The 132199-nt window shown below is 48.7% G+C and overlaps 7 protein-coding genes and 2 pseudogenes across 11 annotated transcripts; 6 read left to right on the top strand and 3 right to left on the bottom strand.

Annotated features, from left to right (window-relative positions):
- Positions 1 to 14031: 14031 nt before the first annotated feature.
- KDF1 (keratinocyte differentiation factor 1) lies at positions 14032 to 30777 on the top strand. 5 transcript variants are annotated; one of them, XM_064363525.1, is made up of 5 exons: positions 21041 to 21116; positions 26105 to 26210; positions 27628 to 28698; positions 29575 to 29649; positions 30181 to 30777. In XM_064363525.1, exons 3-5 carry the CDS (start codon positions 27660 to 27662, stop codon positions 30261 to 30263), a joined length of 1197 nt encoding a protein of 398 aa, XP_064219595.1. In that variant the 5' UTR covers positions 21041 to 21116; positions 26105 to 26210; positions 27628 to 27659; the 3' UTR covers positions 30264 to 30777. The 5 variants fall into 5 exon arrangements, with proteins under 5 accessions (XP_012295480.1, XP_064219595.1, XP_012295479.1 ...); XM_064363524.1 differs by lacking the exon at positions 21041 to 21116 and adding an exon at positions 21144 to 21175 and having other exon boundaries at positions 26109 to 26210; XM_012440057.2 differs by lacking the exons at positions 21041 to 21116; positions 26105 to 26210 and adding an exon at positions 14032 to 14211.
- A 2259-nt stretch (positions 30778 to 33036) lies between these two features.
- Positions 33037 to 52787, bottom strand: NUDC (nuclear distribution C, dynein complex regulator). Its single transcript, XM_012440058.2, has 9 exons — positions 52603 to 52787; positions 49624 to 49701; positions 37275 to 37478; positions 37117 to 37182; positions 36451 to 36570; positions 36162 to 36356; positions 33948 to 34031; positions 33735 to 33853; positions 33037 to 33304 (listed from the first exon to the last, which is right to left on the bottom strand). Exons 1-9 carry the CDS (start codon positions 52681 to 52683, stop codon positions 33253 to 33255), a joined length of 999 nt encoding a protein of 332 aa, XP_012295481.2. The 5' UTR covers positions 52684 to 52787; the 3' UTR covers positions 33037 to 33252.
- A 16657-nt stretch (positions 52788 to 69444) lies between these two features.
- NR0B2 (nuclear receptor subfamily 0 group B member 2) lies at positions 69445 to 73727 on the top strand. Its single transcript, XM_012440059.2, has 2 exons — positions 69445 to 70001; positions 73172 to 73727. Exons 1-2 carry the CDS (start codon positions 69470 to 69472, stop codon positions 73411 to 73413), a joined length of 774 nt encoding a protein of 257 aa, XP_012295482.2. The 5' UTR covers positions 69445 to 69469; the 3' UTR covers positions 73414 to 73727.
- Positions 73728 to 78580: 4853 nt separating this feature from the next.
- LOC105708336 (keratin, type I cytoskeletal 18-like) lies at positions 78581 to 81623 on the top strand (annotated as a pseudogene).
- Positions 81624 to 86165: 4542 nt separating this feature from the next.
- On the top strand, positions 86166 to 94873 carry GPATCH3 (G-patch domain containing 3). Its single transcript, XM_012439696.3, has 7 exons — positions 86166 to 86639; positions 89416 to 89840; positions 91374 to 91548; positions 92042 to 92101; positions 92681 to 92802; positions 92934 to 93061; positions 94127 to 94873. Exons 1-7 carry the CDS (start codon positions 86189 to 86191, stop codon positions 94314 to 94316), a joined length of 1551 nt encoding a protein of 516 aa, XP_012295119.3. The 5' UTR covers positions 86166 to 86188; the 3' UTR covers positions 94317 to 94873.
- Positions 94874 to 95274: 401 nt separating this feature from the next.
- GPN2 (GPN-loop GTPase 2) lies at positions 95275 to 107807 on the top strand. Its single transcript, XM_064363523.1, has 5 exons — positions 95275 to 95685; positions 96250 to 96406; positions 98167 to 98327; positions 99850 to 99980; positions 104093 to 107807. Exons 1-5 carry the CDS (start codon positions 95275 to 95277, stop codon positions 104163 to 104165), a joined length of 933 nt encoding a protein of 310 aa, XP_064219593.1. The 3' UTR covers positions 104166 to 107807.
- Positions 107808 to 110479: 2672 nt separating this feature from the next.
- On the bottom strand, positions 110480 to 111252 carry LOC105708535 (rRNA 2'-O-methyltransferase fibrillarin-like; annotated as a pseudogene).
- Positions 111253 to 113934: 2682 nt separating this feature from the next.
- LOC105708338 (NEDD8-conjugating enzyme UBE2F-like) lies at positions 113935 to 117541 on the top strand. Its single transcript, XM_064363708.1, has 3 exons — positions 113935 to 113965; positions 115997 to 116172; positions 116487 to 117541. Exons 1-3 carry the CDS (start codon positions 113935 to 113937, stop codon positions 116925 to 116927), a joined length of 648 nt encoding a protein of 215 aa, XP_064219778.1. The 3' UTR covers positions 116928 to 117541.
- Positions 117542 to 123891: 6350 nt separating this feature from the next.
- SFN (stratifin) lies at positions 123892 to 125209 on the bottom strand. The gene has a single exon (XM_012440039.2). It carries the CDS (start codon positions 125134 to 125136, stop codon positions 124390 to 124392), a length of 747 nt encoding a protein of 248 aa, XP_012295462.1. The 5' UTR covers positions 125137 to 125209; the 3' UTR covers positions 123892 to 124389.
- Positions 125210 to 132199: the final 6990 nt, after the last annotated feature.

The raw sequence follows: 132199 nt of genomic DNA, 5'->3' as shown, positions 1-132199 counted from the left end.
GGTGTTTAGAAAATCATGGAATCCAGTCTCCACCGGGGGGCGGGGTCTTACCCAAGGCCTCTGTGCGAAGAGAGTCTGTCTGGGCTGTTGTTACACAGGAGGCTTGACTCCTTGTGCAGTTCTCTTCCCACACCTTATACTGCCCTTGGCCGAATCAGTTCCGCCTGGTCTCTCCTGGGCCGCAGGGCTCGCCAGGACCCCCTTCTCCCACCTCACTGGAGTTAACGCAGAGGGACCACTGCCGTTCTGGTGGGTTGGGGATCTGGCTGGGCTGATTTCACGCTAGGTAGGGCCCTTCATTCGCAAAACAAATATCTCAGCGCTGCCGCTGAGCTTGCAAACCTTGGTGGCACCACAGAGGAGCCCTGGACCCCACGGTTTGCAAAGTTCTTTCCCTGCCTCTGCTCATTTTTTATTTTACTCCTCCCAGCGGGTGTTCCTAGACCTTTTAAAGACTGGGAAACTGGCTCGGCGCAGTGGCTCACGCCTGTGATCCCAGCACTTTGGGAGGCCGGGTGGATCATCTAAGGTCAGGAGTTCGAGACCAGCCTGGCCAACGCGGTGAAACCCCATCTCTACTGAAAATACAAAAAAATTAGCTGGGTGTGGTGGTGCACACCTGCAGTTCCAGCTAGTCGGCAGGCTGATGGAGAATTGCTTGAATTCAGGAAGCTGAGGTTGCAGTGAGCCGAGATTGTGCCACTGCACTTCAGTCTGGACAACAGAGCAAGACTCTGTCTTAAAAAAATAAATAAAAATAAAGAGCGGGGAAACAGACCCTAAAGGGCAGTAGTGCTTTGACCAATGTCATATGGCCGACTGGTGGCTGAACCCAGATTCCTGAATCTGGACAGAAATGCACCAGCTCAGCCATTCATGCCGTCTGAGTCTAGTCCTCTTGGTGGAGTGATGCTCCTTATATGGGACTTTATCTGACGATTCTCATCTGGCCCTGACAAAATGATAGAACAGAACCCTGCCCACTTTTCCCCCAACAGAAATGACCCTGCCATACCAAACACTGGCCCAGACACCAGGGGTCTGCCTCAGTTTCCATCCACTTGAAGGTGTCATCAGAGATGGGAGGTCTCTGTGGTGGGTGGGGGCAAGGCCCAGGGGTTCAGAAACCAGCTCTGAACCCAAGTGGGAAGGACTGCAACAGACCCTGGGCTCAGGAGGACCTGTGGAAGCTGTGGCCAGTGTGACTGCTGCAACCTGAAGAGGCAGATGGCATGCTTGTGTGATGTGCAGGATGATGACAGAGCTCCCGCGCGGAAACATGCTCTCTAAGTGCTTTCAGGTGTCAGACTGAGTGAGACTGAGTGATGGGGACTCGTGGGTGGGCAAGACAGTTTGGCTCCAAAGAGGCAGCTCAGAAGGAGCTGGGAGAGGAGGGCGGGTGGATGAGAGGCGCCAGGCACGGTGAAGAGGAAGGGAGGAGGGCTTGGGGGAGGGAGGAGGTCAGAGGCAGGGCGCCTAGTGACCAAGGGTGGTAGAGACTTAGTAAGGGAAAGGGGAGGGCTTGCGGGGATGACTCAGAGAAAGGAGAGGTCTCAGTGAGAGGAAGAAGAGCTGTTCAGTGACTGTGCTGGGGCTCAGTGAGGGGAAGGGGCTGAGTGTGTGCCAAGGTGCTGGCAGAGGCTCCCCATAGGGGAAGGGAGGTTCAGTGAGGGGCTTGGGAACTCAGAGAGTTGGAGGGGCTCAGTGAAGATGAGGGAGGCTCAGGAGATACCAGGTTGCTCCCAGCAAGGAGGATTGCCCAGCTGAATGGTGGCATCCCTTTGAACGGTCTCTTTTGTGTCATGCAGCGATAGATCTTTCTCAGGGCAGAAGCCCCCCATCATCCTGGTAGTGGGGAGATGGACAGAGAGGCAGATCATTGCTCCCAACTCTTGGGGGACTGATTCAGGGGAAGAAGACTGGGACTTACCCTCAGCCCCCATCACTGACCAGATCCAGAGAACCAGTCAGACCTGGGTTCAAAACCCACACATGCTGCCTATCTGGGTGACCTTGGGCAAGTAATTTCTCTGAGTGGGAGAAGATATATTTTATTTATTTATTTATTTATTATTATTTTTTTTATTTTTGAGAGAGAGTCTCACTCTGTTGCCCATGCTGGAGTGCAATGGCACGATCTCAGCTCACTGTAACCTCTGCCTCCTGGGTTGAAGAGATTCTTCTGCCTCAGCCTCCTGAGTAGCTGGGATTAGAGGTGTGTGACACCATGCCCTGCTAATTGTTTTTGTATTTTTAGTAGAGATGGGGTTTCATCGTGTCAGGATAGTCTCCTTCTCCTGACCTCGTGATCCCTCCGCCTTGGCCTCCCAAAGTCCTGGAATTACAGGTGTGAGCCACCAGGCCTGGTGTGCAATATATATTTATTGGAGGAATGAACGTTCTCTGTCTCCAGATATCTATCACCCCTAAGAGAGGGCAATTGATAACCTCTTCCTGATGAGAAACCAAAGCCCAGAGTAGTGAAGAAGCTTGTCCGAAGTCACACAGCAGGTAAATGGCCAAGCAAGGATTTAAACACAGACGTGACCCACTCCATGGTCACTCCTTACCTCCCTGTTATTCTCAGACAATGCTCCCTGTTGCTATCCTCTGTGGTATTTCCCACAAGTCATATATATATGTATTTGTTTATTGTTTAATTATTAATAGTCTCCCCCTTGACTGCTTTTGCTTATCACTAGAATCCCCTGAAGTCAAGTAGCGTGCCTGGCCCCATAAGGCACTCAATAAATATTTGTTTGAAATGAAAAATGACACAAGGGGGCTGGGCGCGGTGGCTCACACTTGTAATCCCAGCACTTTGGGAGGCCAAGATGGGCAGATCACAAAGTCAAGAGATCAAGACCATCCTGGCCAACATGGTGAAATACCATCTCTACTAAAAATACAAAAATTAGCTGGGCATGGTGGCAGATGCCTGTAATCCCAGCTACTTGGGAGGCTGAGGCAGGACAATCACTTGAACCTGGGAGTCTGAGGTTGCAGTGAACCAAGATTGTGCCACTGCACTCCAGCCTGGCAACAGAGCGAGACTCCATCTCAAAAAACATAAAAAAGAAAAAGAAAAAGAACACGAGGGTAGGCTGGGTGCGGTGGCTGATGCCTGTAATCCCAACATTTTGGGAGGCCTAGGAGGGTGGATCATGAGGTCAGGAGTTCAAGACCAGGCTGGTCAAGATAGTGAAACCCCGTCTCTACTAAAAACACAAAATAATTAGCCAAGCATGGTGGCGTGTGCCCGTAGTCTCAGCTACTCAGGAGCCTGAGGCAGGAGAACTGCTTGAACCCAGGAGGCAAAGGTTGCAGTGAGCTGAGATCGTGCCACTGCACTCCAGCCGCGGGGACAGAGCGAGACTCCACCTCAAAAGAAAAGAAAAGAAAAGAAAAATAACACAAGGGTAGACCTTGTTGAGAATGGAGAAGTCCCTTTCTCCATTTATTCATTTATTGCTTTTAATTTTTTTTTTTTGAGGTGGAGTCTGGCTCTACTGCCCCAGGCTAGAGTGCAGTGGCGTAATCTTGACTCACTGCAACCTCTGCCTCCTAGGTTCAAGCAATTCTCCTACCTCAGTCTCCTGAGTAGCTGGGATTACAGGTACCTGCCACCACACTCAGCTAATTTTTTTTTTTTTTTTTTTTTTGAGACAGAGTCTCACTCTGTCCTTCAGGCTGGAGTGCAGCGGTAAGATACAGCACCCACCACCACACCCAGCTAATTTTTGTATTTTTTTAGTAGAGACAGGGTTTTACCATATTGTCCAGGATTGTCTCAATCTCCTGACCTCGTGATCTGCCCGCTTCAGCCTCCCAAAGTGCTGGGATTACAGGCGTGAGCCACCGTGCCCTGCCCATTCATTTGTTCTTCATTTCACTCATGCAAAAGCTGTTCATCACCTCTTCTGCTGTGCTGGCGGCTGGAGGTACAGCAATAATCAGATGGGCCCTGCCCTCAGTGAGTGTAGGGGGTACACAGGCAGGCAATGGCAGTTCAGTGAGGTTTCTACCAGGATGGAGACAGCACAGAGACTGTGAGAAGACAGAACAGCACTGACCCCAGCCTGGTGGGGAGGAGACCAGGGAGGGTTTCCTGCAGGAGATGATATGTAAACTGAGACCTGAAGAATACATCAAAGCGAGTGCTGCAGAGGTGGTGGGGGGAAAGGACAAGGATTCAGGATGGGAACACCATGTGCAAAGGACCACTAGCATCTGCCGGCTTTCTTTCTTTTTTTTTTTTTTTTCTTTTGAGACAGAATTTTGCTCTGTTGCCCAGGCTGGAGTGGTGCAGTGGTGTGATCTCGGCTCACTGCAACCTCTGCTTCCAGGTTTAAGCAATTCTCCTACCTCAGCCTCCCGGGTAACTGAGACTACAGGCATGCGCCACTATGCCCAGCTAATTTTTATATTTTTAGTAAAGACGGGGTTTTACCATATTGGCCAGGCTGGTCTTGAACTCCTGACCTCGTGATCTGCCCGCCTCGGCCTCCCAAAGTGCTGGGATTACAGGCGTGAGCCACTGAGCCTGGCCCTGCCAGCTTTCCTAACTGCTCCTGAGCACCACACTCTCACAGTAGAAAGAAGCCACAGTCCACCACCTGTTAGTGCACAGCCAGCCCAGCAAACACAACATCGAATGAAGAAATGCATCTTTAAACTATAATGATTATTGCACTTTTCTGATCTTTATAAAAGGTATAAAGTACATTCCTTTTGTAGAAAATCTGGAAAACAGATAAAATACTAAAAAAGAACAGCCGGGTGCGGTGGCTCACACCTGTAATCCCAGCACTTTGGGAGGCCGAGGCGGGTGGACCACGAGGTCAAGAGATCGAGACCATCCTGGTCAACATGGTGAAACCCCATCTCTATTAAAAATACAAAAAATTAGCTGGGCATGGTGGCGCGTGCCTGTAATCCCAGCTACTCAGGAGGCTGAGGCAGGAGAATTGCCTGAACCCAGGAGGCGGAGGTTGTGGTGAGCCGAGATCGCGCCATTGCACTCCAGCCTGGGTAACAAGAGCAAAACTCCATCTCAAAAAAAAAAAAAAAAAAAAAAGAACAGGCTGTCAGACTAGGTGGCTTGTACCTATAATCCAAGCACTTTGAGAGACTGAGGCAGGAGGATCACTTGAGCACCCAGGAGTTCAAGACCAGGGTGGGGGACATGCTGAGACCTCATCCTCATCTCTAGGAAAAATAAAAATATATTAGCTGAGCATGGTGGTGCATGCCTGTAGTCCCAGCTATTCAGGAGGCTGAGGCGAGAGGATTGCTTGAGCCCAGGAGGTTGAGGCTGCAGTGAGCTGTATCTTTCCACTGCACTCCAGCCTGGGTGACAGAGCAAGACTCCATCTAAAAAAAAAATAAACAACAAAGAATAGGCCAAGGACAGGGGCTCATGCCTATAATCCTAGCACTTTGGGAGGCCAAGATGGGAGGATCACTTCAGGCCAGGAGTTTGTTTTTTTTTTATTTTTTTTACTTTGTTTTTTGAGACAGAGTCTCACTTTGTCACCCAGATGGGGTTTCAACATCTTGGCCAGGCTGGCCTTGAACTCCTGACCTCGTGATCCATCCACCTCGGCCTCCCAAAGTGCTGGGATTACAGGCATGAGCCACCAAGCCTGGCCAGGCCAGGAGTTTGAGACCAGCCTGGGCAACATAGCAAGACTCTATCTCTACAAAAAATTTTAGCCGGTGCCCGGGGCACTTCTGGCTCCCAGCTGCTGGCTCAAAAAAAGTAAAAAAAAGAAAAAAAAATTTTTTCAATTAGCTATATGTGGTGGTGCATGCCTATAGCTACATGGGAGGCTAAGGCAGAAGGACCCCTTGAGCCCAGGAGTTTGAGGCTGCAGTGAGCTAGTATTGTACCACTGCACTCCATCCTGGGAGACAGAGAAAAACCCCGTCTCAGAAGAAAAGAAGAAGAAGAAGAAGGGGGAGGGGAGGGGGAGGGGGGTGAAGGAGGGAGAGGAGGGATAGGAGGGAGAGGAGGAACAAGAGGAAGAAGAAAAAAGAAAGAAGGAAGAAGGAAGAAGAAAAGAAGAAGAGGAGGAGGAAGAAGGGGAGCAGGAGGAGAAAAAGGCTGGACGAGGTGGCTCACACCTGTAATCCCAGTACTTTGGGAGGCTTAGGCAGGTGGATCATTTGAGGTCAGGAGTTCAAGACCAGCCTGACCAACATGGTGAAACCCCATCTCTACTAAAAATAGAAAAATTAGGCCAGGTGTGGTGGTTCATGCCTGTAGTCCCAGCACTTTAGGAGGCCAAGAAGGGCAGATCATGAGGTCAAGAGCTCAAGACCATCCTGGCCAATATGGTGAAACCCCGTCTCTACTAAAAATACAAAAATTAGCTGGGCGTGGTGGTACCCACCTGTAGCCTAGCTACTCTGAGGCTGAGGCAGGAGAATCACTTGAACTTAGGAGGTGGAGGTTGCAGTGAGCCAAGATTGTACTGCTGCACTCCAGCCTGGGCAACAAGAGTGAAACTCCATCTTAAAAAATTTAAAAAAGAAGAAAACAGAAGAAAGGAGCCTGAAATCAGAAAGACTTATGTTTGAATTAAAGTTCAGTCTTTTTCTAGCTATGTAACCCTGAGAGAGACACCTTTGTTCTCTGAACTTCAGGGCTTTCATCTGAGAAGTGGAATGGCTAATATCTATGGCATAGACAAGAAAATTGATACATGCAAGGATGTTCCCAAATCTCACCTATCTATGGTCATATCTATCTGACTCAAAACCTGTGGCTTGGGTCTGAGATCCTGAAAGAGAAGAGGCAGCTGAGATGGGACCAAGTTCCTGGACAACAGTCAGAAGAGACAGCCTTGTGGAGGGGATAGTGACTGGCTGTGGCCCCAAGCAGGATCCCCAATCCCCTCCATCAGCTGAGAGTGGCGTGGAGAAGGGGTCAAGGCCTGAGGAGTCTACCTCTATCCCAGCCTAGAATATTTGAGGCCTCTGCTAAGAGATCTAACCTCTCCCTTTCAGCTTCTCCCTGGCAACCTGGCCTGGCACCCTCTAGGAAGTGATCTCAGCTTAATAATTTAGCAGATGCAGACAAAGATAGCAGCTCTGAAAATAACCCAGTCAGGCCCCAGCCTCCACCTCTATTTCCTTAACGACTCCACTGCCCTCCCTGCAAGATCTCTGGTTGCCCCACATACCTGTCAGTGTTCCTGCCTGCCAGTGAACACCTGATTCAGCGCTTCCTCATTCTTCTTCTCCTCCTTACTCCTTTCTCTCCATTGTTAAATCAAGAGCTTTTATATTGGTCCAGCATGGTGGCTCATGCCTGTAATCCCTTTACTTTTGGAGGCTGAGGCAGGTGGATCACCTGAGGTCAGGAGTTCAAGACCAGACTGGTCAACATGGTGAAACCCCATCTCTACTAAAAATACAAAAATTAGCCAGGCATGGTGGTGCATACCTGTAATCCCAGCTACTTGGGAGGCTGAGGCAAGAGAATCTCTTGAACCTGGGAGGTGGAGGTTTCAGTGAGCCAAGATTGTGCCACTGCACTCCAGCCTAGATGACAGAGCAAGACTCCTTCTCACAAAAATTAATTAATTAATTAAAGAGGTTTTGCCTTGCTGCCACCAGCATGGAGACTTTGTACTGTGTCCCGTTCTTAGTGCTCGAATGTCCCAACCTGAAGCTAAAGAAACTGCCCTGGCTGCACATGGCGTTGGCCTTGACTGTGTATGCTTTGGTGGTGGTGTCTAGCTTCCTCATCACCAGAGGAATAATTTCTGATATTATTGCTGAACCTCCAAATGTTGGCCCTATGACTGATGAACATGGGTTTCAGAGGCCAGTAGCTTTCTTGGCCTGCAGAGTAAATGGACAATATATTATGGACGGACTTGCATCCAGCTTCCTATTTACAATGGGAGGTTTAGGTTTCATAATCCTGGACCGATTTAATGCATCAAATATCCCAAAATACAATAGATTTTTTCTTCTATTCATTGGATTCGTCTGTGTCCTGTTTTTTTGTGTGTTGTTGTTGTGTTTTTTGTTTTTTGGTTTTTTTTTTGAGATGGAGTCTCACTCTCACTCTATCACCGAGGATGGAGTGCAGTGGTGAAATCTTGGCTCACTGCAACCTCTGCCTCCCGGGTTCAAGCGATTCTCCTGCCTCAGCCTCCCAAGTAGCTAGGACAACATGCACCCGCCACCATGCCCAGCTAATTTTTTTATGTGTGTATTTTTCATAGAGACGGGGTTTCACTGTCTTGGTCAAGCTGGTCTTGAACTCCTGACCTTGTGATCCACCCTCCTGAGCTTCCCAAAGTGCTGGGATTACAGGCATGGGCCACCTCGACCTGCCCTGTCAATGAAGTTTTAATGGCTATACCAATCCTCTGATATGAAATGTGGAAAAGAATGAAGAGCAGCAGTAAAAGAAGTATCTAGTGAAAAAAACAGGAAGTGTATTGAAGCTTGGACTAGAATTTCTTCTTGGTATTAAAGAGACAAGTTAACACAGTATTTTTTTTTTTTTTTTTTTTTTTTTGAGACGGAGTTTCACTCTCGTTACTCAGGCTGGAGTGCAATGGCACGATCTCGGCTCACCGCAACCTCTGCCTCCTGGGTTCAGGCAATTCTCCTGCCTCAGCCTCCTGAGTAGCTGGGATTACAGGCACGCACCACCATGCCCAGCTAATTTTTTGTATTTTTAAGTAGAGACGGGGTTTCACCATGTTGACCAGGATGGTCTTGATCTCTTGACCTCGTGATCCACCCGCCTCGGCCTCCCAAAGTGCTGGGAATACAGGCGTGAGCCACTGCAACTGGCCCGCTATCACAGTATTTTTTTTCCTGCCGATCTGCTGACCTACCAACAATGAAGAGTGGCATTTTCTTCTTAGTTTTTTATTTCTTAAAGAAAATATACTCCATATCTACATCCATAATATCAAATAAAGTGATTTTTTTTACAACCCCCTTAATATTTTTTGGAGATGACATTTCTAATTTTCAGAAATTAACATAATATCAAAAGCAAGATTCCATAAACTGAGAACTCTGGACAGCTGATCAGCTTTACCTATGGTGCTTTGCCTTTAACTAGAGTGTGTGATGGTAGATTATTTCAGATATGTATATAAGACTGTTTCCTGAACAATAAAATGTATGAAAGGAGCAGAAATAAATACTTTTTCTAATGAAACATTTTTTTAAAAAGAGTTTTTAGGCCGGGCACAGTGGCTCACGCCTATAATCCCAGCACTTTGGGAGGCCAAGCACTTTGGGTGGATCACGAGGTCAAGAGATCGAGACCATCCTGGTCAACAAGGTGAAACCCCATCTCTACTAAAAATACAAAAAAATTAGCTGGGCATGGTGGTGCACACCTGTAATCCCAGCTACTCGGGAGGCTGGGGCAGGAGAATTGCTTGAACCCAGGAGGCGGAGGTTGCGGTGAGCCGAGATCGCACCATTGCACTCCAGTCTGGGTAACAAGAGCGAAACTCCGCCTCAAAAAAAAAAAAAAGAGTTTTTATATCAATGAGGGCTTAAATAAATCTTTCCTAGAAGCCAGAAGTCTTGGGCTTAGTTTACTGTGCAAACCGGAGCAAATCCTTCTCCTCTCTTAGTCTCTGTTCCTGCATTTGTAAAATGAAGCCTCTGGAAGCCAGGTATAGTAGCTCATGCTTATAATCCCGGCACTTTGGGAAGCTGATGCAGGAGGGTCGCTTGAAGCCAGGAGTTCAAAACCAGCTTGAGAAACAAAGCAAGACCCTATGTCTGCAAAAATAAAAATAAAAACATTAGCCAGGCATGGTGGTGTGTTCCTGTAGTCCCAGCTACTCAGGTGGCTGAGATGGGAGGATTGCTTGAGCCTGGGATTTTGAGGTTGCAGTGTACTGTGATTGCACCACTGCACTCCAGCCTGGGTGACAGAGACCCTGTTTCTAAAAAAAATTTTTTTACAGGTGTGAGCCACCCTGCCCAGCCTACAATTTTTTTAATTAAAATATTTACCTAGTGCTTACCCTGTGCCAGGTACTGATCCTATAAGGTACTCCATTTTGCAATACCCCATTTTGCAGATGAGGAAATTGAAGGACAGAGCAGCAAATAGCTAAGGTCACGTGGTCAAGGAGCAGTGGAAGTAGGATTCAACACCCTGGTAGTATGCTCCAGAATTCTTCCCCAGAAATCATGACCAAGGAATAAGCTAGTGACATGACAGAAAAGGGAGTCAAGGAGGTATTAAATATTCTCCTTTAGTAACATTTAAGCTGAGACCTGAAAGATGAGCAGAAACCAGGCATGTGGAATTGGGGAGTGAGATTTCCCAGCAGAAGAAATTGCAAGTGCAAAGGCCCCGAGGCAGAAAAACCAGTGTGTGCAGTGCCTGGTGAGCCAGCAGGAAAAGTGGGGAGGGCTAAGGTCGAGATGCAGCTTGGGCCTGAAGGCCAGGGTGAGGATTTCAGATTTTACTTTAATTGCAGCGGAAGCGTTTAAATGGTTTAAGTTGGGGATCAACATGATCTGATTTGTTTTTAAAAGATCATGCTGTTTGCCATATAAAATGAATGGACTAAAAGGGAGCAAGAAGGGAATGAAGAAGACCAGTTAGGAGATTACTGCCATAATCCCAGCTGACAGGGGATGGTGCCAGGCATGCTGGCAAGGGCTGGGAGGGGGGATGGGTTGGAGTTTTATTTGGAGGTGAACGAAAGGACTTGTACATGGATTACTGTGGGGATGAGAGAATGCTCTTTGGCTTTGTGGATGAAGCAGCAGGGTGGATGAGGGTACCCTTGACCCAAATGGGAAAAACCAAGAAAAAGCAGATCTGGCTGAGAAATCGAGGTCAAGAATTTTTGGGGCCGGGGCAGTGGCTCAAACCTATAATTCCCATACTTTGGGAGGCCAAGGCAGGAGGATTGCTTGAGCCCAGGAGTTCCAGACTAGCCTGGGCAATGGAGTGAGACCCCATCTCTACAAAAATAACTTTTTTTTTAGATGAAGTCTCGCTTTGTTGCCCAGGCTGGGGTGTAGTGGTGTAATCTCAGCTCCCTGCTACCTCTGCTTCCTGGGTTCAAGCGATTCTGCCTCAGCCTCCTGAGAAGCTGGTATTCCAAGTGCATGCTGCCATGCCCAGATGCTTTTTTCATTTTTGTAGAGATGGGGTTTCACCATGTTGGCTGGGCTCGTCTAGAACTCCTGATCTCAAGAAATCTGCCTGCCTTGGCCTTCCAAAGTGCTGGTATTACAGGTGTAAGCCATTGTGCCTGGACTTTACCAAAAAAAAAAAAAAAAAATTTTTTTTTAGACAAAGTTTCTCTCTTGTTGCCCAAGCTGTAGTGCAATGGTGCGATCTCAGCTCACTTCAACCTCTGCCTCCCGGGTTCTGCCTCAGCCTCCCAGGTAGCTGGGATTACAGACATGCACCACCACACCTGGCTAATTTTTTGTATTTTTAGTAGAAACGGGGTTTCACCATGTTAGCCAGGCTAGTCTTGAACTCCTGACCTCAGGTGATATGCCCACCTCAGCCTTCCAAAGTGCTGGGATTACAGGCATGAGCCACCTTGCCTAGCCAAAAGAAATTTTTTTTTTAATTAGCTGGGTGTGGTGGCACACTCCTGTAGTCCCAGCTACTAGGGAGGCTGAGGCAGGAGGACTGCTTTGAGCCTGGGAGGTTGAGGCTGCAGGGAGCTATGATGGTGCCACTGCACTTTGGCAGAGTGACAAAGCAAGACCCCTTTCTCCAAAACAAAAATAAAAGAAGTTGAAATGAAAAAGAAAGCAAGAGAGCCTGGCTCTCCAGCAAGTTCATTTCTGCCACAAGGCTTTATTAAGCACTTACTGTGTGCAGACACTGTTCCAAGTGCTGGGGATGTAGCAGTGATCAAGACGGGTAAGACCCCTGTCCTCTGAGCACTCTCAAGCTAGGGCAAGAGAGGAAGGCCATGGAGTCAACACATATAAGGTCATTTGTGCTATGAAGGAAGTAAACAGTAAGTGGAAGGAATAGCCAAGGAAACCTACAGTAGAAAAGGAAATCGAGGATGATGGAGTAGGCAGCTGTGATTTTTGCCTTCCCAGCATCCATTTGTCCTGCTTTTGGTAACAATGACTTTATATTTTGTGGGGAACCACCTCTCCTACGTGCTCAGTGCATGTTTTTTGTCTTTAGGAATGGGCTTGTGACCCCGGCCTGGCCAATGAAACTCAATACTGGGACATTTGCTGAAACTGTTTGGAAAGAGAAACTCTCTTTGCTTGAGAATTTTTGACCAAATAGATAATAAACATGGACTAACATGAGTAGCTGGGACCACAGGAATGCATCACCATGCCTGGCTAATTTTTTTTTTTTTTCCCTGTTTTTTGGTAGAGACAAAGTCTTGCTGTTTTCCAGCCTGGTCTGAACTTCTGAGCTCCAGCAATTCTCCTGTCTTGGCCACGCAGAGTGCTGGGATTGCAGATGTGAGCCACCCTGACGGCCTTATTATGGGGATTAAATGGAATAAGGCACATAATAAACCTAACACATTGTAGGCAGTCATGGTCAATAACAGTAATTTGCTCTGCTTATTCTCAGAGGCAGTGGTCTTGCCTTTGAGAGTTCCAGCCCCAGAATGGCAGAGCAGGGGACCAGACGGTGGGGCATGGAGGTGAGGAAAAGGGGTTACTATAAATAGCTGACATCTATTTAGTACTTACCATGTGCTGGTCTCCATTGTACCACATGAAGCTGTTACTACCCACACTTTACCAATGGGGCATCTGAGGCACAGAGGAGTTCAATAACTTGACCAAAGGAACACACAGCTGGTACGGGTATGAACTGGGGCACAAGTTCAGATCCTATGGCTCCAGAGTTCACACTCTAAACCAATGTGTTATCCTGCCTCATGTTAAACCCATTTTTGGATGAGAAATACTGAGGTCCAGGCCAGGCACTGTGGCTCATGCCTGTAATCCCAGCACTTAGGAGGCTGAGGTGTGCAGATCACCTGAGGTGAAGAGTTCAAGACCAACCTGGCCACATGGTAAAACCCTGTCTCTACTAAAAATACAAAAATTAGCTGCGTGTGGTGGCCCACGCCTGTAATCCCAGCTATTCGGGAGGCTGAGGCAGGAGAATCCCTTGAACCCGGGAGGCATAGGTTGCAGTGAGCTGAGACTGCACCACTGTACTCGAGGCTGGGCAACAGAGTGAGACTCCGTTTCAAAAAGAAAGAAAGAAAGAAATGCTGAGGTCCAAAAAGGGTAAGTTCATGGGTTCCCACCCTGTCTAGCTGAGCATCTAGTATTCCAAATCAGAACCTGTGACACTGAAGTTCTGGCAATTTCCACTGTTGTGTGCTGCCCCCTAGTGCCCATATGGGAGAAGCACACCAGAGGCAAGCAGCAAATACCCGGGGAAGCAAAGAAGGCAGGCAGATGGACCCAAGCTGGCTCCACACACCCCTGCCCACATTCCCCTGACCCACTGCTCCTCCCCAGCCCCAATGCTGTATGTGTTGCAGCGCCTAAACAGTACTCCATAACAGCATCCATGGATACAATGGTGATATGTCTTGGCTATCTCACAGATCTTCAAATTCAACAGGTCTAACACTACGTTTGCATTCTTACACCCCAAACTTGTCCTCCTCAGTCATCTCCATTCATCCAGTAACACAGCCAGAAACCCAGAGTCATCCTTTATACCTCCCTCCTCCTTCAAGTTGTCACCTCCAGCCTGGGAGCCTAAATGGTGGCTGAGGAGGGTGATCAGAAAAGTAAAAATTGAACAGAGTAGAGCAACTATGGGGAAAGCAGAGGATTGGGACAATGGCCCCAGGTCAAGGCCAAAAGGAAAAACTGAGCTCAAGAGGCTGATGACAGAGACAGTCCTCCACTCTGCTTAGAAAGAAGCCCACACAAGGCCAGGCATGGTGGCTCATGCCTGTAATCCCAGCACTTTGGGAGGCCAAGGCGGGTGAATCACCTGAGGCCAGGAATTTGAGACCAGCCTGACTAACATGGAGAAACCCTGTCTCTGCTAAAAATACAAAATTAGCCGGGGATGGTGGTACATGCCTATAATCCCAGCTATTCAGGAGGCCGAGGCAGAAGAATTGCTTGAACCCAGGAGGTGGAGGTTGTGGTGAGCCGAGATTGCACCACTGCATTCCAGCTTGGTGAACATGAGCGAAACTCCATCTCAAAAAAAAAAAAGTAAGTAAGAAGCCCAGACACAGCCTGTAAGGGCTTGGAGGAGGGCATAGTAAGGAACCCTATATAGGGAGTCAGAAACATGGGATTCCCACCCAGCTCCACTACTCATTTGAAGTGTGGCCTTGAGCAAAATAGTCTAACCTCTATGGGCATCAGTTTCCCCACTTGCAAAAATGAATATGATGATGCCAACCTCATAGGGCTGTAATAAGGATCAAATAAAAAATGTGCTTGTTTTGTAAACTGTAAAGGAAAGTGCACAGGAGAGGCATGTTGTGACCTGGAAAATTCACTCCAGTAGACCTCTCTTTCCTTTGCCAGCTGAATGCTGGACCTATAAGGTACTCTGTTTTGCTTCAAGGAGTGTCACTGGGTTTTTTGTGGGGACAGGGTTTGTCATTTATTTATTTTCTTTTCTTTTACTTATTTATTTATTTTGAGACAGATTTTTGCTTTTGTCACCCAGGCTGGAGTACAATGGCACAATCTCAGCTCACTGCAACCTCCGCCATCTAGGTTTAAGCAATTCTCTTGTCTCAACCTCCCAAATAGCTGGGATTACAGGAATGTGCCACCATGCCCGGCTAATTTTTTTGTATTTTTATTAGCAATGGGGTTTCACCATGTCAGTCTGGCTGGTCTCAATCTCCTAGTCTCAGGTGATCCACCCATCTTGGCCTCCCACAGTGCTGGGATTACAGGCATGAGCCACCACGCCTGGCCTGTTTTGTTATTTACTTAAATTGACTAACAAAAATTTTATGGTATTATTTGTTTTTTAATTGTGGGAAAATACCTCTACATAAAATCTGCCATTGAAACCATTTTAAAGTATAAATTCAGTGGCATTAATTACATCCACAGTGTTGTGCAACCATCACCACTATCTATTTCCAAAACTTTGATCACTCCAAACAGAGACTCTGTACCCATTAAGCAATAACTCCTCATTCCCCTCTCCCTCCAGCCCCTGATAACCGCTAAGCTTTCTGTCTCTGTGAATTTGACTATTCTAGATATTTCATGTAAGTGACAATCATACAATACATGTCCTTTGTGTCCAGCTTATTTCACTTAGCATAATGTCTTCAAGGTTCATCCCTGTTGTTGTGTGTGTCAGAACTTCATTGTTTTTATAGCTGAAAAACATTCCCTTGTATATATATATCACATTTTGGTTTTTTGTTTTGTATACATATATTTTGAGATGGAGTCTCACTCTATCACCCCGGCTGGAGTGCAGTGGCACAATCTCAGCTCACTGCAACCTCTGCCACCCGGGTTCAAGCAATTCTCCTGCCTCAGCCTCCCGAATAGCTGGGATTACAGGCGCCTGCCACCATGCCTGGCTAATTTTTGTATTGTTAGTAGAGACCCGGGGTTTCACCAACTTGGCCAGGCTGGTCTTGAACTTCTAACCTTGTGATCCACCCACCTTGGCCTCCCAAAGTGCTGGGATTATAGGCATGAGCCACCGCACCCAGTCATCACACTTTGTTTATCCATTCCTCTGTTTGGTTGTTTCTACCTTTTGGCCATTATGAATAATGCTGCAATGAACACTGGCATACAAGTATGTGTTTGAGGCCCTGTTTTTTATTATTTTAGGTATGTATCTAGAGTGTCATTGATTTTTTTTTTTTTTTTTTTTTTTTTGAGACGGAGTTTCGCTCTCGTTATCCAGGCTGGAGTGCAATGGCGCGATCTCGGCTCACCGCACCTCCGCCTCCTGGGTTCAGGCAATTCTCCTGCCTCAGCCTCCTGAGTAGCTGGGATTACAGGCACACGCCACCATGCCCAGCTAATTTTTTGTATTTTTAGTAGAGACGGGGTTTCACCATGTTGACCGGGATGGTATCGATCTCTTGACCTCGTGATCCACCCGCCTCGGCCTCCCAAAGTGCTGGGATTACAGGCGTGAGCCACCACGCCCGGCCTTGATTTTTGTTTTTGAGACAGAGTTTTGCTCTTGTCACCCAGGATGGAGTGTAGTGGCATGACCTTGGCTCACTGCAACCTCCACCTCCCAGGTTCAAGCCATTCTCCTGCCTCAGCCTCCTGAGTAACTGGGATTACAGATGCCTGCCACCATTCCTGGCTAATTTTTCTATTTTGAGAAGAGACGGGGTTTCACCATGTTGGCCAGGCTAGTCTCGAACTCCTGATCTCAGGTGATCTGCCAGCCTCAGTCTCCCAAAGTGCTGGGATTACAGGTATGCGCCACCAGGCCTGGCTAATTTTGTATTTTCAGTAGAGACGGGGTTTCACCATGCTGGCCAGGCTGGTCTTAAATTCCTGATCCTCAGGTAATCCACCCGCCTTGGCCTCCCAAAGTGCTGGGATTACAGGTGTGAGCCACTGTGCCTGGCCTAAGAGTATCACTGATTTTTGACAGAGTTTTCGAATATGCACAGTGGCAATGGGAAGGACCCCTGGGAACAGGGCCCAGTGTCTTTGAGCGAGGGAGGGAGAGGAGCAGAGAAAGGGGAGGTTTCAGTGTGGATCTGATTAGAAATAATAACAGCTACCTTGTGCCTATTACAAAACACTTCACAAAACCCTTGCGAGAAAGCATAGCCAGAGGTTCAGAGATCATATTTCCTTCCTTCCTTCCCTCCCTCCCGCCTTCCTTCCTTTCTTCCTTCCTTTTTTTTTTTTCTTTCTAGGCAAGGGAAAGTAGCTCTGAGCTACTTCAGTCATCATATTCTTATTAATCTACAGCATTTTAGGTACCACAGAATTACAATTTTTTAGAGCAATTCTGTACTTTTACAACTAAAATTCTGGAAAAAGCAAAACTATGGATATAGAAGAAAGATCAATGGTTGTTAAGGACTGGAGTCGAGGTGAGGAAGTGACTACAGAGGGGTTCAGGGGAATTTCTAGGGGGTGATTAAACTGATCTTGATTGCTGTGGCAGTTGTGCCACTGTATGCATTTTTCAAAACTCACAGAACTGTACAATAAAAGGGTGAATTTTACTACAGACCAATTTCACCTTAATTAAAAAAAAAAAAGAAGAACAAATAAGTAAATGATGAGAAAACAAAATAACAGTCCCAGCTACTTGGGAGGCTGAGGTAGGAGGATTCCCTGAACCCAAGAGGCAGAGGCTACTGTGAGCCAAGATCACATCACTGCATTTCAGCCTGGGTGACAAAGTGAGACCCTGTCTCAAACAACAGCAACAACAACAACACCGTAAATAAGAACCTAGGTCGGGCGTGGTGGCTCACACCTGTAATCCCAGCACTTTGGGAGGCTGAAGTGAGTGGATCACAAGGTCAAGAGATCGGGACCATCCAGGCCAACATGGTGAAACCTCATCTCTACTAAAAATACAAAAATTAGCTGGGCGTGGTGGCGCATGCCTGTAGTCCCAGCTACTCAGGAGGCTGAGGCAGGAGAATCCCTTGAACCCGGGAGGTGGAGGTTGCAGTGAGCTGAGATCATGCCACTGCACTATGGCCTGGCAACAGAGCGAGACTCCGTCTGAAAAAAAAAAAAAAGGACCCTAGACTCTCATATATTTGCATATCTTGAGAAATATTCAGGTGACACTAACTGTAATTATTTAGCATTAGAGCACAAACTTTTATTTTTTCATTCATTCATTATAAAATGAAAGCCCCCGAATCCCCTGTTCAACCCAAAAACCAGAACATTGCTAAAAATTAAATCTACCAGCTGGGCCCCGTGGCTCACGCCTGTAATCCCAGCACTTCGGGAGGCTGAGGCGGGTGGATCACAAGGTCAAGAGATCAAGACCATCCTGGCCAACATGGTGAAACCCCGTCTTCACTAAAAAATACAAAAATTAGCTGGGTGTGGTGGTGCGTGCCTGTAGTCCCAGGAGTACTCGGGAAGTTGAGGCAGGAAATTGCTTGAACCTGGGAGGTGGAGGTTGCAGTGAGCCAGGATCATGCCTCTGCACTCCAGCCTGGCAACAGAGTGAGACTCTGTCTAAAAAAATAAAATAAAATAAAATAAATCTACCTACGGGTTTCTCTCCCACAAGTAGATTTAATAGGCGGATCCCTGCATCCTTCCCCAGGTAGGGGTGTGTGTGTGTGTGTGTGTGTGTGTGTGTGTGTGTGTGTCCCAGGCTTGAGGGCAGTAGTGTTAATATGGCTCACTGCAGCCTTGACCTCCTGGGCTCAAGCAATCTTCCTGCCATAGCCTCCTGAGTAGCTGGGACCACAGGTGCATGCTACCACGCCCAGCATTTTTTTTTTTTTTTTTTTTGTAGAGACAGGTCCTTCTATGTTGCCCAGGCAGGACAGGTCCTTCTATGTTGCCCAGGCAGGACAGGTCCTCCTATGTTGCCCAGGCTGGTCTTGAAGTCCTGGGCTCAACCAATCCTCCCAAATCCTTGGCTTCCCAAAGTGCTGGGATTATAGGCAAGAGCCACCACACCCCAAGGATTCATTATTCTGAACTTGCGTTTCTCATTCTCTTGCTCTTTTTTTTTTTTTTTTTTTTTTTTGAGATAGGGTCTTGCTATGTTGCCCAGGCTGGTCTTGAACTCCTTGGCTCAAGAGATTAAGAGATTCTCTTGCCTCAGCCTCCCAAGTAGTTGGAATTGCAGGCCCAGGCCACTGTACCTAACCCCTTGCTCTTTTCTTAGTTTTTTCACATATAAATTCAGCTGAAACACATGAATTTGCCATTACTTTTAGATCAAAATGGGTCAAATAACAGCAAATTCATACGGTTCAACCTAGTATTATGCTTACATGCAGTAGTTCTAGTTATTTTTGAATCATATAAAAAGGATGTCATTCTATATGTAGTCTTCTGAGATTTGCCTTTTTTCTTTTTCTTTTTTTTTTTTTCTGAGACAGAGTTTCGCTCTTTTTACCCAGGCTGGAGTGCAATGGCTCGATCTCGGCTCACCGCAACCGCCTCCTGGGTTCAAGCAATTCTCCTGCCTCAGCCTCCTGAGTAGCTGGGACTACAGGCGTGCGCCACCATGCCCGGCTAGTTTTTTTTTTATTTTTAGTAGAGATGGGGTTTCACCATGTTGACCAAGATGGTCTTGATCTCTTGACCTCATGATCCACCCGCCTCGGCCTCCCAAAGTGCTGGGATTACAGGCGTGAGCCACCGCACCCGGCCTTAGATTTGCCTTTTTTCTATTCAATATTATATTATCACGATCTACCCATGTTGCTATTTTTCATTTATTTTCTACTGTTCTATAATTAATTCCTTTGGATGAATATCCCACGTTTCTCTATCTCCTGTCAGTAGCATTTACGTGTTTTTGGTTTGGGGCTACTGTAAACAATGTTTCTACTAACATTCTTGTATACATTCTCTCCTGGTGCATTGTACAAGAGCTTACTGTGGCTTGGCTGTACCGTAGGAATGGACTTGCTAGGTCTTAGAGTACACAGATGTTCAACTGCACAAGATGTGACTGTGAAGTGAGGATGTGACTCATTCTCTGAGTTCCAAATAAGAATACAATCTGCCACTTTCCTCTGGAGGGAATGTGGACAAGATGTGGTGGGAGGCGCTGGGGTCGAGGGTATCTGTTGGAAATTGAACACCTATGCCTAATGCACCCCAGTGATACCTTCCTGCTGCATTCATGATCTCCTTTAATCCTCCCAGTTGAAAAGAGGTACTATTATCTCCAGAGATTAGGTTTAGAAAAAGAAAGTGTCTTGCCCAAAGTCAGTTTGTGCCAAATGCCTGAGCAAACAATGTCCCCTCTCTAAGCTTCAGTTTCCTCTTCTGTAAAATGGAAATGATAATACCTGACCCATATCACAGCTTAAGGGCTTCAGCATGCATGGCTCCTGGAGATGCCCCCTAAAAGTCACTTGTTTATTAATGCTATTGTTAAGTTATTGATATATATACATATGTATGTTGTGTGTGTGTGTGTGTGTGTATATATATATATACACATATCACATATATATATATATATAGAGAGAGAGAGAGAGAGAGAGAGAGAGACAGTGAGTTTCACTCTTTTTGCCTGGACTGCAAAGGTGCAATCTTGGCTCACTGCACCTCTGCCTCCCGGGTTCAAACGATTCTCCTGCCTCAGCCTCCCAAGTAGCTAGGATTACAGGTGCCCACCACCACTCCAAGCTAGAGTTGTTATTAATATTAAGGGGAACAGTAACCCAGAATAGTCTGAGCCTTGCCTTCTTGACAGTCCAAGGTGTTGCCTCTTGCAGAGAGAGACCAACTTTGGATGTAGTGACCATGGCTCGTTTTGGCCACCACTTCTGATCCTGGCCCCCTCCTCTACCCTACTCGGGGCCCCAGAGCTGAGGTTCTTGTCTTTACCTACAGATTTCTCTGAACAAAAGAAAAGGTAAACTGACCAGCAGCCCAGGCTCCCAGTTCTGCCTCAGGACAAAGGGAGAAATTGGGGCCTAGCCCCTCATTCAGTGGGAAATATTTGTTGAGCACCTAGTATGTGCCAGGACCTGTGCTGAGCACCAGAAACAGAGGTACAAGACCAAAACCTGTAAGGCAGGAGGCTGAAGGAGACAGAAGACTAGAAAACGACAGTGTTCTGATTCCAGGGACTGTTCTATACAACAGAAGAACAGACTTAGGGTCAGGGAAAGCTTCCCAGTAGAGAGCTTCCCTTTAAGTTGGAGCTTTATGGCCGGGTAGGACAGGTACTCAGAGACTAAGAGGAGGACCACCAGCCTGTTGAACAGGAGACTGAGCCCCAGCGCCTCTCGACCCCTCCTAGCCACACCTCACCTACCCCGACTAGGCCAAACCGGCCGAGCACCCGAGATGCGCCGCGCAGCTAAAGCCCAGGGGCGGGGCCTCGGCCCAGGTGCGCGGCGGCGCTTCGCGGAGGCAGGAAGTGTGTCCCTAGCGGCGGCCCGTGCAGCGCTCCCGCGAGACGCTTACCTGCGCCCCAGGTGAGCAGCGAGGGGGCGGGGGAGGGGCTGAACCGGAGGCGGCTCACCTGGCGGGACAGGTAAGCCCCGCGCGGGCCCGAGGGGGCGCAAACCAGGACGGCGCTGGTGTGGGGAGCCCCTCGAGGCTGCGCCCGGACGGGGGAGGGTCCCGGGCCCGGTTCGTCGGGGGCCACCCTCCTACTTCCGGGGTGCGCGGGCCGGGCCGGAGAGCGGCCTGAGCGGGCGCCCGGACTGGGCGCGCAGAATGGGGTGAGGGGCTGCGTTCGCCCTCAGGGCTGCACTGGGTGGGTGTGGGGCCGTGCTCACCCGGGGGCAGGGTCGGAACCGGGCAAGCGCTGTGCTCACCCCGAGGAACAGCGTCGGGACGGGAGGGAGGCTGGGTCCGCCCGCAGGGCAGGGCCCTTGCAGCTGGAAAGAGTAGTGCTCGCCCCAAGGGCACTGCTGGTGCAGGGGGCAGTGCCAGGGTCTAGTTCTTCCTTGTCCCGAGGACTAGGTGCCCGCGGATATGAGTGCCGAGGGTACACTGAGCCGACGGCTGTTTCTCGAGCGGGACTGGGGTGTTCCTCCCAGCCGGGTGTCCGAGGCTTGACACGGGGCTGGGGGCAGAGGCTAGCGCGGCCGGACCTGTAGTGGGGACCCTGGGAGAAGGGGACACATAGCCCCCTGAGCGTATGTGTGTTCGCAAGACTAAGGGAGAAGAGGGAAGCATCAACGAGAAATCCAGGGAGGTCGGGTCGGGACCGTCTGACCCCCGAGAAGATTGCTGCGGTGCCTTAGAGCGCCCAGTGACCTAGCCCCTCCCAGGTGCCAGGCCACTGAGGGAAGCCCCCTGCAGGCAATATTTCATTTAAATCTCATGGGATTGCCGGGCATGAAGATACTAATCTCATTTAAAGATGAGGAAACTGAAGTTAAGAATCTTGCCTCAAGCCACAATAGGGACTGGGAGCCAAGTGACCCGGGTTCCTAGGATTGGGTGGAGTGGGTGGGGGGAGTGGTGGCAGCAGCAGGGTTGGGGAGATACAGCCTGGAAGAATCGGCCTGAGTTTGACTTCAGGAGGGTTCGATGGCTGGTGGGAAGTGGGGAACTAAGACCCGGCATTGTCCTTATCCCAGGTCTTGCCTCTCTTCTCATCCCACCACTGCTGGAGATGTGTGGCACACACAAAGTATGCAGGCTCCAGAGCCTGGCATGCCACAATGCAAATTCTAATCCAGCCCTCTCTTGCTAGGCGTCTCTGGGCCACTCACTTCACCTTTCTGAGCTTCAGATTCCTGATCTGTGAAATGAAGATTTACTATTTACAGAGCAATTGTGAGAGTTAAATAAGGTGAAAGTCTTCTGGCCCATTCACTGCTGTTTTCTCCGCATTTAGCACAGTGCTGGGCACCTCGTAGGTGCTCAATAAATACTCGTTGGATTAATTTAATCAATAGTAGCAAGCCATAAAGCTTTGGAGGTTGGGGAGAGGACAATAGCCAGCCCATCCTCAGGAGTCCCAGGTACCTCCGAGCTCAGCAGAGTTAACTGTAGATTCGCCCACTCTCCTGAAGGCCTGAGCCTGGAAGACAGGGCTCCCAACATGGGCTCTCTTTGGGCACACACTGGTCCATGGAGCTGGCAGCTCGCACCTTTGACTGCCTCTTTCCTCCCAAGTAATAGAAGGGATGGGGTAGTGGATAAGAGTCTGGGGCCAGGCCGATTATGTACAGACAGATGTATGGCGTTGGACAACTTATTTAACCTGTCTGTGCTTCAGTGTAACAAAACAGGTAATAATATTACAAAGAGGGTTGTGAAAATTAATAGGTTTTTACCTCTGATGTACTTAGAACAGTGTAAGCCATCAATAATCAACTCTTTCACTAGAGTGTAAACTCCTGAGGTTGAGGGATTTTGTCTGTTTTATCACTTTATCCATAGAATTTTGAACAGCTGGCTGGGTGCGGTAGCTTATGTCTGTAATCTCAGCACTTTGGGAGGCTGAGGCAGGCAGATCACTTGAGGTTAGACATTTGAGACCAGTCTGGCCAATATGGTGAAACCCCATCTCTATTAAATATACAAAAAAATTAGCTGGGCAAGGTGGCGTGCACCTGTAATTCCAGCTACTTGGCTACTTGGGAGGCTGAGGCATGAGAATTGCCTCCACCCAGGAGGCGGAGGTTTCAGTGAGCTAAGATCATCCCATGCACTCCAGCATTGGTGACAGGGTGAGACTCTGTCTCAAAAATAATAATAATAATAATCCAGCATGTGGCACACAGTGGGCCCTCAGTAAATATCTGTTAATTGTGTGAATGTATGAATCCATACCCAACCCCACATTTCTTGATCTAAAGCAAAGATTTTTTAACCACTTGCCTCAGATTGCAAGGGAATTTAAAGTCACCTGTTACAATTTGAGCTGGGATACCTTTGCAGATGGGATTTCACTCCCCTCTCACCTCCTATCCCCCATCCATACTCTGGTCAACCTAGAGCCTAAGTCTTTTTTTTCTTTCTACCCAATGGTCCTGGTTCTACCCTGAGGCAACCTGGAATGTGTTAGCCCCCTGAGGCACCTAGTGTACCAAACCCTGTTCCAGATACTGAGGCAGAAAATAATTACACACAGTCCCTGCACTTTAGGGTCATGGTACTTGGGACATAAGACTTATCCTCAAACGATGGGTACAAGGCTGACCCAGCTGACAGCCCAGCAGAAGGCCGTGGAAAGAGCCTCCCATCTGACTAGTGGTTCCAGAGGGTCCCTGGAGAAGGAGCGCTGAGTAGGGCCAGGAGACTGGGTTGAAGAGTTGTAGGAATGGTTAAAGAACTATATCCTAAGGCTGGGCGTGGTGGCTCATACCTGTAATCCCAGCACTTTGGGAGGCTGAGGTGGGCAGATCACCTGAGGTCAGGAGTTCAAGACCACCCTGACCAACATGGAGAAACCCTGTCTCTACTAAAAATACAAAATTAGTTGGGGATGGTGGCACATGCCTATAATCCCAGCTACTTGGGAGTCTGAGGCAGGAGAATTGCTTGAACCCAGGAGGTGGAGGTTATGATGAGCCGAGATCGTGCTATTGCACTCAGGCCTGGGCAAAAAGAGCAAAACTCTGTCTCAAAAAAAAAAAGAACTGTATCCTAGGCTGGGCACAGAGACTCATGCCTGTAATCCTAGCACTTTGGCAGGCAAAGACAGGAGGATCATTTGAGACCAGGAGTTCAAGACCAGCCTGAGAAACATAGCAAGATCCCATCTCTACCAAAAAACAAAACAAAACAAACTAGTGGGGCAGGGTAGTATGTTCATTGAGCTGTGGTTGCACCACTGAACTCCAAGCTGGATGACAGAGGGAGACCTTATCTCTTAAAAAAAAAAAAAAGGGAAAAAAAGAAAAAATTGTATCCTTCACATCCCATTTACCAGTGGCTAATATTCCCTCTCTCCCTTTCTCTACACACACATACCTTCTGTTTTTTGTGTGTTTGAAATATTTGAGATTAGCTTGCAGATATCCTGTCCCTTTATCCTCAAGTGCTTCAGTGTATGTTTCCTTAGATTATATAACCACAGTAATTGAGTTCAGAAAATTTAACGGTAATATAATACTATCAAATAACATATAGCCTATTTTCAAATTTCACCAGTTATCTACATTATCCAAGTTCCAATTTCTCCTCCTAATCCAGGATCCTATCTAGGATCACATTGCATTTAGTTGTCATGTTTCTGAACTTGGGCTTGTCTATTATTTCCTCATGATTACATTCAGATTATGCATTTTTGGCAAGAATATTTCGTGAGTTTTATCCTTCTTAGTACATAGTATCAGGAGGAACATGATGTCAGTTCATCCCATTATGGTGATATTATCTTTGATCATTTAATTAAAGTGATGTCTGCCAGGTTCCTTTAAACATTTTTAAGTTTTTACTTGCTACAGCAAGTAGGAGGGAATCGAAGTGGCCAGACTGGGGGCTCTGACTCTATTTGGGTGAGAGATAATGATGGCCCTCTTTAGGGATGTGGCACTGAGTTTCCCAAGTGCCAAATCTGGGATTAGACTAGGGCCAGAACTGTAACTAGAACACAGATATCCTGATGCCCAGTCTCATGTTCCTGACACACCCCCAGTTTAAGACCCTAATGCCACTGGTGTGGTGACTCATGTCTCTAATCCCAGCACTTTGGGAGGCCGAGGCAGGCAGATCACGAGGTCAGGAGTTCAAGACCAGCCTGACCAACATGGTGAAACCCCGTATCTACTAAAAATACAAAAATTAGCTAGGTGTGGTGGCACACACCTGTAATCCCAGCTACTCAGGAGGTTGAGGCAGGAGAAGTGCTTGAACTTGGGAGGTGGAATTTACAGTGAGCTGAGATCATGCCATTGCCTGGGTGACAGAGCAAGACTGTCTCAAAAAAAAAAATAATGGCTCACACCTATAATCCCAGCACTTTAGGGGGGTGAGGTGGGTGGATCACCTGAGGTCAGGAGTTCGAGACCAGCCTGGTCAACATGGCAAAATCTTGTCTCTACTAAAAATGCAAAAATAAGCTGGGTGTGGTGGTGTGTGCATATAATCCCAGCTACTTGAGAGGCTGAGGCAGGAGAATTGCTTGAACCCAGGAGGCAGAGGTTGCAGTGAGCTGAGATGGCGCCACTGCACTCCAGCCTCGATGACAGAGTGAGACTGTCTCAAAACAAAAAACAAAAACAAAACAAAAAAACATTTAAGCTTCGTTCCCATATTTAAGCATCATTCCTGTGGCATGAAATACATTCACATTGTTGTACAACTGTTGCCACCGTCCATCTCCAGAACTTTTTCATCTTCCCCAGCTGAAACTTCCTACCCATTCAACACTAACTCCCCATTCCCCTGGTGCCACAGCACCAGGCAACTACCATTCTACTTTGTGTCTCTATGAATTTGACTATTCTAGAGATGTCATATAAATGGAAGCTTACAATATTTGTCCTTTTTTTTTGAGACAGGGTCTGGCTTTGTTGCCCATACTGGAGTACATTGGCACAATCTCAGCTCTCTGCAACCTCCACCTCTGAGGCTCACGTGGTCCTTCCACCTCAGTCCCTCAGGTAACTAGGACTACAGGTGTGTGCAACACCACACCTGACTCATTTTTGTATTTTTAGTAGGGATGGGTTTTCACCATGTTGTCTAGGCTGGTCTCAAACTCCTGGGCTCAAGCAATCCACCCACCTCAGCCTCCCAAATCGCTGGGACAACAGGAATGAGCCACTGAGCCTGGCCTATTTGTCCTTTTGTGTCTGGCTTATTTTTTTTTTTTAGGTGGAGTCTCACTTTGTCACCCAGGCTGGAGTGCAGTGGCGCAATCTCAGCTCACTGCAACCTCTGCCTCCTGGGTTCACGCGATTCTCCTGTCTCAGCTGCTCTCCCTCCCCAACCAAGTAGCTGGGACTACAGGCACACACCACCATGGTCAGCTAATTGGTTTCACTGTGTTAGCCAGGTTGGTCTGGAACTCCTGACCTCGTGATCCACCCACCTTGGCATCCCAAAGGTCTGGGATTACAGGCGTGAGCCACCGTGCCCAGCCTCTGGCTTATTTCCCTTAGCATGTTCTTTAAGGTTCATCCATGTTGCAACATGTATAAGAATTTCCTTCCTTGTTTCTTGACATATATTGCTGATTCCTAGAAAAAAAAATAAAAATTAAAAAAAGAAAAGAATTTCCTTCCCTTTTAAGGCTGAATAATATTCCATTGTATGTATATACCACATTTTGTTTAGTCATTCATCTATTGGTAGACACTGGGATTGTTTCCACTTTTTAGCTATTGTAAATAATCCTGCTGTGAACATTGGTATAAACATCTGAGTCCCTGCTCTCAATTAGGTTGGGTATGTACTCAGAAGTGGAATTGCTGGGTCATGTGGTAATTCGATGTTTTTGGAGGGACCACCATACTGTTTTCCATAGCAGCTGCACCATTTTACATTCCCACCAGAAATGCACAAGGGTTCCAATTTCTCCACATTATTGCCAACATTTGTTATTTTCTGGGGGAAGGGAGATTATTTTTAAATACGGATTGACAGATTGAGTATCCCTAATCCAAAAATCCAAAACACTCCAAAATCTGAAAGTTGAGCACCAGCATGATACTTAAAGGAAATGCTCATTGGAGCATTTCAGATTTTTGGATGAGGAATGTTCAACAGGTAAGTATAATGTACACAATCCAAAACCCAGAATCCAAAACATTTCTGGACCCAAGCATTTCAGATAAGATGTTCTACCTTTCATAGCCATCCCAGTAGGTGTAAGTCACAGGGAATTTTGAAATCTGGGTTAGACCACAGAGATTTCCTCTTTGTGGAGGGAGGGCCACAAGAGATGAGAGTTCATGGGCATACTTGGGTCCGTCCACATCCCAGGCCTCTCAGAAACTAGAAGTGTGAAGCTGCTCAAGTCAGCCCAGAAATTTGTCCCTGGCCTCTGATCCTGACTCCCTGGCCTCTCCCCCGCAGGTGCCTGGCTGCTGCAAACCATGCAATGAGCCATGCCCCGCCCTGGACACCCCCGCCCAGCATCTGGGCCTCCACGCTTGGGACCCTGGGAGCAGCCAACAGAGCTATGTCTGGAGACATATGATAAACCACCTCAGCCCCCACCAAGCCGCCGTACCCGTAGACCAGACCCCAAGGACCCTGGTCACCATGGGCCAGAGAGCATTACCTTCATCTCTGGCTCTGCTGAGCCGGCCACTGAGTCTCCTGCCTGCTGCCTGCTCTGGCGACCCTGGGTATGGGAGTGGTGCCGGGCTGCCTTCTGCTTCCGCCGCTGTCGGGATTGTCTCCAGCGCTGTGGAGCCTGTGTGCGGGGCTGCAGCCCCTGCCTGTCTTCTCGGGACTCCCCTGAGGGGACTGCTGAAGCCAACTGGGCCAAGGAGCACAATGGAGTGCCCCCCAGCCCTGACCGTGCACCCCCCAGCCGGCGGGATGACAAGCGGCTCAAGTCAACTGTGGGCAGCAGCTTCAGCTACCCTGACGTTAAGCTTAAAGGCATCCCTGTGTACCCCTATCCCAGGGCCACCTCCCCAGCCCCTGATGCGGACTCCTGCTGCAAGGAGCCACTGGCCGATCCCCCACCCATGCGACACAGTCTGCCTAGCACCCTCGCCAGCAGTCCTCGTGACTCCGAGGAGTACTACTCCTTCCATGAGTCGGACCTGGACCTGCCCGAGATGGGCAGTGGCTCCATGTCGAGCCGAGAGATCGATGTGCTCATCTTCAAGAAGCTGACAGAGCTGTTCAGCGTACACCAGATCGATGAGCTGGCCAAGTGCACGTCAGACACTGTGTTCCTGGAGAAGACCAGTAAGATCTCGGACCTTATCAGCAGCATCACACAGGACTACCACCTGGATGAGCAGGATGCTGAGGGCCGCCTGGTTCGCGGCATCATTCGTATCAGTACCCGAAAGAGCCGTGCTCGCCCACAGACCTTGGAGGGGCGTTCAACTCGGGCTGCTGCCCCCACTGCTGCTGCCCCTGACAGTGGCCATGAGACCATGGTGGGCTCAGGTCTCAGCCAGGATGGTAGGTGGGGGCCCCATGGGACTGAGGGGTAGAGTAGGGGAGGCTCTGGCAAGGGGAGGGTTGGAATGGGGTCTTTGGCCACTGTGGGTCCACCCCTCAGCCAGTCCTGCCCTTACTCCTGTCAACTCTCGCATCCCCCACTCCGCAGCTCCCACTCTGGACCTTCCCAGTGAGGTCTCAGCAAGGCTGAGAGGAGCAGACAGACCCTAGGAGAGCTCTCTGCCCATCACTGCTGTCCCCAGAAAGGACAAGGTGCCCTCTGCGTTCAACAAGTTTACCTAAAACGCTCCTCTCCCCTGCTGTTACCTGCCAGAGTAGCTTCTAGGCCTGGCCTGGTTAACAGGACCTAGGGACCCACATGAATTTGGGCCTCTGACCTGCTCTGGCCTAATCAAAACTCCCACTCATCCACCACTCTGCACATGCACACATTATCTGTTGTCTTTCTTTTGGAGACAAAGTCTCGCTCTTGTTACCCAGGCTGGAGTGCAATGGTGTGATCTTGGCTCACTATAACCTCCACCTTCCGGGTTCAAAGGATTCTACTGCCTTAGCCTCCCGAGTAAGCTGGGTAAATTACGGGCACCCACCACCATGCCCAGCTAATTTTTGTATTTTTAGTAAAGACAGGGTTTCATCATGATGGCCAACCTGGTCTCAAACTCCTGACCTCAGGTGATCCACCCGCCTTGGCTCCCAAAGTGCTGGGATTACATGCATGAGCCACCACACCTGGCCTGTGTCTTTTTTAAGCATTATTTTTCTAGCCCTACCCAGGAGTGAGTGGCTCCTCCCTCATCAGGCTGGGAACAAAGTAGGGAGTAGGGTTGAAAGCATATGATAATGACCACTGCCTGCCTCACGTTCCCTCCCTAGAGCTGACAGTGCAGATCTCCCAGGAGACGACTGCAGATGCCATCGCCCGGAAGCTGAGGCCTTATGGAGTTCCAGGTGTGGTCCTGACCTAATGAGGGGTCTGGAGGGTGGGGGACTACCCTAGGGGTCCCTCACATGCTCGTCTCCCAGCTTTCTCTTGGGGTGGTGAGGATGGCATCAAAAGGGGACAAGGGCCTTAGCAGCTACAGACCCGTCCCCATCTGGCAAGCTGGCCTAAAGTGGGGGCAGGTGCCCAGAACAGGTGAGCTGGAAGTGATCGAACCCCAACCTTCAAGCCCAGGTGACTAGGAAAGTTGTGGGTGGGGGACCATCCAGCATGGTGCTGGAAAGGCACCCTGTGTGGTTCTGCTGCTGTCTTCTTGCCCTTGACAACAATCCCCTGAGAGTGGGCTCATTATCCTTTTACAGAAAGGGAGGTTAAAGCTCAGAGAGGTCAATAAACCGAGTGGGTCACCCAGCCAGGATCAGACTGACCCACGCTCAAGTCCTACTCTGCTCCTTCTCAGCAGGCTTCTCCCTAGCCGTGCGATCTGGATGAGCTCCTTCCCCTGAGCCTGTTTCCTCCTCTCCTCTCCTTCCCACCAGGGTACCCAGCCAGCCATGACTCATCCTTCCAGGGCACTGACACAGACTCGTCGGGGGCACCCCTGCTCCAGGTGTACTGCTAACCCCTACCAGGCCCAGCTGTCACACCCTTTCTGGGAGAAGCACAGCCTACAGAATGAAGAGGGGGACCAGGAACCCCTGTGGGAGAGGCTGGGCCTTAGACCTGAAGCAGTGCCCACTCTGGCTCCTCCTGCCTTGGCTGACTGGGTTCCTGGACCATGTGCATTTCACTGGGCCATGGAGTCTGCATCCCCTTGCATCCCCAGCTGGTCTGATCCCTGCCTGGGCCTCTTCCTTCCTGCTCATGGTCTTCAGGTGGCTTGATCATGGAAAGTAAGGACTTACCTAGTGGGAGTGAATCCTGACTCCATCCTCATAATATTGCCACCCTAACCAATCATGCAAACTTCCCCTTCCCTGGGGGAATTTAACAGCAAAAAGTTTATCTTAAATGTATTGTATTGGGGGGTGGGCAGGGCCCACTCTGTGTTATGTTAAGCAATTGGTTCTGGTTCATGGTTGATGTTCTGTATGTTAACACGACCATAGTTTGTAAGTACAAAGGCAGTTGGCATCTGTCTGCTTATCTTGGCTGTCTTTTCTCTCCAGTCTGCCTCACTTAACTGCCGCCCAGAACAGGAGACAGGATATAGATGACCAGCCTGGCTTAGTGCCCTGCAGTTGAAGTCAGAAGGATAAAATGGGAGTGATGCTGCCCCCATTTCAGGTTCATTGTGAGTTCCAGGAGATAAAGAACCAAGCACAGAGTCTGTACCTGAAAAATGCTGGATAAATGGTTTCTGACTTTGTTTGAGAGGTTCTTCTAGGGAGGCTTGCCTCTGCTCTCCCAGTCCACTGCCTGTAGGCTGGCCTGCTTCTGCCCAGCCCTCAGTTTCCCCAAAGCCCTGATCATCTGTTGGCCCTACCTAGCCTTGGGCCTGCTGCTCCCCTCCCTCGCTCTGTGGTATTAACAGAACTGTGGGTTTCACCAGTACTTTTGGCCTTTCCAATAATCTTGGAGAATGGACATTATTCTTCCACAGAGAGGAAACCTGGGGCTCACAGCGAGGTCAAAGAACTTAGGGGACATGCAATTAGTAACTGTGGCTCGGGGTCTCCCTGGGGCAAATGCAGAATTCCTTGTTTAGGTATCAGAGCCCAGATAAGTTCAGAAGGATCCTACTTGGCTGCTCCTCACACACAGGCTTATCTACTACTCCTGTTTTGGCAGAGAGGCCAGGGCAGGCCCACCAGCCCATTCTTAATTAACAAACAAGCCGGAAGTTGTTAAGGATCCCCCTACTCCAGGCCCCATTTGACCTGCTGTTCCCACAGGCACCCTTTGGAAAGTAACTACGAGACAAACTGTACTTGTTTGTCCAGTTTCCTAAGAAAAACACAGGATGGTCTCTTGGGGCTGTGAACACAGGGTCCAATTCTAACTCCAAGGATCCTGTGTTCATATTTACACTCTGCTGTCTCATCCAGGTCAAGACCAACATTAGATTGAAATGACCACAGGACAGGACAGGAGTCCAGAGTGGGAGAGTGACACCATAGACCCTCCACTCTAGCCTCAGCCCTAGGTCACCATTTTCCAAACCTTGCCTTCTAAACCACTATTTCCATTCCCAGAAAAAAAAAAAAAGGTTTATTAGGTTTGGAAAACAAAGCTATGTACTGCATAGCCTCTTTGAAATCCTTAACAAGCTATTGTGAAATTCTTTTTTTTTTCTGAGACAGAGTCTCACTCTATTGCCCAGGCTGGAGTATAGTGGCATGATCTCGGCTCACCGCAATCTCTGCCTACCGGGTTCAAGTGATTTGCCTGCCTCAGCCTCCCAAGTAGCTGTGATTACAGAGCAATCTCTGCCTACCGGGTTCAAGTGATTTGCCTGCCTCAGCCTCCCAAGTAGCTGTGATTACAGACGTGCACCACACCTAGCTAATTCTTTGCATTTTTGGCAGAGACGGACTTTCCCCACGTTGACCAGGCTGGTTTTGAACTCCTGACATCAAGTGATCCACCTACCTTGGCCTCCCAAAGTGCTAGGATTATAGGCATGAGCTACCGTGCCCAGCTATTCTGTAATTCTATAAAAGACATCTGTGTTCCAGAAATTTAGGGGCCAGAGAACTAAACACTCACAGCAAGTCAACCTAGACATTCTTGCTATAACTTCTGTGGCCCAAGCACTCTGACCGCCATCCTCTAGCCAAAGTGGGGCAGGGTTCACCTCTCTGGGCTGGATCTGAGCAGAGAGGAGTGCCTCTACAGCTCTGGCACTGCCCTGGGAGCTGGCTCTGAGAAGGCCTAGAATCTGCAGAGGTCCAGGTTAGAGACACAAACAGTGGGGCCTCACTGGACTTTACTCTGTCCTCCTAGCAAGGTCACTGTACCACACACACAGATCTGAGGCCTGGGCCATCCCCCTGGTACTCCTCCCCTGAGCCAGGCAGTGTCACCTCGACCCTTGCTGCTCTTCTGCCTGGGACACAAGTGTCTCTAGTTTGAAGAACACTTGAGGGCTAGAGGGCAGGCCCGCTGCAGTGGGAAGTGAGAATTGGATCAACAAGTCCAGTGGTCTTAAAACTGCTGGGTCATGTGCTCCTTTGAGAATGTGACATGTGTTCTAGTCTCTGTAGCCAGAAAAACTCAACCTTTGCTCAGAATCATAATCTTCCCTTTAAGAAACTGAGGCCCACAAAGGGGCAAGGACTTGCTCTAGGTCACATGGCAGAATCTAGGCTAGAAGCCAAACTCCCAGTTCCCAGCAGCAGCCATAAAGGGCCTGTGCCCCAGAGAAAGGCCAGAGACAAGAGAGGACACAGAAGGAGCTGGGCAAATTGCTTTAATGTGTAACAGTAGGCCAACTGGGGAGGACAGGACCCCAAGCCTCAGCCTTTCTCCTGATACCCTGGGACCTGTGTGCCTGGGCCAGTCCCATGCCTGCCCCAAGCCCTGAGGCCCACAAGTCCCAGAGAAGAGTGGGAAAGAAAGTTGGGTGACTGCAGCTCAGCCCCAAGAGTTCAGGGAGGAAAAAACAGGGGCTAGTTGAATTTGGCCTTGGAAAAATCCATTTCCGGATGCTGATCCATGAACCTGGAGAAAGGGAATCAGGAAGATGATGAAACAGCTCATCCTTCTCTTCTAAAGCTGTCCCTTCTCCCGGCACCCCCGTGTCAAATCTAATCTCTTTAGACTTCAGCAATACCGAGCCAGGCCGGGCAGGAGCGAGGCCAGGGTATCAGGCCCATCTGAGCCCTGAGGCTGGAAGCTGAGGTGCCAACACTGGCATCGTTTTCCTGTAGGTGGCAATGACCAGCTGTTACCCCTTCCCTCCTATCATGAGCTGGCCTTGCCCTCAAGATGACCTCAGCAAGTGACTAGAGTAGGCAAGCCAAAGCCATAAAGCCATAAACACGGCTGGAAAGGGGGCAGGGCAGCTCCTGAGGTGGCTCAATGATGCATTCAGTGCTGTCTAAGCCCCCAGGCACCCACCCTCCCCCAACCCCATCTCTGAATTGCTCACTTCTTCAGAATCTCCTGTTTCTTCTGTTCATCTGAGGTTGGCAGCCCCATGGACTTCTGTCTCTGGTCATACATCATCTTTTCCACCATGCTGCGGGTCTCACTGTCCAGGTCTGACAACTGGGGACAGGCAGTGACAGGGATGGGTAAAGCTCTGGAAACACCTAAGGCCCTCACCTTCCTGCTGAAGCTCCCCCAACCAGCCAGGGCTCACCTTGGAATTCTCAGGGTTAATCTTCTTGGTGTTGATCTCAGGGTCACTGGTCACCAAGCGGCTCCACCATTCCATCTTATTGATCTGTGAAGAGAACCAGGGGGAGGGAGGTGGCCTGCTTTGTGCACCAGGAATCACCCCTTAAACCCTTTCACAACCAAACTCTCTCCCATCCATATCCGCACCTGAGACCCATGCAGGCCTGTGCTGGGTCCAGAGGTACAAATGAGCAAGACTCTGCCCTCCCTGCAACTAGGGGAGGCACAGAGGCAAACAGTTACAAATCAGTGTGATAAGGGGAAGAAGAAAGCAGAAAGGGAGATACTCATCCAGGGTGGAGGGAGAAAAGTTCGAAAGTGACACTTGGGCTGAGCCTTAAGACAGAAAGCAGTACACCAGATTTAAAATGAGAAGAAAAAAACAATTTTTTTTTTTTTTAGATGGAGTCAAGCTGGAGTACAGGGGAACAATCTCGGCTCACTGCAACCTCTGCCTCCTGGGTTCAAGCAATTCTCCTGCCTCAGCCTTCCTAGTAGCTGGGATTACAGGTGCCCACCACCACTGGCTAATTTTTTGTATTTTTAGTAGAGATGGAGTTTCACCATGTTGACCAGGCTGGTCTCTAATCCTAACCTTGTCATCTGCCCACCACAGCCTCCCAAAGTGCTGGGATTACAGGTGTGAGCCACCGTGCCTAGCCAGAAAAATTTTTTAAGCACGGAAGTGCCAGGTGCAATGATCCTACCCATAGTCCCAACACTTTGGGACAGAAAGATCCCTTGAGCCCAGGAGTTTCAGACCAGCCTGGGCAACATAATGAGACCCTGTCACTACAAAAAACATTTAAAAATTAGACAGGTAGGGTGGCGCTTGCAGTTACTCAGGAAGCTGAGGTGGGAGGGTCGTTTGAGCCCAGGAGGTCAAGGCTGTGGTGAGCCGTGATTGCGCCACTGCATTCCAGCCTGGGTAAGAGAACAAGACCCTGCCTCAAAAAATAAAAAATAAATTTAAAAGGCAGGGAAAGACATTCCGGTTGGGAGGAAAAGCAAGTGCAGGGGCATGGAGGGGTGAGTGAGGGCAGCCAGTGCTAGTCAGGCAGGCTGGGACAGGGCCTTACGTGCCTGGGAAGTTCTTAAGACTCTTGGCCCTTTTCAGAGACCACCTTTATTTACTGGTGTCTGTGTCCCATCTCTCTGCAAAGGCAGTGAGATTGAGAATGTAGACTCCCTGAGGGCACTGCTTTTCCTACGTTTTGTTCACTGTTCTCTCTCCAGCACTTAGAACAAGAACGGTATCTGGCACAGAGTAGGTATTCAAGTATTTGATAAATTGAATGCATGTACAAACCTAGTAAAAAAGCAGCAGCTGGGCCGGGTGCGGTGGCTCAAGCCTATAATCCCAGCACTTTGGGAGACCAAGGCGGGTGGATCACGAGGTCAGGAGTTCCAGACCAGCCTGGCCAAGATGGTGAAACCCCATCTCTACTAAAAATACAAAAATTAGCCAAGCACAGTGGTAGGCACCTGTAATCCCAGCTACTCAGGAGGCTGAGACAGGAGACTTGCTTGAACCTGGGAGGTGGAGGTTGTAGTGAGCTGAGATCATGCCACTATACTCTAGCCCGGGCGACAGAGCAAGACTCTGTCTCAAAATAAAAAATAAAAAAAAAAAGCAGCCTTAGAATCTAAGCCTGTTTCAATCCTGACTCCACCCCTTCCCAGAGGTATGAGCTTTTGGGTAAATCAGTGATTTCTTTTCCTAACTCAAACCTGTAATCTCAGCACTTTGGGAGGCTGAGATGGGACGATCACTTGAGGCCAAGAGTTCAGGACCAGTCTGGGAAATATAAGGAGACCACCCTCTACCCCAATCTCTACAAAAAAAAAAATCAACGACAAAAATTAGCCGAGCATTGTGGTGTACACCTGTAGTCTTAGCTACTCAGGAGGATGAGGCGGGAGAATTGCTTGGGTCCAAGAGTTCAAGGCTGCAGTGAGCTAAGAAGGTGCTACTGTACTCCAGCCTGGGCAACAGAGTGAGACTCGTCTTTAAGAAAAAAAAAATAGGGACAGACCTACTTTAAAGAGTGTTGTCATGGGAATTAAGTAAGATAACTCCAGAATGCCCCCAGCATGGCTCCGGAGTAAAATAGGCACATATCCTCCCTTATTCTTCCATCAACACCCCATGCAAGAAGAGCTGGGCCTCACATACCTTCTCCAGATGCACAGTCACCACCTTGCCATCCTCAATGAGCCATGAGCTCTCCTCCACCTTCACTTCGTTGTAGAGCTCCCCACTGATGATTGCTGGCTGCCCCTTGAGCCCCACCTGGAGGTGCCGCCGCTGGATGTCCACCACGACGTCCTTCCCTTTCAGCCGGAAGTTCACACGGAAAGGGACTGCCAGCTGCATAGGGCAGAGGCAGTCAGGAGGGGCCACCAAGTGCTGCCAGCACCCCAAGCTGGCTCCCTAAGCTTCACCTCTAGTCCCTGCCACTCACGTCCAGTTCCGACAGGGTCTGGGTCCAGCGGTAATTAGGCAGGTCTGCCCCGTTGCCTAGGTTGGGCTTCAGTTTTCCTTTGTCCTTCTCGTCTTCCTCCTCATTATCTTCCTCAGTCTCCTGCTTACAATCAGGGACACTTAGCTACTTACTTAACAGACGTGAACAGATACAGAATGAACCCTCCTCACTGGGCCAAGCCCAGAGCTAGCACTGGGCATACAGCCACAAAAGAAAAGAGACCTGGTCCCTGCCCACTCCACAGAGGGGCAGATCCCCAAGCCTTGGTCCACTGGGAACCAGGTAAAACTTGGTTCTGATCTCCGCCTGAGAGGAGCTCAGACTATTATACCATGTGACAAAGGATATGGCTGGGCCCACAGAACACAGGCAACCTCAGATGGGACCTGTAATAGGCACTGCCCTCTCTGGCGCTTGGGTTTTTCTGCCATAAATGGGTTATGGTCAATGGGTTTTTATTTTTTTTTAACCTGGATCCTTTGGTTCAATGTCTCTGAGCGTGATCTTAAAGCATGGGGAAGATTCCCAAAGCCAGGAGGGGAGGAGATAGGATAAGGAAGGGTATTCCAGAGAAGGCAGTAGACAGGAGATTCCCTGGAAGTTCCAAACTCCTATCTCATCCCAAGTGCCTCCAGTCCATCTCACCTGCTTCCCTGGGGAGTCAAGGCTGCCATTCTTGAGCTGGGCCTCATAAGTTTCTGCATCCTTTTTCTGGGGCAAAGAACACAGCAGTTGGCAACAGGACCCCACTGCTCAGTGCCAGTGGGGATCTGAGGAATGGAGGAGGGAAGCCCACCCTTCACCTGGTCAATCTCTAGCTGCAGCCTCTCTGCCTCTTCATCAGTTAGCTCCTTGATCTGAGGCCCTGAGGTCTCTGACTTGGCTTCTTTGGCCAGCCTGGCCGCCCGCTCCGCCTTCTCCCGCCGCTCAGCCTCCTGCCGGGCTCTCTTCTCCCGCCGGGCCTTCTGTGCCAGCTGATTGTGGTGGCTAAAAGTCTGAGCGATAAGCTGGAGAGGGAAGAAAGATCATGAGGCATCAGAGCAGGGGACAGTGTCCCATAGCCTGGAGTCCAGCCCTCCCTCTACCTGCTGGGTGCAAGGGCAAAGCACTACACTCAGAACCTCGGTTTCCTCATCTGCAAAATGAGGAAAATACATCTATCTCATAGAGCTGAAATGAGAATACATGCAAACCACCTGTCTCAATAAACTGGCTGTTTTTAAAAGTGCACGCTTGGCTGGGTGCAGTGGCTCACACCTGTAATCCCAGTACTTTGGGAGGCCAAGGCAGGCAGACTGCCTGAGGTCCAGAATCCGAGACCAGTCTGGCCAACATGGTGAAACCCTGTCTCTACTAAAAATACAAAAAAATTAGCTGAGCGTGCTCCTGTGATCCCAGCTACTTGGGAGGCTGAGGCAGGGGAACTGCTTGAATCAGGGAGGTGGAGGTTGCAGTGAGCCAAGATCGCACTGCTGCACTTGAGCCTGGATGACAGAGGGAGACTCTGTCTCAAAAAAACAAAATAAAAAAGTGATGCTGTTACAAGCAAAAACTCAAGCCTCAGTCCCTTAGAAGCCTTTCCTCAGTTCTCAGGCCCACAGTGACCTGCTCCTCTGACTGATCACTCTTACTCTTAGTGCATCCAAGACCACAGTCCAGTTACGCAAGACTTGATGTCACACCCAGGAAGTCCACGTTAGCAGAAGGTCAGGGAGCTTTCTTGAGAGAAGAGCCTGGTCCCCCTCTCTCCAGCCAGCAAGCTGTCAACTTCAAATCCTTTTTCTCCACTACACCTTCTCAGGATGTTTCCACGCCATGATGTGCTAGCCAGCCTCCCTGCCACCCAAGGGCTAACTAACCCCCCATACTATGGCCAACTGTCATTATTTGGTTCCTGACCTTAGACAAGTGAACAACTTTGACTCTAAGCCTCGGTTTCCTTATCCGTCATGAGGATTGAGTATGACAGCATACATCAAGAGCCCAGTGCGAGGCCAGGCACAGTGGCTCACGTCTATAATCCTAGCACTTTGGGAGGCCAAGACGGGCAGATCACCTGAGGTCAGGAGTTCGAGACCAGCCTGGCGAACATGGTGAAACCCTGTCTCTACTAAAAATATAAAAATTAGCCAGGTGTGGTGACACACGCTTGTAGCCCTAGCTACCTGGGAGTCTGAGGCTGGGAGAATCACTTGAACCCAGGAGGCAGAGGTTGCAGTAAGCAGAGATTGCGCCACCAGCCTGGGCAACAGAGCAAGATCCTGTCTCAAAATAAATAAAAGCAATCTTGGCATGTGTTGTTCTTTGCCTAGAATGTCTAGTCCCCTCTGTCAGGTCATCTGGCAGACCAACTCAACCAGTCAAGTGTTGAAGTTTCACCTCTGGCCCAGGAACATACCCTTAGGAAAGTCAACTCAATGCCAACTCATACACAGTGTGCATGTGCACACACACGCACACACCCTTAGAGGCCTTGCAGGGCACTCACCATGTGATCAGTGGTCAATAAACCCTCTTTCAAGCATCTCTAAGGCAGAACTGCAGGGAAAGCTCTGCAGGGGCTGAAGGGCACAGAAGTCACCCTGGGGCCCCCAGACCTGGGGTTCAGCTATGCCCTGTGGATTCCCACCCATTTGACGCCAATTTCTACTGCTATTCCCAAACCCCCAGCCTCATGCCACACTACAGTAGCTCCACACTCTACAAGGTTAAAGAGCACCAAAAGTGCTCCCTAAACCACGAGTTAAACTGGTAGGGGAGGCCATTCTGCTGTCAATAGAAACAACAGGTCATGAGATAATTGTGCCAGCAGAGGCAGTTCCACCACAGGGCCTTGGTCCCAAGTCCCTCATCAGAGAGACCTTGAACTAAAGCCATTTGCCAACCAGGGGCCAAAGGGAGGTGGGAGCAGGGCCCTCCCCTCTCCCAGCTCCACTGAATCACGTCACATCCCATTTGTACTGTTCTTTCCTAGCTCTTGGAGGTTAAGCAAGGGCAGAGCTAAACCACCAGGCAGAGTCAAGGCCAATCACAGCAGCCTCTGACCCCTCCTCCCATAAGCTTGACCGAGGCCCAGCCTCAGACAGATAACCCCAGGGGTGTGGAAGCCTACCCAGAGGTTGTCACAGACTCAAGCTTCAGTCACTGGACACATCTTTGGGAACCACAGCCAACCAGGGTGGGGAGGGCTGGGCCTGCTCTAAAGCCAAGCCTGTCACTCTCCCCCAGAAGAGGCCCAGGACAGTACCCCAAACCATTCAATAGGCTTACGTGAGCATAAGCTTTCCCTGAGCTAGGCTGGGAGATGAGGAGTAGAGTGGTTCCTATCAGCCTGGGTAGGGCAGACCTTGAGGGGTATTTAAGTTGAATGTGAAGGTGTGAGGTCCTGAACCTGACCACCCCAGGGGTGGAGTGGGACAGGGGATCCACAACACATCTGAGGGGGATGACATACTCCAAAGAGTAAACAACAGGGGCTAACTTTGGCAGGGATTCTCACCCAGGGCCACCTGAGAAATTCTACTTCCCCCACCTACCCTATCCTTATCTGCTGGAACAATGGACCCATACCCTACCCCTTTAACCACTTCCTAGCTGCCCTGACACAGGACCCTAGGAAAATAGGGACTGAAAGGTAGTAGCTTTGGTGATGTCTAGAGGAAAGAGAAATGGGAGGGGAAGAGCAGGCAGGCCCTCATCTAAGGCACAGATCCAAAAGGTTCTTTGACTACTCGAAGTGCAACAGGGACCGCCTGCTGTGATCCTCAGAGCCAACTGGGGCCTCCCCTGCCCTGCCTCATCCATAAGCCAGTACCCTCAGCAACCTTCTTCTCTTCCTGTGGTTCCCAATTTAAGGAGTGGCATCACCAACCATCCAGTGCCCAAGGAGAAAGCAAAGAGTCATCTGTGAACATCATCTGGTACCAATCATGCCAGATATACCATTCCACTATCCTTACCGCCTAAGGTCAAACTTGTCACTTACTGGGTCTGGACCTCTTGCAAAAATGTCAGCAGCCCCGATGTAGAATGGACCACAGCTCCCCATGGCCTGCAATGCAGAGCCTATGCCTCTCAACCTCTCCCTGCACAGGTCCTTCTACCTGGCCTGCTCCTTGCTGACCTTGATCTCCTGGGAGTTCTTCCTCAGTCCTCAAGATCAGACCCAAGTGTGCAGGTCACAGCCATACCCTCTCCCAGGTGGATTTAGGCTTTTCCTCTGTAATTCTATTCCTAACACACGCTTCCCCAACCCTGGGCCTTGTTCCTTCTGTTTCCTGCACCTGGGAACACCCTTCTGCCAATCCCCAGTCCAAATCCTACTTTCTCTTTCAAGGCCATTCAGAAGCCACATCTTCCCAAAACCTTTTGGGATTCTCAACAAATAAGTGCCCTCTTTCCTTCCCAAAAACTCCCATAGAACTTTTTTTTTCTATCTTTTTCCCCCTCTTTCTTCTCTTTTTTCCTTCCATGAGATGGGGGAGTCTCACTATGTTGCCCAAGCTGGTGTCAAACTCCTGGGCTCAAGTGATTCTCCCACCTAAGCCTCTCAAGTAGCTGGGACTACACCATGCCAGCCTTCTCAAATACTTTTCAGAAGGCAGAAGAATTTCATGAAATAGCTGTTATTAAAATCCTAATCCAGGCTGGGCGCAGTGACTCTCGCCTGTAATCCCAGCACTTTGGGAGGCTAAGGCAGGCGGATCACAAGGTCAGGAGATTGAGACCATCCTTGGCTAACACAGTGAATCCCCATCTCTATTTAAAATACAAAAAAAAAAAAAGGCTGGGCGTGGTGGCTCAGGCCTATAATCCCGGCACTTCGGGAAGCCGAGGCGGGTGGATCACGAGGTCAAGAGATCGAGACCATCCTAACATGGTGAAACCCCATCTCTACTAAAAATACAAAAATTACCTGGGCATGGTGGTGTGCACCTGTAGCCCCAACTACTTGGGAGGCTGAGGCAGGAGAATTGCTTGAACCTAGGAGGCAGAGGTTGTGGTGAGCTGAGATCTCGCCATTGCACTCCAGCCTGGGTAACAAGTGTAAAACTCCATCTCAAAAAAAAAGCTGGGCGTGGTGGCACGCGCCTACAGTCCCAGCTACTCCAGAGGCTGAGACAGGAGAATCGCTCAAATCCAGGATGTAGAGCTTGCAGTGAGCCAAGACCACGACACTGCACTCCAGCCTGGGCGATAGAGCGAGATTCTGTCTCAAAAAAAAAAAAAAAAAAAAGTTGCTAATCCAGGTTGGGCATGGGGGCTCCATCTGTAATCTCAGCACTTTGGGAAGCAGAGGCAGACAGATCACTTGAGCACAGGAGTTTGAAACCAGCCTGGGCAACATAGGAAGACCCGTCTCTACAAAAAATACAAAAATTAGCTAAGTATAATAGTACATGCCTGTAGTTCCAGCTACTTGGGAGACTGAGGTAGGGAGATTGCTTGAGGCTGGGAGGTCAAGACTGCAGTGAGCCATGATCACACATCACTATACTCCACCCTGGGAGACAGAGCAAGACTCTGTCTCAAAAAAAAAATAAACAAATTAAATAAATGAATACAATGCTAGCTCACTGGGGAACTACATCTATGCAAATATTTAAGTTTCTGGGCACAGTGGCTCATACCAGTAATCCCAGCACTTTGGAAGGCCGAGGTGGGCAGATTGCTTGAGCTCAAGAATTAAGACTAGCCTGGGCAACATGGCGAGACCCCGTTTGTACTAAAAATATGAAAAAATTAGCTGGGCATGGTGGCACATGCCTGCAATCCCAGCTACTCAGGATGATAAGGTGAGAGGATTGCTCGAGCCTGGGAGCCGGAGGTTGCTATGACCCAAAGATTACAGTGAGCCGAGAGTGCGCCACTGCACCACAACCTGCATGACAGAGTGAGAACCTGTCTCAAAACAAAAACCCCTAAACAATGGGGTTTGGAATTTCTAGGTTGGTGAATACATCAAGGTGTTGGGAGGGTGGCACACCCAGAGAAGACATGGAGGCTCCACGCCCCACCCCCATACCTAACCCTACACAGCTATTTGGCTGTTTCTGAGTTATGTCTTTTATAATAAACCAGTGACAGTAAATAAGGCACTTTGCTGAGTTCTGAATCATTCTAGCAAATTATTAAACCTGAAAAGGTGGTCATGGGAAGCCCCAGTTTACAGCTGGTTGATCAGAAGTACACGAGGGAACCTGGAACTTATGACTGGTGTGTCAAGTGGGGGCAGCCTTATGGGACTGAGTCCTTAACCTATGCAGTCTGCAATAATTCTGGGCAGTTAGTGTCAGAATTCAATTGAACTGTAGGACACTCAGTTGGGGTCTAGAGAACTGGAGACTGGTTAAGTGGTGGAAAAAACCCATACATTTGGTGTCAAAACTGTTGTGAGTAAAAACCATTCTTAGGATGCAATACGCAGAATCCAGAATGTGGGAAACTTTGCCAGGACAAACAACAATATGTCTTCAAAAAACAAACTGCAGGCCGGGCTCGGTGGCTGACGCCTGTAATCCCTACACTTTAGGAGACCGAAGTGGTTGGATCACGAGGTCAAGAGTTTAAGACCAGGCTGGTCAAGATGATGAGACCAGGCTGGTCAAGATGTCTCTACTAAAAATACAAAAAAAATTAGCTGGATGTGGTGGCGGGCGCCTGTAATCCCGGCTACTTGGGAGCAGAGAATTGCTTGACCGTGGAAGGCAGAGGTTGCAGTGTGCTGAGATTGTGCTACTGCACTCCAGCCTGGGCAACAGAGCAAGACCCTGCCTCAAAAAAAAAAAAAAAAAAAGAGGTCTCTTGTGATTTATTTTTAAAAATTCTTTAAATTTTTTTTTGGTTTGTTTTTGTAGGCCAGGCATGGTGGCTCATGCCTGTAATCCCAGCACTTTGTGAGGCTGTGGCAGGTGGATCACCTGAGCTCAGGTGTTAGGCTACTGGAGTTTGAGACTAGCCTGGCCAACATGGCAAAACCTGTCTCTACTAAAAATACAAAAATTAGCTGGGTGCAGTGGCATGCACCTGGAGTCCCAGCTACTCAGGAGGCTGAGGCAGGAGAATGGCTTGAACCCAGGAGGCGAAGACTGCAGTGAGCTGAGATCGTGTGACTGCACTCTAGCCCAGACAACAAGAGTAAAACTCCATCTCAAAAAAAAAAAAAAAAGTCACAAGATATCTACTAATCCAAAAATACACCTTCAATTATATATAAGTGGCATGCAATATGGCAGTCCTATCATACCCATGAGGATTGGTTCTGGGACCACTCCCCAACACTATATCCCAGGATAAGTCCCTTATATAAAATGGCATCTTAGGCAGGGCGCCGTGGCTCACACCTCTAATCCCAGCACTTTGCGAAGCTGAGGCAGCCGGATCATGAGATCAAAAGATTGAGACCATCCTGGCCAACATGGTGAAACCCCGTCTCTATCAAAAATACAAAAATTATCTGGGTGTAGTGCCACACACCTGTGGTCCCAGCTACTTGGGAGGCTGAGGCAGGAGTATAGCTTGAACTCATGAGGCAGAGGTTGCAGTGAGCCAAGATCGATGCACTACCCTCCAGCCTGGCAACAGAGTGAGACTCTGTTAAAATAAATAAATAAATTTAAAATGGTATTTTATTTGCATATAACCTACATGCATCCTCCTGTATATTCTCAATCATCTCTAGATTACTTAATATCTAATACAACGTAAGTGATATGCACGTAAATAATTAGATTGTGTTTTTTAAAATTTGTGGAGTTTTTTTTTTTGAGGGGGGAGGCAGGGTCTTGCTATGTTGCCCAGGCTGATCTCAAACTCCCGGGCTCAAGCAATCCTCCCTCTCAGCAACCCAAGTAGCTAGGATTACAGGTGTGCTCACCATGCTGGGCTTAATTCATATTATTTTTTATTACTGTATAGTCATTTAATTTCTTTTTTTTTTTTTTACCCGAGACGGAGTCTTGCTCTGTTGCCCAGGCTGGAGTGCAATGGCATGATCTTGGCTCACTACAACCTCTGCCGCCTCCTGGGTTTAAGCAATTCTCTGCCTCAGCCTCAAGTAGCTAGGATTATAGCCACCCACCACCATACCCAGCTAACTTTTGTATTTTTAGTACAGACGGGGTTTCACCATCTTGGCCAGGCTGGTCTTGAACTCCTGATCTCATGATCCACCGCACCTGGCCAAAAAAAAATTTTTTTTCAAATACTTTCCATCAGCAGTTTGTTAAACCCATGGATGCAGAGCCCATGGATACAAAGGATTGACTGTATTTGTCCTTTTGTGACCAGCTTATTTCATGTAACATGAGGTCCTCAAAGGTACATCCATGTATGGGACAAGATTTCTTTCCCTTTTAAGGCAGACTAGCATCCCAGAATATGTCTAAATCACATTGTTTATCCATTCACCTGCTGATGGAGCCTTTGGTTCCTTCCACTTTTTGGCTATTGTGAAAAATGCTGCTGTGAACATGGGCGTGCAAATAAATCCTCCTTTCAATCCTTCTTTGGGGTATATATCCATAAGCACGACTGCTGGACCATATGATAGTTCTATTTTTAATTTTTTGAGAAACTGCCATAATGTTTTCCATAGCAAATGCACCATTTGACATTCTCACCAACAGTGTACAAGGGTTCCAGTTTCTCCCTATCTTTGTCAACACTTGTTATTTTGTTTTTCCTTTTAATAGATGCCATCCTAACAGATGTGAGATAGTACCTCATTGTGGGATTTGTTTTGTGTTTTTGGAAACAAAGTCTTGCTCTGTCACCCAGCCTGGAGTGTAATGGTGCAATCACAGCTCACTGCAGCCTCAACCTCCCAGGATCAAGCAATCCTCCTACCTCAGCCTCCCAAGTAGGTGAGACTAGAGGCATGTGCCATGAGGTCTGGCTAATTTTTATTTATGAGTTCCTAAATATGAAATTAACAATTAAATGGTATTTGTCCTCTGCATTGCATATTTTCTCATAATCTAGTATTCTTCAATTGACTTAAATGTCTCTTTTACCATTTACAAATTTTCAGCATTTGAAGAGGCAAACAGAACAGCTACCTCTTCTTTTACAGCTTCCAGTTTTCTAATCTTCAAGTCTCCCCCACACAAGACTAGTTTCCTAGCTTTCCTTACAAGACTTATCTGTAATTTATTTTTATAAAGTATGACAGATGGTAAATTTTGTTTTAACCAAAAAAAATCCATGTAGCAGTAAGACTTATTAAATCATGCTTTGCCTAATGAACTGAATTACCACATTAGACATATTTAATCCTCATAAATGCTAGACTTTATTTCAGGATTCTCTATTCCATTTCACTGGTCCATTTTCTCTTCTTCTATCAGTATCATATTGATTAGATCACTATGGCTGTACTCAAGTCTACAAGTCCTACCCCCAAAACTATAAAAACCAAAAGTGCTTTTGTATATTTTATAAGTTTGTGGCATGAGGTATTTACATCCTTCGTTTCTTCCACTTGGTATGTATATTGATATATATATTTCTCTGCAGAAGTATTAATGTGTTTTGTTATAGGACACAGCTCCTAGCCCTGGGATTGGAGTATTTTATATAATGTACATTATATACACTGCATGGTCTTCCTGAAATCCAAATAATTAAATCCCAAAACACATGTGGCCCCAAGGGATTCTGAAGTGGATTGTGGACCTTTGCCTTTTCTTTTTTTTTTTTTTTAAAGACAGAATCTCACTCTGTCACCAGTTGCCAGGCTGGAGTGCAGTGGCACAATCTCAGCTCACTGCAACCTCCGCTTCCCAGATTCAAGCAATTCTCCTGCCTCAGCCTCCCGAGTAGTTTGGACTACAGGCGCACGCCACCACACCCAGCTAATTTTTGTATTTTTAGTAGAGACGGGGTTTCACCATGTTGGCCAGGATGGTTTTGATCTCTTGACCTCATGATCTGCCCGCCTCGGCCTCCCAAAGTGGTGGGATTATAGGCGTGAGCCACCACGTCCAGCCCGGGAGAGTCCATTGTTATTAAGGCAGGGCTAGGGCTTACTTCAGAATCAATGTCATCTCCAAAGTGCTGGGATTACAGGCTTGAGTCACCGCGCCTGGCTCTTTTTTTTTTTAAAGACAGAGTCTCACTCTGTTGCCAGGCTAGAATGCAGTGGTGTGATCTTGGCTCACTGCAACCTCCCGGGTTCAACCGATTCTTCTGCCTCAGCCTCCCAAGTAGCTGGGATTACACTCACATGCCACCATACCTGGCTAATTTTTGTACTGTTAGTAGAGACAGGGTTTCACCACGTTGGCCAGGATGGTCTTGATCTCTTGACCTCATGATCTGCTCGCCTCAGCCTCCCCAAGTACTCCCAAAAGTAAGCCATTGCACCTGGCCACCTTTTTTTAATCCTCCTAACAGCCTTGTGAGATAAGGATTACCCCCTCTTATAGTTAAGAAAAATTAGGTAGTCCCAGCACTTTGGGAAGCTAAGGTGGGTAGACTGCACTGCTGTGCTCCAACTGAGACAACAGAGCAAGACCCTGCCTCAAATACACACACACCAGGGTTCACCTCTCTCCCTTCTTCCAGCTATTCATCCTTCATACCTGAAGCATCGCTTCCTCAAAAAGTCTTCTCTGAGCCCCCTTCCTAGGTTAGTTTTATGTTCCCAGGGCTTCTGCCCCAAGAACCACTACTTTTTTACTGCTTGGTTGGTTTTTTTTTTTGGCTACACTGTGAGATCCATGAAAACAAAGAACATTTGTATTCACCTCTGCAATCCCAAAGGGTTTGGTATAGGACCTAACACAATCCGAAGCATTAAGTGTTCAACAAATATTCATTGAAAAACTTAGGCTGGGCACGATAGCTCACGCCTGTAATCCCAGCACTTTGGGAGGCCGAGGCAGGCAGATCACCTGAGGTCGGGAGTTTGAGACTAGCCTGACCAACATGGAGCAATCCCATCTCTACTAAAAATACAAAATTAGCTGGGCATGGTGGCGCATGCCTGTAATCCCAGCTACTCAGGAGACTGAGGCAGGCGAGTCGTTTGAATCCGGGAGGTGGAGGTTGTGATGAGCCGAGATCGCGCCACTTCACTCCAGCCTGGGCAGTAAGAGTGAAACTCTGTCTCATACACACAAAAAATTAGACTATTAGCTGGGCGCGGTGGCTCACGCCTGTAATCCCAGCACTTTGGGAGGCCAAGGCGGGTAGATCACGAGGTCAAGAGATCGAGATCATGCTGGTCAACATGATGAAACCCCGTCTCTACTAAAAATACAAAACATTAGCTGGGCATGGTGGTGCATGCCTGTAATCCCAGCTACTCAGGAGGCTGAGATAGGAGAATTGCCTGAACCCAGGAGGCGGAGGTTGCAGTGAGCCAAGATCGCACCATTGCATTCCAGCCTGGGTAACAAGAGCAAAACTCAGTCTCAAAAAAAAAATTAGACTACTGATATCATAAGGTAGTCTGGCCCACAGAAAAACCAGAGGTGACAGTGACAACACAGAAAGAATACCTGAGCTAGAAGGGGTCTATTTTCTCCCATTTTACAGATGGAAAGAACCAGAGAACTGGTGGGAACTCGACTAGGTGACATAGCTAGACCAAGAACATGGGACTCTTACTCTTAGGTAATGTGTCTATGACAGAGTAGCCTCAAACCTCAGGACACATTAAAGAGTTTACCAATTTGTTAAAACCTTGAAGCCACAGAAAACAGTTTGCAAAATGTCTCCTTATTATGTCTCTTACTGATGTCTATTATAAAGATAATGGCGCAGGGCGTGGTGGCGCATGCCTGTAATCCCAGCTACTCAGGCGGCTGAGGCAGAAGAATTGCTTGAACCCAAGAAGTGGACATTGCAATGAACCAAGACTGTACCACTGCACTCCAGCCTGGGTGACAAGAGCAAGACTCTGTCTCAAAAAAAAAAAAAAAAAAGATAACTGCTAAGTGAAGTACAGTCCTCATGATATAACAATTTTCAAAAATGTAATTACAACTTTAAGGAATCAGAAAGAAGTTCAAGATCTCAGAATCAATACTACAAAATAAAAATCCTTGAACTCTAAGTCACAGGATCTGGGAAGACGTGGCTTTGAGTATTCCTAAATTTCTTTCTAAGCATCAGTTTCTAACATTTGCCCAGTCTCATCTCCCAGGTTAACTAGTTAAAACCTCCTCAGGCTGGGTGCAGTGACTCACACCTGTAATCCCAGCACTTTGGGAGGCTGAGGTGGGTGGATCACTTGAGGTCAGAGGTTTGAGATCAGCCTGGCCAACATGGTGAAACCTCATCTCTACGAAAAATACAAAAATTAGCTTGGGCGTGGTGGCATGTGCCTGTAATCCCAGCTACTTGGGAGGCTGAGGCACGAGAATTGCTTAAACTCAGGAGGCAGAGATTGCAGTGAGCCGAGATCGTGCCACTGCACTCCAGCCTGGGCAACAGAGTGAGACTCTGTCTCAAAAAAATAAATAGGCCGGGCGTGGTGGTTCAAATCTGGAACCCCAGCACTTTGGGAGGCCAAGGCAGACAGATCACAAGGTCGGGAGATCGAGACCATCCTGGCCAACATGGTGAAACCCCATCTCTAATAAAAATGCAAAAATTAGCTGGGCTTGGTGGCAGATGCCTTTAATACCAGCTATTCGGGAGGCTGAGGCAGGAGAATTGCTTGAACCCAGGAGGCAGAGGTTGCAGTGAGCCGAGATTGCACCACTGCACTCCAGCGTGGCGAAAGACTGAAACTCCGTCTCAAAATAAATAAATAAAATAAAAATAAAACCTCCTCATTGGAAAAGGAACTGAGAGGCACTGTGTCAGGGGCAGAAGGCAGGTTTACAACAGACTGGGTTCAACCCTGGTTCTCCCACAACTCAGCGCAAGACCTTGGACAAGGTACAAAACTCTCTTAAGCCAATTTCCTCAGCAGGAATAGTTAACACCTGCCCCTCTTATAGAACTGCAAAAATCATGGGAAATAAGGTAGGTAGAGCACTGAGCAAGGAGTGGAGCTTGAGGAAAGGAAGGCTTGCTTCCCTTCCTCAAATTTGGCATTTTGCTTCTGCTGAATGTTACTATTATGCCAAAGGAAAGCCAGGTGAGCTTCTCTTCTGAAGACACAGAGCTGCCCAAAGGACAGCGGTTTCTAACACTTACCTTCTCCGCCATCCCCTCTTCTCCTCCAATGAAAAAGTCTGTTTTGCGTCGAAGGAAGCTGAAGAAGGTGTTCACAAGCTGAAAGAGGAGGAGAAGATCAAAGCTGTGGAGCTGCCATATTGGGAGCCCTTCAACTGCACATAAGTCAGCTTCTTTTGTCTAGGAGGGCACTTAGAACTTGACTATTTTTCCTCTGAGCCTCCCAACTGAGGAGACATCCTCTGCATAAGGTTATCTTAGTCACTTCTACCATGAAGCAGATTTCTCATATCCTGCATGGATGTGTGCACATTTCACTTTCCTTGTGATGCTAGAAGCAGCCTAACTGTACAGAACACTCCTCTACATCCAGGGCATGAAAAGCCTGGGCCCAGCTTTCCTCTCCAGAAAGTAAAAAGCCCATCAAGACACTGGCTAAAGCCAGGCGCGGTGGCTCATACCTGTAATCTCAGAACTTTGGAAGCTCAGGTGGGCGGATCATTTGAGGTCAGGAGTTCAAGACAGGCCCGGCCAACATGGTGAAACCCTGTCTCTACCAAAAGCATAAAAATTAGCCGGGTGCAGTAGTGGGTACCTGTAATCCCAACTACTCGGTGGCTGAGGCAGGAGAATCGCCTGAACCCAGGAGGCAGAGGTTGCAGTGAGTGGAGATCGTGCCACTGCACTCCAGCCTGGGTGACAAAGTGAGACCTTGTCTCAAAAAAAAAAAAAAGGCTAGGCGTGGTGGCTCACACCTGTAATTCTAGCATTTTGGGAGACTGAGGTGGGTGGATCACGAGGTCAGGAGTTCAAGACCAGCCTGGCCAAGATGGTGAAACTCCATCTCTACTAAAAACTACAAAAATTAGCCGGGGGCAGTGAGAGGCACCTATAGTCCCAGCTACTTGGGAGGCTGATGTAGGAGAATTGCTTGAACCCAGGCAGCAGAGGTTCCAGTGAGCCAAGATGGTGCCATGCACTCTAGCCTAGGCGACAGAGTGAGATTCTGTCTCCAAAGAAAAAAAAAAAAACAAAGACACTGGGTAAGTTACTGGGTCAAAGCAAGAGGGAGGGGAGCAAATGAAGTCACTTCAAAGGAGGATAAGATGGACTAACTCTGGCTGGGGTGCAAGTGTAGCCAGTGGTTAAAGACATGGCTTTGAGTATCAGACTGAAATATATTAGTTTTTGACTTTGCAGAAGTTTCTTAACTCTGTAGAACAGGAGTAAGATATAGGACCTATTTCTAGGGACCTGGTAAGGATCATGAGGTCATGGAGGTGAGGCCTTTAGCAATGTATGGCACAGAGCAAGAGACCCACTGGCAGAGGGTAAACACCTTACAAATAGGAGCCATAAACCATGGCTTAGTCTACCCAGCATTGCAGGGCACCAGATATGGCTATGAGTACATGCTCAATAAAATTCTTGCTGAATGAAACAACCTCGTGGTGACCTAAGGTCAGCACATACAAACCCTTTATTTGCCCAAGAGTGAGTCTAAATCTGATGCTAGAACATATCTCAATGGTTTCAATTCTTGTTTCTAGACACTTTTTCAATTTGCTCAAAAATGAACACGCTTCCCAATCCAGTTTTGTATCAACAATTTAGGGGAATGGAGACAGGAAGGTTTTTCATACTTGCAAACTAGAAACACTCTCCCCACCACAATGGGCTCAGAAGTCCTTGGTCGCCACAGACACCTAAGTCAAAGAATAGGAATAGAAACCTATCCTCAGTGAGATACAATCAGCCACGGACTCCAGGAAGCACACTGACCTGTGTAGGCCAGGACCATACGCACTGCATGATCTGGGCAAATCCCTGTCAGTTCTCTGGCTCTGAAAATGAGAGTTCTGATCCTGACAGACTTTTCTACCTGTAACTTAGACTTTCTTTTCTTTTTTGAGACGGGAGTTTCCCTCTTGTTGCCCAGGCTAGAGTGCAACCATGCGATCTCAGTTCACTGGAATCTCCGCCTCCCGGGTTCAAGTGATTCTCCTGCCTCAGCCTCCCAAGTAGCTGGGATTACAGGCATGCATCACCACGCCTGGCTGATTTTGTATTTTTAGTAGAAAAGGGGTTTCTCCATGTTGGTCAGGCTGGTCTCAAACTCCCGACATCAGGTGATTCGCCTGCCTCGACCTCCCAAAGTGCTAGGTATACAGGAGTGAGCCACTGCTCCCAGTCAACTTTGTACCTGTTCAGAAAAACCAACTCCAGAACCCTAACAGTTGGCTTATAATTTATACAGTATGTGTTACTGTGTCTGTCACTGGGCACGAATTATGCCTTTGAAAAGCTCTTTGTAAGCTCTATCAGGACGAGGGCAGGTTTTTGCATCCCAGGCCGCATTGAGTGTGGGACACACCTCAATCACACAACAAATACTTGTTGAATGAAAAAGCCTTATTACTGAGAACTCACTGTTCTTCACTACTCTCGGGAAACTGGCATTCGCAGCTGTCTCATAGACAAGGAAACTGAGGCTTGGAGAGATATAAAGGTTCCAAGTTGGTAGGTGGTGGAAACTAATTGTGAACACAGGTCTCCTATTCTCCCATTCAAGGCCTAACAAGACCACGCGCTAACATCACCCCGAGCCCACACCGCACACATTCGTCGACTCGCCCCAAGCCTTGGTGGATGCAAATCACGATATTTGGGATGGTTCTTACTAAGGGATGCTCCTGGGAAGCCTTCATCAAAGGGGAAACGGGGTTGGGGGCATATGTGAGACTAAAGGGGGATCCTACGCTTAGGGACGCGGGAATTGCTAAGATAGAAACTACTGAGGGGCGCCGGGGCCCGGGACTGATGCGAACCCGGTGAGACCTGCCGGCGGGCGGCTGAGCCGGAAGCTGGGCGCAGTGAGAATGTGGGGGCATCCTAGAACCCCGCGAAGCCCAGGGGTGAGTCTCCGCCCTCGAAGGCAGAGAAGGGCGGAAGGAGCATGGCCAGGGCCGCCGGGTGGGCCGACGCCGCGCGGGCCGTTACCTCCTGCACGCCTCCCTCGTGCTGTTGAGCCATAGCCAGCAACATGCCGTCGAACCGCTCCTCCTCCTGCTCTCCGCCCATTGCGCCGGCTCCGATCCACGTCCCGAGCTCTGCACTCTAGCCCCGCGCTCTCTCCGTAGCTTCGCGTCGCGTTGGGCCCAACAGCTCCAGTCGTCCGCCTTCCGCAGCGGAGCCGGAAACACGCACGCGCGCGGCCGCCCAGGCCCGCCTCCTCCCCCTCTCTTCCCGCCTTCCTCCCAGCCCGCGGCCATTGACCGTGCGGCCCGCTTCGCCAGCCATTGGTCGACTTTCTGAGCCAATCAACGAGCGCGTTCACGAAACGGTGGGCGGAGCCCTGCGCCCTAGAGTTTGGCGTGAGTTGCTATGGTCACCCGATGCCGTGGAGACTTCTAGAAAGCTCTGGACTCAAATCTGGCAGTGTTGGAAGTTAAAAAGGGGCAAGTTTGGCTTCTCTCCGTTGCTAATGACCTCCCATCTTGTGGAACAGTGAAGCTGAAAGTAGCCTTAGTCATCTCTTCCAATCCTAGAAGGGACTTACCCAGAGGACAGCCTCCTCCTCATCGACCTCATTACATACTTGACCAGGGCCAGCTTCATGGGCATACAAATTGCAGTCTCACAGGGCCCAGGCTTAGAAAGGCTCCACGCTTGGTTTAATGCTTTTCTGTTGTAGCTTTGAAATTCTTAATAATTTTGGAATAAGGAGGCCCACGTTTTCATTTTGCACTGGGCCCAGGAAATTATGACAGGTGCTGAAATTGACCTTCACTTCTGTTAATGCTGGGACAGGACCCAGCCATCCAAGCTAATCCCTCCACTTGTGCAGTGAATGTCATCATCTTAGTCTTCTCAGGAACTCTAGCACTGTAATTGTCCCTTTTTTTTTTTTAAAGCTTCTGCATCACAAATATCTTCCTTCTGGATCATTCCCTTAAATACACAAACATGCTTTAATGTCTTTTTGTTTGTTTTTAGAGATGGGATCTTGCTTTCTTGCCCAAGCAGGAGTGCAGTGGCACCATCATGGCTCACTGCAGCCTTGAACTCCTGGACTCAAACCATCCTCCCCACTTCAGCCTCCCGAGTATCTGGGACTACAGTTGCACACCACCATGCCCTGCTTTTTTTTTTTTTTTTTTTTTGGTAGAGATGGACTCTATGTTGCCGAGGCTAAGTCTCAAACTCCTGCTCTCAAGCCCTCCTCCTCCTGTCTCAGCCTCTCAAAGTGCTGGAATTACAGGTGTGAGCCACCATGCCCAGCCCTATTTTTAAATTATTATTCCATGACCCACTTTCTTCTGCTGGTACCTCCCCAATTTTTAGCTCTCATTTACAACAAACTTGTTTGCTTGTTTCTCTACTCCCTCACCTTCCATCTCTCTACAATTTATTCCAGTTTTTTTTTTTTTTTTTTTTTTTTTTTTAGTGAGGCAGAGTCTCACTCTGTTGCCCAGGTTAGATTGCAGTGGCACCATCTTGGTTCACTGCAACCTCTGCCTCCAGGGTTCAAGTGACTCTCAGTCTCCTGAGTAGCTGGGATTACAGGCACCCACCATCACCCACAGCTAATTTTTTGTATTTTTAGTAAAGGAAGTTTTACCCTGTTAGCCAGGCTGGTTTCAAATGCCTTATATGATCCACCTGCCTTGGCCTCCCAAAGTGCTAGGATTACAGGTGTGAGCCACCGAGCCCAGCCTATTCTAGTCTGTTCTTTAAAGAGTCTGTTATGGTTACAGTGCTACGTATTGCCAAAACCAATGAACCACTGTTATCTTACTCAACTTCTCAGGTGCATTTGACACAGCTGACTCCTTCTTCTTTCCTTTTTTCCTTTAGGTTTCTGTTATAGTTGGAATTGTGTGTTCCCCAGTTTAAACTAGAGACTTTGCCCTTTAGCTTAGAGGCTCCTGGGATTGACCTGTGTCTTCTCCCTCAGACTGAGGGTTCTTTTGGGCAGGGCTGTGTCTCCCGCTTCAGACTGAGGGTTCTTTTGGGCAGGGCTGTGTCTCCCGCTTCAGACTGAGGGTTCTTTTGGGCAGGGCTGTGTCTCCCGCTTCAGACTGAGGGCAGGGCCTGGGCTGAGGGCAGCTGATGGACTGTCTCCCTCTCAGAGGCTTTCCACCTCTCTCTGAGCTGTAGACATCCCAGACAAAACCTTTCCTCACCCTCCAGGGACTCCAGAACTGACACCCTGGCCTTCAGGCCACACACAGGGCTCAGAAACCACAGTTCTCCACAGTGCAAAAAAACTCAAGACTTAAAACCCAGGGACCTGACAGTGATTTATTGGGATAGGAAAACAAAAAGAACCCAGGGATCTAGCTTCCAGCCCAGCAGAGGGCTCTCCTCTCTTCTCTGGGTCTCTTCTTCCTCAACTTCCTCTTCCAGAAAATGATGATAGCAACAACAATCGAAATGGCAAGTGCCATGCTGTATGGAGCACTTGTTGTGTGCCAAGCATTTTGTGTCCTCATACACACATTATTTGAGCCTCACAAATACCAACTAGGAAGGGCACTAGCAGAGGCAGATTTTCTGTGAAGCTAAGGAAGGGCCTTGCACTTGCATGGGCCCATCCTAGGTACTGGGAGTGACCCCAGCAATGTCTTCATAGCGTCAGATAAGTATTTTTTTCTTTTAACTTGCAAAAGGAAAAAAAATTTATTTTTTTGAGATGGAGTTTTGCTCTGTCACCCAGACTGGAGTGCAGTGGCGCCATCTTGGCTCACTGCAACCTCCGCCTCCCGGGTTCAAGCGATTCTCCCGCCTCAGCCTCCTGAGTAGCTGGGATTACAGGCACTCGCCACCATGCCCAGCTAATTTTTGTATTTTTAGTAGAGACGGGGTTTCTCCATGTTGGTCATCACATGTATAACTGTGATGAAATTATTTTGCACAGATTTGCTTTTCATATGGACATCAACTCAAAAAGGAAGTTATCTCCTATAAAGAATATAGAGCATATATAATTATAGATGTTCTCAGCATACTTTTCTTTTTTTGATAGGAATTACACAAAGTAAATTTATCAAAATTCCTGCTACAAACCTGGTGGTAGTGTCTGGCTCTGTGGCCCCACCCAAACCTCATGTTGAATTGTAATTCCTAATGTTGGGGGAGGAACCTGGTGAGAGGTGAATGAATGATGGGGCAGATTTCCCTCATATGTTCTCATGATAGTGAATGACTTCTCATGAGATCTGATGGTTTAAAAGTATGTGGCACTCCAACTGGGCACAGTGGCTCATGCCTGTAATCCCAGTACTTTGGGAGGCCAAGGTGGGTGGATAACCAGAAGTCAGAAGTTTGAAACCAGCCTAGCCAACATGGCGAAACCCTGTCTCTACCAAAAATTTTAAAAAATGAGCCAGGCGTGGTGGCAGGCACCTGTGATCCCAGCTACTTGGGAGGCTGGGGCAGGAGAATTGCTTGAACCTGGGAGGCAGAGGTTGCAATGAGCAGAGATCACGCCATTGCACTCCAGCCTGGGTGACAAGAACAAGACTGTCTGAAAAAACATAAAAGCCTGTGACACTTCTCTCTGCTCTCTCGATTTCTTTTCTTTTCTTTTTTTTTTTTTTGAAACAGAGTTTTGCTCTTGTTACCCAGGCTGGAGTGCAATGGCACGATCTCGGCTCACCGCAACCTCTGCCTCCTGGGTTCAGGCAATTCTCCTGCCTCAGCCTCCTGAGTAGCTGGGATTACAGGCACATGCCACCATGCCCAGCTAATTTTTTTTGTATTTTTAGTAGAGACGGGGTTTCACCATGTTGACCAGGATGATCTCGATCTCTTGACCTCGTGATCCACCCGCCTCGGCCTCCCAAGGTGCTGAGATTACAGGCATGAGCCACCGCGCCCAGCTTGCTCTCTCGATTTCTTTCTCATTATCCTGCTCTGCCATAGTAAGATGTGCTTGCTTCTCTTTGCCTTGCTTCTCTTTGCCTTTTGCCATGATTGTAAGTTTTCTGAGTCCTCCCAGTCATTCTTCCTGTTAAGCCTGTGGAACTGTGAGTCAATGAAACCTCTTCATAAATTACCCAGTCCCAGGTAGTTTTTTATAGCAGTGTGAAAATGGACAAATACAAAACCTAAAAGCAGTACCAAAGTAGTGACTACATCTGTATGTGAAATGGTATGTTTTATGTATCTGACTATGAAGAATAAAAAAAAACTTTTACTCGGCCGGGCGCGGTGGCTCAAGCCTGTAATCCCAGCACTTTGGGAGGCCGAGGCGGGTGGATCACGAGGTCAAGAGATCGAGACCATCCTGGTCAACATGGTGAAACCCCGTCTCTACTAAAAATACAAAAAATTAGCTGGGCACAGTGGTGCGTGCCTGTAATCCCAGCTACTCAGAAGGCTGAGGCAGGAGAATTGCCTGAACCCAGGAGGCGGAGGTTGCAGTGAGCCGAGATCGCACCATTGCACTACAGCCTGGGTAATGAGCGAAACTGCGTCTCAAAAAAAAAAAAAAAAACTTTTACTCGAAGATGGCTGATCACTAGCAGCTCAGGATCGTAGCTCCCAGTGAAAGCACAGAGAACGAGAGGACGCCACACTTTCAGACGAATATTTGTTGCTCACCGACCAAGAGATTCCCAGCGGAGGAGCCCCACGGGTCACCAGGGCGACTCTTGTGGCCAGCGCGGGCAGTTTTGCTGGTGCCTCAGCGCGGCAGTTCTTGGTGCAGAGTCCGGAGATTCCCGAGCAGAAAAGCACCATCAATCTTAACACCACTGTTTTGGCCAGCGCAGTGGATTGCTGAGATTTCGGCGCTGGGAATCAACAAGTTGGACGTCCACTCAGAGACCTAGTTAGAAAGTCGGTAATTACAAAGACGACAGAGGGATAAATATATAATGAAGGGAAGAAACCAGCCTAAAAAGACAGAGAATACTCAAAATCAGAATGCCTCTCCCTCTACAGGGGATCGCAGTTCCTCATCAGCAACGGAACAAGGCTTAATGGAGAACGAGTGTGTTCCATTATCAGAAGCAGGTTTCAAAAGGTGGGTGATAAGAAACTTCTGTGAATTAAAAGAACTTGTTCTAACCCAGTGCAAAGAAACTAAGAACCTTGACAAAAGGTTCGACGAAATGCTAATGCGAATGGACAATTTAGAGAGGAATATAAGTGAATTGACGGAGCTGAAAAACACAACACAAGAACTTCGTGAAGTATGCACAAGTTTAAACAGTCGAATTGATCAAGCAGAAGAAAGGATATCAGAAGTCGAGGACCAGCTCAGTGAAATGAAACGAGAAGACAAGATTGCAGAAAAAAGGATAAAAAGGAATGAGCAAAGTCTCCAGGAAATATGGGACTATGTGAAAATTTACGTTTGATAGGTGTACCTGAATGTGACGAAGAGAATGAATACAAGTTGGAAAATACTCTTCAGGATATCATTCAGGAAAACTTTCCCAACCTAGCAAGGCAGGGTAATATTCAACTCCAGGTAATACAGAGAACACCACAAAGATATTCTTCAAGAAGACCAACCCCAAGGCACATAACCACCAGGTTTATTAGGGTTGAAATGAAGGAGAAAATACTAAGGGCAGCCAGAGAGAAAAGTCAGGTTACCCACAAAGGGAAGCCTATCAGACTTACAGCAGATCTCTCAGCAGAAACCCTACAAGCCAGAAAAGAGTGGGGACCAATATTTAACATCCTTAAAGAAAAGAACTTTCAACCCAGAATTTCATATCCAGCCAAACTAAGCTTTACAAGCGAAGGAAAAAGTAAATCTTTTGCGAACAAGCAAGTACTTAGAGATTTCACCACCACCAGGCCTGCTTTACAAGAGCTTCTGAAAGAAGCACTATACATATAAAGGAACAACCAATATCAGCCTTTCCAAAAATATATCAAAAAGCAAAAAGCATCAACACAATGAAAAATTTACACCAACTAATGGGCAAAACAGCCAGCTAGCATCAAATGGCAGTATTAAACTCATATATATTCAAATTGGACAAAAAGCCAAAACCCATCAGTATGCTGCATCCCGATCCATCTCACATGCAACGATACACAAAGACTCAAAACAAAGGGATGGAGGAAGATTTACCAACCAAACAGAGAGTAAAAATAAACAAATAAATAAAAAGTAGGAGATGCAATTTTCGCCTCTGATAAAATAGACTTTAAAGCAACAAAGATCAAAAGAGGCAAAGAAGGACATTACATAATGGCAAGGATCAATGTAACAAGAAGAGCTAACAATTTATAGATCAACGAGATAGAAAATTAACAAGGACATCCAGGACTTGAACTCAGACCCGGAACAAGTAAACTTAATAAACATTTATAGAACTCTCCACTTTAAATACACAAAACAGACATTACCACCTCACACCTATTCCAAAAGTGACTACATAATTGGAAGTAAATCACTCCTCAGTAATCGCATAGCATTTCATAGGTTTAAATGAAATATTGGTTGGCTGCTTGTTTGTTATTTTCTTCCCTTATTCCTTCCTGTCTACATCATTAAGTATAATTATTGGTATAAAAGAGGTTTTCAATACCCATTACTAAACTGCATTCTAGCCTGGGCAAGAAAGCAATGCTCCCATTCTCTCTCTCTCTTTCTCTTCCTTTTTCTTCCTCTTCTTCATTCTTTTTTCTTTCTTTCTTTCTTTCTTCCTTTAAAAAAAAAAAAAGAAAAATGTACAATTCAGTAGACAGACAAAAAAAAAAGAAAGAAAAAGAAAATTTAAAAAAACCTTTTAATCAATTATGCAAGAGGAAAGAGAATCATCTCTCTCTTCCCACTGTAGAAATTTATTTTAAACAATTAAACCGGGCTCAGTGGCTCATGCCTGTAATCCCAGCACTTTGGGAGGCCAAGGTGGGTGGATCACTTGAGGCAGGAGTTCCAGACCAGCCTGGCCAACATGGTGAAACCCTGTCTCTACTAAAAATACAAAAATTAATTGGGTGTGGTGGCACACACCTGTAATCCCAGCTACTCAGGAGACTGAGGCAGGAGAATTGCTTGAACTCCGGAGGCAGAGGTTGCACTGAGCTGAGTTCGCACCACTGCATTCCAGCCTAGGGCGACAAAGTGAGATTCTGTTTAAAAAAAAAAAAAAAAAATTAAGCCAGGTGTGGTGGCTCACGTTTGTAATCCTGGCACTTTGGGAGACTGAGGCAGGCAGATCACCTGAGGTCAGAAGTTTGAGACCAGTCTGACCAACATAGGGAAACCTCATCTCTACTAAAAATACAAAAACTAGCCAGGGGTGGTAGTGGGCACCTGTAATCCCAGTTACTCAAGAGGCTAAGGCAGGAGAATCGCTTGAACCCAGGAGGTGGAGGTTGCAGTGAGCCGAGATAGTGCCACTGCACTCCAGCCTGAGCAACAGAGCAAGGCTCTGTCTCAAAAAAAAAAAAAAAAAAAATCATTAGCAGCTCTACCTCTTTCTCTTCCCTTTGCTTTCTGAAATTTCCATTCCTAAAATTATTAGTGTAGAGCTTGTCTGTGCCAGAAGCAGAGGGAGCGTCGGTGGCCAGAGCAGGTGTCAGAGCCCCAGCAGAGTGAAGAGGCCATCCATAGAGCAGCAGCCTGGCATGGGGTGACAGAGGCCTAGTCCGGAGAAGACGGCATCCCTGGGCAGGAGGGGGCAGCTTGGCATAAGATGTCAGAGCCCAAGTGGGGTAAAGAGGACATCTCACAGTCAAGGAAGTGCTGGTGGAAATGGGAGATTGGTTACAAACAGATGGTTGAGCCGGGTGTGGTGGCCCATGCCTGTAATCCCAGCACTTTGGGAGGCTGAGGCAGATGGATCACAAGGTCGGGAGTTTGAGACCAGCCTGACCAACATGGTGAAACCCCGTCTCTACTAAAAATACAAAAATTATTCCCTAGCAAGCAGACTTGGATGGAGATAAAAAAAAAAAAATACAAAAATTAGCCAGGGGTGGTGGAATACGCCTGTAATCCCAGCTACTCGGGAGACTGAGGCAGGAGAATTGCTTGAATCCTGGAGGCGGACGTTGCAGTGAGCCAACATTGCACAGTTGCACTCCAGCCTGGGCAACAGAGTGAGACTCCATCTCAAAAAAAAAGAAAAAAAAAAAACAAAACAGATGCTTGATCATAACCTTTTTTTTTTTTTTGAGATGGAGTCTCACTGTATTGCCCAGGCAAGAGTGCAGTGGTGTGATCTCAGCTCACTTCAACCTCTGCCTCCTGGGTTTTACGTGATTCTCCTACCTCAGCCTCTTGAGTGACTGGGATTACAGGCTCCCACCATTACAACCAGCTAATTGTTGTATTTTTAGTAGAGATGGGGGTTTCACCATGCTGGCCAGGCTGGTCTCGAACTTCTGACCTTAGGTGATCCAACCACCTCAGCCTCCCAAAGTGCTGGGATTACAGGCGTGAACCACTTCGCCTGGCCAATCATAACTTTTTTTTTTTTTTTTTGAGACAGGACCTTGCTCTGTTACCCAGGCAGGAATGCAGTGGCATGATCTCCAGTTACTGCGGTCTCCTCCTCCCAGGCTCAAGCGATCCTCTAACCTCAGCCTCCCAAGTAGCTGGGACTACAGGTGCAAGCCACGATGCCTGGCTAATTTTTTTTTTTTTTTTTGAGACGAAGTTTCTTTTCTTTTTTTTTTTTTTTATTGAGATGAAGTCATGCTCTGTCACCTGGGCTGGAATGCAGTTGCACGATCTCAGCTCACTGCAACCTCTGCCTCCCGGGTTCAAGAGATTCCTCTGACTCAGCCTTCCTAGTAGCTGGGATTACAGACTCATGTCACCACGCCCAGCTAATTTTTCTATTTTTTTTAGTAGAGATGGAGTTTCACCACCTTGGAGAGGCTGGTCTGGAACTCCTGACCTTGTGATCCACCTGGCTTGACCTCCCTAAGTGCTGGGATTACAGGCATGAGCCACTGCGTCCAGCCGAGACAGAATTTCATTCTTGTTGCCCAGGCTGGAGTGCACAATCTTGGCTCACTGCAACTTCCACCTCCTGGGTTCAAGCACTTCTCCTACCTAGGCCTCTCAAGCAGCTGGGATTACAGGCGCCCACCACCACGCTCAGCTAAATTTTTTTTTTTTGTATTTTTAGTAGAGACAGGGTTTCAACATATTGGCCAGGTTGGTCTCCAACTCCTGACCTCAGGTGATCCACCCACCTCTGCCTCCCAAAATGCTAGGTCCTGGCTAATTTTTAGATTTTCAGTAGAGATGAAGTTTCACCGTGCTGCCCAGGATGATCTCAAACTCCTGGCCTCACGTGATCCTCCCACCTTGGGCTCTCAAAGTGTTGGGATTACAGGTGTGAGCCACTACTGTGCTCAGCCCTTTACATATTTGATCAAGCCAGGCCAGGCACGATGGCTCATGCCTGTAATCCAGCACTTTGGAAGGCCTATGCGAGAGGATCACTTGAGGCCAGGAGTTCCAGACCAGCCTGGGCAACATGGCAAAACTCTATCTCTACAAACAATTTAAAAATTAGCGGACATGGAAGTAGGAACCTGTAAACTCAGCTACTCAGGAGGCTGAGGTGGGAGAATCACTTCAGCCTGGGAGGTCAAGGCTGCAGTGAGCTGTGATCACGCCACTGCACTCCAGCCTCGGTGACAAAGCCAGACCCTGTCTCAAAAAAGAAAACCGAAAAAGTCTGGGCATGGTGCTCATGCTTGTAAAGCCAACACTTTGGGAGGCCGAGGCAGGTGAATCACTTGAGGTCAGGAGTTCACAACCAGCCTGACCAACATGGCGAAACACCATCTCTACAAAAAATACAAAAATCAGCCAGGTATGGTGGCGTGCACCTGTAACCCCAGCTACTCAGGAGGTTGAGGCAGAAAATTGCTTGAATCCAGAAGGTGGAGGTTGCAGTGAGCCGAGATCAAGCCACTGCACTCCAGCCTGGGTGACAGAGCGAGACTCTGTCTCAAAAAAATAAAAAAAGTAGCCGGGCATGGTGTCTCATGCCTATAATCCCAGCACTTTGGGAAGCCAAGGCAAATGGATCACTTGAGGCCCAGAGTTCAAGACCAGCCTGGCCAACATGGCCAAACCCTGTCTCTACTAAAAACACAAAAATTAGTCAGGCATGGTGGTGTGCGCCTGTAATACCAGCTACTCAGGAGGCTGAGGCAGAAGAATCACTTAGGCCAGGTGCAGTGGCTCATGACTGTAATCCTATCACTTTGGGAGGCTGAGGCAGGTGGATCACCTGAGGTCAGGAGTTTGAGACCAGCCTGACCAACATGGTGAAATCCCCATCTCTACTAAAACATACAAAAAATTAGTCAGGTGTGGTGGTGCGTGCCTATAGTCCCAGCTATTCAGGAGGCTGAGGCAGGAGAAGCACTTAAACCCAGAAAGCTGAGGTTGCAATGAGCATTCCAGCCTGGGCAACAGAGTGAGACTTCATCTCAACAACAAAAAAAGAACCACTGGGACACAGAGGCAGAGGTTGCAGTGAGTCAAGATCACAACAGTGCACTCCAGCCTTAGAGACAGAGCATGACCCTGTCTCAAAAAAAGAAAGAAAGAAAGAAAGTAGGTAAATCAAGAATAATGGACACCAGATTTCTCAGTGTGAAAGATGGGAGGTAGCCTGGTGTGTTGGCTCACGCCTGTAATCCTAGCTTTGGGAGGCTGAGGTGGGCAGATCACCTGAGGTCGGGAGTTTGAGACCAGCCTGACCAACGTGGAAAAACCTTTTCTCTACTAAAAATACAAAAAATTAGCTGGATGTGGTGGCATATGCCTGTAATCCCAGCTACTCGGGAGGCTAAGGCAGGAGAATTGCTTGAACCCAGGAGGCAGAGGTTGCGGTAAGCCGAGATCCCGCTATTGCACTCAAGCCTAAGCAACAAGAGTGAAACTTAGTCTCAAAAAAAGACGGGAGGTAGCCAGGCACAGTGGCTCACTCCTGTAATCCTAGCACTTTGGGAGGCTGAGGTGGGTGGATCACCTGAGGTCAGGAGTTCAAGACCAGCCTGGCCAACATGGCGAAACCCCATCTTTAAAAAAAAAAGAAAAGAAGAAAAGGAAAAAAAAAAAGACGGGAGGTAAAAATACATAAAGGGCAAAAATTAGAATGAACCCTGTGATATGAGATTGGAAGTGAATTCATGTTGTTTGGTATGTGTAATTATAGAAATAAATATAATTGTAAATGTGTGTGGGTGTGTACACATTCCTTAGCTCTAGGAGGGACTGGGAGTGGTGGCACCCTCTGACAATGAACAGTTCTGGTTTCTTCTTTTTTTTCTTTTGTGGTGGGGTCTCACTCTTGTCGCCTAGGCTGGAGTGCAGTGGTGGGATCTTGGCTCACTGCAACTTCTGCCTGCCAAGTTCAAGTGATTCTCCTGCCTCAGCCTCCTGAATAGCTGGGATTACAGATGCACACTACCACACCCCGCTAATTTTTGTATTTTTACTAGAGACGTTTTTGCCACGTTGACCAGGCTGGTCTCAAACCCCTGGCCTCAAGTGATCTGCCTGCTTCCGCTTCCCAAAGTGCTGGGATTACAGGCGTTAGCCACCGTGCCCAGATGGTATTATTTATTTATTCTTTTTCATTTGACATTTCTGCACTGCTACATAATTATTTATTTATTTATTATTGAGACAAAGTCTCTGTTGCTCAGGTTGGAGTGCAGTGGTATTACCTCTGCTCACTAAAACCTCCGCCTCCCACGTTCAAGCAATTCTCCTGCCTCAGCCTCCTGAGTAGCTGGGACTACAGGCGTGCATCACCACTCCCGACTGATTTTTGTATTTTTAGTAGAGATAGAGTTTTACCATGTTGGCCAAGCTGGTCTCGAACTTTTGACCTTAGGTGATCCGCTTGCCTCGGCCTCCCAAAGTGCTGGGATTATAGGCATGAGGCACCACACCCAGCTTCTATTATTATTATTATTATTATTATTATTTTGAGATAGGGTCTCACTCTGTTGCCCAGGCTGGAGTGCAGTGGCATGATCTCAGCTTACTGTAACCTCTGCCTCCCAGGTTCAACCTATCCTCCCACCTCAGCCTCCCTAGTAGCTGAGACTACAGGTGCATGCCACCATGCTCAGCTAATTTTTGTACTTTTAGTAGAGATGGGGTTTCACTATGTTGGCAAGGCTGGTCTCAAACTTCTGACCTCAGGTGATCTGCCCGCCTTCGCCTCCCAAAATGCTGGCGATTATAGGTGTGAGCCACCATCCCCGGCCCGATTTTTATTTATTTCTTTATTTTTAGTCAGGGTCTCACTCTGTTGCCCAGGCTAGAGTACAGTGGCATGATCATACCTCACTGCAACCTTGCCCTCCTTGATTCAACTGATCCTCTCACCTCAGCCTCCCAAGTAGCTGGAACTATAGATGCACACTACCACGCCTGGCTCATTTTTATACTTTTTGTAGAGATGGGTTTCACCATGTTTCCCAAGCTGGTCTTGAGCTCCTGGGCTCAAGCAATTCACCCGTTGTGGCCCCGAAAGTGCTGGGATTAGAGATGTGAACCACCTGCCCGGTCTCAGTTCTTGGTTTTTTGTTTGTTTCTTTGTTTTGTTTTGTTTTTAAGATGAGGTTTCACCATGTTGGCCAGGCTGGTTTCGAACTCCTGACCTCAAGTGATCCACCAGCCTCAGCCTCCCAAAGTGCTAGGATTACAGGCGTGAGCCACTGCGCCCGGCCTGTTCTTGGTTTTTTAGTATGATTCTAGTGCCTACTTCGTGCTTTCTAAATACTATTTTTCACTAAAAGATTGAATCAGAGCTCTTTGGAGTACTGGTTGATTCCAGGGGCTGGAAAAGTTGATATCTTGTTATATCAGAAAGCAAAAGTGTTCCACAAATTATGGAAGCAGGTCAAAATGATATGGACCCCAGTTTGAAAGGGTTCTCACTGACCACATTGATCAAATAAATATAAATATTTAGGGTTTGGGGCTGGACGCAGTGGCTCACGCCTGTAATCCCAGCACTTTGAGAGGCCAAGGCAGGTAGATCACAAGGTCAGCAAATAAAAACCATCCTAGCCAACGTGGTGAAACCTCGTCTCTACTAAAAAAAATACAAAAATTAACTTGGCATGGTGGCACATGCCTGTAATCTCAGCTACTTGGGAGACTGAGGCAGGAGAATCACTTCAATCCAGGAGACGGAGGTTGCAGTAAGCCAAGATTGTTCTCCAGCCTGGTGACAGAGTGAGAGTCCATCTCAAAAAAAAAAAAAAATTCAGGGTTTGGGGGCAGGTTTTATGTGTGTGGAGCTTTTGTTTTGTTTTTGTTTTTTTAGACTGTCTTGCTGTGTCACCCAGGCTGGAGGGCAGTGGCACAGTTGTAACTCACGGCAGCCTTGAAGTCCTGATTCAACTGATCCTCTCACCTCAGCCTCCCAAGTAGCTGGAACTATAGATGTGCACTACCACGCCCGGCTCATTTTTGTATTTTTTGTAGAGATGGGTTTCACCATGTTTCCCATCCTCTTGCCTCAGCCTCTCAAGTGACTGAGACTACAGATATGCCCCACCACACTGGCTAATGTTTTTTGGTAGAGATGAGGTCTCACTGTGTTGCCCAGGCTGATCTTGAACTCCCGAAGCCTCAAGCGATCCTCTCACCTCAACTTCCCAAAGTGCTGGGATTACAGGCGTGAGCCACCTCACCCAGCCATGTATTATTTTCTCAAAGAGGGTCCTCCAAATCGTAACCTTCAGGCCCGATAAAACCAATATCCACCTCTAGACATGCTTGTTACCATTTTAAAAATGAGGAAACTGAGGCACAGAAAGATAAAGTGATTTTCCCAAGGTCACTCAGCTAAGTGAAGAAGCAGGATTTGGACCCAGCTAGTCTGACTCCAGAGTCTGCTTCAAGGGGACACTGTGAGGATTCAGTGAGATTAAAAGACATGAAAGGAAGTTTATAAATGTAAGGATTGGCCTGGCGCAGTGGTTCATGACTGTAATCCTATCACTTTGGGAGGATGGGGCGGGTGGATTACCTGAGGTCAAGAGTTCGAGACCAGCCTGGCCAACGTGGTGAAACCCTGTCTCTACTAAAAAATATAAAAATTGGCCAGCCGCAGTGGCTCATGCATATAATCCCAGCACTTTGGGAGGCTGAGGCAGGTGGATCACAAGATCAGGAGTTTGAAATCAGCCTGGCCAATACAGTGAAGCCCCGTCTCTATTAAAACTACAAAAAAAAGGCCGGGCGCGGTGGCTCAAGCCTGTAATCCCAGCACTTTGGGAGGCCAAGGCGGGTGGATCACGAGGTCAAGAGATCAAGACCATCCTGGTCAACACGGTGAAACCTCGTCTCTACTAATACAAAAAATTAGCTGGGCATGGTGGCGCGTACCTGTAATCCCAGCTACTCAGGAGGCTGAGGCAGGAGAATTGCCTGAACCCAGGAGGCAGAGGTTGCGGTGAGCCGAGATCGCGCCATTGCACTCCAGCCTGGGTAACAAGAGCGAAACTCCGTCCAAAAAAAAAAAAAAAAAAAAAACTACAAATAAAATTAGCTGGGCATGGTGGTGCACGCCTATAGTCCCAACTGCTTGGGAAGCTGAGGTAGGAGAATCGCTTGAACCTGGGAGGCAGAGATTGCAGTGAGTGAAGATTGCAGTGAGCCAAGATCACACGACTGCACTCCAGCCTGGGTGACAGAGCGAGACTCTGTCTCAAAAAAAATAAAATAAATTTAAGGATTAAAACTAATAATTAAATGAAAGAGGTATGCCTGTTTGTCCACCGGTGCTCAGCTCCAAACAGGAAAGGGACAGAAAAATCCTCCTACCGTATGTCAGAAACTACTTGGAATTTAACAACCAGGACCTCATTTTGTCCCACGGCAGCCCTACAGGCAGGCATTATTGTCCCAGTGAGGCTCCTGCAGCTCAGAGGTTCGAGGATCAGCTCAAATCACACAACCGAAAAGTGATGGATCCTGGAGCAGATGCCAGGGCTGGTATCTTTTAGTGGTAATGCCAGAGCCTCTCTCTCCCCATCCAGCACACCAGGCTTCCCGACAGCATGGCAGCAGAAGGCTTGCCACGCTGGAACTGGCCAAGGTCCAGGAACATGACACAACCGAGGGCCTCTCCACCCTCTCTCATCCCTTGTGCTCCACCTTCTGAGAAAGATGCCAGGGACAGAGGAGCCATGTGGCAGCAGAGCAACATTTCCGTCCAGATCGCAAGTGGGCAACATCTGCAAAGCAGGCAGCAGCGAGGTGGGGGCAGCTAGCCACCAGCTCTGGGAATCTCAGGCTCTGGCTGTGCAATTGGGCCAGTGGGTCCAGGGGAACAAACAAGGACTTTGGAGTCAGGCAAGATCTGGGTTTTGTCTCTTCCTGGTGGCATGACCTTGGGCAAGTCACTTAAACTCTTTTAGTCTCACAAAGTAAGAATCTAGCCTTAGGGGGAAGCTCCCAATATTAGAGAGGGAAGGGCTTGACACATAATAGGTGCTCAGTGAATGGCAACCATATATATATATATATTTCTTTCTTTTTTTTTTTTTTTTGAGACAGGGTCTTGCTCTGTCATCCAGGCTGGAGTGCAGTGTCATGATCTCAGTTCACTGCAGCCTTCGCCTCCCAGGTTTGAATGATTCTTTTGCCTTAGCCTCTGGAGTAGCTGGGACTATAGGCACGAGCCTCCATGCCTGGCTAATTTTTGTATTATTAGTAAAGACGGGGTCTTGCCATGTTGGTCAGGCTGGTCTCAAACTCCTGACCTCAGGTGATCTGCCCACCTCAGCCTCCCAAAGTGCTGGGATTACAGGCATGAGCCACCATGCCCAGCCAGCTACCATCTTTTATTATAATTCTGTAAGTTCTTCTCAGCAGACCTGCCCTTTCAGGAGTGGTAGGAATCAGGCCGAACACAGTGGCTCACGCCTGTAATCCCAGCACTTTGGGAGGCCGAAGTGGGTGGATCACCTGAGGTCGGAAGTTCGAGACCAGCCTGACCAACATGGAGAAACCCCGTCTCTACTAAAAATACAAAAGGTCAGCCAGGCAAGGTGGTGCATGCCTGTAGTCCCAGCTACTCAAGAGGCTGAGGCAGGAGAATCGCTTGAACCCAGGAGGTGGAGGTTGCGGTGAGCCGAGATCGCACCATTGCACTCCAGCCTGGGCAACGAGACCAAAACTCCGTCTCAAAAAAAAAAGGAATGGTAGGAATCAGGTTGGGGATAGGGGTTCTGAAAGAACTTATTCCTGCAAGGGGCCCAGAACTGGAATCAGAGGAAGGGGGCCTCCTAGACTGGAAAGTGGGCAAAGTCCTCCCAGCTCCCCAGGGTCCTGGCTCCCTTCCCTGCAGCCTGCTCCTGGCCGACAACAGAAGCAGGGCCCCAAGGTTAGGCAAACAAGCTAGTGATAAGGGACTTCCAGGTTGGGCCTTGCATTCAAGGCTCACCCAGCTCTGGGGCTGGCTTCCTGGCTTAGTGAAAGCCCTGGTCTTTTGTGCACACAGGAGCGGCCACCAATGGGGACACCTGCTGATTGTGCACCTGGGGCCTTGGTGCCCTGGTACAGCCTGGGTTAATGACCTTGTTTATCCACTTGAGTCATCCGATAAGCGGCAGCTGAGTGAGCGGCAGGTGGCCCTGTGCCCTGCACCAGCCACTTCATTGACTGAAATGATATCAGCGCCACGTGGGGTTCCCAATCCCCCCTCCCCCACCACTTCCCCACCAGTCCTGCCAGGGGCAGTGTCTGTGTGTTTTTTTTCAATGAACATGACTTCTGGAGTCAAGGTTGTCAGGCCATTCCTCCCCTTCCACTCACTGGGAATATAAATAGCACCCACAGCACAGAACAGAGGATCAGAGAGCTGGAAGTAAGAGCAGATCCCCAACCATGAGCACCAGCCAACCTGGAGCCTGCCCATGCCAGGGAGCTGCAAGCCGCCCGGCTATTCTCTATGCACTTCTGAGCTCCAGCCTCAGGGCTGTCCCTCAGCCCCGTAGTAGCTGCCTGTGTAGGCAGCACCGGCCTGTCCAGCTATGTGCGCCTTATCGCACCTGCCGGGAGGCCTTGGATGTTCTGGCCAAGACAGTGGCCTTCCTCAGGAACCTGCCATCCTTCTGCCAGCTGCCTCCCCAGGACAAGCAGCAGCTGCTGCAGGGTGGCTGGGGCCCCCTCTTTCTGCTTGGGTTGGCCCAAGATGCTGTGACCTTTGAGGTGGCTGAGGCCCCAGTGCCCAGTATACTTAAGAAGATTCTGCTGGAGAAGCCCAGCAGCAGTGGAGGCAGTGGCCAGCTGCCGGACAGACCCCAGCCCTCCCTGGCTGCGGTGCAGTGGCTTCAATGCTGTCTGGAGTCCTTCTGGAGCCTGGAGCTGAGCCCCAAGGAATATGCCTGCCTGAAAGGGACCATCCTCTTCAACCCTGGTGAGCTCCCAGGCATTCCTGGGGTGGGAGACCAAGGCTGAAGCAGGCGCCAGCCAGGGAAGTAACTTCTAAGGATTTGATATTTGTTATCTCTTTGGGTCCTCTTTTTCTTCCTTCTTTCCTTCCTTCCTTCTTTCCTTCCTTCCTTCCTTCTTTCCTTCCTTCCTTCCTTCTTTCTTTTTCTGAGACAGAGTTTCACTCTGTTGCCCAGGCTGGAGTGCAGTGGCGTGATCTTGGCTCACTGCAACCTCTGCCTCCTGGGTTCAAGCAATTCTTCCTGCCTCAGCCTCCTGAGTAGCTGGGATTTGCAGGAGTCCACCACCATGCCTGGCTAATTTTTGTATTTTTTAGTAGAGATGGGATTTCAACACTTTGCTCAAGCTGGTCTTGAACTCCTGACCCCTCAGGTGATCTACCCGCCTCAGCCTCCCAAAGTGTTAGGATTACAGGTGTGAGCCAGTCTACCTGGCTGGGTCCTCATTTTCATCAAATAGCCATCTCACAGAAGAGGCACAGAAAAGCTAAGTGACTAGCTGAAGGTTACACAGCTAGGTAGGGACAGACCAGGATGGTGACTCAGGTCTAGTCACTCCAGAGACTGGCCCTTGCCACTCTGCCTGAGAAACTTGCTCTAACCATTTTTTGAGACAGAGTCTCACTCTGTTGCTCAGGCTGAAGTGCAGTGGCCCAATCTCAGCTCACCACAACCTCCACCTCCCAGGTTCAAGTGATTCTTCTGCCTCTGCCTCCCGAGGAGCTGGGACTATAGGTATGCACCAACATGCCCGGCTAATTTTTGTATTTTTAGTAGAGACGGGGTTTCACTATGTTGGCCAGGCTGGTCTCGAACTCCTGACCTCGTGACCTGCCCGCCTTAGCCTCCCAAAGTGCTGGGATTACAGGCGTGAGCCACCGTGATCAACCCTTGCTCCAACCTTTAGAGAAGGCGCGGGGTAAGTGGAGTGAGCAAACTGTGTCTCAGTCACATCTTCAAAGGAAGGCTGCAGGGCAAGGCTCTAGAGCTAAAACTCCTCTGTGGGTTCAGAGAGATCACATAGAAGAGAGAACTGAGGGGCGTGGAAAGACAGGAAGAGAATCTTTAGGAATTCAGCCAGGAGAGCGGCAGATGGAGACAGGGCTCTTTGTTATCTGGAGAGTATCTGAGATGAGAGTCCCCCAGGAGTCCCTCATGGCATGCATAAATTGTAGTAATTAATTGTAATAATAGTAGCAAATATTCATGTCACACTTACCATATGTTAGGCCCTATTCTAAGGGTTTTACATATCTTAGTTCATTCAAACCTCATAAAAGCTTAGGACAGCACTTTGGGAGGCCGAGGCGGGTAGATCACGAGCTCAAGAGAATGAGACCATCCTGGTTAACATGGTGAAACCCCGTCTCTACTAAAAATACAAAAAATTAGCTGGGCATGGTGGCGCGTGCCTGTAATCCCAGCTACTCAGGAGGCTGAGGCAGGAGAATTGCCTGAACCCAGGAGGCGGAGGTTGCGGTGAGCCGAGATCGCACCATTGCACTCCAGCCTGGGTAACAAGAGCGAAACTCCGTCTCAAAAAAAAAAAAAGCTTAGGAGACAGGTACTATTAATATTATTATCATCCCCATTTTACAGATAAAAAAACTGAAGCCCAGAGATTAAATAACTTGCCCAAGGTCACCCAGCTAATAAGCGATGGTGCTGGGATTCACACCCAGGAAGCCTGATTCTTTTTTTTTTTTTTTCTGAGATGGAGTTTCACTCTTGTTGCCCAGGCTGGAGTGCAATGGCTGGATCTCAGCTCACTGCAACCTCTCCTGGTTCAAGCAATTCTTCTGCCTCGGCCTCCCAAAGTGCTGGGATTACAGACGTGAGCCACCGCACCCGGCCTAATTTTGTATTTTTAGTAGAGACAGGGTTTCTCTATGTTGATCAGGCTGGTCTCAAACTCCCCACCTCAAGTGATTTGTCCGCCTCGGTCTCCCAAAGTGCTGGGATTACAGGCGTGAGCCACCACGCCCAGCCAGAAGCCTGATTCTTAACCATTACTCCACACTGCCTCTTCATAAATGAATGGATGAATAAAATGAAAATAAATAAATTACCTCCTCCACAGGAGGCAGTAAGTCCTGCCCTGACCAGACCAGCCCCACCCCTTTCACCACCACAGTTTGGATTCTTCTCACAGGGGCCAAGTTAATTATTGCTCAAGAAGAGGCCATTCATTTGGGGATAATAGTCTAGGAGTCATCATTCAGGCCTTTCTCTAAACCCCCCAGGTTAGAACTATAGCTGATTGGCCTTGTACCCATTATGGTGGCCCAGTGCCGGCAGCAAGGGGAACTCTGTCCCTTACCCAGTCTCTCACTCACAAGTCAGACATCAGATAGAGACAAAAACACAGCTAAGACCCCACGCAAATACAAACCACACAACTCGGACCCCCGCCTCCACACACACTGAGATGTACAACTCAGGCACATGTACACAGACCCATAAAACAGACTCTATCTTAGAGAAGTCTGAGAGAAATAAATAGAGAAAGAAATGATAAGGAGGCCGGGAGCGGTGACTCAAGCCTGTAATCCCAGCACTTTGGGAGGCCGTGGCAGGTGGATCACGAGGTCAAGAGATCGAGACCATCCTGGTCAACATGGTGAAATCCTGTCTTTACTAATACAAAAAAAAATTAGCTGGGCATAGTGGCGCGTGCCTGTAATCCCAGCTACTCAGGAGGCTGAGGCAGGAGAATTGCCTGAACCCAGGAGACGGAGGTTGCGGTGAGCCGAGATCGCGCCATTGCACTCCAGCCTGGGTAACAAGAGCAAAACTCCGTCTCAAAAAAAAAAAAAAAAGAAAAGAAAAGAAATGATAATGAATACTTAGAGAAAGAAATGATAATGATTCTCTCTATAAAATATATATATAAAATAAAAAATAAAATGATAAAAATTAAAAGACTATCCACCCACTCACAGCCCAGAAAAGCACTGTCTAGATACAGTCACTCAGCAATGTACTGCAGATCCTGACACATTCACACAGCAGACCTCAAAGGCCGAGCAAAGGAGGCAGAGGGGTGTCTCTGATGGCTCAGATCTGGGGTCAGTCTCGTCCTTTGGTGGCTGGGAATAGGGTACTCACCAGTCCTCTTCTCCCTCTCTGCCCACAGATTTGCCAGGCCTCCATGCCTCCTCCCACATTGAGCACCTGCAGCAGGAGGCTCACTGGGCGCTGTGTGATGTCCTGGAGCCCTGGTGCCCAGCAGCCCAAGGCCGCCTGGCCCGTGTCCTCCTCATGACCTCCACCCTCAAATCCATTCCAACCAGCCTGCTTGGGGACCTCTTCTTTCGCCCTATCATTGGAGATGTTGACATCGCTGGCCTTCTTGGGGACATGCTTTTGCTGAGGTGACCTGCTCCAGCCCAGGCAGAGATCAGGAGGGCAGAGGCTGGTAGTGCTGATTCAGCCTGGCCATCCCCAGAGGTGACCCAGTGCTCCTGGAGGGGGCAAGGCTGTATAGACAGCCAGCCACGCCCCACATTGGACTTCTTCGTTTGGACACAGTGCTCCAGCTGCCTGGCAGGCTCTTGGTGGTCCCCACAGCTTCTGGGCCGAGACTCCTGTCCTTTCTTGGGATGGGAATGAAAGCTTAGGCTGCTCATTGGACCAGAAGTCCTACCAACTTTATACAGAACTGAATTAAGTTATTGATTTTTGTAATAAAAGGTATGAAATACTTGCAGCCTGATACTGTCGTTTGTGCATACGGAAGGGACTGTCTCACTCCAGGGCCCACCCTGCCCCTATCAGAGGTAGCCCAAGGGAAAAAATCCACAGGGGTGCTGGTGCTAATCTTTCAGGGTGGTATGGTAATTTCGTTTCTGGGGATGAGATTTATTTGGCATCTGGATCTGAGTCCAGGGAACAGTATCAGTTCACAATCCCATCACCTCCTTGCCTTTATCCTCAGGAGAAGAAGGTTACTCTTCTGTTCCCAAACCCTTCACTAACCCCTCCCCTGGCTCCCACCCACTTCAGGCTCTCTCTCACCACAGTGAAAGCCTAATCACAGCCAATCAGGAAGCAGCCCATTCCCAAACTGAAACAGACAAGGTCACTGCAATTTTTGCAGTTTGAGATCATTCACTTCCCGCATTCCTGCAGATGACAAAAGAAGGTGGTCCATTATTCTCCCAACATGAATGGACAAGGGCACCAGGGCTGGCCCAGCAACTGCTAGAAGGCCAAGGCAGACCAAGGTTTAGCTGGACCACCAGGGCATGGCTACATCAATTGTTAAAGTCTGAAACACTTCCAAGACACTTGGGTCATAGCCACTGCCCTGAGGCCTCCCAAGTTTCCTCCTTCCCTTCCCCTCTGCCCCAGCCTCTCTGGGATCCTCCTCCCAGACATTCCCACTGTCTAGCAACTAGAGAGGCAACTCTTTTTTTTTTTTTTAAGACTGAGTCTCGCTCTGTCACCCAGGCTAGAGTGCAGTGGCTGCAACCTCCACCCACTTGGTTCAAGCAATTTCCCTATCCCAGCCTCCGGAGTAGCTGGGACTACAGGTGCACTCCATCACGCCTGGCTAATTTTTTGTATTTTTAGTAGAGATGGGGTTTCACCGTGTTAGCCAGGATGGTCTCGATCTCCTGACCTTGTGATCCGCCTGCCTTGGCCTCCCAAAGTGCTGGGATTACAGGCGTGAGCTGTCACACCTGGCCTAGAGAGGCAACTCTTGGCATAGCCATGACCTCCCTGACTGCTCCATTCAGAGTATGACTTGTATCTGTTCTGATTGGTCAATGTCTGTGTCTCAGTGTTTGTTAAATATTTTGACCCAGTCTCAGGTCAGGGTGAGTGACCTAAAGGGTGGGCAGGAAGGAGTGATAACAACACACATGCCTATAGGATTTTCCGGCCTCCTCCTTTCACCGGCAGTAAGTCCTGCCCTGACCAGTCCCACCCCCTTCACCACAACAGTTTGGATTCTTCTCACAGGGGCCAAGTTAATTATTGCTCAAGAAGAGGCCATTCACTTGGGGATAACAGTCTAGGAGTCATCATTCAGGCCTTTCTCTAAGTCCCCCAGGTTAGGACTACAGCTGACTGGCCTTGTACCCATTATGGTGACCCAGTGCCAGCAGCAAGGGGAACCCTGTCCCTTACCCAGCCTCTCATTCACAAGTCAGACACCAGATAGCGACAAAAACACAGCTGAGATCCCACACAAATACAAACCACACAACTCGGACCCCCGCCCCCACACACACTAAGATGTACAACTCAGGCACACATACACAGACCCATAAAACAGACTTTCCATCCACCCACTCACAGCCCAGAAAAGCACTGCCCAGATACAGTCACTCAGCAATGTACTACAGACCCTGACACATTCACACAGTAGAGGCACACACCCCTGCACCTGAGGGTGGGTCACACAGTGTGGAGACACCCTCAGGCCAGACTGTGTTCATTTTCCCTGTGTCACAGTAAAGGGAAAAGTGTTCCCCGCCATGTAGGCAGACCTGTGTCTGCACATCTTCAGGATCCACTCGGAGCCTGTGAGCCCAGGCCACACTGCTCTGCCTGGCATTTGAGACCCAACTAACCAATCATCCCCTTTCCCCATGGTGACTTCAATGTCCATCCTCCTCTCAGCTCGACAACTCTCCCCAGCCAGGACTTAATCAATCCCCAATAAAGATATCCTTCAGGGCCCAGAACAAGCCCTGCATCCCTCCACCTCCCACCAGATGCCCCAAACTCAGAACTCAGGCCCCCGGGCCTCTCTCTGACCTGCCCTCCCCATCCCTCTGGCACACACCACCCCTTATAACCTTATAGATGCATGAAGCCACTTTTTCTTTTTCTTTTTTTTTTTTTTTAGACGGAGTTTCGCTCTTGTTACCCAGACTGGAGTGCAATGGCGCAATCTTGGTTCACTGCAACCTCCGCCTTCTAGGTTCAAGCAATTCTCCCGCCTCAGCCTCCCGAGTAGCTGGGACTACAGGCACGCGCCACCATGCCCAGCTAATTTTTGTATTTTTAGTAGAGACAGGGTTTCACCTTGTTGACCAGGATGGTCTCGATCTTTTGACCTCGTGATCCACCTGCCTTGGCCTCCCAAAGTGCTGGGATTATAGGCGTGAGCCACCGCGCCCGGCTGTGAAGCCACTTTTTCAAGAGCAGAAGCCCTGTTTCCTGCATAGGACCCAAATCTAGAAGATTCAGGGCATTAGGGCCATTCTATCTATCTATCTATCTATCTATCTATCTATCTATCTATGGATATATATATAGATATATATATATATATGGATATATATATAGATATATATATTTTTTTTTTTCTGAGACAAAGTCTCTCTCTGTCGCCCAGGCCGAAGTGCAGTGGTGCGATCTTGGTTCATTGCAACCTCCGCCTCCCGGGTTCAAGTGATTCTCCTGCCTCAGCCTCCCAAGCAGCTGGGATTACAGGCACATGCCACCATGCCCAGTTAATTTTGTATTTTTAGTAGAGATGGGGTTTCACCATGTTGGTCAGGCTAGTCTCAAACTCCTGACCTTGTGATTCGCCCACCTCAGCCTTCCAAAGTGCTGGGATTACAGGTGTCAGCCACTGTGTCTGGCTTTTTTTCTTTTTTTTGTAAGATGTGTTAAGAAATTTTTTTTTTTTTGAGACAGAGTTTCACTCTTGTTGCCCAGGCTGGAGTGCAGTGGCTCACTGCAACCTCCACCTCCCGAATTCAAGCAATTCTCCTGCCTCGGCCTCCTGAGTAGCTGGGATCACAGGCATACGCCACCACACCCTGCTAATTTTGTATTTTTAGTAGAGACGGTTTCTCCATGTTGGTCAGCCTGGTCTCGAACTCCCAACCTCAGGTGATCCTCCTGCCTCAGTCTCCCAAAGCGCCGGGATTACAGGCGTGAGCCACCAGGCTTGGCCCATTCTACATCTTTTATGCCCTTCCAGTTTCTGACTCTATTAGTCAACTGCCACACCTCTCTGAATCCTCAGGTTGGGTCTTCCCACCTCTTACCCTTCCCCTTCTCCAGTCCTGAACAACCATTAGGAAGCATTCCTCTCCATACCTCACACCAGCCTTTTTTCCTCAACTTATTTAATTTTTTCCATCATCCAAATAGCTTCCCTTATTAACTCTACCTTGACAGGCACCACTGGTGTTCATGCCTGTAATTCCAGTACTTTAGGAGGCTGAGGTGGTAGGATTGCTTGAGCCCAGGAGTTCAAGATCAGCCTGAGCAATGTAGTGAGACTCCTGTTTCTACAAAAAATGATAAAACTAGCTAGGGCCTGGGCGCGGTGGCTCATTCCTGTAATCCCACCACTTTGGGAGGCCAAGGTGGGTGGATCACTTGAGGTCAGGAGTTTGAGACCAACCTGGCCAACAATGGTGAAACCCCCACTAAAAATACAAAAATTAGCTGGGTGTGGCGGTACTCGCCTGTAATCCCAACTACTTGTGAGTCTGAGCCAGGAGAATCGCTTGAACCCGGGAGGGAGAGGTTGCAGTGAGCTAAGATCCTGTCACTACATTCCAGCCTGGGCCACAGAGCAAGACTCCATCTCAAAAATAATAATAATAAATAAGGCTGGGCGTGGTGGCTCACACCTGTAATCCCAGCATCTTGGGAGGCCAATGCAGGCAGATCACGAGGTCAGGAGTTCAAGACCAGCCTGGCTAAGATGGTGAAACCCTGTCTCTACTAAACTTACAAAAATTAGCCAGGCTCAGTGGCAGGCACCTGTAATCCCAGCTACTTGGGGGCTGAGGCAGGAAAATCACTTGAACTTGGGCGGCAGAGGTTGCAGTGAGCTGAGATTGCACCACTGCACTCCAGCCTGGGTGACAGAGTGAGACTCTGTCTCAAATAAATAATTAATAAATAAAATAAAATAAAATTAGCTAGGTATGGTGGCTCATGCCTGTAGTCCCAGCCATTCAAGAGACTGCCGTGGGAGGATCACTTGAACCGGGGGTTGGAGGCTGCAGTGAGCATGGTAGTGTCACTGTACTCCATCCAGCCTGGGCAACAGAGCAAGACACTGTCTCAAAACAAAATAAACAAACAAGAAAAATATCTACCTTGATCCTTTTCAGATTTCTTCCCTACCAGTCCACATGGTTGGGGAGCTACACTTCTGTTTCTTGTCTGCATTTCTTGAGTCATTCCCCTGTGCCCTACTTCGTTGCCTTGGGCAAGGAACATAAAAACCAATATGGCAAAACTAAAGAGGCCAGGCATAGTGGCTCACACCTGTAATCCCAGCACTTTGGGAAGCCGAGGCAGGCAGATCACGAGGTCAGGAGTTCGAGACCAGCCTGGCCAACATGGGGAAACCTTGTCTCTACTAAAAATACAATTAGCCAGGCGTGGTGGCATGCACCTGTAATCCCAGCTACTTGGGAGGCTGAGGCAGGAAAATTGCTTGAACCTGGGAGGAAGAGATTGCAGTGAGCCGAAATCATGCCATTTCACTCCAGCCCAGGGAACAGTTCGAGATTCCTTCTCAAGAAGAAAAAAAAACTAAAGAGATAATTATGGTACAATGTGGTAAGGGCAATTGTGCTCTCTCTACGAGACTACAAGCTTTCCAAAAGTGGGGAAGTATGTCTCCATGATCAGCATCCTGGGTTGGGATCTGTGTCATTGCCAGTGAGGGAAGAGGAGGAAACAGGCTCAGACAGAGTATGTAACTATGTAACTTAAGGTCTGGGCTGATCACCGTCTGTGCTGAGATTTTTTTTTTTTTTTTTTCTAGACAGAGTTTCACTCTTGTTGCCCAGCCTGGAGCACAATGGTACAATCTCGGTTCACTACAATCTCTGCCTCCTGGGTTCAAGAGATTCTCCTGCCTCAGCCTCCCAAGTAGCTGGGATTACAGGAGCCCACCACCACACTTGACTAATTTTTGTATTTTTAGTGGAGATGGGGTTTCACCATGTTGGCCAGGCTGGTCTTGAACTCCTGACCTCAGGTGATCCACCTTCCTCAGCCTCCCAAAGTGCTGGGATTACAAGCATGAACCACCGCGCCTGGCCTGTGCTGAGACTTGAACTCAAACCTGTGTGATTCTGGAGGGTTCTTGCCAGCAGCATAAGCTGGAGTGAGTCATGGCCAAGATCAGGCAGTCTGGAGTCAGCTCAGCCACTGTCTACTGACCATCTACCTCTCAGCCATGATCCCTGACCTCAGGCCCAGCCAGGATGACTCACTGGAAAGCAGGAGAGTGGCTGTCGCTCTGGGTCAGCCTAAAGTACCATTTTATTGCCATTATTATCTCTGTCTTCATTAGCCAAATCGTTGACTGCCTATTAAGTAGTCAGACAGCTGACGCATGCTGTGCCCTGCAATAACCCCACCCTGTCCTTGGGGCGTTCAAATATCCTAGAACCTGTGATGCCAGCAAAAAGCCAACACCCACTATCCATCTATTCATTCTGTCACTCAACAACTCTCAACCTCCACTTATACCAACCCCTATGCTAGATGTTGAGGCAGGGGGCACAGAATAAATAAGATACATTTCCTACTGTCATGAAACATCTCCTCTGTGGCAGAGGAAGATAACATAAGTAATTGTAACACAGAGTGATCTGAACTGTGATGGGGGATATACAATAGGCAACAGGAGAGATTAAATCTGCCTGAAGGTGGGAAAAATGCTTCACCCAAGTGGTGACTGGTTTGAGCTAAAGAGAATGAATAGGGTTTTGCTAGGCAAACCAAAGGATGGGCATTACAAACAGATATATGCAAAGGCACAGAGATGTCAGAGAGCAAGGGGTGCTTAGCTAACTGCAAGTGATGTGTGGGGCCCAGGGTAGCAGGAAATGGGCCTGGAGAGATAACAGGAAGCACCTCACAGAACAAGAGAGCAGAGAAAGGAAATCCCTAGGAAACTGATGGAGGTGACAATGCTAAGGTCTCAGGGGAGTCAGAGTTAAAAAAAGAAGACCTCCAGGCCGGGCGTGGTGGCTCACACCTATAATCCCAGCACTTTGGGAGGCCGAGGAGGCGGGTGGATCACAAGGTCAAGAGATCGAGACCATCCCGGTCAACATGGTGAAACCCCGTCTCTACTAAAAATACAAAAAATTAGCTGAGCATGTTGGTGCGTGCCTGTAATCCCAGCTATTCAGGAGACTGAGGCAGAAGAATTGCCTGAACCCAGGAGACGGAGGTTGCAGTGAGCCGAGATCGCGCCATTGCACTCCAGCCTGGGTAACAAGAGCGAAACTCCGTCTCAAAAAAAAAAAAAAAGAAGAAGAAGACCTCCAGTCGGCAAAGCCTGAATCCTGTCCTCTCGCATTCTTCCTCGGCCAGCATGAGCTTCACCACTTGCTCCACCTTCTCCACCAACTACCGGTCCCTGGGCTCCATCCAGGCACCCAGCTACAGCACCAAGCTGATCAGCAGCGCAGCCAGCGTCTATGCAGGTGCCAGTGGCTCTGGTTCCCATATCTCTGTGTCCTGCTCCACCAGCTTCAGTCCATGGGCCTGACCAGGAGGATGGCCGGGGGTCTGGCAGGAAGGGGAGGCATCTGCAACAAGAAAGAGACCATGCAAAGCCTGAACAACTGCCTGGCCTCCTACCTGGACACAGTGAGGAGCCTGGATACCAAGAACCAGAAGCTGGAGAGCAAAATCTGGGAGCACCTGGAGAAGAAGGGACCCCAGGTCAGAGACTGGAGCCATTACTTCAAGACCGTCGAGGACCTGAAGTCTCAGATCTTCACAAATGCTTGCATCGTTCTGTAGATCAATAATGCCCATCTTGCTGCTGATGACTTTAGAGTCAAGTATGAGACAGAGCTGGTTATGTGCCAGCCTGTGGAAAGCAACATCCATGGGCTCCACAAGGTCACTGATGACAGCAATGTCACATGGCTGCAGATGGAGACAGAGATCGAGGCTCTCAAGGAGGAGCTGCTCTTCATGAAGAAGAACCACGAAAAGGAAGTAAAAGGCCTACAAGCCCAGACTGCAGCTCTGCGTTGACCGTGGAGGTAGATGCCCCCAATCTCAGGACCTCACCAAGATCATAGCAGACTCTGGGCCCAATATGACGAGCTGGCTCAGAAGAACCGAGAGGATCTAGACAAGCACTGATCTCAGCAGATTGAGGAGAGCACCACAGTGGTCACCATGCAGTCTGCTGAGGTTGGAGCTGCTGAGATGATGCTCACGGAGTTGAGACGTACAGTCCAGTCCTTGGAGACTGACCTGTACTCCATGAGAAATCTGAAGGCCAGCTTGGAGAACAGCCTGAGTGAGGTCAAGACCCGCTATGCCCTGAAGATGGAGCAGCTCAACAGGATCTTGCTGCACCTGGAGTCAGAGCTGGCACAGACCCGGGCAGAAGGACAGCACCAGACCCAGGAGTATGAGGCCCTGCTGAACATCAAGGTCAAGCTGGAAGCGGAGGTCACCACCTACTGCCACCTGCTGGAAGATGGTGAGAACTTCAATCTTGGTGATCCCTGGACAGCAGCAACTCCATGCAAACCATGCAAAAGACCAGCACCTGCCAGATAGTGGATGGCAAAGCAGTGTGTGAGACCAACGACACCAAAGTTCTGAGACATTAAGCCAGCAGAAGCAGGGGACCCTTTGGGGAGCAGGAGACCAATAAAAAGTTCAGAGGTTAAAAAAAGAAAAAAGGGAGCCTTCTTTTTCCTGGCAGGGTATGGCCAGAGGAAACCCCAGGCTGTGGCTGCTCACTTTGGGTAGCTAGTAAACTATAACCACATAACATTTATTGAGAGCTGTACTCTAAACATATTTCATGGTTTATGCTCTAAATATATATTTCATTCCTCACAACTCTGCGCTGGAAGTACCATCATTATCTCCATCCACTTTATCTTTCTTTTTGAGATAGAGTCTCACTCTGTTCCCCAGAGTGGAGTGCAGTGGCGTTGTCTCAGCTTCTCCACCTCCTGGATTCAAGTGGTTCTCATGCCTCAGCCTCTGAGTAGCTGGGATTACAGGTATGTGCCACCACACCCACGTTTTTGTTTTTGTTTTTGTTTTTGTTTGCATTTTTTAGTAGAGACAGGGTTTCACTATGTTGGCCAGGCTGGTCTCAAAGTCCCAACCTCAAGTGATCTGCCTGCTTCAGCCTCCCAAAGTGCTGGGATTACAGGCATGAGCCACTGTGCCCAGCCTCCATCCATTTATAGACAAAGAAACTCAAGGAGTGAAGGACATGCCAATGTGCCAATCTGGTATCTTGATCATTGTGAGTTGAAAACACTGGAAAAATTGTAGTTTCAGAAAGGGCGAGCTGATCTGCCTCTTCCTGCATGCAGCAAACCATCAGGATTCCTCTGTGAGGGATGCCCTCCCTGTACCAGGGCAAAAAAGTAGCCCTCATTACCAGAGACTGGGAACTGGGGACTGCAATGGACCTGAATAAACATACTTTCTTATTTTCCACTAGTTTTACACTTCCACCTCAAATATCTCCTCATCACTCACCTAGAAACTTACTGCCCCTACCAGATGTCCCTTATCCTGTCACTTCTCAATTTATTAGTGTTTAAAAAGCATAAAAGCATCTCATGGCTGGGCATGGTGGCTTATGCCTGTAATCTCAGCACTTTGGGAGGCCAAGGCGGGAGTTCAAGATGAGCCTGGCCAGCATGGTGAAACCCCGTCTCTACTAAAAATGCAAAGATAAGCCAGGCTTGTTGGCAGGTGCCCATAATCCCAGCTACTCAGGAAGCTGAGGCAGTAGAATCACTTAAACCCGGGAGGCGGAGGTTGCAGCAAGCCAAGGTCATGCCATTGAACTCCAACCTCGGTGACAGAGCAAGACTCCATCTCAAAAGAAAAAAAGCATCTTGTTTTGACCACTTTTTCAGACTTCACTCTCTTGTGAAGATCCCCATGTACATATAAAACTAATAAAATATATATATATATATATATATATATATATATTTTGAGACGGAGTTTCGCTCTTGTTACCCAGGCTGGAGTGCAATGGCACGATCTTGGCTCACTGCAACCTCCGCCTCCTGGGTTCAGGCAATTCTCCTGCCTCAGCCTCCTGAGTAGCTGGGATTACAGGCACGCACCACCATGCCCAGCTAATTTTTTGTATTTTTAGTAGAGACGGGGTTTCACCACGTTGACTAGGATGGTCTCGATCTCTTGACCTCGTGATCCACCCGCCTCGGCCTCCCAAAGTGCTGGGATTATAGGCATGAGCCACCGCGCCCGGCACTAATAAAATATTATATAATGTTAAAATATTATAGAATAATAGGCCAGGCACAGTGGCTCATGCCTGTAATCCCAGCATTTTGGGAAGCCGAGGTGGGCAGATCACCCAAGGTCAGGAGTTTAAGTCCAACCTGGCCAACATGGTGAAACCCTGTCTCTACTAAAAATACAAAAATCAGCTGGGCATGGTGGCACACACCCATAATCCCAGCTACTCGGGAGGCTAAGGCAGGAGAATCACTTGAATCCAGGAGGCAGAGTTTGCAGTTAAGCTGAGCTCTGTCTGGGTGACAGAGCAAGACTCTGTCTCAAAAAAAAAAAATTATATAAAAATAATGTGGCCGGGCGCAGTGGCTTGCGCCTGTAATCCCAGCACTTTGGGAGGCTGAGGCGAGCGGATCACAAGGTCAAGAGATCAAGACCATCCTGGCCAACATGGTGAAACCCCGTCTCTACTAAAAATTAGCTGGGCGTGGTGGTGGGCGCCTGTAGTCCCAGTTACCCAGGAGGCTAAGGCAGAAGAATCGCTTGAACCCAGGAGGTAGAGGTTGCAGTGAGCCGAGATTGTGCCACTGTGCTACAGCCTGGTGACAGCAAGACTCCGTCTCAAAAAAAAAAAAAAATGAATGCTTTTCTTTTGTTAATTTGCCATGTGTCAACTTAGTTTCTATATCCAGCGGAACAATCCACATAAGAGCTAAGGGGGGCCAGGCATGGTGGCTCACACCTGTAATCCTAGAACTTTGGGAGGTTGAGGTGGGCAGATCATGAGGTCAGGAGTTTGACACCAGCCTGGCCAATAAGGTGAAACCCTGTCTCTACTAAAAATACAAAAATTAGCCAGGTGTGGTGGCACGCAACTGTAGTCCCAACTACTTGAGAGGCTGAGGCAGAAGAATCACTTGAATTCAAGAGGTAGAGGTTGCAGTGAGCCGAGATCGTGCCACTGTACTCCAGCCTGGGTGACAGAGCGAGACTTCGTCTCAAAAAAAAAAAAAAAAAAAAGAGAGCTAAGGTGGGTTGGAGGTTATCTCTCATTCTCCTGAAGAACAGAGGTACAGAGAGGTTAAGTAAAGTGCTGGAGGTTATACAGTTAATAAGTAGCAAAGTCAGGATTTGAGCTTAGATGGTCTGTCTTCAGGGCTCATGCTTTTAAATACTGTACTTGTAAGTCAGGGGTGAGCCAGGCGCAGTGTTCCAAGTCTGTTATCCCAGCTACTGGGGAGGCTGAGGTAGGGGGATGGCTTGACGCCAGGAGTTCAAGGCTGCAGTTAGCAATGATTGTGACATTGGACTTCAGCCTGGGTGACACAGTGACACAGTATCTCTAAAAAATGTGTCTGTAATAAGGAGGCAGGTGGATCACTTGAGGCCAGGAGTTCGAGATCAGCCTGGCCAATAACAAGTATGTAACAAAATAAAAAATAAATAAAATCCAGATGGTGTGTGGGTTTAAACCTAGACATAATTGTCCTATCTGTGTGTAACGTATAAAGAGTAACAGTAGAATGAACTGTATTATTGTTTCATAGGTCATTATTACCATCAACTTTAAAGTCCCTTTCTAAAGCTATCATTTTCTTCCAAAGGTAACAACTACCCTGAATTTTATGTTAATCATTTATTTGCTTTTCCTTCTGATTTTAAAGCATATTTATTTACGTAGTCCTAGGAATATTTTTTAGTTCGCATTTTTGGAACTTTGCATAAATGAAGCAATTCTGTGTTTTCTGACTAGCTTTGCCTGAGATTATTAGTACAAAATGCCAGTTTTTTGCTCTTCCAAAGACTGTAGCTATGAATATTCATATATACTGTGAAATAAAAAGCAAATCCAGACTTGGTAAGGAGAGATTTTATTTATTTATTTATTTATTATTTTTACTTATTTATTTATTTTAAGACGGGGTTTCACCATGTTGATCAGGCTGGTCTTGAACTCCCAACCTCAGGTGATCTGCCTGCCTTGGCCTCCAAAGTGCTTGGATTACAGGCGTGAGCCACCACGCCCGGCTATTTATTTATTTATTTATTTGAGATGGAGTTTCGCTCTTTTTGCCCAGACTAGAGTGCAATGGCACGATCTCGGCTCACCGCAACCTCTGCCTCCCGGGTTCAAGCGATTCTCCTGCCTCGGCCTCCCGAGTAGCTGGGATTACAAGTGTGCACCACCACGCCCAGCTGTTTTTTTTTTTTGTTGTTGTTGTTGTTTTTTGTATTTTTAGTAGAGACAGGGTTTCTCCATATTGGTCAGGCTGGTCTCGAACTCCCGACCTCAGGTGATCCGCCCACCTCAGCCTCCCAAATTTCTGGGATTACAGGCGTACCACTGTGCCCGGCTAACTCGAGGGTTTTAAAGTTTGCAACGTGGTGGATGTAAAGTGGGTCTCGCTGCATTTCCTTTATTACTGAGTTGCGCATCTTTTCTTTAACGTAAACCTTTAGCAACTATAGCACTTTCATTGTAAATTAGACCTGCGTGTTTCCTCTCTTGTGAAGTATCTGTGGCCCATTTTTCTACTGGGTTATCTTTTCCTTACCGATTTGTGGGATTTCATCAACACGTTTTGGAAACATAAATGGAAGAACAACTAAAATGTTCAGAACTGAGGAAGGCTGAGATTAGGTGTGCAAGATCCACAACTAAGTATCACAAAAACGACCACTCCCGCAGGCTTCTTATTTGGTCTTCATGAGCGCTTTATGAAAGAACTCTATAACCCCATTTTCCAGGTGAGTTTTTCCATCATCCCCGGCTTCCCTCTGTGGGAAAGGAACACGTACGACTTCGGATCTTCCAGCTCCAGGATCTATTACCCAAAGGACTAGTTACAATTTTCACAATCTCGCAACGCAGACGCTGGAGCGTTGCTCGCATTGTTCTCGCGAGACTTGCTTCCAGCAGATCATGTGACAATCCAAGATGGCGCTGCCCGGCGAAGCGGAGGAGGAGACGACAGTTTACCTGGTAGTGAGCGGTATCCCCTCCGTGTTGCGCTCGGCCCATTTACGGAGCTACTTTAGCCAGTTCCGAGAAGAGCGCGGCGGTGGCTTCCTCTGTTTCCACTACCGGCATCGACCTGAGCGGGCCCCTCAGCAGGCCGCTCCTGACTCTGCCCTAACTCCTACCTGCCCAGCCGCTGAGGGCCAGCTTCTCTCCCAGACTTCGGCCACTGATGCCCGGCGTATCTCCACTCGAGACTCTACTCCAGTCCAGACCCGCACCTGCTGCTGCGTCATCTCAGTACGGGGATTAGCTCAAGCTCAGAGGTTTCTTCGCATGTACTCGGGCCGCCGGTGGCTGGATTCTCACGGGACTTGGCTGCCGGGTCGCTGTCTCATCCGCAGACTTCGGCTACCTACAGAGGCATCAGGTAAGAGTGAGAAAGTTAATAGACTGAGCCTACAGGCCTGGAACAGAGGCCACTTTTCAGAGGAGTGGTGAGGATAAGTCAGGCCTCTGGTTACGACTCCAGGAGTTTAGGTCATATTTTAGACAGAGCTTCCGGCTCAACTTGCAGGGAGTTAATTCAATGCAGGGAGAAAAAAAAACCAGAGAGGCTTATTCGGAAGAGCCTTCCTTTTGTTAGGTCCCTTATGCAAGGGGTTGATTTCGCACTAACACAGAAGGAAAAAAGGAAATCCAGTCTCTAACCTTCTTACTGTCTTTCTCTCCTGCTCTCTCTTTGTGCTTCCTACCCAGTCCTTTCAGTAAGATGCGAATGAAGAGACAATCTCTTTTCTCTGGACAGCTCCCACTTTCGTGGGAAATGACTTTGATGGGGAAACACGACAGTACAGAGCCCTCCCAGTTCACACATTCAACAAATGCTTATATTGCTACACTTAGTGTGACTAGCTGGATTTGCAGAGAACAGTTGGACTTAGTGTGTGCTCAGAATCCACAAAGGAAGAGATTTGGAAAAAGGTAATTGCCACACAGATGTCATTCTAATTGTTAGCATTCCCCTACAGCACTGTCTGTGTATTTAGTAGGCACTGTTCTAAGCCTTTTGTTTTCTTATTGACCCCTCACAACATTCCTATAAGATAGGAGCTATTGTTACTTCCATTTTATAGGTGAAGAAACTGAGGGATCCAGAAGTTATATGACTTTCCTGAGGTTACAGAACTAGTGTCAGAGCTACAACAAACCTAGGCATTCTGTTCCAGAGCCTATACTGTTTATCACCAAGTGCTGTGAGATGACAAAGAAGGGAGAAACTGTAATAACCGAGAGAGTTAGAAGGAAACGCCACACTCCGAGTTCAAATTATGAGCCCTTTATTCAGCCGGCAACCAAGAGTCAGCTAACGCTCAAAATCTCTTGGCTTGATTTCCCTTTATACCTTGATTTAGGTAGAGGAGGGGGCAGCCTAGCTGAAGCAGAATTTTACAGAAGCAGAACAAGCAAGTTAGTAGGAGGAGGCTGGTAACCAGGGGGCAGGAGGTTCCCAGGATTGTTGGTTGCTAAGGGTATTTCCATACAATCACTAAGTGGGGTAGCAGGGCGAACTTCCCATACAATCAATCACCAAGGAAGATATTCACAATGGCAGATAGACTTGCCAAGCAGGATGCGGTTACAATGGTTACAGGTACTGTGAACAGTGTGAACCACTTTTAATGAGTGCAGCGGCACGACCCAGTAATGCCCTGGGAGGGAGAGGCTCCAGAGAGCTTGTCAGGTTTGCAGCTAAGATGGAGTCAGTTAGGCTAACCCAGGTTAGGTTATTACAAAACTAACTTCCTAGATAGATCATGAAATGTGGCTTTCCATCTGGGTCTTGAAAAATAAATAGTTAATAGAAGAGAATGGCGTTTCTGGGTTTCAAGGTAAATGGCATTTTCAAAGACACAGCTTTGAAAGCCCATTAAACTTTCAGGGCATACTAAATTGTTCAGTGTGGGCTGAGTGCGTTGGCTCCTGCCTGTAATCTTAGCACTTTGGGAGGCCCAGGTAGGCGGATCTCTTGAGCTCAGAAGTTCAAGACCAGCCTGGACAACATGGTGAAACCCCATCTCTACCAAAAATACAAAAAATTAGCCAGTTGTGGTGGCGTGTGCCTGTAGTCCCAGCTACTTGGGAGATTGAGGTGGGGGGAATCGCTTGAGCCCAGGAGGTGGAGGTGGAGGTGGCAGTGAGTCAAGATCACGCCCTGTACTCCAACCAGGGTGACAGAACAAGACCCTGTCTCGAAAAATAAAAAAGTAAGAATAGAAAAAAATTAGAAGGAAAAAGAGAAAACATTATTTGGAGTGCCTGGATCACATTGTATGAAGACATACAGGAGGTGGGAGTTGGTGACAGTTGAGAATCAAAAGGTAATTAGTCACGGTTGGATTGCTTGAGGCCAAGACCAGCCTGGACAACATAGCATAACCCTGTCTCTACTAGAAATACAAAACTGAGCTGGGCATGGTGACACATGCCTGTAATCCCAGCTACTTGGGAGGCTGAAGCACGAGAATCACTTGAACCTGGGAGGCGGAAGTTGCAGTGAGCTGAGATTGCACCACTGCACACTCCAGTCTAGGTGACAGAGTGAGAATCTATCTCAAAAAAAAAAAAGGGTCATCAGGAGCCAGAGCTGGAAGAAACTTGTATGCCCAGCCAAGGTGATGAGAATTGACATGAAGCTACTAGGTAGTTCTGTAGATCTGCTTGGTAAGAGAAGAAGAGACCTGGCGAAATTTGAAAGGGAGGAACAGCACTAGGCTAATGGATTTATTTTATTATTTATTTATGTTTGAGACAGAAAACTCTGTTGCCCAAGATAGAGTGCAGTGGTGCAATCTCAACTCACTCCAGCCTCACCTCCCAGGCTCAACCAATCCTCCTGCCTCAGCTCCCAAAGAGCTGGGATCACAGGGTGCCAATTTTTTATTTTTTGGAGAGATAAGGGTCTCTCCATGTTCCCTAGGCTGGTCTCGAACTCCTCAGCTCAAGCAATCTTTGTGCCTCGGCTTCCCAAAGTGCTGGGATTACAAATGTGAGCCACTGTGCCAGCCTGGATTTATTTATTTTTATTTTGTCTAAGTCTGCTTAGTAGGGAAAGGCTAACAGCTTTAAACATTGGCCGATTTCTGGCTCAAGTGTTGCTGGAGGCTTCTGGGTTTCAAGATCCATTCTTCTCCCTCTTTCCCAAGGTTTGGGCTCCTTTCCCTTCAAGACCCGGAAGGAAATGCAGAGTCGGAAGGCTGAGAATGAAGCCTTCACCCTGGCTGACCTGAAGCAACTGCCAGAGCTGAACCCACCAGTGCTGATGCCCAATGGGAATGTGGGGACTCCCCTGCGGGTCTTTCTGGAGTTAATCCGGGCCTGCCGTCTACCCCCTCGGATCATCACCCAGCTGCAGCTCCAGTTCCCCAAGACAGGTTCCTCCCGGCGCTACGGCAATGTGCCTTTTGAGTATGAGGACTCAGAGACTGTGGAGCATGAAGAGTTTGTGTATACAGCAGAGGGCGAGGAAATACCCCAGGGAACCTGCCTGGCAGATATACCAGCTAGCCCCTGTGAAGAACCTGAGGAAGAAGCGAGGAAGGAAGAGGAAGAAGAGTCTCACTCAGATGATGTGAGTACAGTGTGCTACCCTGTCCTTGCTGGCAACTGAAAGAGGCCAAAGGCATTAATAATACCACTCTTCAATTGTCTATTACAAGAGTTCTTAACCTGAGGTCCTCAGGAGGGTTCCAAGGAGTCTGAGAACTCTCTCACAAGGAATGTAAAACTGCATTTGCATGTGTGTATCTATATTTCTTTATGGAGATGGTCCAGAGCTTTTACCAGAAGATTTGTAGATGGGTCTTATTTTTCATTCCCTTGGAAGGGATATAAGGAAGATTCCTTTTTATTCATTTTTTCTTTTCTTTTCTTTTCTTTTTGAGATGGAGTTTTGCTCTATCGCCCAGGCTGGAGTGCAATGGTGCGATCTCGGCTCACTGCAACCTCCGCCTCCCAAGTTTAAGCAATTTTCCTGCCTCAGCCTCCCTAGTAGCTGGGATTACAGGCATATACCACCACACCTGGCTAATTTTTGTATTTTTTCTTTTTTTTGAGACGGAGTTTCGCTCTTGTTACCCAGGCTGGAGTGCAATGGCGCGATCTCGGCTCACTGCAACCTCCGCCTCCTGGGTTCAGGCAATTCTCCTGCCTCAACCTCCTGAGTAGCTGGGATTACAGGCACGCGCCACCATGCCCAGCTAATTTAATTTTTGTATTTTTAGTAGAGGCAGGGTTTCACCATGTTGGCCAGGCTGGTCTCGAACTCCTGACTTCACATTCTGACTTTTCTTCAGCGCCAGAGGGCCTGCAGGGTTTCAAGCCAGGAGTCATTCTATCATTCCACAAGTCCAGTCAAGTCAAGGGCTAGTGTAGGATTCCAAAGGCATTCTAAGACGCATTTCCTGCTCTCAAAGAGCCTAAAATCTCCCCGAAGAGAAAGAACCAGCATCTGAAGACACTGCACAATGTGGCCACCCAGGTTTGCATTGCTAGCTCTGCTGTTCCCTCAGTGTCCTCTTTTGGACAAATAACTTTTTACTCCTCTGAACCCAGGTTTCGTCATCTGTAGAATGAGAATAATGGTACTTATCTCACAGGGTTGTGTGATTGATTAACGGAGCTCAGCTATGGGAAGGGCCTGACACACCGGAGACAGTAAGCGTTCTTGTCCATTCTTTGTGATGTCACATAAAAAGGCCTAAACAGTGTGTATTGATTAGTACTGAGAGTTCAGAGACAGGTGAGAGAGCTGTGGGCCTACGCGCCGGGGCCTTCATGTAGGCTATAGGACTCGAGGGACAAGGAGGATTTAACCAAGTGGAGAAGAAAACGGTGTGGGAGAGGAAGGTGGGTATTTCAGGCAGGGGAAAGACATGGCCAAAAGCACAGAGGTGAGTTGGGCTTGTGAAGACTGGAGCAAACTATGTTGAGAATTATCAGAAGATGGAGACGTGCTGGTGAACAGCCAAATAGGTGCTGCTGTTGGAGAAATTTGAAGGACTGGAGCTAAGGCCAGCCACACTTGCCTCCTGTGCCCTCAGCTTCCCTCCCTCTGGGCATGAGGTCAAGAAGCTCAGGCAGATCACCTCTCCCTGCCTTTTAGGATGATGACCGGGGTGAGGAATGGGAACGCCATGAAGCACTGCATGAGGACGTGACCGGGCAGGAGCGGACCACTGAGCAGCTCTTTGAGGAGGAGATTGAGCTAAAGTGGGAGAAGGGTGGCTCTGGCCTGGTGTTCTATACCGATGCCCAGTTCTGGCAGGAGGAAGGAGGAGGTAATGCTGGTACCTGGGCAAAGGCAGGGGTGACCCCTGCTGCCTTCTCTTGGGGTTCTCTGTTCCATAAGGTAGATTCCCTAGTGGTGAGCCCAAACAAAAGGCTAGGGAACAGTCTGACCTTTATTGTATATGAGAGACCAATTATCCTTTTGAAGAGGGGGAATCAGTGAGATGGAGAGAAAATGTGCCCCCCTCCAATTCTGAATAACCCTCCCAGAGGAAGGATTTTAAAATACAAACAAGCTGGGTGCAGTGGCTTATGCTTACAGTCCCAACTACTCAAGAGACTGAGGCAGGAAGATCACTTGAGCCCAGGAGTTCAAGGCTGCAGTGAGCTATGATCACACCACTTTACTCCAGCCTGGGTGACAGAGGGAGACCTTCTCTAAAACAAACAAATGCCCCAAGTTTGTGTCTAAGTCTAGGTTTAACTCTGAATAGAACTGAGAGTCCTTAATGCACTCTGTTGGATGCTTTTATATCCCTGCAGATTTTGATGAACAGACAGCCGATGACTGGGATGTGGACATGAGTGTGTACTATGACAGAGGTACTGGGCAAGGAGTGGCAACACTGGGAGGTGAAATGGGTTGTCCTGGCCTTGCAGTGACACTTTGCCAGAGCTAGCAAAGGCTGAAACAAGGGACCATTCCCACTGAGAGGGCCCCTCTTAAAACATCTTTGGTTATGTACATTAAGTGCTAGTTTTGGACAGAGCCTTCTTCCTTTCTTGGAGGAGGAGGAGGGACAGATAGCCCTCAGGAGCTCTGGGTCTGATGGTCATGTCCCAGTAGGGTGGCATGGTCAGGAGCTCAGGCTCTAGTAAGGGTTGAGATTTTAGAAGAGAAAATGACCTGGGTAGGGGAAATAGCCAAGTGGGGGAGGGAAGAAGACCTGGGTTCTAATCCTCTCTGTCATTCGTTGGCTCTGTTACTTTTCTGCACCACAATCTTCTCATCTGTATAACTGGGGAGAGCCATGGTTCCTACTTTTGGGGAGCTCCCAGTTAAATGAGAGAGATAACACACCATTAAAATGAATAAGTCAATCTTATCAGGGGGTCCTAGAAAACTGATTCTTCCCCCTCCTTCTGAGAGGGACACTTCCATAAACATCTCTGGTTCCTCAGATGGTGGAGACAAGGATGCCCGAGACTCTGTCCAAATGCGTCTGGAACAGAGACTCCGAGATGGGCAGGAAGATGGCTCTGTGATCCAACGCCAGATGGGCACCTTTGAGCGCCACACCAAGGTGAGTGAGCACTGTGCCCACCCCATGGACCCCACTATTTTCCTTCTCTACTTTCATTCCTTCTCCCATCCGTATTCCCCCTGCTCTCAGCAGGAGCCCCATTTCTTGAGTCTTGTCCCTTCACTCGGCAGGGCATTGGGCGGAAGGTGATGGAGCAGCAGGGCTGGGCCGAGGGCCAGGGCCTGGGCAGCAGGTGCTCAGGGGTACCTGAGGCCCTGGATGGTGATGGCCAGCACCCCAGATGCAAGCGTGGATTGGGGTAAGTGTGGCCGAGGGACTTCCCTGGGGGCCCAAGCCTTTCAGCTATGCCCTGGTTTCCCTCTTCCCACTGGTTTTGGCATGGGTGCTAGGTACTATTATTTCAAAAAATAAATAAATAAATAAAATTTAAAAGTAGATCTGACACTTTTTTTTTTTGAGACAGAGTCTCGCTCTGTTGTCTAGACTGGAGTGCAGTGGTGCAGTCTCGGCTCACTCCAACCTCCGCCTCCTGGGTTCAAGCAATTCTTCTGCCTCAGCCTCCTGAGTAGCTGGGATTATAGGCACAGCCACCATGCCTGGCTAATTTTTTTCTTTTTAGTAGAGACAAGGTTTCACCATGTTGGTCAGGCTGGTTTCGAACTCCCAAGCTCAGGTGATCTGCCCAACTCTGCCTCCCAAAGTGCTGAGATTACAGTAGTGAGCCACCACGCAAGCTTCTGTTCCTACATAACAGTTACGCTCTCCTTGCAGCTAATCCCCTTCTGTTACTCTTTAGACAAGAATTCCGCTCCTCTCTCAATATTTACTTATGGTCATGTGCTCAGAAATGCTCAAATGGGTACAACCATCACCAAGGGGGTGGGATGGGAGGACAGAGGGGAAATAAAATACAAAGCATCAAAAAAAAAAAACCTTAGACCTGGCTGGGCGCGGTGGCTCACGCTTGTAATCCCAGCACTTTGGGAGGCCGAGGCAGGCAGATCAGCAGAGGTCGGGAGTTCGAGACCAGCCTGACCAACATGGAGAAACCCTGCTAAAACAAATTAAAAGAAAGAAAAAGGCTTTAAGGCTTAACAAGATCATTCATACCTTTTGTTGGAGGAGTTTGGACTTGATGGTTGCTAGGAAGTCTGTAGTGACAGAAAGAAAATTTTATCTGAGGCCCCTTCTTGCTGGCACTGACTGTCACTGGATAGATAAGAGAGCTGGAGAGCAAAGAACCAGATTTAAAGCCTCTGTCTTTGGACAAACCAGATATGTAGTAGCTATTTTCCCATCCTTTCCCAACCCCTTTGCTGGAGTTTGAGAGCAGCCTTCTCATTGAGAGCCTGTTTTTATCCAGGTACCACGGAGAGAAGCTACAGCCATTTGGGCAACTGAAGAGGCCCCGTGGAAATGGCTTGGGACTCATCTCCACCATCTATGATGAGCCTCTGCCCCAGGACCAGACAGAGTCACTGCTCCGCCGCCAGCCACCCACTAGCATGAAGTTTCGGAGAGACATGGCCTTTGTGAGGGGTTCCAGTGCTTGAGACAGTTGTGCTTCAGACAGCCCCTCATTGCCTGATTGACGGGGTTGGGGGCTTTGTTGGGTCAGAATCACTCATAGCTACGTGATGAGAACCCTCCGCCTCGGCCTTATCTACCGCTGAAGCAGAAAGGAGTCTGGGAACAGCAGTCTTCGTGGCTGGTTCAGGGTGCTTTGCTCTGAGCCTGCCTGCCAGTTCTCTACCTCAGGGGCATTTTTACAAAAAGCCCTCTCCCCTCCCATCGGATAGGGGTAATGACCACTTGTCTTTGGTCTCTACCTTAGTCTCTGGGCTTGCCCTTTGCCTCCTGCAAACCTTGAAAACTTTTAAGTGAGGCTATCAGACAGCCTTCTTTGGTGACTCTGAAAGTGTCACCACGAAGGCCAGAAAGAAGGGGAAAGGGACCTGCGCGAGGAGAGGATTTGTGGTGCTTGGAAGAGCCGGCCTTGGGCGGGCCCTACACTGCCTCTACCCTCACCGGGTGGAACTGCAGCGGAGAGTCCGCGGGGGGTGGCCCGGGTGTGCGAGTTCATGAAAGAATAAAGACGTTTACTACTGGATCTCCCTTTCTCTTCTAATTCGAGTCTCAAGGAAGGTCAGGGAAATGCCGAGAGAGATTTCTCCCTCGAAGACCCCACACTCGACCCATTCCCCATCAGAGAAATGCGGTTGCGCCGCCACGCCCCTCGGCGTCGAGCTACGTCTCCACCATGAGGGCGGGACTTCCTCTCCTTGGCCCGCCGTTTCCGACGCCGTCCGGAAGTCGAGTTGGTCTAGTTAGTACCAGCCTGTGAGTTCCCCTTGGGCGACGCGGTCCCAGCTGTTCCGTCTGAGGCCAGTGAAGTTGGCCGCGAAGGAGGCATATGTCCTGGGTCCCTCGCCCTCAGTCTGGTCTCCTGCGCGGCTGCCCGCCCCGTTTTCCCTCTGAGCTGACCTGCTCCGGACCGCGCGCGGGCCGCCCATGGCAGGGGCCGCTCCGACCACGGCCTTTGGGCAAGCGGTGATCGGCCCTCCGGGCTCGGGGAAGACCACGTACTGCCTGGGCATGAGTGAGTTCCTGCGCGCGCTGGGCCGGCGCGTGGCCGTGGTGAACCTGGACCCGGCCAACGAGGGGCTGCCGTACGAGTGCGCCGTGGACGTGGGCGAGCTGGTGGGGCTGGGCGACGTGATGGACGCGCTGCGGCTGGGGCCCAACGGCGGCCTGCTCTACTGCATGGAGTACCTGGAAGCCAACCTAGACTGGCTGCGTGCCAAGCTCGACCCCCTCCGCGGCCACTACTTCCTCTTCGACTGCCCAGGCCAGGTGGAGCTATGCACGCATCACGGCGCCCTACGCAGCATCTTCTCCCAAATGGCTCAGTGGGATCTCAGGGTGCGTCTCAGGGCGGGGAGGGCCATTTTGCAGATGGAGGAACTGGGACAGGGAGGAAAGATGCCACGCCCCTATGTCACACAGGGAGGGAGGGGTTGAGTTGCTTTGGAGTAAAACAGGCTTGAGTCCAAAATCTGGCTCTACTACTGACTCGCTGTGTGGTCTAGGTAAGTCTGTTCATCACTCTGAACCTCAGTTTCCTCACGTGTAAAATGGATGTGTTAGCAGCCAACTTGGCGATTTTTGAAGTATGGAAGGGGTTAATGTAGATAGTGGCGTGGAGATTGTTTTAAGTTTGTGAGCAGAAGTAAATGAAAGAGTGGAATCAGATACCGTGGGATTTAAACATCTTGCCCACTGGGAGGCTCAGTGCAAGACATCTTGTATGGAAAAAAAAGCTTCCTATTTTCTGGGAGAAGGAAACCAGGGTGGTTATTAGAATGAAACAGAGGCAGGAGGAGACTAATAGGAAAAGCTTAGACTTTTCCTCAAGGTCTCATTTTGATGAGGGACTGCTGATCCCTGCTTCTCCGGGCCACTCTCACCCTGTCTCTTCCCTCCCAGCTGACTGCTGTCCACCTCGTGGATTCTCACTACTGCACAGACCCTGCCAAGTTCATTTCAGTATTGTGTACCTCCCTAGCCACCATGCTGCACGTGGAGCTGCCCCATGTCAACCTCCTTTCCAAGATGGACCTCATTGAGCATTATGGGAAGCTGGGTAAGAGATCCTGCTCCAGGCAAAGAGCAGGGCAGCAGCTGGGCTAGAATGAAGCAGACATCTCAGCTGAAGGTAGCTGCCTCTGGTGCCTTGCATGATCTGGTGATTGTAACCACAGGCAGGTTCGGACTCTTGCCCATTTATTTTGTGCCACTCTGCTAGATCTGTTGTAGATTTTGGAGAAGAGAGAGCTACAGATGGTGTTAGGTGTTACAAAGGAACTAAAGTGATATGACAGTGACTATTTGGGAGTGAGGTGAGTGAGCTTTGAAGTAAAACAGGCATGAGTTTAAATTCTGGCTCTGCCACTGAATTACCATGTGATCTGAGTAAATCAGTTCATCTGTTTGGACCTCAGTTTCTCACTACTGCTCTGAGGCATTGGCATCTGGGCTGAGACTGGAATGGTGAGAAGGAGCCAGCCAAGGGAGGACTGTTCTATGCAGAGGCACCAGTAGGGGTAAAGACCTTGTCTTAGTTAGTTTGTACTGCTGTCACAAAAAATACCATAGACCAGATGGCCTAACCAATAAATATTTATTTCTCACAGTTCTGGAGGCTGGTAAGTCCAAGATCAAGACACAAGCAGATCTGGTGTCTGGTGAGAGCCTGCTTCCTGGCTCCTAGACAGCCGCCTTCTGTCCTCACAGAAGGAGGCTATATTCTCACCTGGCAGAGAGACAGAGAAGGGGTGGGAGGCCAGGGACAAAATAGGGAAGACTGAGGTAGAAGCAGGCTGGTACGAGGCAGGAGAATTGGCTAGAGTCCCAGTGGCCAGCATTTTTTTCTTGACAAATTAGTACTCTCCTGAACTGGGGACATCATTCTCTAAATAGCATCTTTAGCCACAAAGGAACCAAGAGAAGACAGATAAAAGGACCAGCACATGAGCAGCGGGGAGGTTGTTGGGAAAGGGAGGTGTCAGGACCTTGTCCAGGGAGGCCAGCTAGCTTCTAGTCTGGACATTGAGTGATACAGAGTCCTCAGCTCACTTTAGGATAGACCTGCCAAGGAGCCCAGATACTTAAGTTTTCTGAGCAGAAACAGGCCACTAGAGGGAGCTCCACCTTACTTCTTTTAGTGGGAAAAGATTTATAAAACTGAATCAGAGACCTCAACATCATGTAGTCCTTATTTTTATTTATTTTATTTTATATTTTATTTTATTTTTTATATTTTATTTTGTTTTATTTTAATTTTGAGATGGTGTCTTGTACTGTCGCCTGGGCTGGAGTGCAATGGCGTGATCTTGGCTCACTGCAACCTCCGCCTCTCAGGCTCAAGCGATTCTCCTGCCTCAGCCTCCTAAGTAGCTGGGATTACAGGCTCCCACCACCATGCCTGGCTAATTTTTATATTTTTAGTAGAGATGGGGTTTCACCATGTTGGCCAGGCTGGTCTTGAACTCCTGACGTCAGGTGATCCACCTGCCTTGGCCTCTCAAAATGCTGGGATTACAGGTGTGAGCCACTGCACCCAGCCTATTTGCAAGTTTTGATCAAGCACTTCTCTGTACCAGACACTGGCATGTATGGCATTTAATCTTCACAACAGTCCTATGAAGTGGGTACCTGCCCATATAGCTGTAAAATAGCAGAGCCAGCAGGTAAAACCAAATGCCTTTTTTCTTAGTAACTTCGTTTTACTCTGTCAACAAATATTTGAGTGCATGAAGACAAAGAAAAAGAAGAAAAATGAACCTTGTCTTCAGGTCTTTATCCTGATACTAGTTGTTCCTGAACACTGGTTTCTCTCTTTAGCCTTCAACCTGGACTACTACACAGAGGTTCTGGATCTCTCCTACCTTCTTGACCACCTGGCTTCTGACCCTTTCTTCTGTCACTACCGCCAGCTCAATGAGAAGCTCGTGCAGCTCATCGAAGACTATAGCCTGGTCTCCTTTATCCCTCTGAACATCCAGGTACTGGAGGCTAAGACAGGAATCTGACAGTGCCTGGGATTCACCAAGCCAAGGGCACAGGAAGCTTTGAGGCTTAAACAGTGGTCTTTGCCCTGAGTCAGACTGTCACCAAGTAGCCTTAGTTTTAGGACCAGGGGCTGTTATAGGGGCAGAATTCCAGTAAAGAGAGTGGACAAACTTTTGCCCTGTCTATTCTGTGTTGCTGGATCCTCTCTTCACATGTTCCCTCCGCAATGTGAAAATGGGTGAGTTTAGAAAGTCATCAGAAAGAAACTTGACCAGGACCAGGGACAAGTCTCTTAAGCCCATTCAACTGGGCAGCTGCCTATTGACTTTGCAAAATGGTACCCAACCGCTGTGACTCTCACCTTCACCCACCCTGCAGCAATAACCTGGGAGATCCAGGTGCATGTTAGATTCCTTTCTGCAGTGGGTGGACTTGAGCTAACTTGTCTCTTCCCTTTCTAATGCCACACTTTTCTGATATGAGGAGGTGAACTCTATAATATTAATCATAACAGTTACCTATTTATGGCTTTCTGTGCTGGGCACTGTGCTAAGGACTACACATACATAATTTTGCTCTGTCCTTTTCACCATGTTATGTATAGACTGTTCTTATCACTGTATGTGGATGAGGAAAAGATTTGTGTGTGTGTGTGTGTGTGTGTGTGTGTGACAGAGTCCCACTCTCACCCAGGCTGGAGTGCAATGGTGCCATCCTGGCTCACTACAGACTTCACCTCCCAGGTTCAAGCGATTCTCCTGCCTTAGCCTCCCAAGTAGCTGGGATTACAGGCGTCTGCCACAATGCCCAGCTAATTTTTGGGTTTTTTTTTGAGACAGAGACTCTGTCACCCAGTCTGGAGTGCAGTGGTGCAATCTCAACTCACTGCAACCTCCGCCTCCTGAGTTCAAACGATTCTTCTGCCTCAGCCTCCCAAGTAGCTGGGACTACAGGCACGTGCTACCACACCCGGCTAATTTTTGTGTTTTTAGTAGAGATGGGGTTTCACCATGTTGGCCAGGCTGGTCTTGAAATCCTGACCTCAAGTAATCCACCTGCCTTGGCCTCCCAAAGTGCTAGGATTACAGGCATGAGCTACCACACGCAGCCCAGTTATAGATTTAAAGCATACATATTTACTGAATGTCTACTTAAGAGAAGTAGTATGCCAGGCACGGGGAATACTGCAACATTCCCTGGTCCTAAGGGGTGCTTAGTCAGGTAGAGGAGGCAGGTGAGTTAATAGGCATTTACTACGTGGTAGGGTTACCCTGTGCCATAGGTATAAACCCAGGGGACTATGGGTGTGCATAGAGGGGCCTATGTGTTCTAATCTGCGTGAGTGGTGGTCAGGAAAGATGGGGTTTATCCGGCCTCTGGGAACATGTAGAACTACTCCAGGCCAAGGAAGCTACATGTACAGAGGCAAGATGGAGGAAGGGATATTTAGAGATTGCAAGCAGTTTTACACACGTCTGTTTCACTCACAGAACTGTTTCTCTCCTTCCTGCTCAGGACAAGGAGAGCATCCAGCGAGTCCTGCAGGCTGTGGATAAAGCCAATGGATACTGTTTTGGAGCCCAAGAGCAGCGAAGCCTGGAGGCCATGATGTCTGCTGCAGTGGGAGCTGACTTCCATTTCTCTTCGTATCCTTGCCACCTTCCTGGCTGTAGCGGAGAGGGTGAGACATGGGGCTCAGGAATGGCCACAGAGGTGCAGTCATCATCCCTGTGGATGACTGGTTTCTTTTTTATTTTTCTTATTTTTCTTTTTTTTTTCTGAGAGGGAGTTTCGCTCTTGTTCCCCAGGCTGGAGTGCAATGGTGCAATCTCAGCTCACTGTAACCTCCGCCTCCCAGGTTTAAGCAGTTCTCCTGCCTCAGCCTCTTGAGTAGCTGGGATTATAGGCATGTGCCACCATGCCGAGCTAATTTTTGTATTTTTAGTAGAGATGAGGTTTCACTATGTTGGCCAGCCTGGTCTCAAACTCCTGACCTTAGGTGATCCACCCACCTCTGCCTCCCAGAGTGCTGGGATTACAGGTGTGAGCCACCATGCGTGCCTGTGGATGACTGATTTCATATTGATCGATTGGGCTTCCTGATGACTGTCTTTCATGTGCAAAGGTGGTCCCTTGCCTTCAGAGTTGGTTGTACTGAGGACAAGGGAGGATATTGATCAATAGGAGCAACAAATACAGAGGCCCAGAAATGAAAGGTGATTGGTTATTTGAGAGAGATGCAGGAGGTCCAGTTGCCTGGTATGTTGTATGTGAATAGGAAAGGACGTTGCAGGGGTGCAGGCAGGGCTGCCGAGGGACGGGCCTGAGTCCCCTACTAAGGAATATGGACTTCAGTCCATTAGTGAGCATTGGGAGCCAGTATTCAGCCAGTATTATTGAACATGATGTGACATGATCAGATGTACGTTTTAGAAAAGCTCTTGCAATTGTGGAAAATGCCTTGAAGGGATGTGAGTGGGGGCAGAAGAGTTTTACAGTTTTGCTAGGTGAGAAGGGTTGAAAGACGTGTAATGAGAATAGACAGGTGTGGATTGGAAAAATACTAAGGAGATAGACTGTAAGAGTCAGTGACTAAATGGGATAGATGGAGCTGGAGCAGAATTTAGCTTCCCAGGTCTCTGGCTTAGACAGTGGGCAGGTGGATGTACTAATCACTGAGGCAAGAAAAGGAGAAAGGAGGAGGTTTGTCACATGGATGAAAGGGACGGGAGCTGGCAGATGTGCTGTGTTCGGGGGTCCATGGGACATCCAGAGCTGTCCAAGAAGCAGCTAGACTTTGGAGCCGGGTTAGTGAGGCTGGAGCCAAGGTCATGGGTAGGTGTCCATCAGGTCACAGAGGCTGCGCGTGAAGCAGGATAGGAAAGTCCAGGCCCTCTAGGCTGATGCTCTCACAGATTCAGCATTTACACAGGATGCTAGAGACAAGAGGGACACAGAGTCTTTGGTGTAGAGGAAAATAATCCCAGCCAACACTTACTGATCTATGTCAAGTCATATGTAGGAAACAAAGCTCACGGGGTAGGGGTTGGAGGAACGAGTTATAAATGATGACGGTAGAGTGTGCAGTCCCTGATGAAGGCATGAAGGAGCTGCCTCACACCTGCAGTTAATGTGGGCCAGTTGGACTGCATGCGATCAGCAAAAGAGGGGAGGAGCAATTTTTTTTTTTTTTTGAGACGAGTCTCATTCGTGTCGCCCAGGATGGATTGCAGTGGTGCAATCTCAGCTCATTGCAACCTCTACCTCCCAGGTTCAAGCAATTCTCCTGCCTTAGCCTCCCGAGTAGCTAGGATTATAGGCACCCACCACCACACCCGGCTAATTTTTGGTATTTTTAGTAGACAGGGTTTACCCATGTTGTCCAACTCTTATCTCAGGTGATCTACCTGCCTCGTTCTCCCAAAGTGCTGGGATTACAGGCATGAGCCACCACGCCCAGTCTGCAATTTTTATATTTATTTTCTAGAGGCAGGGTCTTGCTTCTTTGCCCAGGCTGGAGTGCAGTGATGCAATCATAGCTTACTGTGACCTTGAACTCCTGGGCTCGTTATCCTCCCACCTCAGCCTCCCAAAGTGCTGGGATTACAGACGTGAGCCATCGTGCCCAGCTGGGAGGGGAAATTTATATTTACTGGCAAAATCTTGGCTTACTGCAATCTCCACCTACCGGGTTCAAGCGATTCTCCTGCCTCAGCCTCCCAAGTAGCTGGGACTATAGGCATACACCACCATGCCCAGCTAATTGTAAGAGATGGGGTTTCACCATGTTGGCCAAGATGGTCTTGATCTCCTGACTTAGTGACCCTCCCGCCTTGGCCTCCCAAAATGCTGGGATTACAGGCCTGAGCCACTGTGCCCGGCCGGCCGTTTATTTTTTGAGACAGAGTCTCACTCTGTTGGCCAGGCTAGAGTGCAATGGCGCAATCACAGCTCACTGCAGCCTCGACCTCCCTGGGCTCAAGTGATCCTCCCACCTTACCCTCCTAAATAGCTAGGACTACAGACGTGTTCCACCACGGCCAGCTAATTTTTGTAGAGATGGGATTTCACCATGCAGCCTAGGCTGGGAGGAGCAATTTAAATAGTGTTGTAATATTTTGTACACCATACAGATGGTTCCTAACTTACGATGTTTCAACTTTATGATGTTGTGAAAGCTATATTCTTGAGTAGAAATCACACTTTGGGTACCTATTAACCATTCTTTCACTTTTAGTACAGTTTTGAATAAATTACATGAGATACTCAATACTTTATTATAAAATAGGCTTTGTGTTAGATGATTTTGCCCAACTGCAGGCTAATATAAGTGTTCTAAGCATGTTTAAGACAGGTGAGACTAAGCTATGATGTGTGGTAGGTTAGGTATATTAAATGCATTTTCGACTTAAGATATTTTTGATTTATGATGAGTTTATCAAAATGTAAATCCATCTTAAGTCAAGGAGCATCTGTACATTACTTTAATGTTTATATAGTATTTATATATCTATATACAGGATTCTATTCACAAAACCATGCATGCTTCATTTAACAAATAATTTGAGGAATTTTCAAGCATATTTTTAACCATATACATTTGTGCTGGTTTTAGATTCTGCCCGACCCCCTTAAGGTTCAGCTGCTCTCTGTAAAAGAGTAGGGACTGATACAAAGAAGGGGGTGGTCAGCTCTGCTGAAGGGTAGGTGGGTAAGAAAAGCTTCATGGAGGCCGGGCACAGTGGCTCACGCCTGTAATCCCAGCACTTTGGGAGGCTGCAGCGGGTGGATCATGAGGTCAAGAGATCGAGACCATCCTGGCCAACATGGTGAAACCCTATCTCTACTAAAATACAAAAAAATTAGCTGGGTGTGGTGGCGTGCACCTGTAGTCCCAGCTATTTAGGAGCCTGAGGCAGGGGAATTGCTTGAACCTGGGCACGGAGGATGCCATGAACTGAGATTGTGCTGCTGCACTACAGCCTGGGCAACAGAGCAAGACTCTCTGTCTCAAAAAAAAGAAAAGAAAAGCTTCATGGAGGCGTGGCACGTGAGTTGCATCCTTTTAAAATGAGGGTTAGCCAGTCTAATGAAGAAGGAAAGGGAATTCAGGTTAAAGAGAACTATACGCAAAGGCATAGGGATTCAAAGTTGTCACAGGTTTCAAGGGTTGCAAATAAGATGGCATGGGCCAAGTGTAATGACTTCATGCCTGTAATTCCAACACTTTGGGAGGCAAAGGTGGGTCCCAAAGGAGGATCACTCAAGGCCAGGCAACAGGGGCTCTGAGAGTGACAGGCCCAAGGTCCTTCTCCCGGGATGGGTTGGAAGAACTGTTCAAACCTTGGTTTTGCTGGTGTATAATCTAAATTTCTGACTTTGGAGTCATTTAGAACAGCCGTGGTTTCCTAACATAGCCAACCTAGCCATGGCCAACCCCCGTCTCCTGGTCAAACCCCTGACCCAGACATCGTCAAGATTTGAACCCCCAGGTCTGGATCCAGAGCATGTGCCATAACGCAGCATTGGAAGGTTAGCACTCTCCAGTCCTTTGATCCTCAGCAGTGTGTGGAAGAGGCAGATAGCGGAGCATTTGAGTCTGGATGTTTCTGGAGGCTTCTCATACCCAATCCCTATAATTATATGGAAGAGAGGGATGGACGTGGTTGGAGGGTAGGCATTAGCGGAGGTCAGATCCTGCCCAGACCAGCTCCCCATCCTCTGCCTATGCTATCAGCCTTGACACACCCTTCCTCAGCACACTGGGCATCCAGGAGAAGTACCTGGCACCCTCGGACCAGTCAGTGGAGCAGGAAGCCATGCAGCTATAGCAACAAGGTGGACCCTGGAGAGCAGGATGCATAACCCAGCGCTGGGAAGGTGGAAGCTCCTGGCTGCAGAAAGTACAAGCTGCAGACCCAAGAGCAAGTCCTCCCAGCCAGAGCTGGCGGGTTGGCAAGGGGACACTCAGCTCTGCAAAGGACTTCTGGCCAAAAGCCAGACATGGCACCAAGCAGAACACCCACCTTGCTGTCCGTGGTGTCCGTGAGCTCTGGGCCCTGCCACCAGAAAGTTGAGCACTGGTCCAACTCAGGCTGTGATGGAATGTGCTATAATACAAGAGTCTTCTACTTTTTGTGAATTCCAAACTTTCCTTGAATCCCCCAGGCCCAGGGGTTTGGGAAAGAATGAGGGAATGTTACCTTCCCTTGGAATAATCAGTATTTCCCCAAAGCATAGGATTCATCATACTAGAGGATTCACATTCAGCCTCCAGTCATGTGTTTTTATTGATCTTCAGGTTTTGGTTTTGAGGTTTGTTTTTTAAAAGATGGGGTCTCGCTATATGGCCCAGGCCGAACTCAAACTCCTGGGCTCAAGTGATCCTCCCACCTCAGCCTCCTGAGTAGCTGGGACTACAGGTGCAAGCCACCGGGTCCCCAAATCTTCAGTTTTATCAGAGTCTCAAGTTTCAGCTTTCACAGACAACACTTCCCAGCTAGACCTTTATTAATGTTTTATATTCATTGTATTTGTTTTAGGGGTTTATTCTACTTTTGGCAAGTGTTAACTAGTTTTCCATTTACAGTAGTGGCTAAAAGTTTATAAAAATTAAATACAAGGCTGGGTGCATTGACTCACACTTTGGGAGGCCAAGGCAGGCAGATTACTTGAGGCCAGGAGTTCGAGACCAGCCTGACCAACATGGCGAAACCCCATCTCTATCAGAAAATACAAAAATTAGCTGGGTGCAGTACTAGCTACTTGGGAGGCTGAGACAGGAGAATCTCTTGAACCCGGTAGGTAGCTCACCTGAAGTCAGGAGATCAAAACCAGCCTGGCCAACATAGTGAAATCCCCACCTCTACTAAAAATGCAAAATTAGCTGGACGTAGTGGTGCACGCCTAGAATCCCAGCTACTAGGGAGGCTGAGTCAGGAGAATTGCTTGAATCTGGGAGGTGGAGGTTGCAGTGAGCCAAATTGTGCCACTATACTTCAGCCTGGGCAACAGAGCAAGACTCTGTCTCAAAAAAATAAGTTCTGTAAAGAAAAATATTAATTATATAATTTGGCAGTTGCTATGGAAGTGTGGCAGAAATTAAGAGGGCTTGAAGTTTTCTTTGCTCTTCTTGCAAGTGGCTGGATTGTTTATATATTTTTCAACCAGTAGGTGGCACCCTAGCCTTATTTTTTGCAGTTGTCATTTGGTGGCAGAAGGAGCAGGACTGATGGCCTGGGCAAGACTGTTACACAAGTCTTATTTGCATACATTTGAAGTTTTTTGTTTTTGAGACAGTGTCTGTCATCCAGGCCAGAGTGCAGTGGCACAGTCTTGGCTCACTGCAACCTCCTTCTCCAGGGTTCAAGCGATTCTCCTGCTTCAGCCTCCTGAGTAGCTGGGACTACAGGTGCGTGCCACCACACCTGTCTAATTTTTCGTACTTTTAGTAGAGATAGGGTTTCACCATGTTAGCCGGGATGGTCTTGATCTCCTGACGTCATGATCTGCCAGCCTCGGCTTTCCAAAGTGCTGGGATTACAGGCATAAGCTACTGCGCCCAGCCTGCATTTGGACTTTTTTTTTTTTTTTTGAGATGGAGTCTCACTCTGTTGCCCAGGCTGGAGTGCAACAGCACAATCTTGGCTCACCACAACCTCTGCCTCCCAGGTTCAAGCAATTCTTCTGCCTCAGCCTCCCAAGTAGCTGGGATTATAGGTGCCCGCCACCACACCCAGCTAATTTTTGTATTTTTAGTAGAGACAAGGTTTCACCATGTTGGCCAGGATGGTCTCCATCTCTTGACCTCATGATCTACCTGCCTCGGCCTCCTGAAGTGCTGGGATTACAGGCGTGAGCCACTACCCCAGCTGGACTTTTCTTTTTTTGAGATGGAGTTTCACTCTTCTTTCCCAGGCTGGAGTACAATGGCATGATCTTGACTCACTGTACCCTCCGCCTCCTAGCTTCAAGTGATTCTCCTGCCTCAATCTTCCAAGTAGCTGGGATTACAGGCATGCGCCACCACGCCCTGCTAATTTTGTATTTTTAGTAGAGTTGGGGTTTCTCCATGTTGGTCAGGCTGGTCTTGAATTCCCAACCACAGGTGATCCGCCTGCCTCGGCTTCCCAAAGTGCTGGGATTATAGGCATGAGCCACTGCGTCCAGCCTGGACTTTTTTTTTTTTTTTTTGAGACGGAGTTTGTTACCCAGGCTGGAGTGCAATGGCGTGATCTCGGCTCACTGCAACCTCCGCCTCCTGAGTTCAGGCAATTCTCCTGCCTCAGCCTCCTGAGTAGCTGGGATTACAGGCATGCGCCACTATGCCCAGCTAATTTTTTGTATTTTTAGTAGAGACGGGGTTTCACCATGTTGACCAGGATGGTCTTGATCTCTTGAGCTCGTGATCCACCTGCCTCGGCCTCCCAAAGTGCTGGGATTACAGGCGTGAGCCACCGCGCCTGGCCCAGCCTGGACTTTTTAACACATACGAAGTGGTTGGTTTTTTGGAGTGCTTCCACATACACAATCCTCATTAGAGATGGACAAGATGGGGAAAATTAAGCCATTACCCACCCTACAGTGAGAAAGCAGAAAGATGAGTTTGGACTTTGGTCAGCCTGGCTCTCTCATAACCCATTTGCTGACTAAATTGTGAGTGTCCCTCCTTTGGTATACTTATTGGTGAAAAGTCACGGCCCTTGTCCCACAGGTTTTACAACCAATCAGGAGAAAGAAACTAGGCACCTATAAAGTACTACTGAATCATAGATAGTTCACTGGTGGTTTGGGCAGCTGGCACATTGATTTTACAGACATCTGTTCTGAAACAGCATTGAAATAGGACTGACTGTGCTTTGCTTTCTGCTTTTGGCAGCCAGAGCCAAAGGCAGACAAATGAAGGACTATGAGGAGGCCACTGTGGCTGGAACAGTATGAAAGCAACCTCAACTCCCACGCCTGGCTGTATAGGGGCTAATAACTGGGTGCTACTTCCCAGCCTCTTTCATCTGAGAAGTTCAAAGCACCTCACCCCTATTAACACCCTACAGAGTAGGTAGGAAGTACTAGTAGAGCATGCCAGGGAAACTGAGGCCAGGAGGCACAGCCTGGGGCTAGCTGTGAATCACCTGTGGGTCCTGGAACCCAGGAATCCTGACGCCCAGGCTACTGGACAAATCCTTCATCAGGGCGTGAGGGTGGGTGCTATGCTTTTGAAAACAGTACCAACGGCTATGGTCATGGGTTTTGATGCTTGCCCATCACAGAGGCCCCAGATATCACCAAAACAAGCCAGATGCTGAAGGCATCCTTTACAACTTTATGGCCTCATACACAAACACCTTCAGCTTTATTTTCTGCAGCCATGGAGTAGAGATGGTGGAAATAATCCAAAGCCTTTATTTTCAGGCCATGGTTTGACACCAAGTGTATTTTCTTCCCTAATAAATGTAGCTTCTTTCTACCTTCCACTGGCAGCAAAATGATTTTCTGTTCTCTGCATATCCTGAGGGGATGGAGAAGAGACAGCACAATGCAGAAAGGAAGATGTCTGGGCTCCCACTGAGGCCTGTGGGGTGTGAAATGTCTAAGGTAGAAGAAAGACCATCCTCCAGTATGGCTGGCATGTGGCGGTCATCCTTGATTTTTTTTTTTTTTTTTGAGATGGAGTTTCACTCTTGTTGCCTAGGCCGTAGTGCAATGGCACATTGTCGGCTCACCGCAACCTCCGCCTCCTGGGTTCAAGCAATTCTCCTGTCTCAGCCTTCTAGATAGCTGGGATTACAGTCATGTGCCACCACATCTGGCTAATTTTTTGTATTTTTAGTAGAGACGGGGTTTCACCATGTTGGCCAGGATGGTCTCGATCTCTTGACCTCGTGATCCACCCGCCTCGGCCTCTGAAAGTGTTGGGATTACAGGCGTGAGCCACTGCACCCGGCCTGTTTTTTAATTTCCTAATAAATATAGGAAAGTAAAAAACTTAGAAAATGAAAGAAGGCCAGGCACTGTCACTCATGCCTATAATCTCAGGATTTTGGGTGGCCAAGGTGGGCAGATCACCTGAGGTCAGGGGTTCAAGACAAGCTTGGCCAACATGGCAAAAACCCGTCTCTACTAAAAATACAAAAAAGTTAGCAGAGCATGGTGGCACACACCTGTAATTTTGGCTACTCAGGAGGCTGAGGCAGGAGAATCACTTGAACCAGGAAGTGGAGGTTTCAGTGAGCCGAGATTGTGCCATTGCACTCCAGCCTGGGCAACAAGAGTGAAAGTCTGTCTCAAATTTAAAAAAAAAAAATGAGAAAATGAGTCACCCAGAATTCCATAACAGAAACTTATATGCAATCATCTGTTTAAAAGAAAAATAAGGGCCGGGCGTGGTGGCTCACGCCTGTAATCCCAGCACTTTGGGAGGCTGAGGCGGGTGGATCATGAGGTCAAGAGATCGAGACCATCCTGGTCAACATGGTGAAACCCCGTCTCTACTAAAAATACAAAAAATTAGCTGCGCATGGTGACGCGTGCCTGTAATCCCAGCTACTCAGGAGGCTGAGGCAGGAGAATTGCCTGAACCCAGGAGGCGGAGGTTGCGGTGAGCCAAGATCGTGCCATTGCATTCCAGCCTGGGTAACAAGAGCAAAACTCCGTCTCAAAAAAAAAATAAATAAATAAAAGAAAAGAAAAGAAAAATAAAATTTATATTCAAATGTATATTTTGTGTATTTTTTTCTCATTTCTGTAGACACCTGGAGATATTTTGTATATTCTTTCAGTCTTATTTTTGTATACCTAGGGGTGGATATTGCATTTATATAAGTGAGATATTTTATAATTGTATCATATCCTGCCCTTTTCAGTTTATACCATCCATGTAATAAATAGAATTCCTATAATTTCAGCACATTGGGAGGCTGAAGTAGAAGGATTGCTCAAGCCAGGAGTTGGAGGCTTCAGTAAGCTATGATTGTACCACTGCACTCTAGCCTGGGCAACAGAGTGAGACCCTGTCTCAATCAAGTAAATAACCTTTTTTTAAAATTATTATTATTCCTCTTTTTTTTTTTTTTTAATTTTGACAGGCAGGAAAAGTAAATAACCTTTTTAATGTTAGCATGGTAATAGTCTGTGGTTTTGGCTATAACATTGTTTACCTATCCATACTCCCATGGTTAGCCTACTACTAGCCTACAAGTCGTCACCAATTTGCACTTTTCTAAATAGTGTGGTGATTAACATCCTCGTACCCAAATCATTGTCTGAGTCTCTGAATTTAACTTAGGAGATAGTCCTAGAAGTGAAATAACTGACACGTTCCAGGTTCTGGATTCGTGTGGCCAAAATGCGTTCCAAAAAAGGTTCCACTTTACATCTCACTGAAATCATTCTTCTCATCTCCAGACCTTACTTGACAATTTTTTTTTTCTTGACAATTCTATACAACTTCTGGAGGGAGGAAACCCCCTCTGAGTGCCTTAGAAAGGACCTTCCTGGTCATCCCTACTAACCACTGACACTAGGTTATATGCATTTCTTGGCTCTGAACTGGGGACCTCAACGATTAGAATTGAGAGAACTTAGCAGGGACCACAGGTAATTTGGAAAGGTTTCCAGCCTGACAGAGGCTTAGGAGTGAGGGTGAGTCCCTAAAGCCCACAGAGCTGAAGCACATCCAGTCTGCCTGGATTAGCAAAACACTCACCTGCTGGTGGCTGAGAATATAGGAAGTATGGTCCCATTAGGAGCTGCGGGAAAGAGAAAGGGAAGGCGGATTTGAAGAATTCTCTGTCCCTTTCTCAAGAATCCCTAGGGGGGAGGGGAGTGACTTCAGACCCACCCAAGCACTATTAAGGCCCACACCAATTTTGAAAGTAGTGAAGAGGCCCAATTATCCCAGAATCCTGAAGGGAATTTTTTTTTCTTTTTTTGAGACGGAGTCTTGCTCTGTTTCCAGGAGACTTTCTGGCGCAGTCTCGGCTCACTGCAACCTCTACCTCCTAGGTTCAAGCGATTCTTCTGCCTCAGCCTCCCAAGTAGCTGGGACCACAGGCGTGTGCCACCATGCCTGGCTAATTTTTTTGTTTTGTTTTGTTTTGTTTTTGACGGATGAGTCTTTTAATAGAAAAACACACATGCAACAGTATCACACATCTCTCGCAATCCAGACAGCTCTGAACTTCAGTTCTTCACCTTGTGGGGGTGGCCTGTACATTCCCACGACCACGGCGTGGTCTCTTTCATATGGCTCGAGGGTCAACTGCTCCAGTGGCTTCATATTCTCCTGTTGCACCTTTTTCACTTCGGAGGCAAACATGGCCTCGGCTGAGGCTGTGGAGTCAGTGCAGTTGGCCTTAATGGAAATCACGAAGTGTCCTCCATTACACAGGAAGGTGTGGGCATTCAGGGCCACAATCCGGGTCTGGTCTGGCTGGGCCACATCGGCAAAGATCACATCCACCATTGCGATGAGCATGCGGTATTTGTGCGGGTGCCAATCATCCTCAATCACAGGAATAATGTTGGTCCTCTCCTTGGCCAAGTTAATGAGGTCATGGCCAGAGCGGTGGGAGAACTCAACTGCATAGAGACTAGACTATCCGGACCGACGATGTCAGAGACGTGGGAGACAGTGGTGCCTGAGGCAACCCAGAGGTAGAGCACCTTGGCCCCCGGTTTGATGTGGATCTGGTCCACACCACCCAGGATTGCTGCTGCCAGGTTGGAGCGGAAGGGGTTCCAGGCTCTGTACTCGACTTTGTCATCTCCTTCCGGAATCGAGACTCTCTTCTCTCCATAAACTGATTCCCCAGGGACCAGGTTCTTCGTGAGCAGTGCATCTTCCTTTCCTCAACAAATGAAGACACCCTCATGCCGACACGGCTCTACCATCACGTTCTTCCCCGACTGGTTTCCTTTTTATTTTTATTTTTATAATTTCATTTATTTTGCATTTGCTGATTTCATTTATTTTGCATTTGCTGAGGAGTGTTGTTTTACTTCCAATTGACTCGTTTCCTTTTTTTCCTCCCCGACCACAATCCCGGTTGCCACCAGAATGGTAGCAGCAGCATCCTCCTCTTCCTCCTCCTCACTCCTCCTCCCTCCTCCTCCTCCTCCCCCCCCCCCACAGCCCCCTCGGCCTCCACGGGCACCAAAGCCCCCTCGGCCGCCAAAGCCACCCCCATGGGGACTGAAACCTGGCTTCATGAGCCCTGGATTGTGCGGCTCCGGAGTCCGGGGCTTTCACACGTGGAAAACAGCGCACAATTTTTGTATTTTTAGTAGAGACGGGGTTTCACCATGTTGGCCAGGATGGCCTTGATCTCTTGACCTCGGATCTGCCCACCTCGGCCTCCCAACGTGCTGGGATTACAGGCGTGAGCCACCGCGCCCAGCTGGGAAATTCTCTAGTAAAACACTAGTCCCCGCCCACCTTCTCTTGTCTCTGGCTTTTGAGCCTTTACTTACCCAGCCTGATCTGGGCTGTTCACTCTCTTTTCTTGTCCCATTTAGAAGGAGATGCATGCAGCACATACCTCCATCGCATCAGGCCTGCCAAAGACGGGGAAAGCCATGTGCCTCATTTCAAGCCCACTGTGACCTTTTCCAGGTAGGGATCTAAATCCAGGCAGCCCCAGAAGCCCAGGTGAGCTAAGACAGGGGCCATGACGGGATGGGATGGGGATTTAGAAGCCAATTGAGGTGGAAAAAGACAGTATTGGTGTAAAATGCTTTGGATGAGAATACACAGCAAGGGTCTTTTTTTTTTTTTCTTCTCATTCTAAAACTCTGAAGCAGTTGTGGAAGAGGAACATGAGAGGCCCCTTCACAGCCATCACAGCTATGCCAAATAAACATGAAATCCTTTTTTTTTTTTTTTTTTTTGAGATAGGATCTCACACTCTCACCCAGGCTCACTGAAACCTTCACCTTCTGAGCTCAAGCCATTTCCCACCTCAGCCTCCTGAGTATCTGGGACTACAGGCACCCCTCACCATGCCTGGCTAATTTTTTTATTTTTTGTAGAGATGGGGTTTCACTATGTTCGCCAGGATGGTCTCGATCTCCTGACTTCCTGATCTGCCCTCCTCGGCCTCCCAAAGTGCTGGAATTACAGGTGTAAACCACCATGCCCAGCCTTTTTTTTTTTTCTTTTTTCTTTTTAATAGAGGTGGGGTCTCGCTATGTTACCCAGGCTGGTCTCAAATTCCTGGGCTCCAGCAATCTGCTTGCCTCAGCCTCCCAAAGTGCTGGGATTATAGGTGTGAGCCACCTCATGTGGTTACATAAAATTTTTTTTAGCTAAAAGTCATTCCTCTACAGTCAGACAAGAAAATCTCAGATTAGCTTTACTCTAGAGGAGAAAAGGAAGAAAATGTCTCCCTGCCTTTTTTCTTTCAACAAATATTTACTGAATACCATAATATGTATTCAATGCTGTACCTAGCCATCGATTTGAAGACTTGATGCTTTTCAGTCCTGGATTTCACTCTTTTATTTCTAGACAAAGGATTAAATTTCCCAGAGAGCTGTAAAGAGAAGATTGGGTGGAAATAAGAGATGAATCAGCCTCTGACACCCCCAGGTTGACATACCTGACTGCTGCCCCCACAGACATTCCTGGCTCCTGACTCAGAGGGTAGGTGGGTCTAGGGGGGTTCTGAGGGGAGGAGAACCTTCCTTGCAGAAACCTGCCTTTTCCACTCCCCACATAGCAGGGATGGGGTGGACCCTGTGAACAGGGTGAAGAATTTAAAGGAACTAAGAGTGGAATCAGATAAAGAAAACCTAAACTTGGTGAGTGAGCCTGGAAATTGTCTTTTCTTAAGATAATTCCTTTCTGCCAGAACTAGGGTGGAGTTAGAGTGAGAGGAGAGTAAGAAGAAGGCTTTCTTTTAATTTTAATTTTATTTATTTTTTGGAGACAGAGTCTTGCTCTGTTACCCAGGCTGGACTGCAGTGGTGCAATCTCAGCTCACTGCAACCTCCACCTCTCAGGTTCAAGCAGTTCTCCTGTCTCAGCCTCCCGAGTAGCTGGGATTATAGGCACCCACCACCACTTTTTTGAGACAGAGTTTCACTCTTGTTGCCTAGGCTGGAGTGCAATGGCGCGATCTCAGCTCACCACAACGCTTTGCCTCCCAGGTTCAAGGGATTCTCCTGCCTCAGCCTCCTGAGTAGCTGGGATTACAGGCATGCACCACCACAACTGGCTAATTTTGTATTTTTAGTAGAGACAGGGTTTCTCCATGTTGGTCAGGCTGGTTTTGAACTCCCGACCTCAGGTGATCTGCCCGCCTAGGCCTCCCAAAGTGCTGGGATTACAGGCGTGAGCCACTGCACCTGGCTGCCATTTTTGGTATTTTTTAGTAAAGATGGAGTTTCACCATGCTGGCCAGACTGGTCTCAAACCGATTGACCTCAGGTGATCCACCAGCCTTGGCCTCCCCAGTGCTGGGATTTACAGGTGTGAGCCACTACACCTGGCCAAACGTAATATTTTTTAACTTGTAAAACATACACAAAACTGACATATGTGTGGCTGTTTTAGGCAAGGTATATGGAAACAGGAAACTTTGACCCCTTGGCTCCGGCCCCATGGCAGCTTCTGGGAAACCTTCTGAACGTGGTTTGAAAACAACTATTATAGTTTAAAAATCATGAGACTGGTGGGGCACAGTGGCTTACACCTGTAATCCCAGCACTTTGGGAGGCCAAGGTGGCTGGATCACCTAAGGTCAGGAGTTCGAGACCAGCCTGACTAAGATGGTAAAACCCCATATCTACCAAAAAAAAAAAAAATATATATATATATATATATATGTCTCACACAAAAATTAGCCGGGCATGGTGGCGTAAGCCTGTAATCCCAGGTACTTGGGAGGCTGAGACAAGAGAATCACTTGATCACTTGAACCTGCTGGGAGGTGGAGGTTGCAGCGAGCCAAGATCTCGACACTGTACTCCAGCCTCAGTGACAGAGCGACTCTGTCTCAAAAAAAAATCATGGGGCTTAGAGTCAGACCGTGTTCCACTCCCAGCACGAGTTGTTATATAACCTTAGTTATTAGGTTATTTGGCTGCTCTGAGCTTCAGTCTTTTCATTTGTAAAACAAAGGTAATAACATACGTTGCTGTGAGGATTAAGGTATGAAAGTATCCGGCACACACTTGTCATGCTTGCCTCTGCTGATACTGTAGTCTGTTCTCTAGGAAGAAGCAGAAATGGGACACTGTTGGTCAGAAGAGCAAGCCTTGATGCAAGCCTCTGGACATCTGGATGCTGTGTGTGTGTGTGTGTGTGTGTGTGTGTGTGTGTGTGTATAAAATGGAGGCAGGGGAATGTACCTTGCTTTTCTGGAAGGAGCAACAGAAGAGCTAGCCTTGATGCAAGCCTCTGGACATCTGGATATTGTGTGTGTGTGTGTGTGCGCGCGTGCGCGCACGCGTGTGAGAGAGAGAGAGAGAGAGAGATGGAGGCAAGGAAGAGTACCTTGCTTTTCTGGAAGGAGCCACAGTGGCCTTGGCTTTACTGGGGTTCCTGGCTGGTTCTGAGAAAGTAGTCTTGGCCTCCATCACCTACTCCTGTGGATTCTACAGAGGCATTTGGATTTGGCCTTCTGAAGTAACTATACATAACAGAGGGAAGAGTAGATAGCTGTACTAGATAATTTTAGGTTGCACATTTTCTCCATACCACTCAAAATCTTGCGAGGAGAAGATATTTGCCAGCACTGAGGGGTAATCTGGCAATATAGAAAAGATAGGGCTGGCTGGGCACAGTGGCTCACGCCTGTAGTCCCAGCACTTTGGTCAGGCTGGTCTTGAACTCTTGACCTCAGGTGATTCACCCACCTTTGATCACCTGAGGTCAAGAATTCAAGACCAGCCTGACCAACATGGAAAAACACCGTCTCTACTAAAAATACAAAATTAGCCAGGCATGGTGGTATATGCCTGTAATCCCAGCTACTCGGGAAGCTGAGGCAGGAGAATTGCTTGAACCAGGGAGGCAGAGGTTGCAGTGATTGGTGCAGAGATTGCACCATTGCACTCCAGCCTGGGCAACAAGAGCAAAACTCCGTCTCAAAAAAAGGAAAAGAAGAGAAAAGATAGGGCTAAGGTCACTTGCATCTGTGTCTGCCCAATCTCTGGACAGTCCTTCTTCATCCCAGGACCAGCTGTATTTCCATTTCCATAACGATCTGGAACTAAACCTGGTTACCAGACATTTGAAAAGGTAGCTTTGAACCCAAGTTCTGGCCAGGTGCAGTGGCTCACACCTGTAATCCCAACACTTTAGAAGGCTGAGGGTAGACCAATTTGGACAATATAGCGAGACCCTGGCTCTACAAAAAAGTTTTTAAAAATTAGCCAGACACAGTGGCACACATCTATAGTCCCAGCTACTCAGGAGACTGAGGCGAGGGGATTGCTTGAGCACAGTTCGAGGCTCCAGTGAGCTGTGATCATGCCACTGCACTCCAGCCTGGGTAACAGAGTGAGACCCTGTCTCAAATATAAAAATAAAAAATACATCCAAGTTGAGCCGCGGGCGAGAGCGGCCGAGTCCCCGCCCCGCCACTTCTGGTCCCGCCGCCGGGAGCCGGTGCCGCTGTGAGGGGCCGCGTCTCGCAGCAGCCTCCCCTGCCGGGCGTAGTGTTGGGCGCCGGGCCGCCTCGCCTGTCTCGGGGAGCCCAGGGTAAAGGCAGCAGTAATGCTAACGCTAGCAGCAAACTGAAACGTGACGATGGTCTCAAAGGGTCCCGGACGGCAGCCACAGCGTCCGACTCCACTCGGAAGGTTTCTGTGAGAGACAAATTGCTTGTTAAAGAGGTTGCCGGGCGCGGTGGCTCACGCCTGTAATCCCAGCACTTTGGGAGGCCGAGGCGGGTGGATCACGAGGTCAAGAGATCGAGACCATCCTGGTCAACATGGTGAAACCCCGTCTCTACTAAAAATACAAAAAAATTAGCTAGGCATGGTGGCGCATGCCTGTAATCCCAGCTACTCAGGAGGCTGAGGCAGGAGAATTGCTTGAACCCAGGAGGCGGAGGTTGCGGTGAGCCGAGATCACGCCATTGCACTCCAGACTGGGTAACAAGAGCGAGACTCCGTCTCAAAAAAAAAAAAAAGAAAAAAAAAAAGAGGTTGCAGAACTTGAAGCTAATTTACCTTGTACATGTAAAGTGCATTTTCCTGATCCAAACAAGCTTCATTGTTTTCAGCTAACTGTAACCCCAGAAGAGGGTTACTACCAGGGTGGAAAATTTCAGTTTGAAACTGAAGTTCCTGATGCGTACAACATGGTGCCTCCCAAAGTGAAATGCCTGACCAAGATCTGGCACCCCAACATCACAGAGAGAGGGGAAATATGTCTGAGTTTACTGAGAGAACATTCGATTGACGGCACTGGCTGCGCTCCCACAAGAACATTAAAGGATGTTGTTTGGGGATTAAACTTTCTGTTTACTGATCTTTTGAATTTTGATGATCCACTGAATATTGAAGCTGCAGAACATCATCTGCGGGACAAGGAGGACTTCCGGAATAAAGTGGACGACTACATCAAGCCTTACGCCAGACGATAAAAGGGGACGATTGCAGGCCCATGGACTGTGTTACAGTTTATCTCTAACGTGAAACAGCAAGAGGTAGCCCCCTCTCCTGTCCTCACGCTCCCTCTCAGTCCTCTGGATTGCCGCAGTCCTGTGACCATGTTGCCCTGAAGAAGACCATCTTCATGACTGCTCATTGTGGTTGGAGAATTCAACAAAAATACAGCAAGAAAATGTGTTTGGGCTTCTGAAGAGTTGTCTGCTTACCTTAACATGTTTACATTTTTGAACTTGTACTGTATAGGCTATTGGTAAAATTCTTAAAAAGTTGTAATGAACTCAAAATTGAGGCCAGAACTTGCTTTCCCTTTTCCCAAACAAAATTGGTTTTCTGCACAAGGGATGCTAATGATGTGTTCAGTGTAACTCGAAGATTCCAATAAGATACCCGCTGCAAGCTGTGATTGGATGCAAAATCTCTTAGCTTCCTTCACGAATGTTGGCCCTGCCTAGATGTTGTGAAGCTTCCCAGAATGCATAGTCATTCACTGTAGATATCTTATTGAAATGCGTATTTTATTTAATGTAAGTATATTTTGGAACAGATTTGTAATTTGTACAATTTAATGATTTAATTATTTTTTCTATTCTAATTGTGTGTGTGTGTGGTGTGTATATATATATATCTATCTCCAAGTTTTGAGCACTTTCCAGTATACAAAACCCTGCGGGAGTAACTGTGGGAAGAAAGAAGGAATAATGGGACAAAGGTACCGTCCTCCAGGAGTTCTCTGAGGAGATGAGAATTAAATCCAGGATAGCTGCAAACCCAGAGCTAGGATCAAGTAGAGATGAAATCAGAACTGAAAAAACGTACCTACATACATGGAAAGGGTTTATAAAACAGCATATCCAAAGCTCTGTTCATGTGTTAAAGGGAGCGGCTAGCCTAGTTGTGCCCTGGAGACAGTTTTGAAATTTGGAAAAGGGTCCAGGCACAGTGGCTCATGCCTGTAATCCCAGCACTTTGGGAGGCCAAGGCAGGCAAATCACTTGAGGTCAGGAGTTCAAGAGCAGCCTTGCCAACATGGTGAAACCCCCATCTCTACTAAAAATACAAAAAATAAAAATAAAATTCGCTGAGGGTGGTGTAGGGCGCCTATAATCCCAGCTATTTGGGAGGCTGAGACACAGAATCGCTTGAACCCGGGAGGCAGAGGTTGCAGTGAGCGTAGATCGTGCCACTGCACTCCAGCCTGGGAAACAGAGCGAGACTCCATCTCAAAAAAAAAAAAAAAGAAAGAAATTTGGAAAAGGTTAAAAGAACATGATCAAGTGGAGGGGCAATGGGAAGGGGAGGTGACCAAGAAATTTCCAGTGGAACTTAGCATTCTTACCTGCTTTTTCTTCTTGGACAGATTTTTAAATTAAGATATAATTCATGTACCATAAAGTTCACCCTTTTAAAAAAATAAATAAATAAAGACAGAATTTCTTTTTTTTTTTTCTTTTTTTGAGATGGAGTTTCGCTCTTGTTACCCAGGCTGGAGTGCAAATGGTGCGATCTCGGCTCACCACAACCTCTGCCCGCTGGGTTCAAGCAATTCTCCTGCCTCAGCCTCCTGAGTAGCTGGGACTACAGGCATGCGCCACCATGCCCAGCTAATTTTTGTATTTTTTTTAGTAGAGACGGGGTTTCACCATGTTGACCAGGATGGTCTTGATCTCTTGACCTCGTGATCCACCCGCCTCGGCCTCCCAAAGTGCTGGGATTATAGGCGTGAGCCACCGCGCCCAGCCCTTTTCTTTTTTTTTTTGAGACGGAGTTTTGCTCTTGTTACCCAGGCTGGAGTGCAATGGCGCGATCTCAGCTCACCGCAACCTCTGCCTCCTGGGTTCAGGCAATTCTCCTGCCTCAGCTTCCTGAGTAGCTGGAATTGCAGGCACACGCCACCATGCCCAGCTAATTTTTTGTATTTTTAGTAGAGACGGGGTTTCACCATGTTGACCAGGATGGTCTCGAACTCTTGACCTCGTGATCCACCCGCCTCGGCCTCCCAAAGTGCTGGGATTACAGGCGTGAGTCACTGCGCCCGGCCCAAGACAGAATTTCACCATGTTGATCAGACTGGTCTCGAACTCCTGACCTCAGGTAATCCGTCTGCCTCGGCCTCCCAAAGTGCTGGGATTACAGGCGTGAGCCACCACGCCCAGCCCTTTTTTTTTTAAGTTCACACTTTTAAAGTGTAAAATTCAGTCTTTTTAGTATATTCACAAAGTTGTGCAATATCTATTTAAATCTAGAACATTTCATTACCCCAAAAGAAACTCTGTACCCATTAGCAGTGGGACTGAAATTTTTTTTTTTTTTTTTTTTTTTTTTTTTTTTGAGACACCATCTCACTCCGTTGCCTAGGCTGGAGTGCAGTGGCGGGATCATGGCTCACTGCAACCTCCGCCTCCCAGGTTCAAGTTGTTCTCCTGCCTCAGCCTCCCGAGTAGCTGGGATTACAGGTGCCCACTACCACACCTAGCTATTTTTTGTACTTTTAGTAGAGACAAGGTTTCACCATGTTGGCCAGGATGGTCTTGAACTCCTGACCTCAGGTGATCCACCTGCTGCCTCAGCCTCCCAAATGCTGGGATTACAGACGTGAGCCACCTTGCCCAGCATTTTTTTTTTTTTTTTTTTGACACAGAGTTTTGCTCTCGTTGCCCAAGCTAGAATGCAATGGTGCAATCTCAGCTCACAGCAATCTCCGTCTCCCAGGTTCAAGTGATTCTCCTGCCTCAGCCTCCTGAGTAGCTGGGATTACAGGCATGTGCCAAGACATCCAGCTAATTTTGTATTTTTAGTAGAGACAGGTTTCTCCATCTTGGGCAGGCTGGTCTCAAACTCCCGACCTCAGGTGATCCACCCACCTCAGCTTCCCAAATGCTGGGATTACAGACGTGAGCCACCTTGCCCAGCCTTTTTTTTTTTTTTTTTTTTTTTTTGACACAGAGTTTTGCTCTCGTTGCCCAAGCTAGAATGCAATGGTGCAATCTCAGCTCACAGCAATCTCCGCCTCCCAGGTTCAAGTGATTCTCCTACCTCAGCCTCCTGAGTAGCTGGGATTACAGGCATGTGCCAACACATCCAGCTAATTTTGTATTTTTAGTAGAGACAGGTTTCTCCATCTTGGGCAGGCTGGTCTCTAACTCCCGACCTCAGGTGATCCACTCGCCTCAGCCTCCCAAAGTGCTGGGATTACAGGCGTGAGTTACCTCACCTGGTGCCTTTTTTTTTTTTTTTTTTTTTTTTTTGAGACAGAGTCTCACTCTGTCATCCAGGCTGGAGTGGCAGTGGCACAATCTTGGCTCACTGCAACCTCTGCCTCCCAGGTTCAAGCAATTCTGCCTCAGCCTCCAGAGTAGCTAGGGTTACAGGCGCCTGCCACCATGCCCAGCTAATTTTTGTATTTTTAGTAGCAATGGGGTTTTGCCATGTTGGCCAGGCTGGTCTCAAACTCCTGGCCTCAAGTGATCTGCCTGCCTCACCCTCCAAAGTGCTAGGATTACAGGTGTGAGCCACTGCATCTGGCCTTGAAATTTTTCAAATATCAAATCTAGGCCAGGAAAAGATGGCAAGAAATGCTCACCAAGAGATTAAAAAAAAAAAAAAAAAGTAATGGACAAAAAGGTTTGAGATCTTTGTGGTACCTATGTACCTACTGTGTTCAACTATTATGTACCTATAAAAACTAAACATTAAAAAGGAAAAGAGCCTGGACACGGTGGCTCATGCCTGTAATCTCAGCAGTTTGGGAGGCTGAGGTGGGTGGATTGTTTGAGCTGAGGAGTTCAAGATCCACCTGGGCAACATGGTGAAATTCCGTCTCTACAAAAAATATAAAAATTAGCCAGGCGTGGTGGTGCACACCTGCAGTGCCAGCTACTTGAGGGGCTGAGGTGGGAGGATAGCTTGAATCTGGGAGGTCAAGGCTGCAGTAAGCCGAGATCATGGCACTGCACTCCAGCCTGGGTGACAAAGTGAGACCCTGTCTCTAAAAAAAAAAAAAAAGAAGCTGGTGCCTAAACCAGCTCACATTTTCACATTTAGCCCTAGTAAATGTCTAATTTAGGGATCTAAATCAGCATCTGGTTTAAAATCCTTCAACACCAACGCACTACCTTAGGGCAGCTCACTTCTCCCCATAAGGGGCAACCATGAGTGGTCCAGAACTAACAGGCTAAAGTCAGAGGCTGAGAGAAAAGAAAGAAGTTCCTTTCCCAGGACCTAGCCCATTAATAGAGAGTCACCAGACCTGTCTGGTGAGAGAAATCAGGTCACCTCCAGAGCTGAGTAGAGTTACTTGCCCTGCCTAGAGTCTCTGGTTTGGAGCCTTGAAACCTGACACACCTCTAGGAAAGGAAGGGAGAAAACAGGGGACCCAGAAGGCATCAGAGTGGTCCTGCCAGCTTCCCTTGTAGAAGCAGTTCTGACAAAGCCCTTTCATTCTGAGTCCCAAGCTTGGACGCTGGGGAACCTGATGAGGCTGGACTCAGCTCCCTCCATCTTGCCAGGTGGAGGAGTGACCACCTGATGTAAGGCCAGCATTCTCCGGGGGCTCAGCAGGTGTGCAGGTCAGCTTTGGCAGTACACATTCCTGTAACAGGAGGCTCACTCCTGTAATCCCAGCACTTTGGGAGGCCGAGGTGGGTGGATCACCTGAGGTCAGGAGTTCAAAACCAGCCTGGCCAATATGGTGAAATCTTGTCTCTACTAAAAATACAAAAACAGCTGGGTGTGGTGGCAGGCACCTGTAATCCCGGCTACTCTAGAGGCTGAGGCAGGAGAATTGCTTGAACCCAGGAGGAGGAGGTTGCAGTGAGCTGAAATCGCACCACTGCACTCCAGCCCCTCAGGACTGGGCCCACCTTATAATTCTACTTTGCGCATAAAATGCTGGCCAAATCCTAGACTTATTGATGCTGGAAGAATTCTTTAATAGCTGACATTTGAGGCTGGGTGCAGTGGCTCAAGCCTGTAACTCTAGCACTCTGGGAGGCGAGGCAGGGGGATCACTTGAGCCCAGGAGTTTGAGACCAGCATGCCCAACATGGTGAAACCTCGTCTCTACTAAAAATAAAATAAAAAATTAGCTGGGTGTGGTGGCAGGCTCCTAGCTTGAGGTTGCTGTGAGCTGAGATTGTGCCACTGTCATTCCTGGGCAACAGAGCCAGACCCTGTCTCAAAAAAAAAAAAAAAAAAAAAAAAAAAAAGCCAGGCAAGGTAGCTCACTCTTGTAATCCAGCACTTTGGGAGGTCTAGGCCGGCAGATCATCTGAAGTCAGGAGTTCAAGACCAGCCTGACAAATATGGTGAAACCCTGTCTCTATTAAAAATACAAAAATAGGAGGCTGAGGCAAGAGAATTGCCTGAAACCAGGAGGTGGAGGTTGCGGTGAGCCGAGATCGCGCCATTGCACTCCAGCCTGGGTAACAAGAGTGAAACTCCGTCTCAAAAAACAAAACAAAACAAAATATTAGCTGGGTGTGGTGGCCGGCACCTGTAATCCCAGCTACTCGGGAAGCTAAGGCAGGAAAATCACTTGAATTCCAACCTGGGCAACTGAGGGAGACTGCGTCTCAAAAAAAAAAAAAAAAAAAGCTAACATTTGTTCATTTGTTGAGCCTGTCCTATGGGTTACTTTACAGCAACTAAACAGTCCCCCTGTTTATAAATGAGGGCACAAAGGTAAGCAAAGTTAAGAGTCTTGGCCAAGGCAGGCTGGGAGGCAAACCCGGGCGGTTTGAATCCAGAACCCCAAATGTTCACTCTTGGGTTAGCGAAGTCCAATCCCCTTACGATACAAGAGGGAAACTGAGGCCCAGAGAGATATAATGGCTTTTCCAAGGTCGCACAGCCAGCCAAACCTCTCGGCGACCGGTCCAGGGCTGTCTGGACTCCGGAGTGTGATGAGGATACCTTGACGTCCTTTTTCCAGCAGACCCCCCCCGCCGGCCCCGCCCAGGCCCAGCCGGGTGAGCTGACTCAACGGGCGGGCACTGCGTTTTCCGATCCTGCCCCATCCCGCTGCTCTAGAGGGAGTCCAGCTCTCGGGCCGGACGGGTGGTAACTTGCCTAAGTGAAACCGGGAAAGCGCCGCCCCTAGGCGCTCAGCGGGCTGCTGGGGCGCTGCTCAGACAGTTCAGCTAGTCGAGGAGTCAGCTAGGCCTGGCGGGCCGCGGAAAGACTCGCCGCGAGCGTTCCGCCGCTCACTTCTCCATTGGCCAGTCAGGCCCCCGGGGCGGTACCCTGAGGCAGCTGACTCCTGTGATTGGGCGGCATCGGTACCGGGCCCCGCCTCCAGTCCCGGGCTGTGAAGGCGGGACAGAGCAAGGCGGCCGCAGGTTCTGGCGTGTTGCTGATTGCAGAGAGCGGAGGCGGCAGGCTCGGCAGGCAGCGCTCCCCGCAGCCCTTCTCACCCAGCTCGTCCTTCCTCCCCGCCAGTCGGTTTCATTTTGTCTGCATCTCCGAACTCTGTGGGACGTGACTCTCTCCTGAGATGTGGGCTTTTATGGCGGCGCTATACCTCTGCCTCACTCAGATGGTATTCCCCTCCGCTGAGATCGGAGCCCTTGATGAGACTGTGACCTGCTTGCAAATCGGGTGCTCAGTGCCGCTCGCTACTGCGGCGCTGTCCTTAGATCTCACGCGGGTGACTTCACTGTTTCCTGCCCCGCCCCACCTGAGCTCGTCAGCCTCCCTCTTCACGGCTCCCACTCACCTCCCCTCAGCCCGGCAGAGGAGCCTCGGCGCCTCCTGTGGGTTCACCCGCCCCTTCCGGGCCTGTCCAGTTTGTGGCCTCCCTGAAGGACAGAGCCGGACCCCGGCCTCACCTGGACTCAAAGTCTTGCGTGCGGGTCACTGAGCACCCAGGGAGGTCAGGGTCTCTAAATCAGATTCCAGTCCCACTCCCATCCCATCGCCAAGAACTGGAAGAGACAGGAGGAGTGTTACAGGGGAACTTTATTGAGAGGAAACATGATCACACCCAGCCGACATGCTTTCCCTCAATCTCGATCTTGCACTGGCGCGCGCGCGCGCGCGCACACACACACACACACACACACACATATCTCTAGCCCCTGCCACTGTGCAGTTCTCAGGCACAAGGCGAGACACTCCTCAATTCCTAAGATCAGAGGCAGCAGGGGCAGGAGGGAGGCAAGATCGGGGAGAAGTAGCCTGGTCGTGGGGTCGGCAGGAAGCGGGTGCAGAGAGCAGGGGTGGGGCATGACCAGTGATTAGGTGCGCTCAACAGCTGCGAGAAGAGTGGGATACCCAGCCCCAGGTGGCCTCGGCTCTGCCAGTCCCTCTCCATGGAGCCTTTTGGAGCAAGAACAGCGCCTGGGGGAGAAGGGTGGGGCCTCTCACCCCATACTAGTCCTCTTGGCAGGGTGGGGTACTGGAGGGGGCAGGGCAGGGCCGGCTGGTGGCGGGCAACACTCAGCTCTGGGGCTCCTGGGCCGCCTCGCCCCCCTCTTCCCCGGCGTTGTCGGCCGTCCACAGCGTCAGGTTATCTCGCAGCAGCTGCATGATGAGGGTGCTGTCTTTGTAGGAGTCCTCGCTGAGGGTGTGCAGATCAGCCATGGCCTCGTCGAAGGTGGTCTTGGCCAGTGAGATGGCCTCCTCAGGGCTGTTGGCGATCTCATAGTGGAAGACAGAAAAGTTCAGGGCCAGGCCCAGGCGGATGGGGTTGGTGGGCGGCATCTCCTTCTTGCTGATGTCCATGGCCTCCTGGTAGGCTGACCGGGCCGAGTCAATGATGCGCTTCTTGTCGTCACCGGTGGCCACCTCGGCCAGGTAGCGGTAGTAGTCGCCCTTCATCTTCAGGTAGAAGACCCGGCTCTCCGCGTCCCCAGACTCCTGGATGAGGTGTCTGTCCAGCAGGCCCAGCACAGTGTCGCACACGCCCCGGAGCTCAGTCTCCACCTTCTCCCGGTACTCACGTACCTCGGGGCCCTTCTCCTCCGAGGCCTCCTCATTGCTTTTCTGCTCAATGCTGGACAGGACCCTCCAGGCAGCCCTCTGGCCGCCCACCACGTTCTTGTAGGCCACAGAGAGCAGGTTTCGCTCTTCGCAGGAGAGCTCCTCGCCCTTCTCCACGGCGCCCTTCATGAAGGCTGCCATGTCCTCATAGCGTTCGGCCTGCTCTGCCAGCTTGGCCTTCTGGATCAGACTGGCTCTCTCCATGGCTCTGGGGACAGACAGGAGGGCGGCGGGTAACTGCTGCCTGGGACCAATGCCGAACTCTGTGCCTCTCCTGCTCTCGGCCTGCCTTTTGGCTGGGTGGCCAGGCCCTGAGAAGGGTGGGGAGGAGCAGGGGGCAGGACCAGAGCCCAAGACCTGCCTCCCTCTCCTCTCCTCCCCACACCCTTTCCGGCTCTGCATGAAAGGTAAAAGGGCTGGGATGTGGGAGTGAGTCATCAGGACAGTCAGCAGGAGAAATCTGGGCGTGGGCCCCACCTGCACAGGTGCCTTTCTGGGCTTCATGCTGCCCCCTCTTGTTCAGGGCTGGCATTACATGGCTGCCCACATGAGGAAGCTGCCTGGCTTCTCAAATCAGATCCTCCTTCACAGTGCCCTTCCAGGGGCTAAGAACAGCTTTAGCCCCTGGCTGCTTCAGCCTCGACAGAGCTCATAAAGCTTCAGGAGGATGGGGTTCCTAATCCAGCCAGGTAACTTCCCCACCTTGGTTCAGGGGAGAATAATTCATGTATAGGTAGGGCTATACAATTTCTCAAGCACTTTCATATTCATGATCAACTTTTAATCCCCACCATGTCTCTGTGACATACACAGGACCATAGAGATGGGTACACTAAGTTTCAGAGAGGGGTGAGATTTGCTCAAAGTCACATTGCCACCAATTCCCTGAAATTCTTTTCCGCACCCTACCTCCTTTAGCTTTTCTCCCATGAGGCCTCTGACCTATGAGCTCCAGGCTGTGTTTGGAAATGAGATCCAGGCTGCTTCCTCAGTCTACCTGAAGACCGTTCCATCCCCCAGGCTTCACTCCCCTCAATGTCCCCTCTGAGCTCCCAGAATGCACAGGTGACAGCTTTCGGAGTGCCACTTAATAAAGTGTTTAACAAGCAGCCTCTGACGCTCCAGCCCAGCCTTTGTAATTAGTCACCCAGTAGGTTTGTTGGACACATTTCCCATCACTACACAATTTTCCCTTTCAAGTTGGTGGCCTGTTGCCACTTGTTTGAGGACTTACCCTCTGGCCCTCCATGCCAGGTCACCTGCCCTCTCCAAGCCATATGCCATCAGGTACCAGCGGGGCTCACAGAGGGTGGGGTCCAGCTCCTCAGCTGTCCCACTTTCCTGCCTGACTCAGACTGCCCTCTTGTTTGAGGCCGGGAAGCAGTCCAGTTTGATCCCCCAGGGGGGACGCTAGCAACCTGGGGAGAGAGAGGACTGAGGAAGGTAGGTGGCAGTGACACATATCGTTCTGTTTTATGGGGCAGCAATCCCAGCTACGTGATGCCTCCCCTAGCCTGTCTCAGAAGTTTCCCTGTTCCTTCTTTTTTTTTTTTTTTTGAGATGGAGTCTCGCTCTGTCGCCCAGGCTGAAGTGCAGTGGCAAAATCTTGGCTCCCTGCAACCTCCACCCCTCCCAGTTCAAGCAATTCTTCTGCCCTAGCCTCCTGAGGAGCTGGGATTACAGGCACACACCACCATGCCCAGCCAATTTTTTGTATTTTTAGTAAAGACAGGGTTCCGCCAGGTTGGCCAGACTGGTCACGAACTTCTGACCTCAGGCAATCTGCCTGCCTCAGCCTCCCAAAGTGCTGGGCTTACAGGCATGAGCCACTGCACCTGGGCTTTTTTTTTTTTTTTTTAATAGAGACAGGATCTCACTACATTGCCCAGGCAGGTCTTGAACTCCTGGGTTCAAGCGATCCTCCTGCCTCAGCCTCCCAAAGTGCTGAGATTATGGGCATGAGCCTCTGTGTCCATCCTGTCCCTTCCTTTTGACCATAGCCCCACCTCTGACCGCTGGCAGAGTTCTCAGAGATGGAGACCTCTGTTGCCAACCTTCTTTCCCTGCTTGCTGGGGCCCTGGCCTCAAGTTTCATCATGAGTTTCACTTAAGGGTGTTGGCATTGAGCCTACAGGGATGGATTCCTGCTTATCTGCCCCACCCCTAGCCAAAGCTTAGATAGGGCCCAGGGGTAGGGCTCCGTTCGCTGGGATTCTGCCAGCCTAATAGTTGAGCCAGGATAATTTCACAGGCCTGTGTCTCCCCCAGGTACCCTGAGTGCCTGAACACTCATGTTCCCTCCTGGAGGGAGGCTTAGGCCAGAACTCTGAGGACCAAAGATGAGATCCTTCTCTTTGCCACAAGGAGGAGTAGGGACATGTCTGGGCTAATGCCACAGGGTTTCTAAGGAAGTAAAGGGGATTTTAGGTTTGACATCCCAAAGATTTTGCTGAAATCGGAGAACTGACGCAGAAAACGATGGGAACTAACTAAAATACCAACTTATAGAGGGAATCCTTAGGTAGTGAGACGGTGATTTTGCTTCCCTTTGATTTTCTTTCTTTTCTATTTTCTTTTCTTCTCTTTCTTTTTTTTTTTTTTGTATGATCATAGCTCACTGCAGTCTCAACCTCCATGGGCTCAGGTGATCCTCCTGCCTCAGCCTCCTAAGTACCTGGGACTACAGGTGCTCACCACCATGCCCAGCTAACTTCTGTACTTTTTGTAGAGACAGGGTCTCACCATGTTGCCCAGGCCAGTCTCAAACTCCTGGGTTAGAGCAATCTTCCCTCCTTGGCTTCCCAAAGTGCTGGGATTACAGGTGTGAGTCACTACACCTGGCCCTTTTGATTTTCTTATTCTCTCCAATTTATAAATAGTGAATATGTATTATTTTTCTATGAGATACAGAATAGCCTAGTATCTATGGAATCAGACTACCTAAATGTATTCTTAGCTGTTTGTGGCCTTGGTCAAATGATTTAAGCTCTGTGAGCCTCAGTTCCTGGATGTATAAAATGGGACTTGTGAGAATTACACAAGTTAATGGAAAGCACAGTAGAATGGATGGCAACTTTTTTTTTTTTTTTTTTTTTTTGATACAGAGTTTCACTCTTGTCACCCAGACTGGAGAGCAGTGGCACGATCTTGGGTCACTGCAACCTCCACCTCCCGAGTTGAAGCAATTTTCCTGCCTCAGCCTCCCGAGTAGCTGGGATTATAGGTGTGCACCACACCCAGCTAATTTTGTATTTTTTTTTTTTTTAAGCAGACACAGGGTTTCACCATGTTGCCCAGACTGGTCTCGAACTCCTGAGTTCAAGTGATCCACCCGACTCAGCCTCCCAAAGTGCTGGAATTACAGATATGAGCCACCGCGCCTGGCCAGATGGCAACGATTATAATCATGTGAAAAAATCTTGTCAACTTTATTATGATAAACATGTACTCACAAAGCACTAACACAGAGCTAGGTTCTGTGAAATGAGGAAGTACCCTAAGCCAGGACTTAGCCAAAGGCCAGACCTTCCCAGCTGGGTGTCTACAGAGGAGGGGAGGCAGTTTGCCTATAGCCTTCTTTCTCCAGATGGATGGTCAGATGTGCTCAGCACTGCCTCCTTCCTCACCATCTAGAACAGCGGTGTCCAATCTTTTGGCTTCCCTGGGCCACATCGGAAAAATTGTCTTGGGCCACACATAAAATACACTAACACTGTGTATAGCTGATGAGCTAAAAAAAATGTATATATTGGCCGGGCGCGGTGGCTCACGCCTGTAATCCCAGCACTTTGGGAGGCTGAGGCGGGTGGATCACGAGGTCAAGAGATCGAGACCATCCTGGTCAACATGGTGAAACCCTGTCTCTACTAAAAATACAAAAAATTAGCTGGGCATGGTGGCGTGCGCCTGTAATCCCAGCTACTCAGGAGGCTGAGGCAGGAGAATTGCCTGAACCCAGGAGGCGGAGGTTGCGGTGAGCCGAGATCGTGCCATTGCGCTCCAGCCTGGGTAACGAGAGCGAAACTCTGTCTCAAAAAAAAAAAAAAATGTATATATTGCAAAAAAAAAATCTCATGTTTTAAAAAAGTTTACTAATTTGTGTTGGGCTGCATTCAAAGCCGCATGCAGCCTATGGGCTGTGGATTGGACAAGCTTGATCTGGGACATTCCTGTGACCTTAGCAGGCCCTGGAACCTCAGGGGCCTTCCTTTGTGCTAGTCATCCAGCCAGGGCTTCCCCAAGTCCTGGGGAAAAGCTGGAAATCCCAGAACACTGGGAACGTGGAAGGCAGGGCCTGGCAGGTCCAGAAACTTTGGCGCTTCGGAATCCAGGGAGGGAGCATTTGCTTCCTGCCACTTAAGCCAGGGGACCTGGTAGTGGTTCACGCCCCCAGCATAGCCATGAGCAAGGGCAAGGAAGCCCCATCATTCCTACTCCTCCCCTGCTGGAGCTCAGGGGTGCATCTGGGAGCCAGGCTGCCTGACACCTCCTGCCCGCTCTGGCCTGTTGATCCTGACTCAGTTCCTGTCTCAGGTACCTCCCTTTGCCTCCGGGCCTCCATTTCCCAAGTTCAGGAGCTCAGACAGGCAGGAGGCAGCAGGCCCTGGCAGGGCACAGAGCTCCACAGTCAGTTGTCTGAGTCAGCAGGACAGGAGCTGGGGCTGCAGCCCAAAGGGGCTTTCCTCATCCCGCCTGCTACTTCCTCACCCTCCTGAAGAGCGAGCATCCATCCTACCAGAATGGGTCAGCAGAGCATCTCAGATCTGAGATTTCCTATTGTCAACCAATCCTTCTTAGCTGGCAATAGGCTTTGAGCAGTTGTGATGAAGAAGGCAGCAAGCACTTGCTATCTACCGCCACTGGGGACAGAAGACAGGGCCCTGATAGCAGTGGGAGGGACTCCAGGTAGACTCTAGAAAGAACTTCCTAAGAAACGTTTCCATCTTGGAAAGATCAAATTAAACAGGTGGCCAGAGGAAGCACTAGCACCTTTTTCCACTGGAGAGTTGTGAACAAGAGTCCAGTTACCTAGCCAAGAGCTCACTCTACTAGTTACCTTTGGAAAGGGATATTAAATGATTTTTATTTTTTAAGTTGCTCCTTGTGGAGCAGGGTGACCCCACAGGCAGTGTCCCCAGAGTAGCCTACATTACTTTTGAGTGATTCAGTGGTTCTGAGTCTTTTTCTCCTCAAGGCACTGCTGTTCAGAGTATCCCACATCTCCTAAACCCGTCCAGTCTAGGAGACAGTGTGGAATTTATGGAGAGAGAATGGAATGAGGTCAGGTGTGGGACTGCATCCCAACTCTGTTATAAGGCCTTGGGCAGGTCCCTTCCTGCCTCTGGGCTTCAATTTCCCCATCAGTAAAACAAGGAGGCTGGCCCAGATCAACTCTAAGCCCTCTACTGGCTATGACATTCTCTAATTTTAGGGTTTATCCAAGATCTCATCCTCCCACCGCTATATTCATTTCTTGGGTAGTGCAGACGGGTGAGAGCTCGGGGCAGAGATCAGGTTCCGACCCTGGATTTGCTGCTTTGCCAGCTAGGTGACCTCGGGCAGCTCCTGTTTCTTCCCTGAGTCTCAGTTCCTTCATCTGTAAAAAGGCTGACATCATCTTCTTCAAAGGTTCAGACGAGAAAATGGACTTGGGGCTCAGCAAGTCCTTGCTGAATGGGAGTGGTAACTATTTTTTAGCCCATAGTACAGTGTATGCACATGTGTGTGTCTTGATGTGAGGCAGCAGCTGGGGAGAGTGAAGGTTCATGAGATTGGTACCCTGGGCTGGTTCGGTTCATGGCTATGGCAGTCCCAAACGAGTTAAACCCTCTGTCTCAGCCTGGGCTGGGACCTTTCAGAATCCAGAGGTCAGCCAGGCCTGGGCGGTCTCTGGAATTGAGACCAGAAGTTCTGGAGGGGCAGAGCGAAAAGGATGTCAGCCACTTTTCCTGTGTCCTTTCTGCCTTCATTGTGCTTTTAAATCTCTAGAGCAGCACTGGCCAGCTGGAACAAAGCTGGGAGTGAGGGGAAGCCAGATGTTTCGCACGCCTGCTGCAGGTCCCATCCCCGGGCCCCAAAGTAAAGGTGGCACCAGACAGCCAAGGGTATGGCAAGAAGAGGGGAATCTTTATTTTGGTTAAAAAAAGGTACAGGAGAGCAGACAAGCAGCCCGCAGCCCGGGGCTCAGCTGATTTTCCTTGGCCAGCTGTTTTCTTTCTTTAGTTCCCTTGAAGAGCATGGGGCTGTGCACAGCTAGCTCAGCCCTCAGTGCCTACAGCAAAGGATGCAAGCACTCTCCCTGCATCCTACCTACTCCGGTGGAGGGTTGTGGGGGAGGTGGACAGGCCGTGGGAACAGTGTCGAGCCAGTTGTGCTTAGAACAGTCACCAAACTCGTTCAGCAGCGTCATCCACCATCAACACCCCAGCTGGCTCCAGAGGAAACCTGCTGGGCTTGACTATGGCTAGTCTGATCTAGGGGGATGGAGGGGCAGGCTGTAAGGCAAGATTCCTAGAGTCTTGACACCTCACAAATCCAGGGAAGGTAAAGTCAGTGGAGAGAGGGAGCGTCTCAGCATAGAGTCACATTATTGTGCTGATGGCTGCATTATGGCTTTCTACACTCTGGCTGGCATGGAGTGAGGGTGGGGCAAAGAGGCCAGCCCCTGTCCCCTATGGGGGGCCCTAGAGAGCACACACGCCGGGCAGGCAGGGGGGCAGACCCTGTAGGCACAGATGGTGGCAGACCGGCCACAGGTTAGGCAGGTGGAGGTGCCGGATGCCTGGCTCCCCCCAGGCCACTCCTGGAGAGGCAGAGAGCAGCGGTCCTCAGGAGGTCCTTAAGCCCCCGCACACACTGGAGATCCCCGGCAGGACAGCAAAGAAGGAGAAGAGAGAGGGTTAGCGGGATTAGGAGGAGGGAGGTGGCCTGAAAGGGCCCTGGTGGTGGGGACAGGTGCTACCACAGCACCTGCCTCTCCCCCAGAGAAGGGCCAAGGCTTGGGCAGCAGCCAACGAAGCAGGAGAGAAAACGGGCAGGTGAGAGAAAGCGCAGCGGGACAGAAAGCCAGGACACAGGAGTGTTAGTGATGGGGGCCCCTGCACACCAGGACCCAGCAGCCCAGACCAAGCACCTCCAGGCAGGTTCGCCACCCTCCATCTCCTCTTCCAGGTGGAGGTCTGCTCTGCGCAAAGCTACTTCCTTAGTCCACAACGGGGCTGGGCTCTTAGCCTTGCCCCACATCCCAATCCTTCTGCTCAGGGGAGAT

This window comes from Aotus nancymaae, unplaced genomic scaffold (genome assembly GCF_030222135.1).
Source record: "Aotus nancymaae isolate 86718 unplaced genomic scaffold, 86718_ANA_hifiasm-v0.15.2.pri h1tg000053l, whole genome shotgun sequence".
Taxonomy (NCBI): Eukaryota; Metazoa; Chordata; class Mammalia; order Primates; family Aotidae; genus Aotus; species Aotus nancymaae.
This window is presented reverse-complemented; position numbering and strand designations above follow the sequence as displayed.

Excerpts from the sequence above, each read along its gene's own strand:
- KDF1 (XM_012440057.2), top strand. The coding sequence starts at position 27,660 with ATGCCCCGCCCTGGACACCCCCGCCCAGCATCTGGGCCTCCACGCTTG. Across the intron at positions 28,699-29,574 it reads CTCAGGTCTCAGCCAGGATG|AGCTGACAGTGCAGATCTCC; the intron begins GTAGGTGGGGGC and ends TTCCCTCCCTAG. Across the intron at positions 29,650-30,180 it reads GAGGCCTTATGGAGTTCCAG|GGTACCCAGCCAGCCATGAC; the intron begins GTGTGGTCCTGA and ends CCTTCCCACCAG.
- NUDC (XM_012440058.2), bottom strand. The coding sequence starts at position 52,683 with ATGGGCGGAGAGCAGGAGGAGGAGCGGTTCGACGGCATGTTGCTGGCT. Across the intron at positions 33,854-33,947 it reads TTAACCCTGAGAATTCCAAG|TTGTCAGACCTGGACAGTGA; the intron begins GTGAGCCCTGGC and ends GCCTGTCCCCAG. Across the intron at positions 33,305-33,734 it reads AAACAGGAGATTCTGAAGAA|GTTCATGGATCAGCATCCGG; the intron begins GTGAGCAATTCA and ends CCCTTTCTCCAG.
- NR0B2 (XM_012440059.2), top strand. The coding sequence starts at position 69,470 with ATGAGCACCAGCCAACCTGGAGCCTGCCCATGCCAGGGAGCTGCAAGC. Across the intron at positions 70,002-73,171 it reads GACCATCCTCTTCAACCCTG|ATTTGCCAGGCCTCCATGCC; the intron begins GTGAGCTCCCAG and ends CTCTGCCCACAG.
- GPATCH3 (XM_012439696.3), top strand. The coding sequence starts at position 86,189 with ATGGCGCTGCCCGGCGAAGCGGAGGAGGAGACGACAGTTTACCTGGTA. Across the intron at positions 86,640-89,415 it reads GCTACCTACAGAGGCATCAG|GTTTGGGCTCCTTTCCCTTC; the intron begins GTAAGAGTGAGA and ends CTCTTTCCCAAG. Across the intron at positions 93,062-94,126 it reads AGATGCAAGCGTGGATTGGG|GTACCACGGAGAGAAGCTAC; the intron begins GTAAGTGTGGCC and ends GTTTTTATCCAG.
- GPN2 (XM_064363523.1), top strand. The coding sequence starts at position 95,275 with ATGGCAGGGGCCGCTCCGACCACGGCCTTTGGGCAAGCGGTGATCGGC. Across the intron at positions 96,407-98,166 it reads TGAGCATTATGGGAAGCTGG|CCTTCAACCTGGACTACTAC; the intron begins GTAAGAGATCCT and ends TTCTCTCTTTAG. Across the intron at positions 98,328-99,849 it reads TTATCCCTCTGAACATCCAG|GACAAGGAGAGCATCCAGCG; the intron begins GTACTGGAGGCT and ends CTTCCTGCTCAG.
- LOC105708338 (XM_064363708.1), top strand. The coding sequence starts at position 113,935 with ATGGCAGCTTCTGGGAAACCTTCTGAACGTG. Across the intron at positions 113,966-115,996 it reads TGGGAAACCTTCTGAACGTG|TGTTGGGCGCCGGGCCGCCT; the intron begins GTTTGAAAACAA and ends TGCCGGGCGTAG. Across the intron at positions 116,173-116,486 it reads ACAAATTGCTTGTTAAAGAG|GTTGCAGAACTTGAAGCTAA; the intron begins GTTGCCGGGCGC and ends AAAAAAAAAGAG.
- SFN (XM_012440039.2), bottom strand. The coding sequence starts at position 125,136 with ATGGAGAGAGCCAGTCTGATCCAGAAGGCCAAGCTGGCAGAGCAGGCC.